This window comes from Balaenoptera acutorostrata, chromosome 19 (assembly GCF_949987535.1).
Source record: "Balaenoptera acutorostrata chromosome 19, mBalAcu1.1, whole genome shotgun sequence".
In the NCBI taxonomy this organism is placed as follows: Eukaryota; Metazoa; Chordata; class Mammalia; order Artiodactyla; family Balaenopteridae; genus Balaenoptera; species Balaenoptera acutorostrata.
In genome coordinates this window covers 18453425-18566028 of record NC_080082.1, presented here as the reverse complement: position 1 = coordinate 18566028, position 112604 = coordinate 18453425, and the positions used below count along the sequence as shown (strand labels likewise).

Sequence of the window (112604 nt, the reverse complement as noted above, 5' to 3'; positions counted from 1 at the left end):
TTGTCTCACGTGAATGTGAATTTAATTTTTTAATTAAAAAGGATCTACTATAAATCACTTCTGTTTCTTCCTGTGGTAGCCAGTAAGAAACTCCTGGTATTCATATCTTTGAGCAGTCCCCTCTTGCATTGCATAGAGGTGACCCTACTCAACAAATAGGATATTGCAAGGATAACAGTGTGCAAATTCCAAGGCTAGGGGATGAAAGACATCACAGTATCCTCTTTCTGTCTCATTGATCACCCACTCTAGGGGAAGCCAGCTACCATGCTGTGAGGACACTCAAGCAGCCCTATGGAGTGGTCTAAGAGGAGCTGAGGCCTCCTGCCAACAGTTATTACTAACTTACCAGCCATGTACGTGAGCCATTTTGAATGATTCTCCCGCCCCAGTCAAACCTTCAGACGACTGCAGCCCCAGCAACATCTTAACTGCAACCTCATGAGAGATCCCAAGCCAGAGCCAGTTAGTCAAGCCATTCCCAAGTTCCTGACCCACAGGAGCCTTGTGAGATAATAATGTTTATCTAACTTTCATGTGTCACAACATACTCTTTTTTCCCCCACCATTTAAAAATGTAAAAATTCTCAGCTTGAGCCGAGCTGTACAAAAACAGGTGATGTGTCACATTTGGCTCACAGGCCTTTGTTGACTCACAGTCTGCTTCGCTGTTTTGAATTGTTGCATAATTGTTCCATAATGTGCCGTCACCATATTTTGCATATTTACTCCCAGTGAGGGGCATTCAGTTTATCTCCTACTCCCAGCTACCACAGACAACAGCTGCCGTGAACATCCTCGGCCTTGTGGGAAGGGCCCTGGGATATTTGTCCAGGAGTGGAATTGCTGGGTTTCAGGGTCTTACTTAGTCTACACTCAGCAGTGCCACATGAGAGTCCCATTTCCCCACACCCTACCAACACTTGATGTTATCCAACTTCCTAATGTTTACTAGTCCGTGACTTGGTTTCTCCTCTTTGTTTGGCTTGCATTTCCCTGATAACTAATGAGTTTGAACATCTCTTTGCTTAGTAGCACACCTTAAGGTTTCCTCTCTAAGTTGCCTATTCATGTTTTCACCCATTTTTCTATTAGATGTTTCTGACTTTTTCTTATTGGGAAGACTTCCCCTTCCTGGGCCTCAGTTTCCCCATGTGCACCACAGTTACCTACAGGGCTTTCCTGAAGTGCCATCCTTGTTTCTGAAATCCCTACAGCCTATTTCAAATAATGAGAATGTGGCGTGGGGTTGAATTTTTACATATATTATCTCATTTAAGAAACCAAGGGTTTATTTGGGAATTATAACTGAGACTTCTGGGTTCAGAGAGGTTGATGACCAGTCCAGGCCCACCCAGAGGAGTCATGGGGTTGAGCAGATGCCTAAACTGAGTTCCATTAGGAAGAGTTGGGACTGCAAATCAAAATATGGCAGCAAACAACACTTCTCTTGGGTCAAGTTGGAAATGATGTTTCTAAATGATAAGAGGAAACAAGGCATTGGAGAGCATGGGGCCTTCTTTTCCAAGCTGGTGAAAGTGAAACTATTCATAACTTTTCTTAGGGGCAGTTTGATGATTATGTGCCAAAAGCCTGAAATGCCTGCACATCCTTTGACTCAACGAATTCCCTAGGAATTTGTCCTGAAGCAGTAATTGGTCAAAGATGAGGAACGTGTTTGGTGGTGGGGAAACAAAAATCACACCTAAGTATCCCACTTCAGGAGATGGAATACTACATATGCATATGCTATCTTAAGAAAGATGCTCTAGGGAATTCCCTGGCAGTCCAGTCTTTAGGCCTCTGTGCTTTCTCTGCCTAGGGCCTGGGTTTGATCCCTGGTGGGGAAACTAAGATCCCACAAGCCATGCACAGCGAGGCCAAAAAAAAAAAAAAAGATGTTCTATAGAAGGATTTCTAATGCTAGGGAAAGATATTAATAATTCAGTTAAGGTGAGGGGAGGGGAGGAATCCATTATAAAATGATGGATACGGAATGATCTCATTTTTCTAGGGAAAAAATATATATGAAGGAAATCACTGGGAAAATACAATGATGTATTGAGTGCTTGCTATGGGCCATACACTGTTTTTAGTGCTTTTTATAGCCTCGTTTAATTGTCACACAACTCTGAGTAGGTGCTGTTATTATTCCCATATTACAGGTGAAGAAACTGAGGTCAGAGAGGTGAAATGAGCTGCCAGAGGTCACGCAGATGGTGAGTGATGAAGCCAGGATTTGAAGCCAGGTGCTGGCTCCAGAGTCACCCAAAATAGTCCCCATGGTCACCTCCATGTTTACATCTGAGGAGTGAGACCAAGATGATCCTTATTCCCTTTATCTGTATTTCCTGATTTTTCTACAATTAATATTTTAATATTTTTAAAAGCCCTCTTGTAGTGGTTGGTGCCTTTGAAACTATGAAAGAGGAGAGAGTTTTGGGGCGGAGGTGTTGTGTAGAGAAAAATCAGGAACGGGATGGGGCTTGGCTCACCTCAAACCCTACCCAAGCCCCAAACCCTCTCTCTTTTCATTCTCAAAAATATCAAGGAAGTCAAAGGTCTGATATCTGCTGTGTGACCTTGGACTGGTTCCTCACCCTTTTGGAGCCCTTTTCCAAATACGTCACATGGATTGAATTTCTGGAGAAGCCTCCCTGTCCTCCTCCCCACCCCCAGCCCTCCCAGCACCCTGAGTGAGATGTAAGGAGGAACAGCCTTGCCCAGTGGTTCTGAGAAGGAAAGGAGAGAAAGGGACAGGGAAGAGCACGGGGCCGGGGGCGGGGGTCAGGTAGGGGGGGTGCAGAGAGGAGGAAGCTGATGCCAGAGGTGCAGCAGGGAGGGACAGGTCTAGGGAGGGGTCCCCTCCTGTCATCTCCTCTCCTCTCCCCTGGGGCTTTGAGGAGTGACTTACCCAGTCTCTGAATGTAACTCTGGGAAAGTCTGTGCTGCAGTGAGCACTGGACAGGGAGTCCAAAGACCTGGGTTCTGCTCACACCTCCCCACTGGTTACCTGTGTCCTAGTCAGTCCCATTTCTGAGCCTTGGCTTTCTCAGCCATTGAAGAGGCAAATGCCTGGCTGGTTGTGACAGCATGAGGAAAGGTGCTTTGTGAGAGGCTAAGCAACTGTGTGCTATGTCAGGGGTCAACAAACTACGGCATTACTTCTGTGGTTCCTTTTTAACAGCTTTATTGAGATATAATTCAAATACCACACAGTTCACGCATTGAAAATGTACACTTCAGCAGATTTTAGTATATTCACAGAGTTGTGCAAGCATCACCATGATCGATTTTTCGTCATGCCCCAAAGAACCCTTTAGTTATCACCCTCCCCCGCCCCAGTCCCCTCAGCCTCAGGCAACAACTGCTCTGCTTTCTGTTTCCAGAGACATTTCATATCCATGAAATCATACATATGCCATCTTTGTCTGGCTTCCTTCACTTAGCATGTTTTCAAGGCTCATCCGTATTGTAGCATATATCAAACTATTCCTTTTTATGGCTGATCAATATTTCATTGTATGGTTATACCACATTTTGTTTATCCATTCATCAGTTGATGGACATTTGTGTATTTCTTCTACTTTTTGGCTGTTATGAATAGCTATAAACTTTGATGTACACATGTTCTGTGGATTTATGTTTTCATTTATTTTGGGTATATACTTAGCAGAATTGCTAACTTAAATAGTAATTATGTTTAACATTTTGAGGCAACACCTGTTTTTTTTTTCGTTTTTTTATTTATTTATTTTTGGTTGCGTTCAGTCTTTGTTGCTGAACACGGGCTTTCTCTAGTTGCGTCGAGCAGGGGCTACTCTTCGTTGCGGTGCTCGGGCTTCTCATTGTGGTGGCTTCTCTTGTTGCGGAGCATGGGCTCTAGGCACGTGGGCTTTAGTAGTTGTGGCGCACGGGCTCAGTAGTTGTGGCTCGCGGACTCTAGAGCGCAGGCTCAGTAGTTGTAGCTCGCGGGCTTAGTTGCTCCGCGGCATGTGGGATTTTCCCACACCAGGGCTTGAATCTGTGTCCCCTACATTGGCAAGTGGATTCTTAACCACTGCGCCACCAGGTAAGTCCCAACACCTGTTTTTATATAGTCCAGGAGTTAAGAATGGTTTTTATGTTCTTAAATGGTAGGGAAAAAATCAAAAGAAGAATAATAGTTTATAACGTGAAAATTATACAGAAGTCAAATTTCAGTGTCCACAAAGAAAGTTTCACTGGACAGCTGCTTTCATTCATTTATGTATTGTCTATGGTGCTTTTGCATTACAGTGGCAGAGATGAGGAGGCCCATTTGGCCTTCAAGCCTAAAGTATTTACTGTCTGGTCTTTTATAGAAAATGTTTGTCGACCCCTGAACTGTGTGTTGGTATTATTAATTATTGTTTGGTGGAGGCAGCTTGGGTATGCTGCCTTGATTGGAACAGGACTCAGGTTGCCAGGTCCTGGCCTATGAGCATAAAGGGATGAGAGCTCCTATCTAGCCCCATTTTCTGGATTGAGAAACTGAGTCCTGCAGGAGGGCTCAGGCTCATGCAAGCTGAGGGGGAAGTGAGGGCCTAGCTTTCTTTTACTCCTTGGCAGCCTCTTCACCTTCAGCTAAGAACACCCAGTTGTGAATAATTCATGGCTAATGTTTGCAGATCACTCCATCTTGTCAGAGCACTTTGATCATCATTAATTAGTCAGAATCTGGCTCTGGTTGTTGCCTAATAAAACAAAAACATAAGTGGCTTTGATGTCTCCATTCCTAAAACCGAAGGTTCCATCTCCATAGCCAGGCTTTGTACCCGCAGATTCTTTCTCTCTGCCCATCACCTCATCACCTCTCAAAGACCTACTGTTTTGGCCCGAAAGTCAGGTTTCCTGAAGGAAGGAGGGCAGTTCCAGGGTTGGAGCCCAGTCCTCAGAGCAGAGAAGTCACGTCCCCTCTCTGCCCCTCAGTGTCTTTGTCGGGAAGATACGAGTAATGATGCCTATCTCTGGGGTTGTTTGTATTCATAAAAGTGTTCTGAAAGGAACCCTCATACACTGCTGGTGGGAAGGTAAAATGGCACAGCCATTGAGGGACCCTCCCAGTTCCTCAAATGACTAAATGTAGAGTTACCATATGGCCCAGCAATACCATTGCTATGTATATACCCCAGAGAAATGAAAACGAGTCCACGCAAAATCTTGTACACAAATGTTCATAGCAACATTATTCAAAATAGCCAAAGAGCAGAAACAACCCAAATGTCCATCAGCTGATGGATGGACAAATAAAATGTGGTACATCTTTACAATGGAATACTATTTGGCCATAAAAAGTAAAGAAGTATTGATACACGCTGCAACATGGATGAAAACATTACACTAAGTGAGAGAAACCAGACACAAAAGGCCACATATTGTATGATTGCATTTATGCAAAATGTCCGGAATAGGCAAATCCATAGTCAGAAAGAGATGAGTGGTTGCCAGGGGCTGTGAAGGATATGGAGAGTGACTGTAAATGGACACAAGGTTTCTTTGTAGGGTGATGGAAATGTCCTAAAGTTGAACATGGTGATGGTTACACAACTCTGTGAATATATTAAAAAACATTGAATTGCAGACTTAAAATGGATGAATTTTATGGTACGTAAATTATACCCCAATAACACTGTTTTTTAAAAGTGCTCTGAAAACTGTAAAGTGATGAGTATGGTGTTACTCTCATGCATAACAGATGACCTGTCATAATGGATGGAGCTGAGTATTCTGACCTGTCAGTTTAGGGTAGTTCCTAAGAGTTTTGAAATTGGAGACACCTGGATATCTTCCTGTACATTATCTCAGGCAAGTCATTTAACTCTGAGGCCATCTGTAGAATTGGGACAGTAATCTCTGTCTCTTAGGATTGTTGTGACAATTAAGTGAATACTGTAGGAACATGCTGAGCTTGGTACTTGACACCTAGTAGATGCCTAGTGAATGAGGATGACTATTTCCACATTGAGTTACCTGACTCCTCCCAGCCATCCCAGGGAGTGAGTCCGTGCTCTTCCACTTTCCTCAGAATCTACTGTTTCCAAATCTTGCCTGATCATAAGAATTACCAGGAGCATCTATTAAAAATACAGATTCCAAGGCCCCACTTCAGAGCCATTGATAAGAATCTGTATTTTTAAAAACTCTCCAGATGAGTCCTATAATCAGGCAAATTTGGGAATAAGGCTGGTCCAACCTGGAAACATTTTGCTTCTTATTTATACCCTTCCACAAACCCTTATTTTCCGTCGTTTGCTGTTTCACCCTGACTCGCTTTTCTTTGCCAAAGATCCCTCTATTTAAGAGCTCATGCTCTTGACTTCAATAATAACGCCAGCCTTAGAGTTTATAATTTCCTCATACTTTAATTCAGGGCAAAGATTGATAACATTAACAATAACAGCAATAGTGAACCTACATGTGTTTGGCGCTCTGCAGGGGTTTCCCAGGCACCTTTGTGTCCTCACAGCAGCCTCGTGAGTGGATTTAAAGAAGTTAAATAACTTCTCTCTTTTAGGAGAGAAAGTGGCAGAGTCAAAATTGAATATATTTATATAAAGCACAAAATTAGGCAAAACTAATCTCTGTTTTAAAAGTCAAGATAATGATTACCCTTGGGTGGGGGGTTAGGGACTGATGGAGGTCAAAAAGATTCTTCGGGGGCAGGTCATGTTTTGTCCCTTATTCTGGGTGTTGGTAGCACGTGTGTTCATTGTCACTTAGGATCTGCTCACTTTTCTGTATTTGTGTTATACTTCAATGAAAAGTTTAAAAACATAGCAGTACTATATGATCCTAACTTTAAAAATATGTATGTATACATTTGCACAGAAAAAAGAATAGAAGGAAACTAAATCGAGGGACATTTTATAAAATAATTGGCCTAGATCATAAAAAATGTCAAGGTCAAGAAAGACAAAGAAAAAGCAAAAGGATATATACTGTGTAGCACAGGGAATTAAACCCATTATCTTGAAATAACCTATAATGGAGTGTAATCTGCAAAAATATTGAATCACTGTGTTGTACACCTGAAACTAACACAATATTATAAATCAAATACACTTCATTTAAAAAAAGAAAGAACGACAAAGACTGAGACACTATTCCAGTTTAAAGGAGGCTAAAGTGATAGGACAGCTACATGCAGTGCAGGATCCTGGTTTAGATCCTGGACTGGGAAAAAAATTACACACACACACACACACACACACACACACACACACACACACGGCTGATTGATAAATTTAAATATGGACCACAGATAATAGTATTGTTACAATGTTAAATATCCTGAGTTTGCTCTTTGTACTGTGGTTATGGATGGGCATGCCTTTGTTTTTAGGAAATACACACTGAAGCATTTAGGGGTTAAAGACCATAATGTCTCCAATTTAATGTCAGATTGTTCAGAAAAATGCATACACACATATAAATAATTATATGAAGAGAGAAAATGAGAAAGCAAATGGTAAACAACTGGTTGATATAGGTAAGGAGTTTCTGAGAGCGTCTTGTGCTAGTCTTTCAACCCTTGTATAAGTTTGAAGTTACACTTGTCCCTTGGTATCCACAATGGATTGGTTCCAGTACCCCCCGCAGATACCAAAATCCACAGATGCTCCAGTCCCTCGTATAAGATGGCTCACTATTTGCATATAATGTACTCACATCCTCCTATATACTTTAAATCATTTCTAGATTACTTATAATGCCTAATACAATGTAAATGCCATGTAAGTAGTTGCTGGGCACGTAGCAAATTCAAGTTTTGCTTTTGGAACTTTCTGGACTTTTTTTTCAAATATTCTCAATCCGTGGTTGGTTGAATCCTTGGATGGGGAACCCATGGATATGGAGGGCTGACTATATATCAAAATTACAAATTACAAAAAAAGATGGGAAGGGGAAGACAGCCACATAAACTTTCACTCTTCTGGGATTAGTACTAAAAATAAAATAGTACTAATTTTTCAAATAGCCTTTAAAAAAGTAATAAAATAGTGGTACAGTTTCCAGGAAGTGAGAGAAAATGGAAGGAAATACACCAAGTGTCAGCTGTGCCCAGGTGGTGCTGTGCCCTGCTGGTGACATGCAAGACTTAAGGCACTAGGTAGCTTGGATTTGAATCCAGACTCTGCTGTTTACCAGATGTGAAAGCCTGGGTGATTTACTTAAATTCTCTGTGCTCCTGTTTCCACCCCTCCCCTATGCAGCGGGGCTAGCAGTTCCTGCTCATGGGGTTATCACATGAGTCATGGGAGTATGAAGCATTTGTGAGAGTGTGGGCACACACTGAGGCTCATGTAAATATCAGCTATAATATCTGGTTGGTGGGATTATAAGTAGAAAAGTCTATGTATTTTCCTTTGGTTTTGTTTTGTTTTTATTGACATTAACATTATATTACTTTCAGGTATACAACATAATGATTTGTTATTTGTATATATTGTTAAATGGTCACCACAATAAGTGTAGTTCATATTCATCACCACACATAGTTACACATTTTTTTCCTGTGATGAGAAGTTTTAAGATCTACTCTTAGCAATGTTCAAATATGCAGTACAGGATTATTAACTATAGTCATCATGCTGTATATTACATCCCATGACTTATTTATCTTATCACTGGAAGTTTGTTCCTTTTGACCCCCTTCGCCCATTTCACCCACCCCCACCTCTGGCAATCATCAGTCTGTTCTCTGTATCTATGAGTTTGGGTTTTTTGTTTTGTTTTGTTTTTAGATTTCACATATAAGTGAGAACACATATTATTTGTCTTTCTATGTCTGACTTATTTCACGTAGCATAATGCCCTCAATCTGTGTATTTTTTAAACTGTGTCAACACACAGTAATTTTGTAATCAGAGCAACAACAAAACATCAATCTGATGGCTCAGCTTTTCCCTCTTGGACCTCTCTCTATCTCTCCTCTCCCCCGACATCCTCCCCCTCAGCCCCCTCCCCTCTGCCCACCAGATTGCATTCCTCACTTCTTTTCCCAAAGAACTATAATTAAGGTTTTACTCTGTAATTGCCATTTCATGGTTCCCAATCTGAAATCATGCTCCCGCTTGGCCTGGTTTCCATCTCCTTCTCAGCCTTGGGAAGCAGAGGCAGGATTCAGCAGAGCCCAGGATGTGCCTTGTGCTCTAAGAATGACTGAGCTCTAGTTGTTGAATTCACTCTATGAGTGAATATTCAACAACTGCGTGTGCTCAGCCCCTTCCCTACATTACCTTGTTCGATCTTCCCAACAACCCTATGAGGAAACTGAAGCTTGGGGAGGTGGAATAAATCATCCAAAGGCCTCACAGATAGTTGGTGGAGCTGGCATTTGAATCCACTTTGACCTGGCCTCAAAACTGGCAGATGATACTCCTACTTCCTCAACTGACAAGTATATTCTGAACTCTCCACACCAGGCATCAATGCTCTAGTGGTAGTTTTATATCAGAACTGGCCATGCTCATCCCTCCCTCTATCCTTACCCTTTGTAATGTGACTTTGCAGCTCCTCCATCTAAAAGGTGGAGTCTGGGACTTCCCTGGTGGCACAGTGGTTAAGAATCCACCTGCCAGTGCGGGGGACACGGGTTCGAGCCCTGGTCAGGGAAGATCCCACGTGTTGTGGAGCGACTAAGCCCGTGCACCACAACTACTGACCCTGTGCTCTAGAGTCTGCGAGCCACAACTACTGAGCCCACGTGCCACAACTACTGAAGCCCGCGCGCCTAGAGCCCGTGCTCCACAACAAGAGAAGCCACCGCAATGCAAAGCCCGCGCACCACAATGAAGAGTAGCCCCTGCTTGCTGCAACTAGAGAAAGCCCGCAACTAGAGAAAGCCCGCACACAGCAATGAAGACCCAACGCAGCCCCAAAAAATAAATAAAATAAATTCAAAACAATAAAAAAAAATAAAACGTGGAGTCTATTTCCCCAGGCCTTGAATCTGGACCAGCCTTGCTTTGGCCAGTAGAATGCAGCAGAAGTGATGATGGACCACACCTAGGCCCCGAGAAGCCTTGTATGCTTCTGTTCTTTCTCTTGGCACACTGCCTCGTTCATGAAAACAAGCCCAGGCTAGATTGCTGGAACATCATGGCCCAGTCACGCCTGCTGCCCAGCCAAAAGCCAGCCAACTGCCAGACGTGAATTGAGACCATCCTAGACCTGCCAGCCACCCGCTGACCTGCTTGCTAACTGACTATAGATACATCAATGAGCCCAGGTGAGATTAGCCAAGCCTGCTCACAGCAGCAGAACCACCCAGCTGGCCCACAGACTCATGAGCAATTGTTTCAAGCCACTGAGTTTCAGGATGGTTTATTACACAGTAATAGCTAACTAATACAGCCCTTTAAAGAGGAGACAAAGTGGGAGGCTGTTGAGATGACTCCAGTGTTCTAGAGGAAAGAATTCTTACTTAGCAAACATCTATGTAATGTTTACTGTGTGCTAAGTATTTTAATTTAACCCACACAACAACTTTATCTCCTACAGATGAGGAGACTGAAGCAGAGTGGTAAATAATTTGCTCAGAATCTCATAAATAGTAAGTGGCAGGCATTCCACCAATTGGCAGGCATTCCACCAATTAGCAGGTCAAGATGTGGGAAGCAGGAAGTGGAGTCCAGAAAGCTACCTTGTGAGCCCTCTGGGGGCAGAAGATGGGCATTCAGAAACCTGATGATGGAGGTACTTCCCCACTGAGCTCAGTCAGAGAGTGGTACTCTGGGGAAATGGGTTGCTTAAAGAGAATAATAATAATAATTCAATTTATAAATATTGGTTCTTTTCTTAAACCTTATTTATATTTATTAAGTAAATAAGAATCAGGAGCAAACCAAAAGGTACAGAGTTAGATGCTGTGTTAGTTAGCATTCTCCAGAGAAACAGAACCAATAGGATGTGAATATATAGAGAAAGAGATTCATCTGAAGGAATTGGCTCACTCAATTGCAGAGGATTGGTGAATCCAAAAATCTGATGGGGGAGACCAGTTAGGTGAGGACTCAGGAAAGAGTTGTAGTTCGAATCCAAAGGCAGCCTGCTGACAAACCAGCAAGAACCAGTGTTGCAGATGAAGTCCAAAGGCAGTCTGCTGGCAGAATTCCCTCCTGCTCAGGGGAGGTCAACCATTTGTTCTCTTCAGGCCTTCAACTGATTGGATGAGGCCCACCCTCATTATGGAGGACAATCTGCTTTACGCAAAGTCCACCAATTTAAATGTAAATCTCATCCAAAAACACCGTCACAGAAACATCAAGAACAATGTTTGGCCAGATGCCTAGGCACTGTGGCCCAGCCAAGATGACACATAGCATTAACCATCACAAACGCCAAGAGAGGTGGTTAATGCCACTGAAGAGCAGAGTCAGAGCTGGCAGAGAATTGACCTCTGGACTAGCCACATGGAGGTTGTTGGTGACCAGAGTGGATTCACTGTAGTGGATAAGTCAAGATTAGCTGGTGGGGGTTGAAGAAAGAAGGAGAGAGGAGGGACAGAAGTGTGGGCAGAAGCTCTCTTGTGGAGGGAAAGCATGGCATGAGGCAGTAGCTTGAGGAAAAAGTGAGGGTTGTAGGTGGGCTGCCTAGTTTGCTTTTTCTAATGGAGATGCTAGAGCAGTGTATTTTTCAGATTGTAGGTTTTGATCCTTCACTGGGTCAATTCAGTGAGTGATAACCAGCACTTAAAAAAAAAAAAAAAGAAGAACAGAAAAGAAGCAATAGAACCCATCATACGTAATAAGAGTAAGCATTTTTTCATGAAACTTTTGTGTCCTGACTTCTAACACCATAGATTAGTTTTGTCTGTACTCAACTATATGTGACTGGAATCACAATGCTATGTACTCTTCTGTGTCTGGATTCTTTCACTCAACATTATGTCCATGAGATTCATCCATGTTGTTCCTTGTCGTTGCAGCCCATTCATTCCCATTACTGTGCAGTGTTCGGGGTGAATGTATCAATTGATTTATCTATTCTGCTGTTGATGCCCTTGAAGAGTTTGCAGTCTTGGCAATGGTGCAATAAACAAAAGCAATAATGGACAGCAGGTGCTTTTTCAGTGTTGTTATCTGAGTCACCAGGCCCTACCCACCTGGGGGTAAAGAGTCGCCATGATACGTGCAGGACACAGAATAGGGATGATTTGGATGAGAGGAGTTGAGGACATGACCAGAAAGGTAGATGCTTTCCCAAGTTCTCATAGCTCCTTGGGATTACCTTTATCCTACCGTTACCGTGCATTACAGAAAATATCTGTTCATTGTCTGCCTCCCCACTAGGTGGTGGAGGAGACTAAGTCTTAGTCACGGCCAAATCCCCATCCCTGTGCCAAGCCTGAGACTGGCACACAGTGGGCACTGGGGAAATGCTTGTTGAACAGGACTAGGTTTGGGTCAGTCCCAAACCGTCATTGCTAGGCTAAAGAGTTTGGACTCAGTACTCAAAGGCAGTGGGACCCATTGAAGGTTTTTGAGCATGAGGAAGTTATAATCTATAGAGTGTTTTAGAAAAATTAATCTGAGCAGCAGCAGCGGGGAGGAGGGTGTTTTGGAGAGAGGGAAACTTCAGGTGGGGCAGGGGAGGGGGGCTGGTTATAGAAAGGACAGTTAAGAAGCTCTTGCAGAAATGAATAATGACCTGAATTAGGGTCATGGAGGAGGGAACAGAAAAGAACAACTTGGGCCACATTTCTCTTTTCAAAATATGGAATATGATCTCATTTTTATAAAACCATACATTATTTGTATGTCTTATAATATATGCAAAGAATATTATAAATCACTAGGCTTGACACTAGTCAGCCAAAGAGGCTTCTAGGGAAGTGGTGTTGTGTGTGTGTGTGTGTGTGTGTGTGTGTGTGTGTCTGTGTGTGTTTTAATAAAACCATGAATTATTTTCCATCCTTACTAAAAACCCTGTGAAGTAGGATGTTGTTAGCTCCACTTTATAGATGGAGAAACTGAAGGTCAGAGTTTGAATCACTTGCTCAAGGTCACACAACCAGTATTCTTCCCACTCCAGCAGGCCTTCCCCAGAGACACTCTGAAGGAATAATTAAGGCGCCTTCATGATTAATTGGATGGGGGAGGGGACGAGGGTACAAAGAGAAGAAGGGATTAAAAATGCCTAGGACACTTTGAGCCTGACCAAGTGAAAAATAATCAGCAAGTCAGGAGGGAGTGCCAGGTTACTGTGGGAAGGTTTAAGCCAAAGGAATGAATACATAATGATGGAATTTGGTGCATCAGATCAGGGCTTAGAGGAAAGTCCATAAGTGCACTCCTTGTTAGCTGGCCTTGCCACTGAGCACCTGAAGCCCCGTAGCAAGTGGACATTTTAAAGAGAAAAAAATTTCAACCTCACACTTCTAGGCAAATGGTGTAGTCCTCTGAGTGCTTGGGTCCTTCTGCATCAGCAGCTTGTACTTTCTGTGGCTCTATGTGGCCCGACTGATTGACCAGGCTTAAAAGGCCTGCTGATGAATTTGAAATCTCAGACTTCCAGCCTCTATAGGTCATCAGCAAAGACCAAAAGGCCTGGCATGAACGTGAGGTTATTATTCACCTAAGAAGTCGTTATAAACCACAAGAATGCAAGTCCAGCAGGAGGGAATGGCTGCCCAGCTCCCTAGGCACACCGTGTCCTCATGCATCCATCCAGCATGATTCATAGTTAAATCTGCAGCAGGCAGGAGGCAAAATAGAATTTCATGTAAACCTGTGTGGGAGAAGCACTTTGAATACAATTTAATTTTAAAGTTCTAGAGCTCCAGAACTTGAAATGCTTGTGACATTTCAAGTTGAGGTTGTTTCTCCCTACCCTTCACTGGGACCATCTCCAGGGAGGGAGATGACACAAAGGGAAAAAAGTTGTTGGGTCACTAAGTGTATTAGTCAGGGTTCTCTAGAGAAACAGAACCAATAGGATAGGTATAGGTGTATAGAATGAGACTTACAATGAGAGATTGGCTCACATGATTATGGAGGCCAAGAAGTCCCACGATCTGCTGTCTGCAAGCTGGAGGCTCAGGAAAGCCAGAGATGTAGTTCCAGTCCAAACCCAAAGGCCTGAGAAGGGGAGGAGTGGGGAGGGGCAATGGTATAATTCTTAGTCCAAGTCCAAAGGCCAAGAACCAGGAATTCAGGTATTCAGGGGCAGCAGAAGATGGATGTCCCAGCTCAAGCAGAAAGCAAATTCACTCTTTCTCTGCTTTTTTGTTCTATTTAGGCCCTCAATGGATTTGATAATATCCACCAGCATTGGTGAAGGCAATCTTTTTTACTCAGTCTACTGATTCAAATGCTAATCTCTTTCAGAAACACCTAGAAGTAATGTTTTACCAGCTATCTGGGCATCCCTTAGCCCAGTCATGTTGACGCAAAATTAACCATCACACTAGGTAAGGTGTAGTTTTGGAAAACTGGCACTGAAGATGCCGTATGTTCAGGTCCCATGTATGTTTCCAGTTAAATATATCATGAAAAAAAAAAAAGCCAGCATATGGGCAAAGGATCTAAAGAATTCACAGAAGGAAATTCAAATTGTATGTAACTATATTACAGGTTCACCATGTTGCACAACTGCAGGGGGCAGCACTCCCACTGAATTCTATTCACAGAGATGCACGTTGTAATGGTCTGTAAGAGAGGATGCTCATCAGCCTCTCCAAAAATAAGAGAAATGCTAATTAAAACGATAAGGTAATGTTTTTCATTTATTGAATTGGCATAGCTCAAAGAGTTGCTAAGATCCTATGTTGGTGGGAGTGTAATTTGGTACCACCTCTATGGAGGGTGTAGTGAATACTATGGATTGGCTCTCTCAACCTGGGTCATTTCACCCTCTTCTAGTTGGTGATGTAGGAAAGCTGACTCCTACAGTTCCCAGACTCCCCTGCCCTTAGGGTTCCATCTGCCATGAATGAGAATTCCTGTTGCTCCACATCCTGTCAGCATTTGGTGTTATCAGCATTCTGGATTTTGGCCATTCTAATAGGTGTGTAGTGGTATTTCATTGTTGTTTTAACTTGCATTTCCCTCATGACGTGATGTGGAGCATCTTTTCATATGCTTATTTTCTGTCTGTATATCTTCTCACATCTTTTGCACATTTCTTAATTGGGTTATTTGTTCTCTTGTTGTTGAATTTTAAGAGTTCTTTGTATATTTTGGATAACAGTCCTTTGTCAGATAAGTCTTTTGCAATACAGTCTGTGACTTGTCTTTTCATTTTCTTGAAGGCGTCTTTCACAGAGCAGAAGTTTTTAATTTTAATGAAGTCCAGCTAATCAGTTCTTTCTTTCATGGATCATGCTTTTGGTATTGTATCTAAAAAGTCATTGCCAAAACCAGGGTCATCTAGATTTTCTCATATGTTATCTTCTACTAGTTTATAGTTTTGCATTTTACCTTAAGGTCTGTGATCCATTTTGAGTTACATTTTGTGCAGAGTGTAAGGTCTGTGTCTATATTCTTTTTTTTTTTTTTTATGTGGATGTTCAGTTGTTCTAGCATCATTTGTTGAAAAGACTGTTGCTTTCTCCATTGTATTGCTTTTGCTTTTTTGTCAAAGGTTGGTTGACTATATTTATGTGGGTGTATTTCTGGGCTGTCTATTCTATTCTGTTGATCTATTTGTCTATGCTTTTGCTAATACCACACTGTCTTGATTACTGTAGGTTAATGTTAAGTCTTCAAGCTGGGTAGTGTCAGTCCTCCAACTTTGTTCTTCTCCTTCAATATGGTGTTGGCCATTCTGGGTCTTTCGCGTCTACATATAAACTTTAGAGTCAGTTTATTAGTATTCACAAAATAACTTGCTGGGACTTTGATTAGGGTTGCATTGAATCTATAGATCAAGTTGGGAAGAACTGACACCTTGACAATATTGAGTCTTCCTATCCATGAACATGGAATTTCTCTCCATTTATTTACTTCTTTGATTTCTTTCATCAGAATTTTGTAGCTTTCCTCTTTTAGACCTTGTACGTATTTTGTTAGATTCATACCTAAGTATTTCACTTTGGAGGGTGCTAATGTAAATGGTATTGTGTTTTTAATTTCAAATTCCACTTGTTCATTGCTGATATATAGGAAAGTGATTGACTTAAAAAAAAATAATAACCTTGTACCCTGCAACCTTGCTATAATCACGTATTATTTCCAGAATTTTTTTTCCTTGATTCTGTCTGATTTTCTACATAGATGATAATGTCAGCTGTAAACAAAGACAGTTTTATTTCTTCCTTCCCAATCTGTATCCTTTTTATTTCCTTTTTTTGGTCTTATTGCATTATTTAGGACTTCCAGTATGATGTTGAAAAGCAGTGGTAAGAGGGGACATTTACCTTGTTCCTGATCTTAGTGGGAAAACCTCAAGTTTCTTACCGTGAAGCATGATGTTAACTTCAGATGATTTGTAGATATTACTTATTCAGTTTAAAAAGTTCCTCACTATTCCTAGTTTACAGAGAATTTTTCTCATGAATGGGTGTTGAATTTTGTCAAATGCTTTTTCTGCATCTATTGATATTATCATATGATTTTTCTTCTTTAACCTGTTGATGTGATAGATTACATTAATTACTTTTCGAATGTTGAACCAGCCTTGTATACCTGGGATAAATCCCAATTGGTCATGATGTATAATTTTTATACATTATTGGATTCAATCTGCTAATGTTTTGTTGAGGATTTTTGCGTCTGTGTTCATAAGAGATGTTGTTCTGTACTTTTCTTGTAATGTCTTTGGTTTTGGTATTAGATTAACGCTGGTCTCATAGAATGAGTTAGGAAGTAGTCTCTCTGCTTCTATCTTCTGAAAGAGATTATAGTGAATTGGTATTTTTTCCTTAAATGTCTGATAGAATTCACTGGTGAATACATCTGGGTCTGATGCTTTCTGTTTTGAAAGGTTATTAATCATTTACTCAATTTCTTTAATTGATATGGTCCTATTCAGATTGCTCACTTCTTCTTGTGTGAGTTTTGACAGATTGTATCTTTCAGGGAATTGTTCCATTTCATCTAGGTTATCATATTTGTGGGCACAGAGTTGGTTCATAGTATTCCTTGATTATTTTTAATGTCCCAGGGATCTGTAGTGATGTCCCCTCTTTCATTTCTAATATTAGAAATTTGTATCCTCTCTTTTTTTTCTTAGTCTAGCTAAAAGTTTATTGATTTTACTGATCTTTTCAAAGAACCAACTTTTAGTTTTGTTGACTTTCTTTATTGATTTCCAGTTTTCAATTTCATTGATTTCTGCCCTAATTTTTATTATTTCTTTTCCTCTGCTGATTTTGGATTTAACTTTCTCTTAGGGACTTCCCTGGTGGTCCAGTGGTTAAGACCCTGCGCTTCCACTGCAGGGGGCACGGGTTCGATCCCTGGTCGGGGAACTAAGAGCTCGCATGCCGTGTGGCACAGCAAAAAAAAACCAAAACAGTAATTTTCTCTTATTTTTCTGGTTTCCTATGGTAAAAGCTTAGATGATTGAATTTAAATCTTTTTTTCTAACATATGATTCAGTGCTATAAGTTTCCCTTTAAGCCGAATTTTGCTGCATCCCACAAATTTTGATGAGTTGTGTTTTCATTTTCATTTAGTTCAAAATGTTTTAAAATTTATCTTGAATTTTGACCTGTGTGTTATTGAGAAGTGTGTTGTTTTATCTCCAAGTACTTGGGGATTTTCCAGCTGTCTCTCTATTATTGATTTCTTGTTAAATTCCATGGAGTCTGAAAGCAGACATTGTGTGATTTCTATCCTTTTAATTTTAGTAAGATGTGTTTTATGGCCCAGAATGTGGTTTGTCTTGGTGAATGTTTCATATGAGCTTGAGAAGAATATATATTCTGCTGTTGTTGGATGAAGTAGTCTATAGATATATATCATATTGATGGTGATTGTTGGTGTTGCTGAGTTTAACTATGTCCTTACTGATTTTCTGCCTGCTGGACCTACTTCTGATAGAGGAATGTTGAAGTCTCCAGCTATAATAGTAGATTCATCTATTTCTCTTTACATTTCTATCAGTTTTTGCCTCACATATTTTGATGCTCTGTTGTTAGGATCTATATGGTAAGGATTGTTATATCTTCTTGGAGAATTGATCCCTTTATCATTATGCAATGCCCCTCTTTATCTCTGATAACTTTCCTTGCTCTGAAGTCCAAAATCAGTATAGCTACCCCTGCTTTCTTTTGATTAGTGTTAGTATGGTATATCTTTCTCCATCCATTTACTTTTTTTTAAATTAATTAATTTTTATTTTTGGCTGCGTTGTGTCTTCGTTGCTGCGCACAGGCTTTCTCTAGTTGCAGCGAGCTGGGGCTACTCTTCATTGCGGTGCTCGGGCTTCTCATTGCGGTGGCTTCTTGTTGCAGAGCACGGGCTCTAGGTGCGCAGGCTTCAGTAGTTGTGGCATGCGGGCTCAGTAGTTGTGGCTCGTGAGCTCTAGAGCGCAGGCTCAGTAGTTGTGGCGCACGGGCTTAGTTGCCCCACGGCATGTGGGATCTTCCCAGACCAGGGATCGAAACCGTGTCCCCTGCATTGGCAGACGGATTCCTAACCACTGTGCCACCAGGGAAGTCCCTCAAACTATGTTTTTGCCTTTTAGTTTGAGACTTTATATATATATGGACATGATGTATTGGGTAGAAGGAACTCCTGTAAATAGGCTATGAGGTGGTAGGGTGTGGGGTTTGGAGAAGCATTCTGTCCCTAGTCCCATGATTAGGTCTTAGTCTTTTCATGAGCCAGTACATCTGGACTGTGAACTTCAAGTGCTTCTCAGTTGTTCCCCCCTTAGTTGGGGACATGACGGCTGGGGTGGACTGGAGTTGGGCATTTCCCTTCTCCCACGTGGAAAGCTGGAACTGGCTGGAGTTGTATATTTATTTTTTAATCATAATACTTTCTAAAAATAAAATAACCCTCAACACCCCTCCCCCCCACCCCAAATTTGGAGAGTCCTTTCCTCTTTTCTTATTTTCCTCTCTCTCTCACTGTCTCCTCCATGAGAATCAGCTCAGGGGCTTTGGCAGGATTGTGGTTGGACTGACCTCAATTTCTCTCTCCAGAAGTTTCTGTGAAATGAGAGGAAAAGGCCTCAGCAAATCCCCCAGCACTGGTTTGTGAGAGGAGAGCGTATTAGTCAGGCTTTCTCAGGCATCAAGGCAGAATCCTGCATGCCCAGATGACTGTGTGGGAGCAGTGAGGGTTTATTGCCGGGATGGATGGGGAGGTGTGGAAGAGCCAGAAACTGCTCCCCAGGCCAGGGTATCCCGCAGGCAGTGTGGAGCACTGAGCTCCACCGCGGCATCACCGGGGACATCTGGGCGCAGCTGCCCTGCCTTCTTCTCTGGTGTCTGTGCTTCCTCAGGGAGCAGTGAGGCTGCTCCTCTTCTCCTCAGTCACATCAGTTCTGAGAGGATCTCAACCCACTGCCTGAGCTGCCGTGTTGTCTCATGACCCCACCATGACCACTCAGGCCATGACTGACTGAACCGGGAATGGACAGCAGATCCAGGGGGACACCAGCTGGGTCAAGCCAATCACATTCCCTGTCCTGGGAATTTAGGACCTGGAGATAAAGTCATTTAGATCACAACGTAACATGCATGAGAGGAAAGGCTGTGGAGTGTCGGAGCTTCGGAGGCCATGGCGGGTGAGGTGAGGGAGAGGGAAGGGGTGGCCAGAGGAGAGGCAGACATGAGAGAGCCTGGTAGCCCTGGGGGCACAACTTTGGTTCTTGACCTTCTGGTTCTGGTTCCTTATAGCCAGCCTTGTCATCTTCTCTCATTGGACTCCCTGGAGTAAACCTCTCTTTATTTGAGCTGACTTTGACTCTGATTTCATCAGACTGTACCATCCTCTTCCCCTCCTTATGGCAGACATCTACAGACACTGGGTCACTCCTCTTTCCGTGAAGGTTTTTAACTTCTGGATCACTGTCCTTCTGTCCAACACCAAGAATAATAATTTTTTAATCATTCCAGTATTAACAATGAAGATGACCCTTGAAAACATCATGCTAAGTGAAAAAAGCCAGTCACAGAGGACCGCATATTATAAAATTCCAGTGATATAAAATGTCCAGAGACAAATCCATAGATACTGTAAGTAGAGTAGTGGCTGCCTAGGGCTGGGGAATGTGGGAAGATAGGAATTGATGGTAAAGTGGTATGGGTTTCTTTGGGGAGTAGTAAAAATGTTTGAAAATTGATTTAGTGATGGATTGGCCCAACTCTGTAAATATGCTAAAAACCATTGAATTGTACACTTTCAATGGATGAATTATATGATATGTGAAGTATATCTCAGTAAAGCTGTTTTTAAAAACTGCTCAGTTCCCTGATCTTTTTTCCCCCAATAAACTTTTCCTCTACCTCACCTCAGCCACTCACTCCCATGGCCATAGCCTTGACCTTATCATTCCAATAGTTTCAGCCCCTCCATAGTCTCAATTTCAAGCATCCTGCTTACTAATTGCCACCTCCAACTCCAGCCCGCTCTTCTACTATTTCAACTCCAGCAATTCTTTGACCCTTTTGGAACCTGCCATCCATTTATCCCACCACCTTTCCATTGTCTCTTACCCTTATCATTTCTCACTTCCCTCTTTGTGTGGCTTAAATTCCATGGTCCAGCATTACTGTCATTCTTTTATGTACATCCTCAACTTCTTTGCCCCTCTGCTGTATTCACTTGGAAAAAAAAATTGTTAAATCCAACTCTTCGACCCTGCACCTGCACCCACGCAGCTGAATAGGGCTGAGGAAAACTCAAAAACTTCTTATTTCAAATGCCTGACCATTAACTTCAGATGGACCCCCCCCGGGTTTGCTTGGCAATCTTCCTGTATTTCTTAGGCCATTCACCGTCCCACTCTCCTAGAAGGTTATTTCACACCTTTTTCCTCTCTCGTCTTCTTTTTTTTTTAATATAAATTTATTTATTTTATTTGTTTTGGCTGCATTGGGTCTTTGTTGCTACATGCGGGCTTTCTCTAGTTGCGGCGAGCGGGGGCTACTCTTCGTTGCGGTGTGCGGGCTTCTCGTTGCGGTGGCTTCTCATTGCGGAGCACGGGCTCTATGCGCATGGGCTTCAGTAGTTGTGGCACGCGGGCTCAGTAGTTGTGGCTCGTGGGCTCTAGAGCGCAGGCTCAGCAGTTGTGGCGCGTGGGCTTAGTTGCTCCGTGACATGTGGGATCTTACCAGACCAGGGCTCGAACCCGTGTCTCCTGCATTGGCAGGCGGATTCTTAACCACTGTGCCACCAGGGAAGCCCCTTTCCTTTCTCTTCTAATTTACAACACTTCCTCTGCCCCCTGTGTTCACTTTCAGCTGATGATTTCATTAGAAGAGAACTTCCACAAGCTCCCACACCCTCACGCACCTACTTTCCAGCATCTATTGCCCCTGTGCCCTGCCTTCATTCCTGTAACAATGACTGTTCTGTCTGTGCTCCTTTTTGAAGGCCAACCCCTTACTTAACGCTAGATCCCAGACCTTCTTTCCCTCTCAGGCCGTTGTGTTCATAATCCTTCCCCTAACTTGCTCCTGCATCATCAGTCTGCTCCACCCACTGAATTTTCCCAGAAACCTTCAGTCTTGCTGTAATGTGTCAGTGTTAAAAAAAATTAAAACCTATCTTGGGGGTGGATAGATAGATAGATGGACATATATGTGATAAAGCAAGTATAGGAAAATGTTAGCAGAAGAATCCAGGTGGTGGGTCTATGTGTTCAATGTATAAAATTCTTTCAACTTTTTGGTGTGTTTGAAATTTTTCATTAATAAAATGTTGGGAAAAAATTCCTATCTTGACCCTACATCTCCCTCTTGCTTTTATCTCATTTCTCTGCTCCCTTCCCCAGCAGAACTCCTGAAAAGCTTGTCTGAACATGTGTCCCATCTTTTCTTTTACGAACTGCAATCAAGCTTTTGCCCCAGCAGTTCACCAGAATGTCTCTTATAAAGCTCACCAGTGATTTCCACTGTAGGAAATGGAGTGGTCGTTTATCAGTCCTAATCTTGCTCAGTCTATCAGCTGCAGAATTTGACTCCATTAAGTTACTCCTTGCTCCTTACAAAACTTTCTTTCCTTAATTCCAGAATGCCACTCTCTCCTCCATTTTCTCTTATCTCCTTAGTTGACTTTGTTGGTCTCTCATCTGTCCAGCCTCTTAAGGTTGAAATGCATCAGGACTTAGTTCTTAAAACATTTTCTCTATCTACAATCCCTCTCTTGTTTATCTCCTGCAGTTTCATGGATCCAATTACTATAGGATTATTCCCAAATTTATACTATCCCTAGACTGAACCCATCTCCTCTATTCCAGACTCATTTATCCAACTGCCTACTCGACATCTCCACCCAGATGTCTAAGAGGTATCTCAGACTTAATGTGCCCACAAACTAATTCCTCATTGTAGTAGTTGTTATAATAATAGTCCCAGTGAATCACACCTCCCTTGTGTCCGTGCCTGTTTGCAGTGTGAGCATTAATTTCTTCACACACACTCCCCACCCCTGAACCTGGGCTGGCCTTGTATCTTGGCTTTGATCAGTAGAAAGTGATGGAGTATGAATTCCAGAACCTAAGCCATAAGGGGCTCTGCAGCTTTTACTCTCCCATTCTGGAACACTGAGGCCACCATGGCAAAGACGTCCAGGCTAGCCTCACTAAAAATGAGAGCCCCTGTGGAGAGCCGAGTGAGGCACCCCGGCCAGCAGCTGGTCCTGGCTTCAGCCATGTAGAGGAGGCCGCCTTGGACCTTCCAGCCCCAAACGGGCTATCAGATAACTCAACCACTTGACTGATCCCAGGCAAGATCACCAGTAGAACTGCCAGATTGCCAACCCATGTAGTCAAGAGAAATCATAAATTGTTGTTAAACTACTAAGTTTGCGCTTTTTTTTTTTCTGCAATAGATAACTGAAACACCGCTCTTGCCACTATACCTTCTCCTTCACAGCCTTCATCTCTGTAAATGTCACCTCCATTCTTCCAATTGCTCACACCAGAAAACTTGGAGTTCCTTGATTCCTCCCTTTTTCTCATCTAATCCTTCAGCAAATTATATATCATTACCTTCAAAATGTATCCAGACGCCTATACTTCCCACCTCCATGGCTACCACACTGCGGCAAACTGCATCATCTCTTGCCTGGATTACTGCAGGGGCCTCCACCTTGGTCTCTCTGCTTCCATCCTGGCTCCCCTCCACTGTGTTCTCCAGCCAGCAGTGAGCGATCCTTTTAGAGTTTAAGTCAAATCCCATCACTCCTTTGCTCAAAGGACTCCAGGGACTTCACATTTCACTCAGAGTAAAAGTTAAAATCTTTACTGTGGCCTCAAGACCCCACATGATTTGGCCCTCTTCTCTCTCCCCCTTGTTCACCCTGTTTCAGCCACCGTAGCCTCTTTTCTGTCCCTTAAATAAACTAATTGGCTTCCTATCTCAAGCCCTTTGCACTTACTCTCCCTTCTGTGTAAATGGTCTTCCCCAGAGACTCACATAACTCACTTCACGTGTCTGCTCAGATGTCACTTTATTGAAGAAGCCTTCCCTGGTCATATAGAGCCCACTACTCCATCCCCACCCAAACCCCAAGCTCCATCAATTTCTAGCTCTCTTACCCTGTTTTGGACTCCTCCACAGCAGTCAACACCACCTGACATATTACATTTTTCTTTGTTTGTTTTTTATCTGTTTTCCCCCATTAGAATATAAACTCCATGGGGACAGGGACTTCATCTGGTTATTCACTCCAGGATCTCCGGTGCCTATTACCTATCAAAAAGAACGTATTTGATATAGTTTTGCTGAATGAATGAAAGCAGAAGTGTATTGTATTAGTTTTCTATTGCTGCTGTAACAAACTACTACAAACTTGGTGACTTAGAACAAATTTATTATCTTATAGTTCAGGAGATCAGAAGTCCAAAAAAAACATGTCTCGCCTGGCTAAAATCAAGGTGTTGGCAGGACTGCATTCTTGCCAACGAAGCTGTCAGGGAGAACTCGTCTCCTTACTTTGTCCAGCTTCTAGAGGCTGCCCACATTCTTTGCATGATGACTCCCTTCCATCCTCAAAGCCAGCAATGATTGATTGAGTCTTCCTCACAGGGCATCATTCTGATGGCTTCCATCATCACATCTCCTTCTCCATCTCGGGCCCTCCCTCTTTCATGAATAAAGACCGTTGTGATTACATTGGGCTGACCCAGATAATCTAGGATAATCTTACCTTCTTAATATCCTTAATTTAATCACATCTGCAAAGTCCCTTTTGCCTTGAAAAGTAACATAGTGACAGGTTCCAGGGATTAGGATGTAAACATCTTTGGAGGGGTGATTATCTTGCCTACCACAGGTATTTACCAAGAAACTAATGAAGCTTCAATTCAAGCCCACTAACACAAGCCCCTCCTAAGACCCAGGAAAGGGCCCTAGTGATCTGTTCACATGGTCATATGTTTTTTTGAAAATTTACAAAAGTAAGATATTTTAACTGTAATTGGTTAAGTTTTCTGTTTCTTTCCACTCTGACTTCCCTTCTGTTGTACTGTTGCTCCTGTTGGGTGGCATTGGCATAGACCTGGGCATCTGGGGGATATAGTCACTAAGAGGAAGTTGAGTTGGGTTTAGTGAGATATGTTTATGTGGTTTGTAGTAACTTCCATGTATAGTTAAGTTAGTGTTAGCCTTCCTGGTACAGTAGTGGTTTCCAGAAATACTACAGCTGCCCAATGTTGTAATGTAAGGTTGCAAGGCCAGAGGTCCTATTGCGATATGAGCAGATCCTATGGCATCTGGAAGTATGTGGTGGTAGAGAAAACAAGATTTCAAATGTGGAGAAGCAGAAGCTAGTCTGTGGGAAATTCTTCCATTCATCAGACGTATAAAATGGTAAGCAGACAATTTTAGTTCTCATCATTGTGTAGCCAAAGCAGAAGTGCTTTCCTGTCAAGAATATACTGAGTAACGCAATATGTAGTAGATCATTTGGAAAGATGTTCACAGTCATTCTTCCCGTCACTGCACAAATGCCTTTTGCAGTGTGACATTGTTGCTCTTTCCCTCAAGATGTGGAGTCTGTCCCTGTCTCTTGGCTGGGGCTGGCCTTGTGACTTGCTCTGACTAATAGAATGTGGCAGAAATGATGTGGGAGTTTCAAGCCTAGACCTCAAGAGGCCTTGCAGCTTCTGCTGTCAGCCTTTACTGTATAAAGAAGCTCTCCCATTGCTGTATAAAGAAGCCCAAACCAGCTTTCCTGAGGATAAGAGGCCTCATGGAGAGAAGAACCCAACCAAGAGCCAACACCAACCACCAGACATATGAGTGAGGCCATCTCAGTCCATCCAGCCTCAGTCCAGCCACAAGATGACTATGGCTGCATGACTGATCCCTAGCAGAAGAACCATCCACCTGATCCTGGTCTATATTGCTGACCCACAGAAACATAAGTGAATAATAAAATACTTGTTGTTTTAAGAACTGGATTTTGGGGCAGTTTGTTACACAATAATAATTAACTGATGCACAGCATATACATACAAATACACCATACATTTCTCTTTTTTATGAGGATCTGGTGAAATAAAATTTATCAGAGTTTCTGTGTTTAAATCTCTTGCTGTTTGACATACTAGACAGACATTGATGAAAATAACCTAAAACTTATAACATGCATATGAGGACATCAGTGTTCAACTGGTTAATGAGTATCATCAATTCAAAGATTAGTCACTAAGCGTGGGCTGCAGCAGGTCAGTGGCCAGGGCAGCCTCCATGGCTATCTACAGATTTTCTTCAGGACAAATGATGTGAGGGTTGGTACGTTAGTGGGGGAAGACAGAAATGGAAATAAATACTATGAAGACAGCAAGAAGTGTTTTGGCTGTCACCAGTGGGTTATATATGCTACTGAAATGAATGGCAAAAACACATTCTGGGATGTGGATGGAAGCATGGTGCCCCCTGAATGGTATCGTTGACTTCACTGTATGAGTGATGATCCTCCAACAACAAAACCACCTATTGCTTGTACATTCATTTGGACAAACCATAAATTCAACATGAGTGGCACTCCACAACAATACATACCGTATTCCACCGCTAGAAAGAAGATTCAGGAGTGGGTCCCACTTTCAATACCTTACAAGTAAAGACAATGAAAAACAATTTAAACATGTAAAATATGGGGCTTTTTGTGTAATTGCACCGTTACTGCTTTCTGTTAACTTGATTAAAATTGTTTGATTGAAAAAAAAAAAAAAAGATTAGTCACTGCACAAGAAAATGCAAAGTGCCCTGAAATTATTCAGCTTACATATGAAAGAAATCTGATAGGCATTTTCCCAAATTTGACAATCTAAAATTTTACTCATTTAAAAAAATTAATTAATTAATTAATTAATTTTTGGCTGTGTTGGGTCTTCGTTGCTGTGCGTGGGTCTTCTCTAGTTGCGGTGAGCAGGGGCTACTCTTTCATTGCGGTGTGCAGGCGTCTCATTGCGGTGGCTTGTCTTGTTGCGGAGCACAGGCTCTAGGCGCGTGGGCTTCAGTAGTTGTGGCACGCGAGCTCAGTAGTTGTGGCTCGCGGGCTCTAGAGCACAGGCTCAGTAGCTGTGGCGCATGGGCTTAGTTGCTCCACAGCATGTGGGATCTTCCCGGACCAGGGCTTGAACCCCTGTCCCCTGCATTGGCAGGCGGATTCTTAACCACTGCGCCACCAGGGAAGCTCTAAAATTTTACTCATTTTTTAATTATAAAAATACATTAAAATTTTTTAATATATGTAAAAGAATAAAACTTCACTCATCAAAAATGAGAAAGAAACTCAACAGGGAGTATTATAAAATCATTGTCATATGAAGAGATGACTGAAGAGTTTGCAGCCAAAAAATGCATGAAAAAAGGTATCAGAGAAAGGTGTCGACACCATCAATTAATAAAAATAATATTTTCTGAATGTTTGTGATGTTTGTGGTATTTACCACTTTTTTAAAATTTGTGGTTTGTAGTGATTTATTTTCTTATTCTAAATAAATACTAATTTAGGTATCTAATTTTTTTACTTGAAGTTTTGTGAGGTTTTTTTTTCCCTTAAGGGGACCTCCCCAGTTGTACCTTGTTCAGCTCCCTGAAACGTGGATCTGCCTGTGAATGAATGAATGAGCCCAAGTTCTAGTCCACAGAAATTTATGCAGAAAGAACCCCAGGGCCTCTTCCTCAGAAGGAGGCTCTGGATGTGATAGTCTTAGTCACTCTTGTGTACCTGGCATGTCCACAGGAGAGGCAGATGATAAACACAAATGTGAGGCTTTTCGAATGTCAATGTTAACCCAAAGTGCAGCTTGAAAGGACCTTTCGGACACTACCTCCATGTAAGAGATTAGTTGGCCTGAGATTTTGGGGCAGGGAGCAAAGAACCAGAGTGTCCCCAAGACCTATTTGCATCAGGAGAGAGAAACAGAGGAAAGGGAGCAACTTGGGATGGGCTGAGCCAACCATGCAGCTTGGTTAAATATCTGTTGAGCATCTGCTACATGCCAGGCACTGTTCCATACTCTGGAACAAAACACTCAAAAACACTCCTTGTGCTGACATGGCGGGTGTGGGGACGGCAGTGTAGGAGGAAGGAAGAACAATAAACACTTTAAAAAATGTGTATAGGGGACATCCCTGATGGCGTAGTGGTTAAGACCCCATGCTCCCAATGCAGGGGGCCCAGGTTTGATCCCTGGCCAGGGAACTAGATCCCGCATGCTGCAACTAAGAGTTCGCATGCCACAACTAAGGAACCTATGTGCCGCAACTAAGGAGCCCGCCTGCCACAACTAAGACACAGTGCAATGAAATAAATTTTAAAAATAAAAATAAATAAAAAGGTATATATATTACGTTAGAAAGTGGGAAGTGCAAAGGTAAAAAATAAAGCAGGGTGAGGGAGTCGGAAAGTAGTGTGTGATGGGGGTGCAGCTTTCAATAGGGAATTAGGGAAGGCCTCAGTGGAAGTTGAGCTAAGATTTGAAGGACATGAGGGAGGGAGCCCTGTGGCTATCTGAGAGAGAAATGTGATCTGTGACAGGCAGAGGGAGCAACGTGGCCAAAGGTCCTGTGGCAGGAGTATACTTGACAAGCTTGAGGAACAGTTTCAAGGCCTGGCTGCTAAAAGGAATGAATGAGGTGGAAGTAGGAGAAGAAATCTGAGAGGTAATGGGGGTCAGAGCTCATGGAGCCTTGTAATCATTTGCAGGGACTGAGGAGGATGGACACCATAAGAGGGTTTTGAGCAGAGGAGCAGTGATGTCATCTGGCTGCCGTGGAGAGAACAGACTGGGGACAAAGGCAGAAGCAGGGAGCCAGTGGAGACCATTGCCATAATCCAGGGTGAAAAGGGGTCAGATTCTAGATATATTTTGAAGGTAGAACCAACAGGATTTGCTGGATTGATATGTGAGAGAAAGAAAAGAGGGGAGAAGGACCACCTCAAAGTTTATGGCCTGAGCACCTGCACCGAATTGCCGTTACTGAGATGGGGAGGATTGCAGCAGGAGCAGAACGAAGCCTAACTCTGGAATCGCTAGGATGAGCTACAAGGGCCAGAGGGGGTTCTACCTCAAAGGTAACTGGGCCTCTGGTGTGCCAGGGTCTGACTTAATCCACGGTGCAGTTAACAGCCCCAGAACGCAGAACAGGTGGTCCCTGCTTGGGAAACCATTTCCACCTCTTTCACATACTTGTAGTTGGTAAGTGAACCCACTGCCAGCACATTTTTCAGCTGTTCATTAAAATGGGTTGTTCTTGAACATTTTCAGTTGTAAAAGGTTGAATTGGACATGGACAAAGATTGCCTTAAAATAAGTAATGCCACATAAAAACTGAAGCATGAGAATTGAAAACATATGTCCACCTAAAAACGTCTCTCTATATATCCATAGCAGTATTAGTCACAATAGCCAGAAAGTATCCATCAACTGATGAATGGATAAACAAAATGGGATGTATCCATACAATGGAGTATTACTTGAAAATAAAAAGAAATGAAGTACTGGCATATGCTATAACATGGATATACCTTGAAAACATTATTCAAAGTGAAAGAAACCAGTTACTAAAGACCACATATTATATAATTCCATTTATATGAAATATCCAGGATAGGCACAACTGTAGAGACAGAGGCAGATTGGTGGTTGCCTGGTAGTGGGGAGTTTGGGAGAAAATGAGGAATAACTACTGATGTGTTCAGAGCTTCTTTTTGGGGGTGATGAAAATGTTCTAAAATTGATTATGGTGATTATTCAAGTCTGAGACTATACAAAAAATATTGAATTGTGCACTTCATTAATTTATTTTTAAACCTTTTATTTTATTTTATTGGCTGTGCCTCATGGCTTGCGGGATCCTAGTTCCTGGACCAGGGATCGAACCCAGGCCCTGGCAGTGAAAGTGCAGAGTCCCAACCACTGGACCACCAGGGAATTTCCTGAGTTGTGCACTTAAAATTGGGGAATTGTATGGTAGATGAATTACATCTCAAAGCTGTTATTTTTTAAAAGCTTTTTTGAAAATGCCCACGCTAATTTCCCTAAGGGAGCTGTTACTGCAGAACACCTCATGTGAGCAAGTGTCACGGCCTGACATTGAGACCAATCAGACCACAAATGACTCCAGCCAATCACACTTGGCAATGCTCAGTCACGCGCTGGTCACAGGGAACTGTCGGTACTTAATACTGATCATGGGAGTTTGGGCTGACAAAGCTAATTAATTACCCATAGCATGTACAGCGGTGGTTAAGGGCACAGGCTCTGCAATGGGACAAACTGATTTTGAACCTCCGCTCTGTCTTATGACCATTGGCAAGTTAGCCTCTCTCAGCCTCAGTGTCCTCATCTGTAAATAAGAGATGATAATATCTACCCCATAGGGAGGTTAAGGGGATTAAATGCAATACTTTTGTAGAACAATTAGTACGGTGCCTAGAACTAAGTAAAGGATCAGTAAATGGTAGCTGGAATTATTGTTAATAATGTGTAAAGAGCACTGAGCACAGGGCCTGGCATATAAAAAGCGCTCAAAACACAGAATGGTTTTTTTTTTAATTACCTTTTTTATTTTATTTATTTATTTTGGCTGTGTTGGGTCTTTGTTGCTGTGCGCGGGCTTTCTTTAGTTGTGGCGAGCGGGGGCTACTCTTCGTTGTGGTTCATGGGCTTCTCAGTGCGGTGGCTTCTCTTGTTGTGGAGCATGGGCTCTAGGCGTGCGGGCTTCAGTAGTTGCAGCACGCGGGCTCAGTAGTTGCAACATGTGGGCCCTAGGGTGCACGGGCTTCAGTAGTTGTGGCGCACAGGCTCAGTAGTTGTGGTGCACGGGCTTAGTTGCTCCGTGGCATGTGGGATCTTCCCGGGCCAGGGCTCAAACCCATGTCCCCTGCATTGGCAGGTGGGTTCTTAACCACTGCGCCACCAGGGAAGTCCCAGAATGATTAAAGTCATACTTTTCACAGGAAAAAATGTTTATGAGACAGAATAAACTTTACAGATAAGGACAGAAAATTTGAATTCTGTTGCTTAAGCACAAGAGTAGGTGACTTTGGGAGACTGCTACTTGCCCTGACCTGGCTCCTCTGTAGCAAATACTCACACAGCCTAAAGCACTGACTTTGCCCTTGAGCCTCTTTGCCAGCCCCCCCCGCCCCCCCCCCCGAGTCACTAATGAGAAAATCCAAGCTTCCGGAAGCTCCTAGGAGAACATTCAGCTAAGAAACTGGAGTTTTTGTTGAGGACCCCAGACAGGAAATGCCATTGCCCCTCCAAAGCATATTCTAAGACAGGGAACTAGAAAAGGAACTCAAAGCAGAAAATAACTGCAGTTGATTATCCCAGGAATGCAGGGGGCATTTCAACAGCAAAAAATCTATTTATGTAATATACCACACTGTGTGGTTAAAGGAGAAAAATGTGATCATCTCAATACCAGCATGAAAAAATAGGTGATAAAACTCATACTTATTTATGATTAAACATTAGTAAACCAGAACTAAAGGGTAATTCCTGTTCTTGATATATCTCCCCATATGAAACAAAACTTTTTTTAAAAATTTATTTATTTATTTTTGGCTGTGTTGGGTCTTTGTTGCTGCGCACGGGCTTTCTTTAGTTGCGGCGAGTGGGGGCCACTCTTCCTTGCGGTGCGCAGGCTTCTCATTGTCGTGGCTTCTCTTATTGCAGAGCATGGGCTCTAGGTGAGCAGGCTCAGTAGTTGTGGCACACGGGCTTAGTTGCTCCGCAGCATGTGGGATCTTCCTGGACCAGGGCTCAAACCCAAGTCCCCTACATTGGCAGGCGGATTCCAAACCACTACACCACCAGGAAAGCCCCCAAAATGGCTAATTTTTTTAAAATGGAAAATAACAAGTGTTGGCAAAGATATGGAGAAATTGGAAATTTCATTCATTGCTGGCAGAAATGTAAAATAGTCCAGCCATTGTGGAAAACATTTTGGCAGTTCATCAAAAAATTAAACATAGAATTACCATATGACCCAGCAGTTCCATTCTGAGGTATATATCTAAGAGAACTGAAAATGTGTTTGTACAAAAACTTGTGCATGAATGTTCATAGCAGCATTATTCATAGTAGCCCAAAAGCAGAAACACAGATGTCCATCGACTGATGAATGGCTAAACAAAACGGTATATTATTCAGCCAAAAAAAGGAATGATGTCCTGATACATGCTACAATGTGAATGATCTTTGAAAACATTATGCTAAGTTTAAGAAGCCAGACACTACTACTGAAGCCCGCACACCTAGAGCCCGTGCTCCACAACAAGGGAAGCCACCGCAATGAGAAGCCCATCCACTGCAACGAAGAGTAGCCCCCGCTCACCGCAACTAGAGAAAGCCTGCACACAGCAACAAAGACCCAACTCAGCCAAAAATATAAATAAATAAATTTTTTTTAAATGGTGAATTTTATGGTATGTGAATTATATATCAACTTAAAAAACTCTGCGAGTAGTTAAAAAACTGAAATTGAAAACTCCAGTTCCAGCAATTCCACTTCTTGGTACACAGCCTAGAGACACACACACTCCCTATGCACCAGGAATGCATATAAGCACGGTTACTTCAGTGATGAAAAATGGCCACAAATTCTCTTCAGTCCCTCCTTGAAAAATGTGGGGTCTCTTTTCCCACCCTTTGAATTTAAACTGGTCTCTTGACTCACTTTAACCAATAGAATGCAACACAAGTGACTATTGCCAAGTTTTGAGCGAGGCCTCAGGAGACCTTCTGCACTTATTTTCTTGGAACATTTCCACCATCATAGGACAAAGTCCAGCTGGAAAAAGAGGGCCAGACATCACAACTGAGGTTCCAGACATGTGAGTGAGGCCGTAGTGGGCCATCCCGCCAAGCTGCCAGCTGACTACAGCCACTAAGTGAGTCCAGGTAAGATCAGAAGAACCATCTTGTCAACCCATGGAATCATGAGAAATAACAAACTGTTATTGCTTTAAGCCACAACGTTTTAGGAATGCTTGGCTACCCAGTAATGGCTAACTGATACAATACTGAGGCCTTGTTTGCACGATCAAAAAACTAGGAAGCAACCCAAGTGCAGGCTGGATGGTGTAGTGGGTAAGAGCCTGAAGTTTGGCCTCTGACTTGGGCCCCAAATCCCACCCTGCCACTTACCAGCTGTGTGATGATAAATTTATTTGATTTACCCCTATGTCCTCCTAGGTCCTTGTAAGAATTCAAGGGGTTAATACACCTATAGGACTTGGAATAGTTTCTGGTAGAGAGGAATACTATTAAGTGTTGACTGTTGGTATTGGCTATTGATATGGTCACCAACAAAGTGTGGTTTATGTATGTGTTGGAGGGACTTCCCTGGTGGTGCAGAGGTTAAGAATCCGCCTGCCAATGCAGGGAGCACAGGTTCGAGCCCTGGTCCGGGAATATCCCACATGCCGTGGAGCAACTAAGCCTGTGCACCACAACTACTGAGCCTGTGCTCTAGAGCCCGCTCGCCTAGAGCCCGTGCTCTGCAACAAGAGAAGCCACCGCAATGAGAAGCCCAGGCGCAGCAACGAAGAGTAGCCCCAGCTCGCCGCAACTAAAGAAAGCCCACATGCAGCCAAATTAATTTAAAAAATATATATATATATGTGGTAGGCGATAAAGGAGTAAATTTCTTGTATACCAACTTGGACAATTCTCAAAAATATATGATTGTATTGGAAAAAGCAAGTCATAGGACTATAACATTTACGTAAAGGTATTTTTAAAATACAGGGAGGAGGACATAAATACACCTCAGAGCATTTGCCTCTTTGAAGGCAAAGATAGGAATGGCTATCTAAGTAGAAATCAAGAAGGAGTTTTGCTTTTTTTAATTTATTTATTTATTTATTTTTGGCTGCGTTGGGTCTTCATTGCTGTGCGTGCAGGCTTTCTGCAGTTGCGGCGAGCGGGGGCTGCTCTTCGTTGCGGTGTGCGGGCTTCTCATTGCAGTGGCTTCTCTTGTTGCGGAGCACGGGCTCTAGGCACGCGGGCTTCAGTAGTTGTGGCACGTGGGCTCAGTAGTTGTGGCTTGCGGGCTCTAGAGCGCAGCCTCAGTAGTTGTGGTGCACAGGTTTAGTTGCTCCGTGGCATGTGGGATCTTCCTGGTCCAGGGCTTGAACCCGTGTCCCCTGCATTGGCAGGTGGATTCTTAACCGCTGTGCCACCAGGGAAGTCCAGGAAGGATTTTTGCTTTAATCACAATGTTCTTTTTTCTTATTATACAAAAAGACACTAGTTGTATAAGTTTTTAAAAGTTATGCATAGGAAAAAGACTAGAAGCAAAGAAGTTAAAATGCCAACATTGGTTAATTTAGTTTGGTGAGAATATGAGTGTTTTTTTCTTCCTTATTCTTTACTGCCTCCCCAGCCCCTACCCGAATTCCTGTATTAATTACAATAGTTCCGAATCCTTCCTTTTCTGCAGCATCCGCTTGGGGACCTAATCTTCCCGGGCCAGTCCTGACATCTGCCTTGTCACAGGCAGGCTCAGCCCAGTGTGCATAGCACCTGGCGCTGCTATCCAAGGCCTCCCTGCTCGGGCCCACCCAGGCCCACAGGTGGCTCTATTCTTGCCAAGGCTTCAGATCTCAGGCTTTGATTCTTAACGTGCTCGAAGAACAGCTCCTTAGTTTCGCTCATCGGAATTTAAGGGGTTCCCCTTCCTCCAGCTCCCCCAGCAAGGGGCCCTAGCACCCTCCTGCAAGCAGCTGAGGGGAAACCATGGGGAGGGGTGTTTGTACAGGAGGTGTCTGGGAAAGGGGGGAGCACAACAGAGGCACACGCCAGAGGCGATTTCCTTCATGGCAGATGCCGAATGGAGGACTTTATCGGGCTCTTTAAATTTTTAAAGACTTGTTGGTGATGTTTTGTCTTGCTGTCACTATGTTATTGAGGAGGGCAGACAAATCGGCTTTGGTGTTCTCAACTATTGTGTATAAGGGTGTGAAAGTAAAGGCTGTTGCAGGGCCTACAGAATACAGGTTAGTGGGGTCCAGGTGGAAATTGGGAATCAAGAGAATTGTTTGCCTCTCTAACAGAATGGTTCCTGGATTCTTCTGTTTGGACACTTTTGTCTTCTCAGGCCTGGGTTTTATATCCAAAGGGAGATCCTGAAGTTGTTCTTTCTGGTTTTGATTGATAGGTTCTGGATTAGGCACTCTGGAAAATAGTAAGTTCAGATAAGACTGTTTTTTTCCCTTTTTAAATAGATCTTTATTGGAGTATAATTGCTTCACAATACCGTGTTAGTTTCTGTTGCACAACAAAGCAAATCAGCCATATGCATACATATGTCCCCATATCCCCTCCCTCTTGAGCCTCCCCCCCATCCTCCCTATCCCACCCTTCTAGGTCATCGCAAAGCACTGAGCCAACCTCCCTGTGCTATGCTGCTGCTTCCCACCAGCCAACTATTTTACATTTGGTAGTGTATATACGTCGATGCTACTCTTACTTCGCCCCAGCTTCGTCCTTCCATCCCATGTCATCAAGTCCATTCTCTGTGTCTACCTCTTTATTCCTGTCCTGCACCCTGCAACTAGGTTCATCAGTACCATTTTCTTTTTTTTTTAGATTCCATATGTATGCGTTAACATATGGTATTTGTTTTTCTCGTTTTGACTTACTTCACTCTGTATGACAGACTCTAGGTCCATCCACCTCACTACAAATAACTCGATTTCGTTTCTTTCTATGGCTGAGTAATATTCCAGTGTGTGTGTGTATGTATGTATATATATATATATATATATATATATATATATATATATATATACCACATCTTCTTTATCTGTTCATCTGTCAGTGGACATTTAGGTTGGTTCCATGTCCTGGCTATTGTAAATAGAGCTGCAATGAACATTGTGGTGCATGTCTCTTTTTGAATTATGGTTTTCTCAGGGTATATGCCCAGTAGTGGGATTGCTGGGTCATATGGTAGTTCAATTTTTACTTTTTTAAGGAACCTCCATACTGTTTTCCATAGTGGTTGTATCAATTTATACTCCCACCAACAGTGTAGGAGGGTTCCCTTTTCACCACACCCCTCCCAGCATTATTGTTTCTAGCTTTTTTGATAATGGCCATTCTGACCAGCGTGAAGTGATACCTCATTGTAGTTTTGATTTGCATTTCTCTAATAATTAGTGATGTTGAGCATCTTTTCATGTGTCTCTTGGCCATCTGTATGTCCTCCTTGGTGAAATCTCTATTTAGGTCTTCTGCCCATTTTTTAACTGGATTGTTTGTTTTTTGGATATTGAGCTCCATGAGCTGTTTGTATATTTTGGCAATTAATCCTTTGTCTGTTGTTTCATTTGCAAATATTTTCTCCCATTCTGAGGGTTGTCTTTTTGTCTTGTTTATGGTTTTCTTTGCTGTGCAAAAGCTTTTAAGTTTAATTAAGTCCCATTTGTTTATTTTTGTTTTTATTTCTGTTACTCTAGGAGGTGGGTCAAAAAAGATCTTGCTGTGACTTATGTCAAAGAGTGTTTTTCCTATGTTTTCCTCTGAAAGTTTTATAGTGTCTGGTCTTACATTTAGGTCTTTAATCCATTTGGAGTTTATTTTTGTGTATGGTGTTAGGGAGTGTTCTAATTTCATTCTTTTACGTGTAGCTCTCCAGTTTTCCCAGCACCACTTATTGAAGAGGCTGTCTTTTCTCCATTGTATGTTCTTACCTCCTTTGTCATAAATTAGGTGCCCATATGTGCATGGCTTTATCTCTGGGCTTTCTATCCTGTACCATTGATCTATAATTTTGTTTTTGTGCCAGTACCATACTGTCTTGATTACTGTAGCTTTGTAGTATAGTTTGAAGTCAGGGAACCTGATTCCTCCAACTCCGTTTTTCTTTCTCAAGATTGCTTTTTCTATTTGGGGTCTTTTGTGTTTCCATACGAATTGTAAGATTTTTTGTTCTAATTCTGTGAAGAATGCCATTGCTAGTTTGATAGGGTTTGCATTGAATCTGTAGATTGCTTTGGGTAGTATAGTCATTTTCACAATATTGATTCTTCCAATCCAAGAACATAGTGTATTTCTCCATCTGTTTATGTCATCTTTGATTTCTTTCATCAGTGTTTTATAGTTTTCAGAGTACAAGTCTTTAGCCTCCTTAGGCAGGTTTATTCCTAGATATTTTATTCTTTTTGTCGCAGTGGTAAATGGGAGTGTTTCCTTAATTTCTCTTTCTGATTTTTCGTTGTTGGTGTATAGGAATGCCAGAGATTTCTATGCATTAATTTTGTATCCTGCAACCTTACCAAATTCATTGATTAGTTCTAGTAGTTTTCTGGTGGCATCTTTAGGATTTTCTATGTATAGTATCATGTCATCTGCAAATAGTGACAGTTTTACTTCTACTTTTCCAATTTGTATTCCTTTTATTTTTCTTCCCTGATTGCTGTGGCTAGGACTTCCAAAACTATGTTGAATAAGAGTGGTGAGAGGGGACATCCTTGTCTTGTTCCTGATCCTAGTGGAAATGCTTTCAGTTTTTCACCATTGAGTATGATGCTTGCTATGGGTTTGTCATATATGGCCTTTATTATGTTGAGGTAGGTTCCCTCTATGCCCATTTTCTGCAGAGTTTTTATCATAAATGGGTGTTGAATTTTGTCAAAAGCTTTTTCTGCGTCTATTGAGATGATCATATGGTTTTTATTACTTAATTTGTTAATGTGGTGTATCACATTGATTGATTTGCATATATTGAAGAATCCTTGCATCCGTGGGATAAATCTCACTTGATCATGGTGTATGATCCTTTTAATGTGCTGTTGGATTCTGTTTGCTTGTATTTTGTTCAGGATTTTTGCACGTATGTTCATCAGTGATATTGGTCTATAATTTTCTTTTTTTGTGATATCTTTTTCTGGTTTGGGTATCAGGGTGATGGTGGCTTTGTAGAATGAATTTGGGAGTGTTTCTCCCTCTGCAATTTTTTGGAAGAGTTTGAGAAGGATGGGTGTTAGCTCTTCTCTAAATGTTTGGTAGAATTCGCCTGTGAAGCCATCTGGTCCTGTACTTTTGTTTGTTGGAAGATTTTTAATTACGGTTTCAATTTCATTACTTGTGATAGGTCTGTTTATATTTTCTAATTCTTCCTGGTTCAGTCTTGGAAAATTGTACCTTTCCAAGAACTTGTCCATTTCTTGATGGTTGTCCATTTTATTGGCATATAGTTGTTTGTAGTAGTCTCTTATAATCCTTTGTATTTCTGCAGTGTCAGTTGTGATTTCTCCTTTTTCATTTCTAATTTTATTGATTTGTGTCCTCTCCCTTTTTTTCTTGATGAGTCTGGCTAAGGGTTTATCAATTTTGTTTATCTTCTCAGAGAACCAGCTTTTAGTTTTATTGATCTTTGCTATTGTTTTCTTCATTTCTATTTCATTTATTTCTGCTCTGATCTTTATGATCTCTTTCCTTTTACTGACTTTGGGTTTTCTTTGTTCTTCTTTCTCTAGTTGTTTTAAGTGTAGGGTTAGATTGTTTATTTGAGATTTTTCTTGTTTCCTTTTATTTTTCTAACTTATTTTATTATTTTTTTGGCTGTGTTGGGTCTTCATTGCTGAGTGCGGGTTTTCTCTAGTTGCAGCAAGCAGGGGCTACTCTTCGTTGCAATGTGCTGTCTTCTCATTGTGGTGGCTTCTCTTGTTGTGGAGCATGGGCTCTAGGTGCATGGACTTCAGTAGTAGTGGCTCACGGGCTCTAGAGTGCAGGTTCAGTAGTTGTGGCACATGGGCTTAGTGGCTCCATGGCATGTGGGTTCTTCCCGGACCAGGGATCGTACCTGTGTCCCCTGCATTGGCAGGAGGATTCTTAACCACTGCACCACCAGGGAAGGCCCTTTCTTGTTTCTTGAGGTGAGACTGAATTGCTATAAACTTCCCTCTTAGAACTGCTTTTGCCGCATCCCATAGGTTTTGGGTCGTCATGTTTTCATTGTCATTTGTTTCTATGTATTTTTAAAATTTCTTCTTTGACTTCTTCAGTGATCTCTTGGTTATTTAGTAGTGCACTATTTAGCCTCCATGTATTTGTGTTTTTTACAGTTTTTTTCCTGTAATTGATTTCCAGTCTCATAGTGTTGTGGTCAGAAAAGATGCTTGATACAATTTCAATTTTCTTAAATTTTCCGAGGCTTGATTTGTGACCCAAAATGTGATATATCCTGGAGAATGTTCCATGTGCACTTGAGAAGAAAGTGTATTCTGCCACTTTTGGGTGGAATGTTCTATAAATATCAATTAGATGTATCTGGTCTATTGTGTCATTTAAAGCTTGTGTTTCCTTATTTATTTTCTATTTGGATGATCTGTCCATTGGTGTAAATGGGGTGTTAAAGTCCGTTACTATTATTGTGTTACTGTCGATTTCTCCTTTCATGGCTGTTAGCATTTGCCTTATGTATTGAGGTGCTCCTATGTTGGGTGCATAAACATTTATAATTGTTACATCTTCTTCTTGGATTGATCCTTTGATCATTATGTAGTGTCCCTCCTTATCTCTTGTAACAGTCTTTATTTTAAAATCTATTTTATCTGATACGAGTATTGCTACTCCAGCTTTCTTTTGATTTCCATTTGCATGGAATATCTTTTTCCATCCCTTCACTTTCAGTCTGTATGTGTCCCTAGGTCTGAAGTGGGTCTCTTGGAGACAGCATATATATGGGTCTTGTTTTTGTATCCATTCAGCCAGTCTGTATCTTTTGGTTGGGACATTTCATCCATTTACATTCAAGGTTATTATTGATATGTATGTTTGTATTACCATTTTCTTAATTGTTTTGGGTTTGTTTATGTGGGTCTTTTTCTTCTCTTGTGTTTCCCACTTAGAGAAGTTTCTTTAGTGTTGTAAAGCTAGTTTGGTGGTGCTGAATTCTCTTAGCTTTTGTTTGTCTGAAAAGCTTTTGGCTTCTCCATCGAATTTGAGTGAGATCCTTGCTGGATAGAGTAATCTTGGTTGTAGGTTTTTCTCTTTCATCACTTTAAGTATATCCTGCCACTCCCTTCTGGCCTGCAGAGTTTCCACTGAAAAATCAGCTGATAACCTTATGGGGATTCCTTTGTATGTGATTTTTTGTTTTTCCCTTGCTGCTTTTAATATTTTTTCTTTGCATTTAATTTTTGTTAGTTTGATTAATATGTGTCTTAGTGTGTTTTTCCTAGGGTTTATCCTGTATGGGACTCTCTGTGCTTCCTGGACTTGGGTGACCATTTCCTTTTCCATGTTTGGGAAGTTTTCATCTATAATTTCTTCAAATATTTTCTCAGACCCTTTCTTTTTCTCTTCTTCTTCTGGAACCCCTATAATTCGAATGTTGGTGCATTTAGTGTTGTCCCAGAGGTCTCTGAGATTGTCTTCAATTCTTTTCATTCTTTTTTCTTTATTCTGCTCCTTGGCAGTTATTTTCACCATTTTGTCTTCCAGCTCACTTATCTGTTCTTCTGCCTCTGTTATTCATTCCTTCTAGTGTATTTTTCATTTCAGTTATTGTGTTGTTCATCTCTGTTTGTTCTTTAGTTCTTCTAGATCTTTGTTAAATATTTCTTGTATTTTCTCAATCTGTGCTTCCATTCTATTTAAATGGAATAAATCCAATCTATTTCCGAGATTCTGAATCATCTTTACTATTGTTACTCTGAATTCTTTATCAGGTAGATTGCCTATTTCCTCTTCATTTATTTGGTCTTGTAGATTTTTACCTTGCTCCTTCATCTGTGACATATTTTTTTGCTGTCTCTTTTTTTTTTTTTAATGAGTGGGATTGTGTTCCTGTTCTACTGGTTGTTTAGCCTGAGGCTTCCAACACTGGAGTTTGTAGGCTATTGGGTAGAACTGGGTCTTGGTGCTGAGATGAGGAACTCTGTGAGACCTCACACCGATGAATATTCCCTGGGGTCTGAGGTTCTCTGTTAGTCCAGTGGTTCAGACTTGGAGCTCCCACTGCAGGAGCTTCCACCCGACCCCATGCTGGCAAATCAAGATCCTGCAAGCCACGTGGGGTGGCAAAAAAAAAAAAAAAGAACAATAACAAAGTAAAAAATAAAATTAGACTAGGAAACTAACAGATATGTTAGAAAGAATGTAAAGAACTACAGGACTCACAGGGCTGGAAAACCTCAGGGGCTGTGGGGGGGTGGGGCTTAGGCTCAAGGGACAGAAGGAGCCCAGGCGTGCCCCCCACCCCTGATCTCAGCACACGGGGGACCTCACCTGGGAGCCCAGCAGGCTCCCCGTGTCCGAGTGGGCAGGGCAGTCGCCCTCCACTCCTCTCCCCCCTGCCTCTCCTGATCTCCCCTGCCTCAGGGGCACCAGTGTTGTCTGGCCTCAACTTCTCCCTCCCGCTTGCTCCCCCTACGTCCTACCGGTTCACTGTGGGGTTCCTCCCGTCTCCTTGGGGGTTAGAGTTCCCCGCCAGCAGCTGGCAGGCACCCTACTTGTGGGGAGATGCTAACTCCACGTCTTCCCACACAGCCATCTTGACTCCTCCCCCTCAAGACTGGTTTTTAACTCACAAATAAGGCACACTCTTTATAGAAAACTAATAGAAAAAATATATATAGATAAGCCAAAAAAAAAAAAAGAAAGAAAGAGACCACCTACCATGTCCTACCACCATACTAGGCATTTGGTATATGTATCAGGAGGAGCTAACTATAAATTCCATGAGAACACAGCCTTTATCTGTTACGTTTAAAGCCTGGCACTGGCCTTGCTGGAAAATTCTATATCTTGAGCTGGGTGATGATTACACTGGTATATACATATGTAAAAATTCATCAAGATCTACATTTAAGATTTGTGCACTCAACTAAGTGCAAGTTATATCTTAATTAAAAAAAAAAAAAAGAAATGTTCTAAGACATGTTCCCCAGAGTTTATGTCTGGTAGTAGGTGTTTTGTTTTGTTTTTTTAAGTTTTTCTGTTGTTTTTTTTAATTAATTTATTTATTTTTGGCTGTGTTGGGTCTTCATTTCTGTGCAAGGGCTTTCTCTAGGTGCGGCAAGCGGGGGCCACTCTTCATCGCGGTGCACGGGCCTCTCACTATTGCGGCCTCTCTTGTTGCGGAGTACAGGCTCCAGACGCGCAGGCTCAGTAGTTGTGGCTCACGGGCCTAGTTGCTCCATGGCATGTGGGATCTTCCCAGACCAGGGCTCGAACCCGTGTCCCCTGCATTGGCAGGCAGATTCTCAACCACTGCGCCAGCAGGGAAGCCCTAGGTGTTTTTAAATCACATAGAGAAACAATTATTTTCCTTTTAGTTCTCTTTTAGTCCTTTGAGGAGAAAGCCTCCCTTTGATGTTGCTATGTCTTTGATATCTAACACTTCATGATTTCCCTTTTTAAACAGAGCTGGTCCCAGGCTCAGCCCCCAGCAGGCAGTAATAACCAGCTAGAATTTAATGATGTTGTATCTTATTTTCATTGTACTGATTTTTAAATCAGTTACCTTCTAGTCATGGCAAGTGGTATTGGTTTCCCATTTGATGTACTGTAGTAATATTGCTTTTTAAAGTAAGTGTTTAAAGTAAATTTGTTTAAATTAAAAGTGAGTTGATTTTATGAAAAATTTTAAGTATAGAATACCCATGGTATAAGGACTGGGCAAAAACAAAGATGATTCTTCAGTGACTGAAGTTTGGAGAAAATGGCTCTAGTAAATTCCATTTGCTATATATATATATACATATACATACTACACATATGTAACAGCACAAATATGCTCTATTATAAATACATATTTTATGTATAAAAGAGCATAAGTTATATTGAGTATGTGTTTTATATGATATATATTACTTCAATAAATGTATATTAAAATTAAAAAATAAATAAGTAAAAACAAACAACCACCCTCACCTGACTCCACACACACCTTCAGCTACACCCCATTTCCTTATTCCTGTTGAAAGAAAACCTGAAAAGAATTGTCAATACTATACACGCTTCCTCACCTCTTACTCTTCTGTCTAATCCAGTCTGCTTTCTGGGTTGATTCTCCAGTGAAACTGTTCTCCCAGTGACCTCAAACAGCCAAATTCAATGGACATATCTCTGACCACATCCTTCATGGCCTGCCAGCAGCATTTGATCCAGCCGACCACTTCTTTTCTGAAACCCTTTCTTCTGTTGATTTCAATCTTCTGGTTTTCCTTTGACAGGTCTTAGTCCCTCCTGCTCCACCCAGACTTCAAATGTCAGAGTGCCTCAGGGCTAATCCAGTACCTTTAAGGATCATGTTTGGAGATACCCACATTAGTATCTCCAACCCAGCCTAACCTCTTAGCACCAGATACAAATAGCCCATGGCCAACTCGACATCTGCACCCAGCAAGCTCACAGCTCCTGCAGCTTCACAGTCCAGGTGGAACTCTTGATTCCTCCTGCACCTGATTCTACCTCCCTAAATGGCACCACTGTCTATCCAAGCCCCAAACCTAAGAGAAGGCCTTGACTCCTCCTTTCTTCAATCTCAAAATCAGTCTCTCAGCAAGTCTTGTCAATTTTACCCCAAACCTCTATCGAGAATCTGACCACTTTTCTCTGTCTCCTCTGCAGTAGTCCTAGCCAGGTCCATTGTGTCTCATCTGGACATAGCACCAGCCTCCTCTCTTTTCCCTTACTTTCATTCCTCCTGCCCCCAATTCATTTTCATACAGCAGCCAGAAGGAATGTTATAAAATATAAATCAGGCCATATTCCTCCTCTGATTAAAATTCTTCAATAGCTTCCTTTTTATCCTGGAATAAAAGACCATTTTCTGTGGTTATAGAATCCTATATGATACGTATCTCTCACCTGTTTCTTTACTCTGACCTCATCTCCCTTTCCCTGAAGACTCCCTCTGCTTCAGCCACACTGACTTCTCCTCTGTCCCTGGTTTCTAGAAGTTGCCTACCTCAGGACCTTTGCACATGCTGTTGCCTCTGCCTGGAACACTTTCTCCTAGCTTTTCCATGACTGGCTCCTTCTCAACCTTGGTCTTAGCTTCACTGTTGCCTCCTCAGAGCATCTGCCCTAACCAGTCTATCAAAAATGGGCTTCCGGGGCTTCCCTGATGGCGCAGTGGTTAAGAATCTGCCTGCCAGTTTTCACAGAACTAGAACAAAAAATTTCACAATTTGTATGGAAACACAGAAGACCCCGAATAGCAAAAGCAATCTTGAGAAAGAAAAACAGAGCTGGAGGAATCAGGCTCCCGGACTTCAGACTGTACTACAAAGCTACAATAATCAAGACAGTATGGTACTGGCACAAAAACAGAAATATAGATGAATGGAACAGGATAGAATGCCCAGAGATAAACCCACGCACATATGGTCACTTTATCTTTGATAAAGGAGGCAAGAATATACAATGGAGAAAAGACAGCCTCTTCAATAAGTGGTGCTGGGAAAACTGGACAGCTACATGTAAAAGAATGAAATTAGAACACTCCCTAACACCATACACAAAAATAAACTCAGAATGGATTAAAGACCTAAATGTAAGGCCAGACACTATAAAACTCTTAGAGGAAAACATAGGCAGAACACTCTATGACATACATCACAGCAAGATCCTTTTTGACCCACCTCCTAGAGAAATAGAAATAAAAACAAAAATAAACAAATGGGACCTAATGAAACTTCAAAGCTTTTGCACAGCAAAGGAAACCATAAACAAGACGAAAAGACAACCCTCAGAATAGGAGAAAATATTTGCAAATGAAGGAACTGACAAAGGATTAACCTCCAAAATTTACAAGCAGCTCATGCAACTCAATATCAAAAAAACAAACAACCCAATCCAAAAATGGGCAGAAGACCTAAATAGACATTTCTCCAAAGAAGATATACAGATTGCCACCAAACACATGAAAGAATGCTCAACATCACTAATCATTAGAGAAATGCAAATCAAAACTACAATGAGAGGGCTTCCCTGGTGGCGCAGTGTTTGAGAATCTGCCTGCTAATGCAGGGGACACGGGTTCGAGCCCTGGTCTGGGAGGATCCCACATGCCGCGGAGCAACTGGGCCCATGAGCCACAACTACTGAGCCTGCGTGTCTGGAGCCTGTGCTCCGCAACAAGCGAGGCCGCGATAGTGAGGGGCCCGCGCACCGCGATGAAGAGTGGTCCCCGCTTGCCACAACTAGAGGAAGCCCTCGCACAGAAACGAAGACCCAACACAGCCAAAATAAATAAATAAAATAATAATTAAAAAAAAAAAAACTACAATGAGGTATCACCTCACACCAGTCAGAATGGCCATCATCAAAAAATCTACAAACAATAAATGCTGGAGAGGGTGTGGAGAAAAGGGAACCCTCTTGCACTGTTGGTGGGAATGTAAATTGATACAGCTACTATCATGAACAGTATGGAGGTTCCTTAAAAAACGAAAAATAGAACTACCACACGACCCAGCAGTCCCACTACTAGGCATATACCCTGAGAAAACCATAATTCAAAAAGAGTCATGTACCAAAATGTTCATTGCACCTCTATTTACAATAACCTGGCCATGGAAGCCACCTAAGTGTCCATCAACAGATGAATGGATAAAGAAGATGTGGCACATATATACAATGGAATATTACTCAGCCATAAAAAGAAACGAAATTGAGTTATTTGTAGTGAGGTGGATGGACCTAGAGTCTGTCCTACAGAGTGAAGTAAGTCAGAAAGAGAAAAACAAATACCGTATGCTAACACATATATATGGAATCTTAAAAAAAAAAAAAAAGGTTCTGAAGAACCTAGGGGCAGGACAGGAATAAAGACACAGACATAGAGAATGGACTTGACGACACGGGGAGGAGGAAGGGTAATCTGGGATGAAGTGAGAGACTGGCATGGACTTATATATGCTACCAAATGTAAAATAGATAGCTAGTGGGAAGCAGCCGCATAGCACAGGGAGATCAGCTCGGTGCTTTGTGACCACCTAGAGGGATGGGATAGGGAGGGTGGGAGGGAGACGCAAGAGGGAGGAGATATGGGGATATATGTATATGTATAGCTGATTCACTTTGTTATAAGGCAGAAACTAACCATTGTAAAGCAGTTATACTCCAATAAAGATGTTAAAAAAAAAAAAAAAAGAATCCGCCTGCCAATGCAGGGAACACGGGTTTGAGCCCTTGTCCGGGAAGATCCCACATGCTGTGGAGCAACTAAGCCCGTGCGCCACAACTATGGAGCCTGCACTCTAGAGCCCACATGCCACAACTACTGAGCCCGCGTGCCACAACTACTGAAGCCCGCGCACCTAGAGCCCGTGCTCCGCAACAAGAGAAGCCACCGCCATGAGAAGCCCGCGCACCGCAACGAAGAGTAGCCCCCACTCACTGCAACTAGAGAAAGCCCGCGCGCAACAAAGAAGACCCAACACAGCCAAAAATAAATTAATTACTTTTTTTAAAAAATGGGCTTCCCCGGTAACTATCTTATTGCTTTATTTTTTTTCTTTCTTAGCACTTTCAGTAGTCTGTAATTATCTTGTTTACTTCTCTACGTTTTTATTACAAAGTCCATGATATTAAGGATCTTGTCTATTTGATTCACCATTGCATCCTCAGTGCTCAGAATAGCATCTGACACATAGTAGGCCCTCAATAAATAGTTCTTGAATGTAATGAACAAAGAGGTAGGTGGGGCCTAGACCAAGCAGGACCTTGAGAGAGCAGCGTGGGGAGGCATTTAGGGATTTTAATCAGAGATCCAAAGTGATCAGACTTGGCAGTTGTAAATGATCAGTCTGACAGAAGTGGGGAAAACAGATTGGAGGGTGACGAAGGAAAGCTACTGCAGTAGTTCAGGAGAGAGATGATAGGGTTAAATGGAATAAGATGTACAAAGCACTTAGCATTTAACCATAAGGGATGAGAGGGGGATTACTATTACCAATATAGCAGGCAAGCAAGGATTGCTTGAATTTAATGACAGTAAAGTTACGAGTCCAGAGATAGAGGGACTTGTGTATCCCCTGGAATCTTTGAATCTCTAATCTCCTCATCCAGTGATAAATGCTAGAATTTCTTATCCTTATCGAGTTAATTTGACCTCTATTTTGGTAATTTATTTTGCATTCATATTTGCATTCTTCCACCTGTGTTCCTTCTTACCACCATCATCTGGGAGGGAAGAATTTCACGGAGAGAGCTTCTGACACTTCTCATTAGCTGTGTGACCTGGTAAGTCACCTAATCTCTCTGAACTCAGTTTCATTTTCTGTAACATGAGGACTCTGATATCTATTCTGTCCATCGTGAGGATCAGTGAATAACTGTACAGAAAATATTTTCACAATGCAAGAATAATTATTTGTTATTTCACTCAGTAAATATTTATTAAGCACCTACTGTGTACCAGGCACTGTTTGTTGGTGCTGGGAATACAGCAGTGGCGTGGGGGGGAAAGGCAACAACAGAAGTCCATTCAGATTCTGAACATTTTGGATTTTGATTGTATTTTCCAAATTGGCAGATCACCTTGGGCCCCTGTTGAAAAATATAGATTGTTGGCCTGACCACAGTCTTGGTCAGAATGGGGAAGGTAGAATGAGGGGAGGGTTAACTATCTCTCCAAAGTTATTCAGAAAGGAGTGAAAATAAGAGATTAGGTGGATTAAACTGCCTCCCTTTTCCTTTTCCCAAATACTGATCACCACTCAGCAATTCTGCATACACATCTGTGGTTTTTTGTTTTTTTTTTAATTAATTAATTTATTATTTATTTTTGGCTGCATTGGGTCTTTGTTGCTGCGCGCAGCTTTCTCTAGTTGCAGTGAGCGGGGGCTACTCTTCGTTGCGGTGCACGGGCTTCTTATTGTGGTGGCTTCTCTTGTTGTGGAGCACGGGCTCTAGGCGCACGAGCTTCAGTAGTTGTGGCACACGGCCTCAGTAGTTGTGGCTCGCGGGCTCTAGAGCGCAGGCTCAGTAGTTGTGGCGCAAGGGCTTAGTTGTTCCGCAGCATGTGGGATCTTCCCGGACCAGGGCTTGAACCTGTGTCCCCTGCACTGGAAAGCGAATTCTTAACCAGTGCACCACTAGGGAAGCCCCCTGTGGGTTTTTTTGTTTGTTTTGTTTTATAATTTATGTTAACCCTCTTATTTATTTATTTATTTTTGGCTGCGTTGGGTCTTCGTTGCTGCACGCAGGCTTTCTCTGGTTGCAGCGAGCGGGGGCTACTCTTCGTTGGGTGCACAGGTTTCTCATTGCAGTGGCTTCTCTTGTTGTGGAGCACGGACTCTAGGTGCGTGGGCTTCAGGAGTTGTGGTACACGGGCTTAGTAGTTGTGGCTTGCGGGCTCTAGAGTGCAGGCTCAGTAGTTGTGGCACACGGGCTTAGTAGCTCCGTGGCATGTGGGATCTTCCTGGACCAGGGCTCGAACCCGTGTCCCCTGAATTGGCAGGTGGATTTTTAACCACTGAGCCACCAGGGAAGCCCTACACATCTGTTTATATACTGAATTTTCCAAAACATTTCTAATAAGAAGTACCTTCAGATGGCTCCTGGGGAGGGCAAGTCCAAACATCAGAACCAGCCATGTGACCTTGAAGGAAAAGGCAGTGGAAGTAGCAGAAAGCACTGTCCTTGGCGGTGTTTTTGTCTGCCACAGAGCTTGCTGTACAACTGATCTGGATCTTACTGTCCTCATCGCCAAAATGAGGTCAGGGTTTCCTGACTACCAGTTCATGGAGGGGTGCTGGGTTAGTTGAATCAGAATCACCTAGGGAGCTTATTAAATCTCCAGATTCCTGGGCCTCATGGACTGGTGAGTCCGACTCAGTAGGGCCAGGATGGCGTCCATCACCTCCTCTATCTTTAATTAGCTTCCTGGGCAGTTAATTTTTGATACGTATCCAGATTTGGTATCTCACTAGGGTAGATCAGACTCTCTGTGCTTCAGTTTTCTCATCTGTAAAATATAATCATTCCTCAGATGGTAGAATTAAATAAGTTAATTTACATAATGTGCTTAGAACAGTGTCTGTCCCATAGTAAGTACTGGGTAAGTTTTAACTGTTCTGTCAGTCGAGGTCCAATCAGGAAGACAAACCACTGGGAGTATTTAAAGCAGAGGGAACTTAATGCAGAGGTGATGGAGAGGCTAAGAAGCCAAACAGGGGACAGTGATACAACCTAGAGATTAGGCAGCAAGAAGTCATCCACCCCTTAGCAGGAGAAAGAGAGGAAAATGGTGGTGTTTCCAGAGCCCAGAGTCTGGCAGAACCTGGACCGACAGCGCGAGCTGTAGCTATAGATTAAACACAGCCATTATCAAAACAGCTGAAGGAGGAGGCATACCCTGGCTTTTCCCTTTGTCCCACCCTCCAGTCTCCCACTAGTGCCTCCCATTGGCTGAACCCAGCAGGAAGTCATCTCTCAAGTGAGCCTGGGAAACCTCATCTGCAGAGATCACCCCTGCCTTTCAGGGGAAGGATGAAGAATGTCTCTGAGGACAGGTTATTAATATTTTGTTGTTATTGTTATTTTCTTTAAGGTCTTTTTGAGCCCTACAGCTCTCAAAGTCTCTAGACCTTAGCCAACCACAGGGATTCAGGGCTTTGTGAGTGCTTATTGATTAATCAATTCTGTGCCTTCAGTGTATACACATACATAAATGCTTAGCCTCTTATCTCTGGAAACTGACAGCTCAGGCCTTGGCAAAAATTCACTGGTGCAGCGGAGCCCTGCCCAAGGTTCAAGGAAAGGGAAGGTATGTGGATCAGGTTTCTTTTTGGGGATCAACTGCCTCGGCACCTTTAAGGATTCAGAAGTGATAGATGGGAAAGCTGGCCAGAGACATTACTGGGCAGAAAGGAGCGTCCCAGAAAGCTCGGGAACAGACATAAAGAAGTAAGACTGTGGAAGCATTTGTAAGGGCACTGGGCAGAGGAGGGGAGGAGCAGGAAATAGGGCCGCACCCAGTTTTAAGGATACTTCCTAGAAAAGATTGGAAAATACCCGCTTGTCTTTGGGACATAACCCTGTAAGTGTGCTATGTGGGAGTGGAGCTCTGGGAATTTTGCTACCAAAAATGGGCAGAAAAGCTCTTTCTAAATATTTCTTGGAGGACCCAGAATTTAACCTTGGACCAGAGGCAAACATGTTTATTTTAAGAGTTTCTTAAGAGAAGGGATCGGATATTGTGGAATTCTTCCTAATATACCAAAGACCTGCTCCCCAAATTCATTCTTCCAGCAAACATTGATGAATAGTAGGTTGGAAACTGATTCAGGCAATGAGTTTCGGAGTGAGACAGAACTGGGTTGCACTGTGTCTTTGCCTCTGTCCTAGCAGTGTGGCCTTGGGCAAGGGATTTAACCTGTTTCCTCGTCTGTGAAAAGGGAACTAGCGTGTAGAGTTGAGAGGATGAGAGTGAGATCATGCATGAAAATACTTAGAGTCTGAATCCAGAGTGTGCTAGTAGTTCATTTTATTATGACTTGTATTATTTGTATGACACTTGGCAAAACACTTTCCTGCCTATTAGCTCATTGGATTTCACATCAGCTCTGTGAGGTGGGTCAGGGAACCCACATTGATTTTGTGTCTACTCTGCTTCTAGCACCCTGCCAGATGCTTAACAGTTATTATCTTCTTGATTTCACTCAGTCAATACATATTTCAGTATCTATTTTATGCCAGGCTGTTCTGTGTACTGGGGATACAGCAATGAACAAAGCAGACAAAAATCCCTGCCTCTCAGGGAGGATACACTCAATGAGGGGAGAGGGACAATAAATACAGTTTAATGAATACTTAGGTTTACTATGTTCCAAAGTGCTTTACAAATATTAACTCATAACCTATGAGGAAGGTATTGTTATGCTTATCCCATTTTACAGATGAGGATACTGAGGCACAAGGGAGTTGAAAGTCACTTGGCCAAGGTCTCACAGCTTGGAAGAGCTGCATTAATGATTCAAAGCCAGACAGTGTGACTCGAGAGTCCTTGCCCTTAATCATTACTATATGTTGCCTCCAAAAAAAAAAAAAAAAATATATATATATATATATATATATATGTACTAATAGATTAGTGCTATTAAGTGCTATGAGTGCTATGAAAAAAAATAAAGCAGGGGAAAGAGGGTGATGAGAGAGGGCTCTCTATGTAGGGAGGTCAGGGAAGGCCTCTCAGAGGGGCCACATTTGAGCAGAGACCTGAAGGATTGAGGGAGAAAGGCGGGTGGACATCTGGGCAAAGGCGATCCAGGCAGAGGGAAGCACTGTGCAAAGGCCCACACTTGGTGTGTTCAGAGAACCACAGGGAGGCCAACGCTGAAGAAGCAGAGTGAGCAAGTGGTAGCAGATGAGTCAGAGAGTGAAAGACGGCGCAGGCTGAGCCGCTGGAAGGATGCAATTGCCTTAGGCTGAGATGGAGAGATTGTGGGAGGAGCAGATTTGCAGAGGAAGGTCAGTTCAGTTTGGGGTAATTCTCACCATCACTCACCAGATAGGAATTAACTCATTCCATAGGACTTTGAGAGATTAAATAGCTCACCCCAGATCACCCAGGCAGTCGTTTTCAGAGGCAAGATTCAGACGTAGGTCTGCCAACCCTAACTTAAATGCCACAGGCCTTTGGCTGGTAGGGTGCTGTGGGGAAATCTGCAGAGGTGATATTCTGCTCAGCCTGATCCCTGACCCGAGGAGCTTTCAAGGAGGGGGGGAAGGGGTACTGGAGAGTGAGGCAGAAGGACACTCAGGTGAAAGTAACAATGCCAGAGATCCCACAAGGCAGTAAGTAGCACGTGTTTAAATGTGAAATGCAGACAAGAAGCACAGGGAAGGTGCACTTCTTTTTTTTTTTTTTTTTTTGGTGCACTTCTTTTTGAAAGAGCAAAATGAGTGAAAGAGTCCCAGCCCTGTCTGGGTGGAAGGCATCAGGGACGGGATGAACATCTGTGTTGAAAAAGGCCATGCTCTGGCGGAGATGGGAAGGCCCCCAGAGGCTCAGGGTTCTCCCTGGGCAAGTCTTTCTCCACAAATAGATGCTTTTCCATTGTGACAAAGGTATATCCCAGGCAGGATGCCTCCCCTGGACCCGTGTCTCCAACCACAGCCTCCTCAACATGCCACTACTGGGCATCTCTGAACATGCCCCACCTTGAAGTCCTGATATTCCCCTAATCCCAAGCTTGCTCTACCTGCAATGAGATTCCAAGAAGCTAACCCTGAGACAAGGATTCATGTACCTGAGTGACTTATTAAATTTGGAAGGGCTCCTAGGAGGAACTGGTGAGGGAGTGGAGAAGCAAGATAAAGAGGGCAAGAAGCCAAGCAAAGGTGTGATTTCAGACCAAGTCCCTGGAGGGTAGCTTCAGCCTGATCCAGCAGGGGATGCTGGATGTAAGTTACCCCTGGGAGTTTGGGGGGAGGCGGGCCGGTGCTCAGCTTCCACATTCCAGCACCACTTGGTCATTGGCTAAGGGCTGGGAAAGTGAACTCCTGGGCACTTCCTTGCAAGGGCAAAGGGACCCCAGTAGCTGAAGGGCAAGCCTCTGGCCCTTCACATGTACAGGCTGCTGGGAGAATCAGCACACAGAAGCCAAACATGGGGAGTTCAGAAACCAACAAAGGGATCCCAGGGGACCTGAGCAGTGCCCTGACAGTGTCCACTACATGTGCCTTACCCATCTCAGGAAATGGTATTGCCATCCTGCTGGTTGCTCCGGCCCCAAACCCTGGAGTCATCCTTGACCTGCTCTGTCTCACACCCCCATCCAATCCTTTAGCCAATCTCGTTGGCAATACCTTCAAAATATACCCAGAGTCTGATCACTTTTTTAAAGTAACTTTTAAAAGTTTTGGTAAAGTACACATAACATACAGTTCAGTGGCATAAAGTACATTCACATTTTTGTACAACCATCACCATCATCCATCCACAGAACTCTTTCCATCTTGCAAAACTGAAACTCTGTACCTATTAAGCATTTTGTTTATCCATTCATTTGTCAATGGACACTTGGGTTGCTTCCACCTCTTTAGAAATATTTATTTATTTATTTATTTATTTACTTTATTATTTTTTTTAAATTTATTTTTGGCTGTATTGGGTTTTCGTTTTTGTGCGCGGGCTTTCTCTAGTTGCGGCAAGCGGGGGCTACTCTTCATCGCGGTGCGTGGGCTTCTCATTGTCGTGGCTTCTCTTGTTGCGGAGCACAGGCTCTAGACGCGCAGGCTCAGTAGTTGTGCCTCACGGGCCCAGTTGCTCCACGGCATGTGGGATCTTCCCAGACCAGGGCTCGAGCCCGTGCCCCCTGCATTGGCAGGCAGATTCCTAACCACTGCACCACCAGGGAAGCCCTGCTTCCACCTCTTGACTGTTGTGAATAATGCTGCTATGAACATAGATGTATTGTACAAATATCTGTTAGAGTCCGTACACTCAATTCTTTTGGGTATATACCTAGAAGTGGAATTGCTGGGTCATATGGCAATTCTATTTTTAATTTTTTTTAGTAGCTGTTTTACTGTTTTCCATAGTGGCTGCAGCAGTTGACATTCCCACCGACAGTGCACAAGTGTTTCAATGTCTGCACATCCTCACCAACACTTTTTATTTTGTTTGTTTTAATCTGATCATTTCTTACCCCTTCCACAATGACCACCCTGAACCAAGCCATTTCAGTTTTTGCCTGGCTTATTGCAGTGGAATCCCAACTGACCTCACTGTTTCTGCCCGCATCTCCTGTAGTCTTCTCAACACCACTCCTCCACTCACAGCCTCCAGTGCCTTCCTCCCCTCCTGCTCAGAGTAAAAGGCAAAGTTTTTACAATAGCCTATGAGGCTCTACAAGATTTGTTCCTCACCCTCCCAAATCTGACTCATTTCCTACTTGCTTACTCCACTCCAGCCACACTGCCTTTTTTTTTTTTTTTTTCCCTGTCCCAAGTAATCTACTGTCTCAGGGCCTTTGCCTATTTTCTCTGCTTGGAATACTCTTTTCTTCAGATATGCTTAATGTAATTTTCTCCCTCACTTCCTTCAGGTTTTATTCATTTCTCAAGGAGGCCTCTGGGCTTTCCCCATTGCTCATCAGCCCTTCCTCCATTTTCTGCCTTTCTCCTCTCTGCCCTGTGCCTGGGAGGATGACCCCTACAGACACCACCACCTGGGCTTTCTTGCCCTCAGGCTTCTGGGTGGGTTTGGTCCATGGCAGGCAATGCCAGAAGATGAAGGGTGAAAGGAGAGAGATGTTGAGTTATTTTCCCCCCCACATGCTCCCTGCTGTGCTCTGGGCAGTGGCCTGTCCCTCCTTGACCACAGCTGCATTTGGGAGGGGTGGTCCTCCGCTTCAGCTCTCCAGCTCCCCCCTCCCCTCCAACCCCCCACTCCCAGTGATACCATTTCCTCCCTTTGCCCCCCAGTCCTCCAAGTTGTAACTGCTTTTCTGCTTGCTGCTGATCTCTGGACCTTCTACACCCTTGTTGGTCCCTGAACCCTGCCTGTTCCTCTGGTCCCTTCACTAAGACTTGAACCATCCAAGCTGGATTCTGTCTCCCACTAGACCCTGACCTAAACACCTTCTAGATTATGTTATTTACAATTTCCAGCCCTACCTTCTGTTCCGTGAATTGGCACTTCCCATTCTGTTCTTCTGCATAGTACATATTATCTAACATGCTATATAGTTACTTATTTAGTTTCCTTGAACCCTCACACTCTGTGATGGAAGGTCCAAGGATGCAGGGATGTTTGCTTCCTTCACTGTTGTATCTCCAGTGCTTGGCACACAACAGGCTATCAGCAAATATCTCTTAAATGAATGAATGAACCGCCGACCGACTAAGGGAGCTGCAGAGAAGACAGCAGTGTGGTCCAAGGTGCAGGCAGAAGAGCTGACTCTCAATTTCTCCTCTCCCCTCCCCGGCCCCGCCCGGAATGCTGAGTGCCCTGGAAGGAGGCGGAAATGAGCGTGCTCAACTGCCCTCCAGCCAGGTGTTTACTTAATTAGGACCTGTATCCCGACGCACGTTGGTGTGTGACTGTCCGCCTAATGGCTGCATCTGGTTCCCGGCGGGCGCAAAGGAACCTGCGAGGCGAGGACAGGCGGGGCCACCAGATACTGTCCGGGGCCTGCGCAGCCTCGAAAAGCCTCTGCGCGGGTATCTAACCTCCCCTCGGGCACGGAAAGCGCCCCCTGCGGGAGAGCGAGGCGAAGGGGGTTGGAGCTCAGCAAGCAGCCTCGGGCTTCTCCGGCGCGTCGTGCATCCGCAGACCCCAGCTGCCGGGACCACAGGCGGGATAACGGAGCGCTCCCCTGATACCAGATGCCAATTGCTCGCTTTACCATCAGCCGTGAAATTGAAGGATTACAGCGTTTCTCATTCTCTTAGTTTGGGGAACGTGAGGGTGCTATAGAGGAAAGAAACGGTTCGTGAGGCGGAGGACAAATGAGCTGGATCCTAAAGCAATAGTACCAGGCAACATTTGGGCACTTGCTCTGTGCTAAGTGCTGAGTTTAGCGTTTTAAACGTGCTAATTTAATCCTCTTCTATATGTATTAATTCATTCAATCCTAGTACTTTATAGAGGGCAGATATCATAATAGCCCCACTAGACGCATGCGGAACTGAGGCTCACAGGGGTTATTTCGCTAGCCTGAGGTCACAGCGCTAATAAGTGATGGAATCCGGGTTTGAACGCAAGCGGTGCGGCCCCAGAGCCCATGCTCGGCTAGAGAGAGGACTCCCACGGTCGCAACGCAAACTGTCCTCCTCCTAGCCGCAGGCCTGGTGGTGGGAAGGACAGGCAGGCTTCCAGGCTAGCCCTTGAGAGCCAAAAAATCTATAATTAGAGACTCCAGTATCCTCCTCAAACCCCTAAATCTGAGATGGGTAGGAGGAAGGAAAGTGTTGAGGAGTCAGCCTGAGATTCTCACGACAGCTAGGGGAGGTGGGGAGGCCTCAGGGAACAGGAGGTTGTGACTGGCTGGGAAAACTCAGCTCGGTGGGGAGAGGGCGTGCAGTGTGGAGCGACTGAGTTTCAGGACCGTTTCAGGGCCCGGGGCTCACTTGTGTGCCGCCACGGGTAAAGCGCTTCGGGTCTGAAGTAGAGGAACGAATCCCAGCTCCGTCGCATGTCCCCCAGTAACGATACAGAAGAGCTGCTTCGTAGGGAGACTCACTGGAAGGTTGCTTCTCTCGCAGCCAGCAGTTTTTACTTAGATTATAGTAGCTATTTTAGACCAATAAAAACAGTCGCGATTTTTAAAATGCCTTTATTTTCATTTTACAAAAGTTGAGAAATTGTTAATTATTTATATCCTACGTGGGGGATGGGAAGCTTGCTGGAGGTGATGGGGCTAATAACCACCCCTCTACCTCGCACCTTTTGGCGTCACCACGGCTTCGAACTCTGGGATCTTCTCTCCCAGCCTCCTTTTGTTCGGCTGTGCCAGGGAAGTAATGAGTTTTCCGCAAGTTGTAGCAGATTCTGTAACACGGTCCCTCGGGACCTCACCGCCAGTTTTAAACACTCGGAGTCCTGGGGGCAGGCTGATGTGGGAGGTGGGGAAAGAGGCAGTAGGTACCCGCCCGCCCCCCGCTGTAGCCGGGTGTGGGGCGGACACACCCGGCCTCCATCAAAGCTTTGGATAACAGAGAGCCTCGGGGGAGCATGAATGGGGCCCCTGTTTTCAGTCGGGTTCAGATGCATCTCCACTTTCTTTTCCACAAGGCACAGAAACAATTTTCTTCCTTTGCGGCGGAGAGTGGGTTGCCTTTTTTTTTTTCACCTCGAACCCAGAATCTGCGAGACAGGGCCTAGGTCTCTGCCGGGAGCAACTCCAGAAAACCCGAGAGAACGCAGGAGGGGCGCGGGAGAGGACAGTGGGGGGGGGGCGGGCTTCGGGGTGCCTCCAGAGCGCCAGCCCCGGCCCCACCTGCGAGGAGGCGGGACCTTGCGGCGCTGGACCAATCAGCACCTACCTGCGCTCACCTGGCCCCCCCCCCCTCCCGCTGGCTCCCGCGAGCCGCGGTTCTCAAAGGGACGCGCTGAGCTTAGCGGAGCACTAGCCCGACGTCGCGGCAGCTTTTCACCCTTCTCTCTCCAGCCATGGGGCTCCCTAGTGGGCCTCTCGCGTCCCTCCTCCTCCGCTTCTTCCTCCTACTCCAGGTACTCCATTGCCTTGCCCTGACCGCTGCCGGGACGTTCCTCAGAGGGCGGGCGGGGTCCGCACGCGGCGGTGGCGTCGGGGAGAGAGCCGGACTGGGCTGCCTGGAGCCAAGGTTGTCCGGGAAAGCCTGAGAGGACTCCCCGGGATGGGTTTGCAGGGCCGGGCACGCCTGTGACCCAGCCTCCCTCTTTACCCCTCTTCCCTTAGGCGCAGGTTTACTGGCTGCCGCGCGCGGCCTCCGAGCCGTGCCGGGCAGGCTTCGGGGAGGCTGAAGTGACCTTGGAGGCGCGAGGCGCGGAGCTGGAGCCGGGCCGGGCGCGGGGGAATGGTAAGACTCCCTCCACGGGGGCCCGCCGGGCGGAACTTCGAGGCGGGGTCTGCGCTGGGGGTGTCCGGGCTGCGGCGGGGGGACTCCTGGCGCCTCCTCAGGTGTGGGGGACGCGCAGAAAGCATCCCCGGGGCTGGAATGGGGGTGGGCGTATGGAGAGAAAGGCCGGAGAGCCTAGCGCCCTCTGACGTCCAGCCCCTCCTTGCCCCTCTGCGGCGGCTGACCTGGACCCCCTCCTTCGGGGTGCGGGGCGGCTGAGCCGCTCACCCAGCCCGGACGTGGGAAGCTCTCCCCTGGGGCCCCAGCGGAGGAATGCGCCTTCCACATTCCTCCCCCAACCCCCGCACAGGTGTGGGGATGAGCCGTGCCCCGGGCAGCCCCCTTCGCCCCTCTCGGGCCCCCTTTGTGTACCGTGCTTTGTGTCTCCGACTGACAGACCAGGTCTGTTTCTCTTCTTCGCGCTCCCTTCCCCCGCCCCCCTTCTTGCCCGGCAGCTGGAATGCACTCTTAACCCTGCCCTTCCCGGAGGGCCCGCGCCCCTGCAGCTTGCCTGAAAACTGGGCCTGGCACACCTGGACTGGGGCCATCACGCACTGGGGACACCCCCCGACCCCCAGTGTACTGGGACTGAAATGTTAGGGCCCTTGAGGGAGTGGGCGTCCAGGAGCCAGAAGGTCTTGAGCTGTAGGGGCTGTGGGTGGGGGATCAAAGCACATTTTTGATCTCACAGTTTCTTCTACGGTTTAAAAACTTGAGGGGGTGGGGTTTACTTTGGTGCTCAGAACCAGTGTGTTATGAGATCCAGGCAGCTGACGGCTGATGGGGGCTCTTTCCCTTCATCCAGGACAGGGCGGGTTCCTCCACCGGATCAAACCCAAGTTCTTAAACAGAGGTGTATCCCAGGATCCTTGGGTGGGCTTCCAGAGGGTCCTTAACCTGTGAAATTGTTTAAGAACTTGTATGCATTTTTCTGGGTAGGGGATCTAAAGTTTAAAAATTTCAAAGCAATTTAAAAACCTATGCCACCTAGCATTTTTCTGATGCCCCCATCAGCATACCCCTCACCCCAGGTACAAATTCCCACAGCTTGAATGTGCGGGTGAGCTGCCTAGGGGACAGAATGGCTCTCCTTTGTTTCTCCAAAAGAGGAGAGGGGGCCTTGAGTTCTGTAGAAGCCTTTATTTCTTCTTTTCCCCCCAAATAACTCTGCATATTGACAAAACAATTAACACCCAGGCTAGGCCAAGCTCCTTAAACTCTTGGCTGTAGGGAGCTGAGGAGAGGCATTAAGAGGCCATGCCTCATAAACTTTAAATTCTTGCACTTGGGTTTATTACTGACTGGCTAACAAACTGCAACTCAGCCAACCTGTAAAAATGTTAACTTGGGCAGGGCCCCAAATCCAATTCCGGCTCCCTGAGGAAGCTTTATTGCTAACCAGACTTCTGCCAAATCTGTACACCCTCCCCCTCATTGTCAAGTTTTCCGACTACAGTCTGGGAGAGCAGGCTATGGCTCTGAGTGTTGTCTGTGCCTTATCTTTCTTACTGAAGCAAGAAATATCAGATTAACTGTCACTTCACTAAGCTTGAGGTTCTTGGGGGGAAGCAGTGATCAGGTTTTCGATTTCACAGTCCGGTTGGCAAGTGCTTCTCGGTGACGTCAGGCATTTTAAACCTTTTGAGAAAATTCTGCTTTCTCGGATGTCTGGTTTATGGTTGTGAAAATGGTGGGTTCATGCCAGGAGCGCACCTAGGTTATAAAACAAAAGGTGGGTTAATGTGCTTGGCTAACCTTGAGTGCAGCTCCTTGCAACGTGCCGAGTTCTTAGAGCAGTCTTCCTGTGAAATGGGATGCTGCCTTCTTTTTAAATAAAAGCAAGTTTCTGAGCCCAATTTGTCCCAATAAATTGGGACTCCCCGGCAAAAAATAGTGGTATTTCTCCCCTTAGTCCTCAGCAGCTGACCTCTTTTCTACCTCCACCCCAGCTCCCTATCCTCCATACACAGGAGCCCCAGCCTGGATCCAGCCATGTTGAAAGGGTTGTCCTGAGGGTACATACAAACTCTCAAGTTTGGCCAAGCAGACAACAGTTTCCCTATAGCTAAGGAACAGTTGCCCTTGTTGTTCGCCCCTGGGTTATGAATTTCACAGGTGTCTATGAAGTTGAGCTCAAAGAAATTATCTGATATAATTAACACCTTGTTTGTATGTGCACTTTCCTCTTCAAAGCATTTGCACAACTCTGAGCTTGCTTTATCCTCCTGCCATTCTCTTGAAGCTGGTGCTGTACATTTAAACAACTTGAGCTCTTAATCCCAGAGTTGGGACTTCAGAAACCCTGTAGCCCAGCCCTGCTGGAGGTTTTAGAGGTGGAGAAACACAGGAACAGCTTAATGGATTCAATTCCCTAGGCTAAACTCGTGAGCTCCCTTGAGGGTCACAGATATGACTTTTACCTCTAGGTTTATGCCCAGGACCTGGTGCTTAATAGGTCCCAGTAGGTACTTGTGTGAACTATGACAATCTTGTGAAGTTCTGCCCATTTTACAGATGAAACCTCAGTGGTTGTGGCTTCCCCAAAGTCATCTCTGCAGTGACCAGATGGGACTTGAATGGAAGTTTCTGACTCCCAAGTTCCCTGACATTTTTTTTACCACCAGAAAGTAGGAGGTGGATGAAATGAAGAAGTGGAATGTTGGAGCACCAAATCCCACCAGTAGCAACCCCCTACCCCAAGAGCGCTTAGTCATTTATTCCTTTTCATCCTAGGGTTTTCCAGAAACATTCCTGCAGAGGAAACCAGCTTGAATACAGTCTCTTTAAGTGTCCTAGTGATGGGGGCTTGGGTCAGGTGAAGCCAGGCTTGCCTAGACCAAGAGTGAGAGGTTAATCTGGAAGGAGTAGAGCAGGAATGTTCCCCCACCCCAACCCCACAGTCTGGGGTCTGCCTTCAAGTGTGGTCTAGGAGCAAAGACAAAGGAGAGATGGGAGGAAGGAGCTTTCGTGGTATTAGTGCAGTGATTAAAGTGAGTGACCTAAAGTGTTTTATACATCCTTCATGGAGAACAGTTGAGAGAAGCAGCTTAATTACAGCAAAAGAAATCCAGTACTTCATTATGGCCCCCTCTGCAGGTTCAACTCACCCTTAGTCAGCGTTTGGGTAAGATTAAAGCTAACCCTCATTAGCTTTGTTAGAAAACTTCAAAGTTCAGTAATAAATCTGACTGAGCAGGAGTTAACTTCAAGATGGTTTTGCTTATTTCAACTCATGTAAAAATTGCCTTTTGTTTTGGAGCTCCCATTCCGGGCTATGCCCTCTATTTACATTTTATTTTTTCAGTAAACATATATTTAGCATCTGCATGTATCAGGCATTATTCTAGAATGGCGGCTAAAACAATGAACAAAACTAAGACCCTGCCCTGGTGGAGCTGACTGTCTAATATTAGTTACTTTTTATGCTTATGAGAGCCTTGCCGCGCAGGTGGTGATAACTCCCCCTCAGCTGTAAAATGAGGGTAAGAAACTTGGTGTGAGGTCACTGGGGCAGTCAGCAGTAAGGCCAGGGGGAGTCCATGGTGCACAATAAATCTGCCTCTGTGGAATGAATATTTGGAAACTGGGGCTTCCAGCCCACCCAGCTGCCTTCCTGGCTCAGCAGCCGAGTAGGGTTGGTTGCCAAAGCCCGACGTACATCACTGTTAGCTGGTGTCTGGGGAGCAGGTCTCAAACCTCTAGTCTCTCTTCTCATCTCCTCACATGGCACTCCGTTCCTAGGTTACCCATGCAGGGTGCCCTCACCTCCCTGCTGTGTGAGGAAAGCATGGCTTACCATGAGCAATGAGTCTCTAGGAAACGATAGCTCTGCAAAGCATTTGGAGGATGATGGAGGAGGAGGAGGGACAGAAGGGCCTGTCTCCCCAAATCAATGGAGGCTTCGGTCCTGAGGCTGAATGATCTCCATGCAAAGAACCACTGTTATTGAAGAATAGCATATGTGGAAGAAAGTGTCCAGATGATAAGTGTACATACACCTCGATGAACATCACACACTTAAAACACCCATGTACCTAGCACACATATGAAGAAACAGCATTATCAGCACCTCAAATGCCACTTCCTTCCCCATCTTTACCCTCCCCCAAGAAAACCACTATCTGGACTTCATGGATTGATTTGCCTATATTTGAACTTTATGTAAAAGAATCATACAGAATATCCTCTTGGATCTGGCTTCTTTCACTGCACATTGTGAGATTCTTGCACAGTTCTGGATGTAGTTGTGGTTGATTGTCATTCTGTAGTTTCCATCATGTGACCATCCACACTTCGGCTGTTGATGGGCGTTTGAGGAGTTTCCATTTTTTTGGCTATTACAGCTAGTGCTGCCGTGAGCACCATTGTGCAAGGGAAACTGCATAGGCAGATCAGTTAGGTACATCCCTGGGAGCGTAATTGCTGGGTTAACTGAGGATTACCTGGGGATCTCAGTACTGTGGCCGAGTACTGAGAAGTCAGCTTTTCTGTGTCTTGAAGCAGCTGAGTCTCTTCTGGACTCTCACATCCCCCTCTCCCAACAGTCTCCTTACCAGACCCGTCCCTTCTGGCTTCTTGCTTCCCACCTGGCCCTGTGCTAAGAGACAGCAATTTTTTATTAGGTACTTGGTCACGTCCTTTGTTTGGGGGGAGAAGTCCTTCCCTTTATTTGTCCTTAAGCTAATGCTTGTTACTTTCCCCAAAGTAGAAAGGGAATCTGGAAAGGGCCCTGAATTTCTACGGTGAGAACTTCTTCATGGGTGGAGATTTTTTATCCTGGCCGGTGTGTGGGTGGGCGGCAGCAGCCTCATATGGCCAAGGTGGTCGAATGCAGCTCCTCCCTCATTATAGAGGTAGTGAGGTGTCTGAGACTCAAGGCCAAGCTGACTGGTCATTCAGCCAACAAACATCTGAGTACCTACTGGGAGCTTGAAGTTGAGAAGCAAGCAAGGCCCACAGCTCCTTAACCTCAGTGAGCTCCCTGACCACAGGAGGAAGCAAATCAGTCACCAAGCAATTTTACTAGTGAATCCTTCATTCAGCAAATATCTATTGAGCACCCCCCAAGTGTCAGATACTGTTCTAGGTGCCAGGGACACATTAGTGAGCAAAACATGCACAAAACCCAGGCTTTGTGGGCCATTCACCTGCTAGTGGAGGGAGATGGACAAAATAAGTAATATATGCATGTAATCAAGTGGGAGGAAAAATATAGAGTCACACAGGAAGGGCTGCTGACATGTTCTGAGAGGTGGGGGGCACCTGGCGGAAGTGATGTCCAAGCCAGAGGCCGGGGAAGGGGTTGGGACATGAGAGGTGGCAGGGAGTGTTCCTGCCAAGGGAACAGCATATGGGGTCCAGGAACTTAAGTATGTTTAGTTTGGCTGGACCATGGAGTGTGAGGTGGGGAGCAACAGAAGGGAAGTAGGCAGGGTCCAGTCCAGCGCGGAACTTCCCTCACTCCAGAACAGAGGCAGCGTGGTGTTTGGGAAAGGCAGGAGATGTGGCTGACGTTCCAGTTGTGCCCTCATGCAGGCCGCTGTCTCTGAAGTCTCCTCTGGATCCAGGACCCTGGGCCCACATCCACCATCCCTTCTCGACTCCCAACTTTTCCCAGACCCAAGGATGACGTGGTCAGCCGCAGTTGAATATTCCCCCTGGTTTCATTTAACCTGGCATTACCAGGCAGCAGGGGCAGCAAGGAAGGGCTTTCAAACAAAATGAAACAAACACATTTAATAATACCATTTACTGGAGAGCTTACTGAGTTCCAGAAACTACACTATGTACTTTATGTAATAAGCCCCTTTAATCCTCCTAAAAGCCCCATGAGGGGAGTGGAATTGGCCCCATTTCACTGGATAGGAAACCTAGGCTTGTAACTTTGTAACTTATCCAAGTTCGCCCAGGTAGTAAATTGTGGAGTTAGGGCTTGAACCAGGTTGGACTCCTACTTGCGAGGTACTAACCATTTGGGAGTCAGAGTTGTGAGTCCTCTGGCCTCAGCCAAGCTGAGGAAGATTGGAAATAGTTAACATCTGACCCAAGACTTTTGAATTGCTGTTCCCTCCACTGGCCTCTGTTAATCACCAAGATCTGGAGTGATGGGGGAGGGGAGGAGGAGGGGACACGTCTTTCCAGGACCCCAGCCTCCCTTTTAGGATGTAGGGGAACAGGGAGGGTTCAGATACCAGGCCCAATAGCTGACAGTGCTCTCACTGTCAGTTCTCAGCAGAGAATCTGCTTCTGGCTGTTCATCTTCTTCCTCTCCTCACCCCACCCCCTCCTCCCAGCATTGAGGACCTCCCCCAGCCCTGCTCTGAGTGGAGGAGCTTGATACGCTCTGCCCCCTCCTCCTCACCCAGCCAAATCTGGGCACCCATGTGGTTGTGGCTTACCTAGAGCATCAGTAGCCTGCAAATTCCTCAAGGTGACAAAATCCCCTCCAGGCTGCAGCTGCCACAGTCCCGATGGACTTCGGGGTACGGGGGTCCTGCTGCTTCCTCAGCGAACCAAAATGCCTTATCCTGGGAAGGAAAGCCGAATGAACACTTTCCTTCCTACCTTTACCCCACCTTTGAGCTCGTAGCTCTGGCTCTGTCGCTGACATCTGAGGAGAGGGCTCGGAGCCAGGGCCACACCACCAGGAGGTGGGAGGGCTGGTGCCTGCTTCCCCCTCATGAGAGCCTCTCTGAGCTACACAGAACCCAAGAAGGAGGAGAGAGCTGTTCTCGCTCAGGACTCTGAGGTATCTCAGGGGCAAGATGGGGCTGGGGAGGCACGACCCCAGGCTTTCTTCTTCCTCCTCAATCTCAGTTACCCCACTTTTGCTTGTTCAAGAGCACATAAGATTAGTTCGAAATTACATCTCTCTTACCAAGCCTCAGACCTGTGTTGGAGACTAATAGTAGGTTGATCTTGCCCAGGGGGTCCGACTTCAGGGCCTCACATTAACTTTAAGAAGTCTTTGCTCCCTGGGAATTAATTGTGTGTATGTGTGCTTTTCTAAGAAGATTCCTCCCCCTACATTGGCAACCCCACTCTCTCCCACCCTCAAGTCCAGGTTCACTGGGAAGTTCTTCAGATTCTTGTCAAAGCCAGCAGTGAGGACAGGCCTGATGGTGTACATCTGGGCACAGGCAAGGGAAAACGGGGTTGTAGGCCTGAGGCAAGTTACTCTGGTCCCAGCTCCTCGGCCTTGATGCTCTAACTCCGCTGTGTGGGAAGTGCCTCCGTGACCCTGGACGTGAGGAGGTGGACTGCTGGTTGGTCAGACAGAGAGCAGGGCTGGCGGGCTCAGCTACTAACCTGGGTGTCTTGCTTAAGGCTGCCTGCCTTCTCACGAGCCCCATCTTGTAGCTTCAGGCAGAGAGAAAAGACAGGTACTTGTGGGCTCCCCACACACAAGCCAGAACAAGATGCCAGGCCCACACCCTTCCCTCTCCTTGTGGAGTCAGCTTCAGCCAGGGCTTCCCACCAGGGCTTCAAGACCTGCCATTTTCTTGTCTTTTATGGTCTTTTACTGCTTCCAGAATTCTCCTGTGTTCCCCAACTGGAACGCAGCCACACTCCAACTGGTTTACCCCTGCCTTTGAGTCAGTAGTTTGCAAGCTTGGCTGACTATCAGGATTGCCTAGGGAGCTTTTTATTTCTATCACACCCTCTTTCATATATACTATTTTATATAGTTTGTGTAGAGTTGGGCTCGTTGGTTGGGATTTCACATTAAAACGTGAATATCTAGTCACTGTAAAAACAATGTTTTTCAATAAAATAATAGCATGTACTATGTGACAGGTACAGCTCTTAGCATTTTACGTGTATTACCTTGTTTAATCACCATAACATCCCTTGAAGTAGGTACTATTACTATCCCCATTTTATGGATGAGGAATCTGAGGCCAGAGAGGTTAAGTAACTTGCCCAAGATCATGCAAATAATAAATAGCAGAGCTTGGATTCAAATCTAAGCTGCCTGAGCTTTAACCATTGAACTCCATTGCGTCTCAACAGAAGCAAATCAGAAATAAACACGTGAAAGTTCTCTCTTCCTCAGTTCTGCTCCGGTAGGGTAAGCACAGTTAATAGTTTAATGTGAATTCTTGTAGACCTTTTTCTTTTTTTTTTAATTTTTGAATTTAATGTTATTTATTTTTTTATACAGCAGGTTCTTATTAGTTATCCATTTTATACACATCAGTGTATACATGTCAATCCCAATCTCCCAATTCATCCCACCACCACCACCACCCCACCACCACTTTCCCCACTTGGTGTCCATACGTGTGTTCTCTACATCTGTTGTAGACCTTTTTCTTGACAAAGAACTTATGTATGCACACAGGAATTATTAAAACAAGGATTGGACTATGTCATACTTAACAAACGTTATCGTACAACTTACTTTTTTTAACTTACTGAATCACAGGCATCTTTCCAGACTGGTAAGTACACATCTATCTTGCTTTTAACAGCTCCATAGTCTTCTACATGGTAGATATACCATGATTTATTAGCTAACCCCCTATTTTTATCTTTTACAGATGTGGAAGTGGGGAGGAGTTAACGTAAAAATTGTGAAGTGTTTGAATTTTTAGAAATCTGTTAGGAATCACCTTATTAGGAAAGACTGCTGTAGAAAGATGATTGAATGAATTGTTCCTCTTAACCCCATTCAGTTAAATTAAATTTTTATGTTTGAACAATACCTTCAAGACAGGCTTTGAGGTAAGCTTAATAAGGTTACTGTACCATTTAAAAATCATTAGTTTTCACACTAACCATTGTTTTAAGGTTTAGTTATCTGAATGTTTCAAAAGTATTTGAAATCAAAAATTTTTTTAATTTCAATTGCATAACTCAGAAGTGCACTATCAAATGTATTAGCACTTGCATTATTTTCCTTGGGTGTTGAAAGCTTGAGAGTGTGCCATTCAGTCAAAGCGAAAGTGCATTTTTTCTCAAGTTTCTCTTTAGTTTTCAAAATCTAGTTAGCAAGCATTTTGATGACTAAAAGTTGATTTCCATTCTTAAAGAGAATACTCATTTCTGATCTTAGTTTCCAAGAGGGGCTTATGGGTTTTTTCTTAAACCCAAATATTGCTGCAATAAACAGTCTTGCACAGGGTGGTTGCATCGATGTAAAAGATTTATCCTTGAAAACCTCAAATAATTCATAACTCCTATGATTCAAGACTTATGTCCTCTTATGAACATATGTGAAGTGTATGTGTGTGGAATAAGGGAATTGGATGCTTACAACTCACTGGTCTCCCTTGTATTTTTTTAAAGATTTTTTAAATATCTTTTTTGTTTATTATTATTTATTTTTGGCTGTGTTGGGTCTTTGTTGCTGCACGCAGGCTATCTCTAGTTGTGGCGAGCGGGGGCTACTCTTCGTTGCGGTGTGTGGGCCTCTCATTGCCATGGCTTCTCGTTGTGAAGCACGGGCTCTAGGTACTTGGGCTTCAGTAGTTGTGGCTGACAGGCTTAGGTGCTCCGTGGCATGTAGGATCTTCCTGGACCAGGACTCGAAGCCGTGTCCTCTGCATTGGCAGGTGGATTCTTAACCACTGCACCACCAGGGAAGCCCTAGTCTCTCTCGTATTGAAATAATGTGACTTTTTACACTTTTTCTTAATTTGGGAGATTTGCATTTCTTCAAACTCCATACAAAGTGAGACTTTAATATTTACAGCACCATTTCAAATTTTGACAATTGAAGTTTGCATAAAATATAACTGTATTATAATGTATAGAGTGTCTGAGCTGGAGTTCCAGAGCCACTGTGCCTGGGTTAAATCTGTTTGTCTACTTACTAGCTGTAAGGGTTGGGTAAATTTGCTTAACCTCTATGCTTCAGTTTCCTCATCTGTAAAATAGGGGTCGTAATGGGGATCTCATAGGCTGTAGTGAGGATTAAATGAGTTAGGGTATGAAAAAGCATGTAGTAAATAAATAAATGTCAGGTGTTAGTGGTAGTGATAATAGCAGTGGTGTTACAGCTAGACTAGTTTGTATACTTACATCTTTAGACTGCATTCCTAGAAGAAAAATTGCTGGGTCAAAGGACTTTCATAGTTCATTCAACAATTATTGAATGCCTACTTTGTATCAGGCACCGTGCTAGGTGTTGGGATATAGTGATAAGCGATTCTAACACAGTCTCTGCCTTTGGGCATTATAGAGACTAGTAAGGGAGATAGGCAATTAGAATTGGGATGGGAATGTAGGGAGACACTGTTCTAGGCAGAAGAAGCAGCGTGTGCAAAGGCCCTGTGGTAAGGGGTTATGATGCACTTAAGAAGAGGACCATTGTGGCTAGACAATGGAGATAAGGATTGGGCACATTATAGATTTTGGGTTTTATCCTGAGAACAATGGCACATCATTGATGAGTTTCAAACAAGGAAGTGATCTTATTTTCTCAAATGTATCATCTGTTGCGTTTTTAAAAGATCCTTTTTTTAAAATGGAGAATTTTGTACTCATTTAGGCTAAAAATGATGTGGTAAGTACTAAGGTTGGGGAGGTAGAGATGGAGAGGCATGAGTCTTGGTGATTGACTGTGAAGGGGAGTCTGAGGGAGAAATGGTCAAGGAATAGGATGCTAGATAACAGTACACTAGGCACTGTGCTAAATATTAACTCATTTAACTGAGGTAGGTATTACTAGCATCATTCCCATCTTCTAGGTATGGAAACATACTTGCCCAAAGTCTGTCACTGGAACCAAAATTTGAGTCCGGGTACTCTAGACACAGCCTCTGGGCTGCTTCTGAGGCCCAGGTTTTGGATTTGTGTAGCTGAGTGCATTGATGTACTATTCCCTGGGAGATACACTGGAAAAGGACCATATTTAGGGCGAGAGTAAAGAAGATCATGAATTTGCTTTTGACATGATTTTAAGATTATGGATTATGCCTTTAAAGCATCCAGGGGGAGATATTGAAAAGACAAATATATATGGTGGTCAGAGGAAGAATCTGGACATTTGAAATTTTAATACATATTCTGAAATGCCCTCAAAAATCCATACCAGTTTACCTGCTTACAAGAAATAAAGGTGAGAACCAGGAACTTTAAAAAAACCAATAAACTGGGCTTCCCTGGTGGCGCAGTGGTTAAGAATCCGCCTGCCAATGCAGGGGACACAGGCTCGAGCCCTGGTCCGGGAAGATCCCACATGCCGTGGAGCAACTAAGCCCATGCGCCACAACTACTGAGCCTGTGCTCTAGAGCCCGTGAGCCACAACTACTGAAGCCCACGCGCCTAGAGCCCCTGCTCTGCAGCAAGAGAAGCCACAACAATGAGAAGTCCGCACACTGCAACGAAGAGTAGCCCCCGCTCGCCGCAACTAGAGAAAACCCGCGCACAGCAATGAAGACCCAACGCAGCCAAAAAACAAATAAATAAATACATTTATTAAAAAACAAACAAACAAACAAACGATAAACTGTCTTCCCTAAATCCACCTCCAGAAACTGACTCAGTAGAAGTGATGGGTGGGCTGGAAGCAGGGAATCTGGGTTTTTTTTAAAGTTCTCCAGGTGATTTTATCAGTTGTATTTGGGAACTGTTGCTCTGTGATATCATGAAGGTCACTGTGAAGAGGTGAATATATCTCTTTTAGAGAGGATCTGAAAGAAGGAACAAACTAGTGAAATGTGAATGAAAGCATGGCATTCCACCCCCCCTTTGGCCCCACAGGTTGCAGGGATCTTAGTTCCCTGACCAGGGATTGAACCTGGGCCTTGGCAGTGAAAGTGCCAAGTCCTAACCACTGGACTGCCAGGGAATTCCTGAAAGCATGGCATTTTGAATTTAACTTCCAATGCTTGTCTCAATGGAAGTTGATCCTTTTTTTTTTTTTTCCTTAATTTTCTGCTTACCTCAGGATTCTGAATGACGTTTACCTTCTTGTTCTTTTGTTTTGCTTTTTAAATTACCATCCCTGGTTTTGAATATTTAATTGTGCTTTAAAAAGCGCAATACATCTTATTTGGCCCTAACAAGAGCCTGGGTGGGTGTGTGGGTGTGTGGGTGTGTGTGTGTGTGTGTGTGTGTGTGTGTGTGGGTGTGTTCCCATTTTAGATACTGGAAATTACCAAGGGCTTATATTTGTTGAGTGCTTACTGTTAACAGCTTAAATATGAAGTGACTTGCCCAAAGCTGCAGAGCCAATGTGCAGCAGTTTAACCCACCAGACCCTTAATTGGTATCCCAGAGGTCCCAGGTTGATCGCTGGGATCTATGCTCTCATTCTTGAGGGTGGGAATCATTGACAGCACCTAACACTGAGCTTTGAGTCAGCCATGTTTGGAACTCCCAGAGTGCTGTCAAGTATAGCTCAGCTTGGGTTTCTCTCTGGGGATTATAAGGGAGGACCCAGCTCCCAAGCGTGAGGAAGAACCTGAGTAATGTAGATCTTTCTAAAGAGCTTTCTGCAGAGAGGCAAAACTCCCCTAGAAAGACTTGCTTTCTCCTTAACAACATGGGGTTGCCATATACTAGTCAGAGGGGGGAAAAATCACAACGTCTCATTCTGATTGCAAATCAAATACATGTTTACTACGGAAAAACTGGAAGATAAGCAGAATGGAGGTCCACCACCCATAAAGGACCTTCGTCATTTCAAATGAACATTTTAAATAGATCTTCCAGGTCCATTTCCGTAATCAAGTCTTCCTTGAAGATATCTGAAGGAGAGGGCCCGGGTCCCATTGCTTCATTGCCCCACAGCTCGCCCTCCTGCCTGGCATTCCTGACAATCCAGCTTCATATTCTACTTCAGTGGATCAGAGAAGGGCTGAGGGCCTCAAATGCCCCATCGGCGCCATCTGCAGGAAGATCCAGGTCCAGGGTGAATGGTGTATAGATGGAGGCGTCTGCCAGGCGTAGCCACACTCCCCCAGGGTCATGCTCTTGTCCAGGAGCTGTCATCTGTGTAAAGCTGCTCCTTGCGCCGCCGGTGGCCACTTAAGAATGCCTTTCACCAAGCGCTTCAGCTCCAGCACTGTGCTTGACTTTTTAGCATCCTCCAAGGTGGTGATCTTGTGGTGACGGATCATCACGAACACCCAGGGAGGCAGGTCCACTTGCACTGCTCTCTGCTTTAGGGAATCAGTCTGGCTCCTCTGAGGGCGACAAACGTCTGTGGCAGGACACGTGGGGTGCTTTATCTCCTGGCATGTTATTTATTTATTTATTTTTGGCTGTGTTGGGTCTTCGTTGCTGCGCGCAGGCTTTCCCTAGTTGCAGCAAGTGGGGGCTACTCTTCGTTGTGGTGCGCAGGCTTCTCATTGCGGTGCTTCTCTTGTTGCAGAGCACGGGCTCTAGGCGTGCGGGCTTCAGTAGTTGTGGCTCATGGGCTCAGTAGTTGTGGCTCACGGGCTCTAGAGCACAGGCTCAGTAGTTGTGGCGCACGGGCTTAGTTGCTCTGTGGCACATGGGATCTTCCCAGACCAGGGATCGAACCTACGTCCCCTGCACTGGCAGGCGGATTCTTAACCACTGCGCCACCAGGGAAGTCCCTCTTGGGCTTCTTTGGCCTGGAAAGTCATTGGTTCTGGGGAGAGCTAGTCTGCCTTCCTGGTGCCAAGGCTCCACCACCCCCCCTTCTTCTAACGAGTATAAAGATATTAATATTTTATGATTGTCAGGCTCAGGCTATAAACTATAAGTGGCTATTTTATAAATATTGTATATTAACGCATATATGTGGAATCTAGAAAAATGGTACAGATGAACCTATTTGTAGGGCAGGACTAGAGACATAGACGTAGAGAATGGACATGTGGACACAGGGAGGGAAGGGGAGGGTGGGACGAAGTGGGAGATTACGTTTGACATAAATAGACTACCATGTGTAAAATAGATAGCTAGTGGGAACCTGCTGTATAGCACAGGGAGATCAGCTCGGTGTTCTGTGATGACCTAGATGGGGGGAAAGGGTGGGGAGGGAGGTCCAAGAGGGAGGGGATATAGGTATACATATAGCCGATTCACTTCATTGTACAGCAGAAACTAACACAACATTGTAAAGCAATTTTACTCCAATATAAATAAATAAATAAATAAATGGCTGTTTTGTGACTTTTTCCCCCTGAGCAGAGCACTGTTTTTCCTTGATACTTTTTTTACAGTATTTAAGGCTGTAGGTGAGACATTTGAGTGACTGTAGCACACGTAATTAAGTATTCTGTTGAAAGTTAAGTTGTTGAGACTTTTTTTAAACACTAAGCAACAGTCATGAACATCCGTGCAGGTATGGTTTTGTCACATCTTGGATGACTTCCTGGCACAATTCTTGGGTCGAAGGACTTGTTTAAGCCTTAATTGCCCAAAAGTTTGTGTCGATCTACGTTTCCCCCACCCCCTTACAATATATTAGCAGCATCCATTCCCTAAGTATTTCACAACACTTGTCCTTTTAATTTGTATTTCTTAGTAAGTGAACTTTTTTCTACGGGTAGTTTTACTCAGGAAAATGCCAGAATCTTCTTTCAAGGCAATGCCACATACTTTCCCCTTGCACCTTCTTATCCCACTCCCTTAACAGAAAGTAGTGATAGCTACAAGGACAGGTTTGTTTACTTTATAAGCTAGGTGTGTCTCTAGACCTAGCTAGAATGGAAACACCTTTGACAGTGTCTCCCTCATTCCCCAACAAGATGCCTTTTGGCCACAACACTTTCAAACTGATATTACTCTTCCCTTCTCATTAAAATGCCCAAAGATCAATAGGAAAACTGTCAAGTGATCAAGTGATCAAGTGTTGATCACTTGAAGGACATTTACCCCTGAGAGATGGTGGTTTTATTTTGCCAGAACATCCAGTAAGGTTGGACATTGGGACTACATAGCACCTCTGTGTCATGGCTGAGAAGACAAGCTTCTGACCTTCATGGGTGTTTCCTTGAGAGTTGGAAGTGTCTAGGCAATTCCAACCTAAAAGCAGGCCTGGGATGAGTTCCCAGCCTAATATCCATTAATTCTTAAAAGTCTATTTAAAAAGCTTTCTTCTTTCAACAGCTCTAGTACTCCAGGGACTCAACCCTTCTTGCCCAAGTTTTATAGTGGCGCCAGCTCAGGATCTGAGGCCAGGCTTGGCAGGATGGTCTTTAGAGAGGAGCTCTGAGCACAGGCCAGGGACTCCTGGTTCCATTGGATGTTTCTATCTAGTGCAGATACACAGAGCTCTGATATATAAAAAAAAAAAAATCTCTAGAAGCTGTCTCAGGTTACTAACTCCCTTCCCCAACAGTATTGTAGGAATTGTATGTTCAGACTCAGTGCTGAAACCTATCAGTTTATATTGGTACAAATACCTACATCTTCATCAGGTTCATCGACTTTATGGTTCAGAACCTCTGTGGAAGAAACTGAGTTTAAAGCTGTCAAATGACTTGAAGGTCTTAGGTGGGTGTGGAAGTAAGAGCTATGTTTACGTCTCTGGTTTTCAGCCTTAAGATCTGAACTATTGCCCCATGTGCTCATCAGTGCTCACCAACTTGTCCCAGAAAGAGTTTGACACGAGCCCATTCATGCCTCCATGACTTGGCCAAGATTTGTGGCCTTGTGGAGCTAGGCTGCAGTCAGGAACGGGAATCAGCTTCCTTCACTAGCTGTGAGAAGGTACGGTAGAAGGGGGGTGAGTAATGATGAGACCTGGTTTCGGATCAACTTCATTTTGAAACCAGTGATACAAGCCAGTAGAGCCAAGAAGCATCTGGGAGGAAGTTGTAATGATCTGCCCCAGGGCTTACCGTTTACCAGCCTCTGTGTGACTCATGGCTTACAAAGAAAACTGCTCATGTTTCTACAGGTGCCTCAGCGAGTTTCCCTGGGCAGGTCAGATTGGCTGTGAGATCTCCATCCTCTGCCTCTCCCAGTAAACCATGGAGCACCCCCTACGAAACAGTCCTCTCCAGATGCAGACTGAGCCAGCTCCCCGTTATGTTCTTTGGTGCTGTGTATCCCCTTTTCCCTTCCGTGCATCAGCCCTTAGGTAAAGCACATGGCTGTAACTCACCCCATGCCCACTCTGAGAGATGGTTTCTCTATGGTGTAGAGAGAGGCATGGACTTGGAGTCAGAAGCCCTGGTTAATTGTGAGTAGGCTAAAAGTCGCTTGTATTGAGGGCTTACTCTGGGCCAGACACAGTGCTCAGTGCTGTGTGAACATTATCCCACTTATTCCTCCCGATAATCTTATGAGGTAGGTATTATTCCCATTTTCCAGATGAGAAAACAGCTTCTGTATGTATGTTCACATGACATGGATGTGAACCCAAGTCTTTTGGACTCCAAATCCCATATTCTTCATCACTCATCTTCCTCTGCCTTTAGGATTTGAAATCTGGTCCTGCTGCTTCCGAGTTGTGGGGCTTCGTATATTTTGCTCTCCTCTCTGAAGCTGCTTCCTGAGGCACTTCAACCCCAGGGCAGTCTCTTGTTTCCTGAGTTGTCAGAATAGGGGAGTAGTATCTACCTGGTGGGTTATTTTTTGAGGACGTGGATAAGAAAACACTTAGCTGGGTGTCTCGGGCAGAGTGGGTCTTTGAAGCTTGTTCCTGCCTGCCTGACTCATGCCCCTTGGTTGTATTCTGCATCCAGCTGAACGTGGCTGAGGGCTGATGGGGCAGCTGGAATGTGCAGCCTGCGTGGGAGGCACGTACAATTGAAGTACCTGACTACTGACTTCTCCTTGATTGTTGGCACTGTCCCCTCTAAGAATAGATGGACAGCCCAGATACTGTGCTACAAATGTTTGGACCCATAAAAGAATGGAAATGTGCCAGCAAACAGGGTAGTGAAGTGTACCGTACATTCCCGGTGGGCAGATTTTGTGGACAGCAGGAAGACGGTTTCTGGGTTTCTGGCAGCTTTTAGAGTTTGGGGGATTAAGGCATTAGCCCCCTGCTGGGTAACTTGGTGGGAGAGGATTGGAGAGTTCATTGAGAGGCACTCATTAAGTGAAAAACCTGACAGGCTTACCTGGCCAGCCCCTCTGCTAGCTGAAGACCTTCCCTTAGGAAGAGGGCTGTTTTAAGAATGGGAAAAGTGACAGTTAATTTTTATTTTTTATCAGTGTTTGAATAGCTAATGCATTCACGTGGGTCAAAATTCAGAAGGGTACACAGTAAAAAGTATCTTTCCTGTTCCTTAGCTACTAGCTTCTCCACCCATAAGCCCAGTTTTTTGGGTCACCTTCCAGAAGTATTTATTTTAAAATACAAATGTTATCATAGACTACATTGCTCCATATCTTTTTTAAAAATTAATTAATTAATTAATTAATTTAGCTGCACCGGGTCTTTAGTTGCAGCACATGGGATATTTGTTGCCGCGTTGGAGATCTTCGTTGCGGCATGTGGGATCTAGTTCCTTGACCAGGGATCAAACCCAGGCGCCCTGCATTGGGAGCACAGAGCCTTAACTGCTGGACCACCAGGGAAGTCCCCATATCTTTTTTTTTTTTTAATTAACAATATGTTTTAGAGATCTTTCCATGTCAATACATAGGGGCTTCCTTATCTTTTACAGCTTTTTATGGCTGCGTAGTGTTCTCGTATAGATGTTATCATTACACAAAGTTAATCTGTCATTGATGGACATTTAGGTTGTCTGGACTTTTGCTATTACAATCAATGCATTACTGATTAGTTTGGTAGATAGCTGTGGAAAGGTGATTTTGGACAGGAGGCAGTATCCTATAAGAACTTAAAGGTACTTGAAGATACACATTTTTTTCCCTGATGCATCCCTAGTATTTAGAAGAATGTTGGGCACTTAGGAAACACTCTACTAGTTCTTTTTTTTTTTTTTTTTTTTTAATTTTATTTACTTGTTTTTGGCTGTGTTGGGTCTTCGTTTCTGTGCGAGGGCTTTCTCTAGTTGTGGCAAGCGGGGGCCACTCTTCATCGAGGTGCGCGGGCCTCTCACTATCGCGGCCTCTCTTTTTGCGGAGCACAGGCTCCAGACGCGCAGGCTCAGTAATTGTGGCTCACGGGCCTAGTTGCTCCGTGGCATGTGGGATCTTCCCAGACCAGGGCTCGGACCCGTGTCCCCTGCATTAGCAGGCAGATTCTCAACCACTGCGCCACCAGGGAAGCCCCTCTACTAGTTCTTGATGGATGCTGCGTTGAAGAACCTGACTTTAGAATATGACCACCCCGAGTTCTAATTCTAATTCCACTCACTAGGTGTATGATGTTCGGCAAGCCATGTCACCTCTGAACCCCCATTTCCTCATGTGGTATGAGTCCGTATAAAGTTCTGGGGTTTACAAATTTGTGGTTTTGTGGTTTTATCTTATTTGATATTCAAGATGACTCTGTGAAGTCTAATTTTCATCTTCCAAATGAGAAAACCTAAATTCCTAATAAGTTAATTCAAGTTCTGCATCAACATGCTGATGGTTCCAACTAACAGAGTTTTGAGGGACCTTTGCATGTGTCCTTAACACAGCTTTAAGCAATGCTGAATCACCTAGTGAGTTTAGGTATTCCCTTTTAAGCTTTTCGTCTTCTTTTTACATCAAGGAGAAAGTGGTTTTGGTCCCATTATTTTTTTTTTTAACTAATTAATTTATTTATTTTTGGCTGCGTTGGGTCTTGGTTGCTGGGTGCAGGCTTTCTTTAGTTGTGGCAAGCAGGGGCTACTCTTCGTTGCGTTGTGTGGGCTTCTCATTGCTGTGGCTTCTCTTGTTGCGGAGCGTGGGCTCTAGGTGCACAGGCTTCAGTAGCTGTGGCACGTGGGCTTCAGTAGTTGTGGCTCGTGGGCTCTAGAGCGCAGACTGAGTGGTTGTGACACACGGGCTTAGTTGCTCCGTGGCGTGTGGGATCTTCCTGGACCAGGGCTCGAACCTGTATCCCCTGCATTGGCAGGCGGATTCTCAACCACTGCGCCACCTTGGAAGCCCCTACTATTCTTGAATACATCTTTTAATAACATGCTTCTCTCCCTTCAAACCAAGGGAAGACAGGCCTTAGGCTCAAAGCTTCAGCAAACATGGGAATTCCCTGGAGGTCCAGTGGTTAGGACTCCGCACTTTCACTACCAAGGGCGCAGGTTCGATCCCTGGTCGGGGAACTAAGATCCCGCAAACCATGCGGCATGGCCAAAAAACAAAACAAAACAAAACAAAAACTTCAGCAAACAGTTGATTCTGGGGCCCACAGAATTCAAGTGCCTTTCCCAGGATCACCCATCAAGTTAAGGTCAGTATCTGCACAGGAATGGGGTCTCCCTCGCTATTAATAGTATTAACAGCAGACCTGGCCATAATGCATCCTATTTGTCAGTTCTTTACATTTATTCTCATTTAATCCTCACAACTACCTGTAAGAGAGTTACTGTTATTATCCCCAAGTCTAGTACTTTTCTCCAAATATCACACTGCCTCACTGAGCATCTAAAAATCAATCTTTGCTATTTCAATAGATGGAGAAGGACCACAGGTAGTGGGGGTTAGGGAGGAGATAAGCAAACAAACTCTCAGGTGTGTCAGAAAGATAATATAACCATATTATATAAACGACTCAATCTAGACAGGTCTAGGTACCACTTCTGGCCCTTCCATTTCCTAGCTATGTAACTTCAGTGAATTCATTTAACCTCTCATTTTCCCAATTTAGAAAATGGGCGTTAAAATCTACTTTATTGGGTGCTTGGTGAAGATTAAATGAGAAAGTATACAAATGTTAGGGCTTCCCTGGTGGCGCAGTGGTTAAGAATCCGCCTGCCAAGGCAGGGGACATGGGTTCGAGCCCTGGTCCGGGAAGATCCCACATGCTGTGGAGCAACTAAGCCCGTGCACCACAACTGCTGAGCCTGTGCTCTAGAGCCCGCGAGCCACAACTACTGAGCCTGCGTGCCACAACTACTGAAGCCCGCGCGCCTAGAGTCCATGCTCCACAGCAAGAGAAGCCACCGCAATGAGAAGCCCGCGCACCGCAACGAAGAGTAGTCCCCGCTCGCCGCAACTAGAGAAAATCCGCACACAGCAACGAAGACCCAATACAGCCATAAATAAATAAATTTATTTTTAAAATTCATACAGATTAAAAAAAACAAACAAATGTTAGCTGTTAATAATAGTAATTCATGATGGAAAGGACTCTCGACTCTTGAGATTGGTGCTTGCTGTATTCGTTTGCTAGGGCTGCTGAAACAAAGGAACACAGACTGGGGACTTAAACACAGAAATTTATTTTCTCACAACTCAGGAGGCTAGAAGTCCAAGATCAAGGTGTCAGCAGGGCTGGTTTCTGTTGAGGCCTCTCTCCTTAGCTTGTAGATGGCTGTCTTCTCCATGTGTCTGTACATAGTCTTCTCTCTGTAATTGTCTGTGTCCAAATTTCCTCCTCCTCTTATAAGGACACTCGTCATACTGGATTAGGGCCCACCCTAATAACCTCATTTTAATTTAATCACCTCTTTATTTATTTATTTTATTTATGGCTGTGTTGGGTCCCCGTTTCTGTGCGAGGACTTTCTCCAGTTGTGGCAAGTGGGGGCCACCCTTCATCGCGGTGCGCGGGCCTCTCACTATCGCGGCCTCTCTTGTTGCGGAGCACAGGCTCCAGACGCGCAGGCTCAGTAATTGTGGCTCACGGGCCCAGTTGCTCCGCGGCACGTGGGATCTTCCCAGACCAGGACTCGAACCCGTGTGCCCTGCATTGACAGGCAGATTCTCAACCACTGCGCCACCAGGGAAGCCCTAATCACCTCTTTAAAGGCCCTTTTTCCAAATATAATCACATTCTGAGGTATTAGGACTTCAACACATGAATTTGAGGGCGGAACACAATTCATGTTAAAAGAAAACTTGGACCTACAGAAAAATAAAGATAATAAGTAGCTGGTAACCCCAGTCACAGGGAAGCTTCATTTCCTTCCAGTCTTTTTTAAATTTTTTCCTGTGCATAGTTACATATACTATATATGCAGTTCTACATTCTGCTTACATTTTGCATAGCTGGATAAAAAATCCATGGAGTGAATGCCCCATAGATTATTTAACTTTTGCCCTATATTAAGATGATTTAAACTCTGCCGCATATCATTCCTGGTCTTTTTTAGCCCAAAGGCAAAGCAAGATTCCTCAGAAGATGAGAGTACAAAGCTGTGTGCTGGAGGTAAAGGGCAGGGTCACCCTGGGAATCTCCCTGCCCCGGGACCCTTTGGAACTGACTCAGGCCGAGATCCCTCTTTCCCCTCCTCCCACCGGCCGAGCATGTTGTCACAGCCCATGACTCCTCAGTGGGGATGTCGTCAAGGAGGCAGGGCTGGTATCTAAGCAATCTTCTCTTTCTCAGGGGCACACGCCAGCCTTCCCACGAAGGAACCTGCCTCTGTGTGTGAGCTCTGGGGCTCTGGGGAGCTGAAGGCAGCTCTGTATGCTTTTAAGCCCTCCATCTTCCTCCCCTCCATGCACTAACCCTCTCCCCAAAAGATGGCCAGTGTCTTAAGTTCTTTCACCCAAGTTAGTTTTACCTGCTTTTGAACTTCATGTTAATGGAATCATACACGTGTCCTCTCATATCTGGCTTCTGTCACTCAACCGTGTTTGTAAGATTCATTCATGTTGTTGTATGTCCTTGTGGTTGACTCATTTCATTATATGAATATTCTACCATATTTCTATTCATTCTACCTTGATGGACATTTGGGCTATTTCCAGTCTTTAGCTATTATAGACAGTGCTGCTGTGAATATTATAATACTTGTCTTTTAGTGGATGTATCTTTGTTGGGTCTATACCACAAGGTAAAATTGCTGGGTCTTGGGGAACGTGTATATTTAACTTCAGCAAATACTGCCCAACAGTTTTCCAAAATGACTATCCCATTTAACACTCCCACATCAGACTTCTACTTTTTTTTTATTGAGGTAAAATATGCATAACATAAAATTTGACCATTTTAACCATTTTAAACAATTCGGTGACGTTAAGTACGTTCAAATTGTTGTGCAAACCATCACCATAGTCCGTCTCCAGAACTTTTTCATCATCCCAAACAGAAACTCTGTACCCATTAAACAATAACTACCCATTCCCCTCTCTCTCCAGCCCCTGGTAACTTCTATTCTACTTTCTATGTCTATTAATTTGAGTATTCTAGGTACCTCATATAAGTGGACTCATGCAGTATTTGCCCTTTTGTGACTAGCTTATTTTACTTAACATAATGTTTTCAAGATTCTTCCATGTTGCAGCATGTGTCAGAACTTTATTCCTTTTAAAGACTGAATAATATTCCATTGTATGTATAGAACACATTGTGTTTATCTATTCATCTCTTGATGGACGCTTGTGTTGTTTCCGTCTTTCGGCGATTGTGAATAGTGATACTATGAAAATATGTGTACGAGTATCTGTTTGAGATCCTACTTCAGTTCTTTTGGGTATACGCCTAAAAGTAGAATTGCTGGATCATGTGGTAATTTTGTGTTTACCTTCTGAGGAGCCACCAAACTGTTTTTCACAGTGGCTGCACCATTTCACATTCCCAGTGCAGGAGGGTTCCTATGTCTTTACTTCTTGCCAACACTCGTTATTTACTTTTTTTTTTTTTTTGCCACCCTAGTAGGTATGAAGTGGTATCTCATTGTGATTTTGATTTGTATTTCCCTAGTGACTAATGATACTGAGCATTTTTTCATATGCTTATTGGCCATTTGTATACCTTATTTGAAGAAATGTCTTTTCAACTCCTTTGCCTTTTTATTTATTTTTTTTAAATTGGGTTGTTTGTTTTTTGTTGTTCTGGAGTTTTAGGAGTTCATTGTATAGTCTGGATATTATTTGGAATTCTACTTTTTAATGTTATACTCTTATATACTGTTTGAATACTTCATCATGTTCATACTACTTTTTGTTGTTGTTGTTTATCTTCTCAGAGAACCAGCTTTTAGTTTTATTGATCTTTGCTATTGTTTTCTTTGTTTCTATTTCATTTATTTCTGCTCTGATCTTTATGATTTCTTTCCTTCTGCTAACTTTGGGTTTTGTTTGTTCTTCTTTCTCTAGTTCCTTTAGGTGTAAGGTTAGATCGTTTATTTGAGATTTTTCTTGTTTCTTGAGGTAGGCTTGTATAGCTATAAACTCCCTCTTAGAACTGCTTTTGCTGCCTCCCATAGATTTTGGATCATCGTGTTTTCATTGTCATTTGTTTCTAGGTATTTTTTGATTTCCTCTTTGATTTCTTCAGTGATCTCTTGGTTATTTAGTAACGTATTGTTTAGCCTCCATGTGTTTGTGTTTTTTACGTTTTTTCCCTGTAATTCATTTCTAATCTCATAGCGCTGTGGTCAGAAAAGATGCTTGATATGATTTCAGTTTTCTTAAATTTACTGAGGATTTGTGACCCAAGATGTGATCTATCCTGGAGAATGTTCTGTGCGCACTTGAGAAGAAAGTGTAATCTGCTGTTTTTGGATGGAATGTCCTATAAATATCAATTAAATCTATCTGGTCTATTGTGTCATTTAAAGCTTCTGTTTCCTTATTTATTTTCATTTTGGATGATCTGTCCATTGGTGTAAGTGAGGTGTTAAAGTCCCCCACTATTATTGTGTTACTGTCAATTTCCTATTTTATAGCTGTTAGCAGTTGCCTTATGTATTGAGGTGCTCCTATGTTGGGTGCATATATATTTATAATTGTTATATCTTCTTCTTGGATTGATCCCTTGATCATTATGTAGTGTCCTTCCTTGTCTCCTGTAACATTCTTTATTTTAAAGTCTATTTTATCTGATATGAGTATAGCTACTCCAGCTTTCTTTTGATTTCCATTTGCATGGAATATCTTTTTCCATTCCTTCACTTTCAGTCTGTATGTGTCCCTAGGTCTGAAGTCGGTCTCTTGTAGACAGCATATATATGGGTCTTGTTTTTGTATCCATTCAGCAAGCCTGTGTCTTTTGGTTGGAGCATTTAATCCATTCACGTTTAAGGTAATTATCGATATGTATGTTCCTATGACCATTTTCTTAATTGTTTTGGGTTTGTTTTTGTAGGTCCTTTTCTTCTCTTGTGTTTCCCACTTAGAGAAGTTCCTTTAGCATTTGTTGTAGAGCTGGTTTGGTGGTGCTGAATTCTCTTAGATTTTACTTGTCTGTGAAGCTTTTGATTTCTCCATCGAATCTGAATGAGATGCTTGCCGGGTAGAGTAATCTTGGTTGTAGGTTCTTCCCTTTCATCACTTTAAGTATATCATGCCACTCCCTTCTGGCTTGTAGAGTTTCTGCTGAGAAATCAGCTGTTAACCTTATGGGAGTTCCCTTGTATGTTATTTGTCGTTTTTCCCTTGCTGCTTTCAATAATTTTTCTTTGTCTTTAATTTTTGCCAATTTGATTGCTATGTGTCTTGGCGTGTTTCTCCTTGGGTTTATCCTGTATGGGACTCGCTGCACTTCCTGGACTTGGGTGGCTATTTCCTTTCCCATATTAAGGAAGTTTTCGACTATAATCTCTTCAAATATTTTCTCTGGTCCTTTCTCTCTCTCTTCTCCTTCTGGGACCCCTATAATGCGAATGTTGTTGTGTTTAATGTTGTCCCAGAGGTCTCTTAGGCTGTCTTCAATTCTTTTCATTCTTTTTTCTTTAGTCTGTTCCACAGCAGTGAATTCCACCATTCTGTCTTCCAGGTCACTTATCCGTTCTTCTGCCTCAGTTATTCTGCTATTGATTCCTTCTAGTGTAGTTTTCATTTCAGTTATTGTATTGTTCATCTCTGTTTGTTCTTGAATTCTTCTAGGTCTTTGTTAAACATTTCTTGCATCTTCTCGATCTTTGCCTCCATTCTTTTTCCAAGGTCCTGGATCATCTTCACTATCATTATTCTGAGTTCTTTTTCTGGAAGGTTGCCTATCTCCACTTCATTTGGTTGTTTTTCTGGGGTTTTATCTTGTTCCTTCCTCTGGTACATAGCCCTCTGCCTTTTCATCTTGTCTATCTTTCTGTGAATGTGGTTTTTGTTCCACAGGCTGCAGGACTGTAGTTCTTCTTGCTTCTGTCACATTACTTTTGTAGTTTAAAAACCCTCATCTGTTATCCTTTCTTATTTTAGGGAAGGATGATTTAAAACAATTGTCATCATCATCTGAAACTAAGGGGCAATTTTTCAACAAAGGACAGTTGGGGGAGCTCACCCTGACCTTTCCATGGCACAGCACTGTCCCTCTGGTCCTTGTTGTGCTGCAGTCTAGTAAACTGATGAGTGCTGGTGTCTGGGCCAGCGCTAAGGGAACCCCTGGGACAGGGCGTGTTGCCGATGGGCCCAGTTGTAGCCCCTGGCAGGTTTCCTGACTCCATGCTTTGGCCACAAGGAAGGGTGGGTAAGAACATTGGTTGTGAATACTCTCTAGCATATGCCTTGGAGTCAGGCTGACCTGGCTTCTGAACCTCAGTTTTCTCATCTTTGTAAAGGAGCTAATGCCTACCTTGGCAGCATAGTTGTAAAGATGAAATGGGCCCAGCCTCTGGATTAGCAAATGGTAGTTATTAACTCAGAGTGCTTGTTTAAAGGGTGGCCAAGCAGGGAGGATTCAGAAGGAGCATGACAGACTGAAACAACCCGAGGTTATCCAGAATGATCTGTGTGGGTGACGGTGTAGCAGGATGCATACAGCGCATATGTAGACTCATAGCCTTCGGAAATGCTTAAAATCTTCTGCCTCCAGCTACGACCTTGGGTCAACTCTGTGTCTCGTGAGACTCCATGGGGCTAATGTCGCTGAATATCTATGACTTTGGTTCTTCGGCCCACAGACCACAAAGTGATCCGCCCTCTTGAGACCAAAGTCAGAAGCCCATCTGAAACTCATATTTGATCACATTGCTGGTCAGAGGAAGTAAGCCAAGTCTTCTTCTGCAGTGGCTTGGAATAGTCCTTGATCCAGTCAGGGGGCTGTTGTCAGGTCTTCGCTCCCATGGGGTATCTTCCAGAAGCCCCTCCTTCCTAATACTCTTTTCCTCCCTCCCCCACAGTAGTTTTCATGGAGTGCCCTGGGCAAGAGTCGGCCCTGCTGACTGATGATGACTTCACTGTTCTGAACAACAAAACAGTCCAGGTAAAACACCATGTCTACCTTCAGGAGAGAGGAAAGACATTCTCTGTGCATGCCCAGCTTGCTGCTGGCCAGGAGGCCGAGGTTGCCGTGGCTGTTGTGAGCCATGTTACCCCTGCAGAGGACACAGGGTTAGACCTCAGTTGCCCATAGCTGTGCGCGTGGGTACCGATCTAAGCAGGGTAGTGCTTGCAGCTGCCCAGTAGGGGCCGCCAGAGTCAGGCCAGGAGGGCCCAGAGCTGCTTTGTGAGTAATGGCCCAGTGCCCTTCCTCCCTTGAATTCCCTGTCCCACCTCCCTTTCCTTCTTTCCCATATCATGCCGGTAAACCTCAAGTGAAGGCGATCCCAACACAGGACTGCCAATCTCATGAACCTTTGGGAAGATGGACCTGAGGCTCTTGGCCACATTTCTTTGTTTTGTTTAATTTAATTTTTTGCACAGCTAATATATCCACATGGTTCAAAATTTTAAATATTAAAAAGTTATAGAATAACTTCCCTTTTTTCTCCCCATCTGTCTAATGCCCTCTCTGCCCCTCCAAGAGAAGACACAGGTAACCCTGTTACCAGTTTCTTTCCTTCTAATTTATGTATTTGTTCTATATATTAAATATATTTATATACATTATATATAAGTATAAAATAAACTTTTCCGTCCTCTGTTATGCAAAACTAACATACTATTCACATGTCTGCACCTTCTTTTTGCACTGAAAAATACATCAGTACACTGCCTATCCCCTTCTCACAGATAACCACCATTATAAGCTTCTAGTATCCCCCAGACTTTGTCTGTAAGCAGATGTGAATATATGCCTTATTTTCCCACCCTTTTACACAAAAGGTGGAACAGTGCCTGGCACATATTAAGCCCTATGTGTTTGTTAGATAAAATACTAAACTACATTAAGCTGTTCCATACCTTGTTCTTTTTCACTTAAGTATGGATATATATCAAAGATCTTTCCATGTCAGCACAGAGAGACATTCCTCATTTTTCAAGCTGTATACAATTTCCACTAGATGGATGTATTATAGTGTATTTAATTGGGCCTTCTCTATAAGTGAACACTTAGATTATTTCCAAATTTTCTTTTACAATAAACCCATCTGGGCCTCTATCCTTGCCCTGAGCCCCTGTAGGTGAGAGGATGTTGGGTATGTTCCAGTTGTTTGCACACCTGGGTTAAGGGGTCTTCTCTCCTTGCAGGAAAGGAAAGCACTGAAGATCTCCCCATCCAAACGTATCTTGCGAAGACGCAAGAGAGATTGGGTGGTCCCGCCAATATCTGTCCCTGAGAATGGCAAGGGTCCCTTCCCCCAGAAGCTGCATCAGGTATGACTGTGCCTTCTCCCTGGAAGTCATTGGTGTCTTCAGGGACTCTCATTCGAAGGCCTGAATATGAGGTTTCTTGCTGCTGAGCCCTGGGGCCCGCAGAGGGAAACTCTCTGATGGGAGCAGTTTCTAATCAGGCAGTGCCTCTCCACCCCTCCCCACAGAGGGTTCTTTGCTACAATAATGAGATATTTGTCACTTTGTCAGCTACCATTTCTTTTGCTTCCAGCTCAAATCTAATAAAGACAGAGGCACCAAGATTTTCTACAGCATCACGGGGCCTGGGGCAGACAGCCCTCCTGAGGGTGTCTTCACCATAGAGAAGGAAACGGGCTGGCTGCTGTTGAATAAACCACTGGACCGGGAGAAAATTGCCGAGTATGAGGCAAGTAGCCTTTAGCATCCAACGAGAAGCAGGGCCCCAGGGAGGGTAGTGCCAGGCTGACCCCAGGCCTGTGTACCTACAGCTCTTTGGCCACGCTGTGTCGGAGAACGGTGCCTCCGTGGAAGAGCCCATGAACATCTCCATCATTGTAACAGACCAGAATGACCACAAGCCCAAGTTCACCCAGGATGTCTTCAGAGGGAGCGTCTTGGAAGGGGTACTACCCGGTAAGAGGACTGGGGAGGGCACAGCTATAGAGGTCTGCTGGGCCCAGACCTGGCCTTGGGTCCACGTCTGGAATCAGCCCAGACTCTTAAAGGCTGGAAGAACCCTTCATACCTGATTTCCTGGGCTGTGCCTCAGATCACCTGGGATCTTCTTAAAAGTCCAGATTCCCCTACTCCATCCCAAGATCCCTGAATAAGAATGATCCTGGAGTAGAGCCCCAGAATCTGTGTATTTGAAAATTTCCCAGAAGCTTCAGATGATCAGCCAGCTGCAGCTTTGGAGCTGCAGAGACCTATATTTGAATCTGGATTTTGTCTCTTTATCTGCTGTAACCCTGGGCAAGGTCTTGACCTCTGAGCCTCAATCTTCACACCTGAAAATGGGGATAATATCAACCGTAAAGAACTGTGAAGATTAGAAATAACACATGCCTACTGCTGTGTGATATGAAGCACCTGAAATGAGGTTCTTTGGGGAAATGGCAGCTGCAAGGAGGGTGGCAAAGGCTGAGAGGTGTTAGAATGTGGTTTACAGAGAGCAGAAAATGAATTGTCAGGCTGGGGAAGAGGGTGAGAGGGGCTGGCAAAAGACTAGAGAAATAGGTGACATTAATGACCTCAAAGACAGGTGCTGGTGAGGAGGGCTCTTCTCCCTTTGTCTCTGAGTTGTGGAGAATTACAGAGAAATGTGAGTTGGTTAGGCTGCCAATAACAGACATTTCCAGAAGAAAAACAGTACCTTCAACAATATGGAACCTTTTCCCCCTTTGTATTCAGGAAGCCTAGAGGTGGTCAAGCCAGGCTGGAATGGTGCTTTAACGTGTAGGGGAACTAGGCTCCTTCCATCTCGTTGCTCTGCTGTTTTGGCTTTATTCCCAAGATTACCTCATGGTTGCTGCTGGAGCTCTGGCCATTACATCCGGAAGGAGGGACGGGGTGGGAAGAATAAGCCCCTTAATTCAGAAAAACGCTTCCCCCAAAGCTGTATATCCCATTCGTCAGATTTCAGTCTCATGGCCACAGCTAGCTGCAAGAAGCGAAATAGTCTTGGTTCCCGGTGGGCTTGTGCTCAGCCTAGAATGATTATGAGGATTATGTTTCTAAGAAGGAAGGGGAGAATGGGAAATGGGCACCAATTAGCAATCTCTGCCACGAGTGGAACGTGGGGCCAAGCCAGCGAGCAGGGTGGAGCCTCTCGGAGTTCCAGAAGTGGGCAAGGCTGGAATCGGAGCCGGAAGGGAAGGTTGCTCACTCATCAGCCCTTCTCCCCTCCAGGCACTTCTGTGATGCAGGTGACAGCCACGGATGAGGACGATGCCATCAACACCTACAACGGGGTGGTTGCTTATTCCATCCATAGTCAAGAGCCACAGGACCTCATGTTCACGGTCCACCGGAGCACAGGCACCATCAGCGTCGTCTCCAGTGGCCTGGACCGGGAGGTAAGGGTGCTGCCTGCCCAGGCTAGCCCAGGCTGGGGTCTGACGCTCAGAGTGGAAGCCTCTGCCCCCAAAGCCCAGGGCAGAGCAGTGGGGACCCAAGTCAGCTGGGAATGGCTGCTGCTATGTCCCACGTTGATGTCCTGCAGCTCCCTCGGGCCAGTGGCACGTTGCCAAACCATCTCGTTAAGGCTGAGGAGGCAGCTGTAAAATGCAGACGTTTAATACTTTCTGCAGGTTTTCTCATTTCCTCTCGGAATGGCTCACTTAGCACGCACATTGCCCAGATGTGTCCCGTGTGTGCCACAAAGCAGAATTAGCTCCATGGATATTGGAGTTGCCTCCTGTTCCCTAATTAATACCTTTGCCCAAATCCACACTCAAAGCTCCCATTCTGCATCCGCCCAGGGTCAGGAAGCAATGCCCAGGCTTCATCCCACGACAGGCCCAGGAGAACCGTTTGGATCCATGGTTCCCCTCCCCCTCCACCCTTTGCTTCTGGTCTTTCCTGCAGTGGGTGAGCAGTGGGTCAGGAATCAAGAGAACACTGAGAGGGAGGAACATTCCCCTTCCCTCCACGTACACCCAAGGCTGTGCCCAACGCGCAGTGGCCTTCCACTTCCACTCTCCTTTTCTCCCCAGAGAGTCCCTGAGTACACACTGACCATCCAGGCTACAGACATGAACGGGGACGGCTCCAGCACCACGGCTATGGCCGTAGTGGAAATCCTCGATGCCAATGACAACGCTCCTGTGTTTGCACCCCAGAAGGTAATGCCCCTTCCTTCCTTCTTCCCTCGTCAGATGATGAAGGACTAAGTTTCTCCTTTCTGATGAAACTCCGGAACCAGCCTACATTGCTTCAAGTCCCAGTCCCAGCACTTGTGAGCTGTGTGACCTGAGGTGAACTACCTAACCTCTCTGTGCCCTGTTTCCTAATCTGTGAAATGGAGATGATGCTCCATTGTCTCCTGCTGCATTTTTCTGAGTTTTAAATGAAATAATCTATGTACAGTTCTTAACACAATCCCAGGTACACAAGTGCTCAATATGAAAATCTTGGTTGATATGGAAAGTCCTAATTTACCTCACACCTATACCTTCCCACATTCCCCCAGTGAATGCTTGTACACCTCAAGTGACAGAGGACTCAGTGCCAGTCAAGGTGACACCCACCCCCTTCCATCTGTAGGTAACTCTGACTGCTAAGCATTGTTTAGGCCTGATTAAAAATTTGTTCTCAACAGCTGATTTCCCCATCTTTGCCACCTGTTCCAGAATTTCCATAAAAGTTCCTGGTCAGTGCCCCAGAGCAATCAGACACCTAGCCCTTCTTGCCACCTTCGTTATGCCTTTCTGATCTCAGCTAGATATAGGTGACTACTCAATGGCGAGGCCTTGGGCACCCAGATCAGTGAGATTCCTGGAGCGTCAGGCCCCTGGGGGTGTAGGGAAAGCAGGCCCAAGATTGCTGTGGTCTGTCCCAGCAGCTGTGAGACTGACTCTTGGGATGTTCTGCATCCATGCGTGCCCTGAAACCCCAATAAGTGGGTTGGGCGGTCCCAGAAAGGGCGAGCGGCATGGGGCGCCCCTGGAGTTGGATGGAGGATTCACAGCTGGTGAAGAGTGGAACAGCCTCTCAAGGTGGTCTGTCTCTCCGCTCTGACTGTGCTGTGCTTTCCACGCTGACAGTACGAGGCCCGTGTGCCTGAGAACGCAGTGGGCCACGAGCTGCAGAGGCTGACTGTGACCGATCTGGATGCCCCCAACTCACTGGCATGGCAGGCTACCTACCGCATCGTGGAAGGTGACAACGGGGACCATTTTACCGTCACCACCCACCCTGAGAGCAACCAGGGTATCCTGACAACCAAGAAGGTGAGTTGGTTTGGGCTTTGTACAAGGGCCACACCTGGGACAGTCAGGTCTGCGGCCTCCAGGACTAGGGGGTACCACCTGCCTTGGGAGACGTACCTTGGACCACTCACCAGGGAGTGTACCAGGCCAGTGGCTTGCAACACTCTCCCATTCCTCTTGGGTTGAGGAATTCCTTTGTTCAAACTAAACCTTACCCAGGGACCCAATTCATAAAACAGATTCATAAAACAAAGTTGCTGATCTAACTGAGGCAGATCAGTGGGGCCCCTCCTCCCAGATCCCAGTGTCCAGTGGCTGCTTCCAATCAGTCTTACACAGAGGGTCTCTGTTTTATTGGAATTCTTGCTAATTTTGCATTCAATCCATAATTCACATCTAGGTGTTTGGATAGTAAAATGTTTTAAATTACTTAGTAGTTAGGCATACCCTTGCCTCTCAAAAAGTCTTTTAATAAAATTGATGCTTCAAGAAGATGGGTCCAATCTTTCTTTGATTTCTTTTACCTCCTGGTTTATTATGAAGAATGGCCCAGTTTGAGAAGCAGGGCTTTATATAATACTTTAAAGGCTGTCCCCTCCTGGCAACCAAAACTTTGTAACAACCCTTTCACACTGTGAAATGAATTTCATTTATAATATAACTTCTCTAACTTATGTAATTTCTAGAAAAATGGAACGCCCTAACTGTAAAATAAAGGAGAATTTTAGAGGAAAAGTTACTGATTATAAAATATTTCCATATGTAAACCTTTGGGCACAAGTACACTAGAAAACATAATGAACATATAACATAGTGGTCAGTTTCTTGCGCATCGTTCAGATGTAGTAGATACTATATGTCCCTCTAGTGACTCATATCACGAGTAGTATTGATGTTTTTCCAGAACAACAAATAAACAACTTTGGGAAATGCCTGAACAAATCAAATTACGAGCTCCCCTCAGAAGTTGCATTCCTGGAAAATTCAGTATAAATTAAAACCACACCAAAAAACTCGGTTTGTATGTAAAACACATTCTAGACTATAAATATAAACAGAACATCACACCCATAAATACATGAATGTCCAAGGGGATATACTGGCAAGTCACATGGGATATGGGACAGTTCTTTGTGTCCCTGCCCCAGCCTGTAAATGCCAGTGGCATCCCCAGTCATTAGGACACTTAAAAATGCCTCCTCCAAGTTTCTACAACACCCCCTAGGGGGTGTCATCACCCCATAGGGAACCAGTTCTAGGCTTAGGGCTTACTAGTCTAGTTGCCTTTGGGGTGGTGGTCTGAGAGGCCCTGCTGGATGTCCACTCAGGAAATGCAGGAGGCTCTGTGGGGTAGGGAAGGGGCAGTATTGTTGCTGGTGGGAGCCTCCAGCCCCTCGTTGTGGGCCCTTTCCTTCTGGCGTGACAGCACTGCATGGGGCCTCCTCACAAACTCACGGCTCAGGTCCTCCTTCCTGTTCTGTCCCAGGGCTTGGATTTCGAGGCCAAAACCCAGCACACCCTGTACGTTGAAGTGATCAACGAGGCTCCCTTTGTGGTGAAGCTCCCAACCTCCACGGCCACCATAGTGGTCCACGTGGAGGATGTGAATGAGCCGCCCGTGTTCGTCCCACCCTCCAAAGTCATCGAGGTCCAGGAGGGCATCCCCGTCGGCGAGCCTGTCTGCACCTACACCGCGCAGGACCCGGACAAGGGGAGTCAGAAGATCAGGTACATAGGAGCTGGGCTTAAATTCAGCTAAATGCATGGGTACTGTTGGATGGGTTGTTTATTATGGCCAGAATGTGTTCTAATTGCCATAAAGACTATTAAATATTTTGAACGTCACCCCTGTACAGGGCCTTCCCTTCCTACCCTCCACATGGCTGAAGTCCAGGGGACAGGTGTTCCTGCTCCCTCTCATGTGTCCCTGCTGGGCCCCCCACCTTCTGCTCAGGCTCCCATTTGGGGGTGAGATGCATTTTCCACGTAATCCTGCTTAGGAGCCCTGAGTCCTATGAAACCCTCTGCCAGTTGGCATGAGGAAGCTTTGAATGATGACTCCAGAACTCTAAGTATTCTGAGTGTGATTCTTCTCAACTTTTCTGCTCCAGCTACCACATCCTGAGAGACCCGGCAGGGTGGCTAGCAATGGACCCAGCCAGTGGGCAGGTCACTGCTGCAGGGGTCTTGGACCGTGAGGATGAGCAGTTTGTGAGGACCAACATCTACGAAGTCATGGTCTTGGCCACGGACGATGGTGAGAGCTTCCTCCCAGCCCCTCCACATGAGCACCTTTGGAGCCAAGGACACACATGTCCCCTCCACAGAGTGTGGTGCGGGGAAGCGGTGTCAGCAATCCTAGCTGGGAGGTCAAAGGGGTCTAGCAGAGGGGTCTTTTAAAGGGTGGTCCTAGTGTTGACTGGTTTCAACTTCCCTAAGACCCAGGAGTTAGGAGGTATCCTGAAGACTCCTTTCAGCCTAAGTTTGTGTTTCACTGAGCCCTGAATTGGCCTGTTGGTTTCCCCTTGTGAATGATTGAAAGGGGCTGCCTGGAAAGTGTCATGATTGATTAGTGATGTCACACCATGACAGGATTGGGGGTGATGATGTAATTACCATCTCTTTTTTTTTTTTTTTAAGATTAAGGGGTTTTTTTTTTGTTTTTTGTTTTAAATTTTATTTATTTATTTATTTATGGCTGGTTTGGGTCTTTGTTTCTGTGCGAGGGCTTTCTCTAGTTGCGGCAAGTGGGGGCCACTCTTCATCGCGGTGCGCGGGCCTCTCACTATCGCGGCCTCTCTTGTTGCGGAGCACAGGCTCCAGACGCGCAGGCTCAGTAATTGTGGCTCACGGGCCTAGTCGCTCCGCGGCATGTGGGATCTTCCCAGACCAGGGCTTGAACCCGTGTCCCCTGCATTGGCAGGCAGATTCTCAACCACTGCGCCACCAGGGAAGCCCTACCATCTCTATTTGACACATACTGAACCAAGGCCTGGAGGCAGGCGAGAGGTTACTGCAAGGCTGGGAAGCAAAACTTCCCTGAAGCTGATCAGCAAACACTGCATCAGCCCTGAGGTGGCCAATAGGTTTCTCTTTGTAATAGATTGGTAGTGGCTGTTTGGATGAAGTGGCTGCAACTGCGCTGTGATCAGTTAGTAATGTCTGCTATGGACACAAAATGAGAATGATGGTATGTATGCCATGCATTTGCCATCACTGGTTTGATCTATAATGAAGCTAGTGTACAGAGGCTCTTGAAAGGTTACAGTTAGACAGTAAATAGGACCCTCCTGAGGCTGATTGGGTAGGTCCTGGGGGAGCTTAACACTGATTCATCAACCCAACCAAGGGCAGATGCTGAAAAGAGATCGTGTGTGTGATTATGAACAGGGAGCCCTCCCACCACTGGCACGGGGACCCTCCTGCTAACACTGATGGATGTCAACGACCATGGCCCGGTCCCTGAGCCCCGTCAGATCACCATCTGCAACCAAAGCCCTTTGCCTCAGGTGCTGAACATCACAGACAAGGACTTGTCCCCCCACACCTCCCCTTTCCGGGCCTGGCTCACACACGACTCGGACATCTACTGGACGGCAGAGGTTAATGAGAAAGGTAACTCAGTGGTGGTGGCAGATGGGTGTCTGCCCCCTACTAAGACCCAGCACACCTTCCTGCCCCAGTGTCTTGTGGGTCACCGAATTACCAGTCTCCTCAAGAATGTCAGTTAAATGCTGCTTATTAACTTAGTGTAAGCCTTTGGAATTCCCCAGGAACCCTTAAAGACCATTCTAGCTCAACCACCTGCCTATACAATTGGAAAAACAGGCCCAGAGAGATGGGATGTGCCTTTCTCCCTCTCACATAATGAGGGAGTCAGAACTCCAGCACGGTGATAACAGCTAACATGCCTGAGCATGCTTGCTGTGTGCTATGTGCGCTTCAGACGCTTTACATAGATTCGGCTACTTAATCCTCACAACAACCCTGTAAAGAAGGTACTGTTATCTCACACATACATGCATGTGCACCCATTTTACAGATGGGGAAACCAAGGCTTACAGAAGCTTAAATATCTTGCCAAGGGCATTATGGTTAGAAACTGACGGCCCCAGGATTGGAATGCAGGCAGTCTGCCATACCAGGATGCTTTGCAGCTTACCATTTATCAAACCCTGGCGATATGCAAGATGCTTTTTTGTACTTTTCCATATTTAATATTTCTACCATCCTCTGTGGTCAGTATTTTTATCCCCATTTACAGATGAGAATGAGGCTCAGAGAGGTTAAATAGTGTGCCCAAGGGCACAGTGTGGATAAGCAGTGGAGCAGAAATTGAAGCTGGGGTCCCTCACCCCCACATCCTGCTCCCAGCCACCTCCCTGTCCTTCCTCTTTCCCATCCCCCTGGGGCTCCTCAGCCTTCAGTGGTTTTTCAGTTGTCACAGGACTGGAGAGGGGACTTGCTGGCATCAAGTGGGCAAGGACCCAGGTGTGTGAGAAAAATGCATCCAGGCCCAAGTGCCAATAAGGCCCCTGGAGAAACCCTGCTCACTCTGGGTGAGTGAGCATCTTCCTCTTCCTCTTGGGGCTAGAGTCCCGCAGGAGGGGAATGGGGAGCCAGAACATTCAGGTTCTGCCCCGAAGTAATGAAATGCCTGGTACCTATTAACTGCTGCTGAGCCCCGCCCAGAAAGGACTGGGAAGACCTGCTTCAGACACACATATTGTCTCATTTTTATGATTCCTGTGATTTGGGGATGTATATCCAGCACCTTTCCTTGAGGGAACCCAAGTTGGTCTCCTGTCACCCCCTTGTGGCCTAGAAGCCAGCTTTTCCCCTCCCTGACTGTATCGTTTACAAAGCGTAGACTCTGGAGCCAGAATGCCTTGGTTCAAGATCCAACCCTTCCATTTACCAGGTTTGTGACTGTGGGCAAGTTACTGAACCTCACTGTTCTGCAGTTTCCCTACTTGTAGAATGCTGCCATAATTGTACCTACCTCCATACAATCACTGTGAAGATTAAATGAGTGCCTGAAAGGCATCCTGTCTGGTATATCAGTGCTCGGTAGATGCCAGTGGCCATCTTCACCACCACTGTTTCTCAAACAATCACAGATCTGGCTCTGTCAAGTGTGAGCGTTATGCCCAAAGCTCAGTGGTACCAACACCTGATACTAGCATTGATACCTGGTTCTTGATTTTGACTTAGTTGTTCTATCTGACCGTGTTTTTTTGTCAGAGGAGTTAATCCAAACTCTACACCTGTGTGACCTTGGGCTGCTTACTTGACCTCCCTAAGCTTCAATGTCTGCATTTGTAAAATGAGGATAACAGAACCTGCCTCTTAAAGTTGGGGTGGAGGTCAGAGTTGGGCTTGGCACATAGTAAGTGTCAGTTTAGTCACTGACACCGCCACCAGCACCATCATTAGCTGAGAACTCAGCCCTCCAGTGTGGGAACAGGATAGCGGGAGGGATGTTTGGGTGAAAGACCCCATGTTGGCCTCTCCACTTGGTAGACCAAACATTCAGCCTACAGAATTCTCTCTGCCTGCCGCTGCTGAATGGCAACAGGGTGAATTCTCCCTTCTGGCCTTTTAACTAAGAGGGGCCCAGCGAATGTGCAGCACCTTTGAACTGAAAATGGCTTGAGGTCACTGCTGAAATAGGCCAGCAAGCCTGAGGGTGGGTGGGCTAGAAACGTGGGGTTGTTTTTGAATGTCCCAGTGATGGGGGGACACTACTGACATTTAGTGGTGAGGATTTGAATGCTTGGGAAGGTTCCTCATGATGAAGAATAGTTCCACCCAAGCTAATAGTGCCCTCTTTGAGAAACTTGGGTCTAAACTGAAGGCCTTTCTTCAGAGAGGCCTCTGACCCTATATTTCTCACCCACAAACACAGCCCCCCTCCCCACTCCAGGAGTGCTGCACACCCTCCCCAGAGTGGTACCCGTTGTGCAGGCCGCGCTGAGGCTTGGCTTCTGCTCTGTGGCTGCCTGCTGCCCGCCCCGGGCCTTTGAAGGCTGGTTAGCGCAGTGCCCATTGCAGCCTCACTGCCGGCATCTCTGAACCTGTGTGCAGTCACTCATGCTGGGATAACACAGGTTAGCACCCTCTCTGATCTGCTTAACAACATCAGTTACATCACCAAGTCATATGCATTTGGATTTATTAATAATGGATGCTCACTCAGAATATCCGTGTTTCAGATACTGAAATTCTATCATACAGTTGAGGTATAAACATTATATTTACTATGGCAAGAGCAAAATGCTGCAATAATAAATGGTAGTGAACTTTCAAATAGGAAAACAGGTGGCCAGTTAATGTAAATATTAAAAGATTGGGTTAGCTATCTTTTAGGAAGAACAATGTTTGTTTGTTTGTTTTGCGGCAAGGAGCAATCTAGCAGCTAATGGTACTGAGAAATTATTGGCTCTGCATGCCATGACTTTTTAAAAACATCGTATTTAAAAAATGCTGTGATTATTGATTTATTTTAAATAAAGTGATGAATTTATCCAAATAATCCTTTCCACAGTGGTAAATTTGGCTTTGGCCGAATATCAGTTTTTAACACTTGGTATAGTGTGCTTTGGGGATATTGCTTCCTGTTGCCCAGATGCAGAAGCTGCCTCCTCAAACCTCCGTCATGGTGTGCTCGGTTCCCACCATTTGCGGTCTCCTGAGATGAATAATTATCTGTCCACTCCAGGAGACACAGTGGCCTTGTCCCTGAAGAAGTTCCTGAAGCAAGACACATACGACGTGCACCTTTCTCTGTCCGACCACGGCAACAAGGAACAGCTGACGGTGATCAGGGCCACCGTGTGCGACTGCCACGGCCACGTGGAGACCTGCCCCGAACGCTGGAAGGGGAGTTTCCTCCTCCCCATCCTGGGTGCTGTCCTGGCTCTGCTGTGTGAGTGCCGGCACCCTTCCCCTTCTGAGGACAGGATAGTTAGAAGACCTGATTCTACCCTGAACTTCAAGGACTAAGGGGCCGCCAACATCGCGCATCTGTTCCTTATACTCTTAATTCCGGGAGTGTCATTCGATCCATAGATGTTTATGGAGGTTCTGGAAGGTGCCAGGCTTTGGGGATATATTGGGGAGGAGACTCGACCCTGCTGTCACATCGTCTAGTGGCTAGAGCGGTGGTTCTGAAGGCGTGGTCTCCAACCAACAGCTTTAGCATCACCAGGAATTTGTTAGAAAGGCTAATTCTCTGGCCCACTCCTGACCTACTGATTCAGAAGCTTAGGGGTAAGACCTGGTAATCTGTGTTTTAACAAGCCCTTCAGGGGATTCTGATGCATGTTAGAGCTTGAGAGCCATTGGTCTAGTGAGCAGAAATGTTTAGTTAAAAACTAATTTCTTTGCTCTAAAGGTAGAACCTATCACATTTGCTTTTTTCACTCTCTGAATTGTCCTTACACAGAAAACATGCATTCAATCACATATGAATACAAGAGTAAGCTTTAATTAGTCATCATACTGTGTAGCAAGCACTGTGTTAGGTGCTGAGGGTGCAACACTTAACAAAACAGACCAGTCCCTGCCTTCATGGAGCTTACTTCCCAGTGCAGAGAGCAGACAACAAATAATCTGGCAGAGAAATAGGTGTTGCTATGGATTAAAAGAAAGTGGGGGGAGGAGGTCTGCCATTTTAAGTAGGGTGGGCAAGAAGTATCCTTACAGAGAAGGGGATATTTGAGTAAAGACCTGAAAGAGGTGAGCAAGCAAATCATGCAGCTATCTAGGGAACATCAAGTGCAAAGGCGCTGAGGCAGCTCTGTGTTTTGTGTGTGGAAACAGCAATGACTGGGATGGAAAAAGCAAGAGGGAGACGAGTAAGAGATGAGATGAGATGAGGTCAGAGAAGTGATGGGTGTGGCGGAGCAGTGTGCTGGGCCTTGTAGGTTATTGTAAGCACTCTGGTTGAAATGGGAAGTCATCGGGTTTGGAGCAGAGGAGCAATGTGATTTGACTTGAATTTTATAGGATTCCTACTGAACAGAATGTAGAGGGCCCCAAGGGTGGGGGCAGATTGCCATATGGAGCTACTGCCATAATCTAGGGGTGAGATGGTAGTTGTGACTCAGACCCAGGGTGGCGGAGTGAGAGGTGGTCATGTTTCAAGGTAGAATCAATTCAGATTCATATGTGGTATGAGGAAAAGAGCCATCTATGATTCCAAGGCCTGAACAAGTAGAAACATGGAGCTTCCATTAACCAGTTTGGGAAGGACCGTGGGATGAATCCAAATGGAGGTATCAGTAGGCAGCTGGTTATGTAAGCTTTGGGTGCAGGTGAGAAATCCGAGCTGCCTCCTGCCTTTCCCCAGACCCAGAGCGGGAGGAAAAGGTGAGGGAGGGGTCACAGTCTAGCCCACAGAGGGTGTGCCTCCCGAGAACCCATGGCCTCCCAAAGAAGGCTAGGTCAGTTTTGTCTGGCCAGAGGGAGACAGTGGTTCCATCAGCAGGCAAAAAAAGGGATAAAGCTTAACAGCGGCTGTATCTTCTTACATTAAACAGCCACAGAGAGGGCCAGGGGGTACCCTCCTCATATGGGATTAACTGGGGGTAAGGCGAGCAACTAGGCACTAGCTGGCCAGTCCCCACTGTGTCCAAATAGACTGTCAGCCTTTCAAACCATATTACTAAAACCTAGTCCCTCTCTTAAAATTCCTAAATAGCATTTGCACCTAAGTTCACATTACTGCATTATATCAAAGTTGCACTGTCTTGCTTTTAACTTAAAGTCTATGGCTATTAGAGGACACCTAGTGACTGAAAAAGAGTCATGTTGAAAAGTAACATCTGCTGGGAGATTCCCATCCCCACAAAGGAGGATTTCCTTAAGGACCAGTACCACCAGTATGAGAAGACTGACAGTAAAATGATACAGAATTACAGGTGGGGGAATGAAGTCAGAATGCCAGTAGGAGGAGGTGATTTTAAGCTGAGAGCTCAAGGGTGAGAGCCACGCATATGCATAGAGAGTGTTCCAGGTGAGGCACGAGCCTGGTTGAAGGTTCTGAAGTGGGAGACTGCCGGGTATATCTGAGGAACCCCGAGGAGGCCAATGTGACTAGACTTGGGTGGCAGGGAGGGTTGGAGACAGGCAGAGGCCAGTCCTGTAGCCTTGATGAGGAGTCAGGGAATTTCCTAGGTGCAAGGGGGCCACTGAAGTGTGTTAAGCTCTGGCTGCTGAGTGGAGGGGTCTAGAATTAGATGGGGCTCTGGGGGTTTGCGGGTCCTGGCCAGCCGTGTGGTTGTTGGGGGGTGAATATTCACACTCCCCATCTCTTGCAGTCCTCCTGCTGGTGCTCCTGTTTTTGGTGAGAAAGAAACGGAAGATCAAGGAGCCACTTCTGCTCCCAGAAGACGACACCCGTGACAACGTCTTCTACTACGGCGAAGAGGGGGGTGGCGAGGAGGACCAGGTGGGGCACTGGGGGGTCTGGGGGTCGGGAGGTGGATGGCCCCCACAGCCACTGGCAGGGATGGTTGGGTCAACCAATTAACCACGTCAGCTGCGTCAAGCAGACCCCGGTCTGAAGCATCCGTCTTCTGAGAGGGTGTCTGGTCCATGGCTCTAGTCTCTTTGGCCCCAGCCGCCTCGACCTTGAACCTGTGCTTAACTGGGGAGGAGGGGGTTTGGAAACTAGGGCTTTCAGAGATCTCTGACATTATCTGTCTTCTAAGACCTACCCATGAACCAGAACGTCCAAATGGTACAGAACTAGGGTGAAATGTAAACGGGGGGAGTGGAAGGGTCCTTCTGCATCCCGTGACCTTCCCCTTTCATGAAGGACTATGACATCACCCAACTCCACCGGGGCCTGGAGGCCCGGCCTGAGCTGGTTCTCCGCAACGATGTGGCGCCAGCCTTCATCCCCACGCCCACATACCGTCCACGGCCGGCCAACCCGGATGAAATCGGCAACTTCATCATCGAGGTGAGGCATCGGGGGCCATCCTAGGGCAGCCCTTTATTCAAGCATCAGCAGCACGAGCACAGATGGGCTTGGAGTCTTGGCTCCGGGTTCAAATCCTAACTCTACCTCCAACCTGCTGTGTGACCTCTGGCATATCTGAGTAACTTCTGGGCTTCTGTTCCTCCTCCATAAAACCCTAAGTTTCAGAGCGGTTAAGAATAGGTTAGGAATTATTTCTTTATTCAACAAATATAGTGGTTGTCAGGAGAAAACTCTGGAACCAGACTCCCTGGATTTGAATTTGTAAAGATCTCAGGTGATTCCAATCTGGAGCAAAGTTGGTGTCCTCTGTCGTAGGGTGCTTTAGGGATTGGAGGCATAATCACTTGGAACAGTGCTAGCACAGGGAGTCTCCTAGGGAACATCAAAAACGGGTGCCTCTGACTCACCCCCCTGAGATTGTGATTTCATTGATCCGGATGTGGCTGGGGCTTCAGAATTCTTTTAAAGATTCCCAGATAATTTAAGTTTGGGAACCGCTGGCCTGGTACCTAACATATATTAGGTAATGATAGCTATTGTTGCTAATAGCTAAGTGTCTCTGATATTCTCAATTCTGGTCACATATTTGATTTATCTGAGGAATTTTGAAAAATATCAATGCCTGGGACCCAGACATTCATTTTTTTTTAGGCTCTGATATTTTTTTAGTTCCCCAAAGAAATCAGATACATAGCCAGGGTTGTGAGAACCACAACCTAGGTACATAGAAGATGAGTGATAGGAGCCTAGCACAGCCTGGTACCTTGATAGCAGTCAGTAAAAGGAGGTTTTTAATACAAGGGAGGGAAGGAGGAGGGAGAGATGGGAGGGGAGGGAGGAAAGAAGGAAGGAGGGGAGGATGGATGGATTTGGGGAGTTCAAGGAAGCAGCAGTGGGCACAGGGCTCAGTGGGTGGTCAGGATACCTCACTTTGGCTTGAACCCTTCTTACCTTTCTTGCTTTCTAGAAATAGCCTGGTGGTCAGACTCTGTTCTTTAGCCTGAGCATATTTGAGAATCCTGTGCAAAAACAAAAGCATCTGGGGAAAGTTGCTCAGGGCGACTTTGCCTTGGAACCAAATAACCAGATTTTCCCTCCAGTTAGATGAAGACAGTTTCCAGAATATCTGTGTTGGACAGTTTGCAGATACTGTCTCAATTAATGCCTGCCTGCATCAACTCTGCAGAGTAGGAATCCTGTTGTCTTCCTCATTTCACAAATGAGGAAATAGTCTTCCACTATATGCCGGGTACTATGCTAATAAGTGCTTTTATATATACGTATATTCATTTATTCCTCTAAAACTATAAGAAGCCTTCCCATTTTAGAGATGAGGCGGGAAAAAATGGCATGGAGAGGTTATGTTTACACATCGTGTGTGCAGTCTGATTTCAGAGTCCCCACCCTGAACCGCTGGCCTGTCACACTGAGCGCTCGCTCTAGGCTGGGCCCTGTGCTGAGGATTTATGCGCATTATTTCATTTTCAACCTTCAAAACCTTAAAGGAGGGGAGAGCTGGCTTCGCAGATGAAGAGATGCAGGCTCAGTTAACTTGCCGGGGCTCTCACAGCTGCCAGGTGTCTGATCCCGCAGCTCCTAACCCCTGCTCTCTGTCCCCCAGAACCTGAAGGCGGCCAACACGGACCCCACGGCCCCGCCCTATGACTCCCTGTTGGTGTTCGACTATGAGGGCAGCGGCTCCGATGCCGCCTCCCTGAGCTCGCTCACCTCCTCAGCTTCCGACCAGGACCAAGACTACGACTATCTGAACGAATGGGGCAGCCGCTTCAAGAAGCTGGCAGACATGTATGGCGGGGGCCAGGACGACTAGGCCTCCCTGCCTGCAGCGCCGGGGGCCTAAACACCAGGCCCGCAGCTGCATCTCCAAGGGGTCTCCGTCCCCACCTCGGCCAGGGACTTCGGAGCTTGTTGAGAAGTAACCTTAGCAACTTGGAGGGAAGAGGCGTGACATTAAAGGGGCAGGTTTCTAAGCCTTTCAGCATGGAGGGACCCGGGCAGTTTGATTTCAACAGTGAAAACCTCTTAGCCTCGGCCAGGGTTGCTGAATTTCCAGGAGTCTCTCCCCTGCCGTAAGATGCTCAGCCCTGTGTACCGGGCCTGGACCAAATCTGACTCCCGCATGTTGATGTTCTCTCTGGAATGGACCCTTCTCCTTAGAAAGAGGCCTCTTATTGCAATCTGGATTTTTTTTTTTTTTTTTAAATGCTATTTTCAAAAAAGTTAGAACGAGGTCCTCAGGCGCCCCTGGAGTCCTCCAGAGGCCCAGGCCAGAGCTGGCTGGCTCACGTGCCCTCACGCATTGCATTTCTCTCTGATCTCTGGGCCCCGAGGCCTCGTTTGAATGGATTACCGCGTTTTTATACCGAGCGTGTTTAGGTGGTCCTTTATTTTTTACTTTCCCTATCGATTGCTGTAGAGGAAGGGTGATGACAATGCTGTAAATGTACTAGAACTTTTTTATTAAAGGAACTTTTCCCAGAGGTGCCAGGGGAGTGGACTCTTTTTTTTTTTAATAGCAGTTTATTGACATATAATTCACACACCATATCATTTACCCATTAAAGTGTACAATTCAGTGGTTTCCTAGAACTTTCAGAGTTGTGCAAGGGGCAGAAAATGCTTTTAGCCCTGCAGGCTTCCCCCCAGCTTCCTCCTGATGGTAGAGGAAGCTCAGGATCTGTTTACGGGCCCAGGTAGGGGCAAACCTTCTGCGCGCCTCCCTACAGATTCAGAACTGCTATCTCTGTGTGAGAACCGTTAACTTGCTTACCCCTTTGCAGGCGATGTCTTTTCTGGACCAGTGGCCGCACACGTACGTGGTGCAGTACGTGAAGATTTCCTCTCCTGTGCTATGGGCTCTGTGTCGAAAGGCAGGGATTGGGGAGGATCCGGCTCCGCTCCTTCCCAACAAGTCCCTTAACCTCTACCTGCCTCAAGAATTTTCATGTATAAAATGGGGAGTTTTTATGGAGATTAAGTGAATTAATATCTGGCACATGGTAAGTGCTATTTGTGTTCATTGGTAACAGCTACCATTTATTCAGTACTTTTTAGACCCAAACAGCTCTTAACTTCAATTACTTCCTTTAAACAAATCCTCACAGTCACCCTCTGAGTCCCGGATCTTCCTCCTTTAAAGAATGGCCTCGTATTTTTTTTAAATGATGCCTGATGATCATCAAAATCAAGCCAGACAGAAAATTAGAGAACTCACCCAGGATGTCAAAGAAATTGGAACATTCCTGACAACACCAGGGCACAGATGCAGGAATAAGGATGAAGAGGCAGCAGGGATTCCATGTGTGTCTTTGTTAAAACGAAGTTTTAAATTTGTCTTTGCAATGAACCAGAAGAAAAGAATCCAAAGTGAAGCTGACAGTGTCGCTGAAGTTGAAATCAATGTGTCCTTCCTGCAGGAGGGACTGATTCTTTAAAGCAACGGTGCCCCAAGCGCGGTTCCTGGACCAGCAGCGTCAGCATCGCCTGCCGAATCAGGAACTCCGCAAGCAGGACCCTGCAATCTTGTCTAACAGGCCTTCCAGGTGATTCTGATGCACTTGTGAGTTTAAGACCAAGGCTCTGAAGCGTGAGGCCGTGGGTGTCCTGAAGCCTCAGACCCTGGATGGGGAAGTTTAAAGGGAACTGAGTCTGCTAAGAAAGCTCTTCACCTGGCCTTGGTCCGTAGCACCTGAGCCCACGGTCACAGCACCTCCCGCCTCTCCCTCAAGCTGCAGCCTCTGGCTCCCGCAGCCTCAGCTTCCCCTCTACCAGGGCCCTGCTGCTATTGCTGCTACTGCTGCTAAGGTTGTGCGGGGAGGATTAGGTGTCTCAACCAGCAAACACCTGCTGCCCCTTATCTTAAACGCCTCTCTCAGAAGCCTGAATAAAGCCTGAAACCCTATCTTCAGCTGAGACTAATAATAAAACCAAGGAGCCCCTGTCCAGGCTGGCCTTCCTCCCTTGAGATTTTTGGAGGGAGTGGAGGAGCAAAAGCAGCCTTTCCTAGCCAAGCCTCGTCTCTGCGGGTGGATCTGGATTCCCTTGGTGATGGAACCCGCCACCAGCCTCTGAGTGATTTGGAAGGAACGAGCCTGGGCTATGTGACGGGGATGGATGTTATGTCACTCTCTCACTCGGGACCTGCGTCTCATCTGCAAAATGGACTCTGGTCTTTAGGGCCTATAATAATAAGTCAAAACTATTTGCAGCTGGTAGGTCTCCAGTGCTAACCACTCAGAGGGAGCGCTAACTGTAAATACCCAGTGTGGCCCGCCATACCAATGGGGACCACCTGCATGTTTGCTTTGCCTACCCTGAATGTGAATCTTTAACATTTTGAGGTCTAACAGTTGAGCGTGCATCCCTCCAATCTTTCCCCGCCCCGTGCATTACATACACATTTTGCATTATATCTTTTCATAACAGGATGTAAAAGGATTGCCTTACTGTCTCCATCACATCTAGTTTGGATGTGCTGGCATGTATTTAATCTTACTACCATCCATGGACATTAGTGCTTCTAGTTTTTTGCCCTTAACAATGATAAAATAAATTCCCTGGAGCATCCATCTCTGCAGATGCTTCAAAGCCAGCCTTCTTGGACTTCCCTGGCGGTCCAGTGGTTAAGACTCCGCGCTTCCACTACAGGGGGTGCGGGTTCGCTCCCTGGTCGGGGAACTAAGATCCTGCGTGCCGCGCAGTGTAGCCGAAAAAGAAAAAAGCCAGCCCTCCAACAACTGGGGAGGGGTGAGGGGGCCTGTGGTCCTGGTTGTGATCGAGGCCGCCTAATTCTAAGTGGAGGGTTCAGACGGGTTGGTGCTGAAAGGACCCCTCAGGCTCATTCTATTAAATGATTTTCCCCCCAGACTTAAAGCCAAAGTTGCAGAACCCAAGTCCAACAAAGAAAATAACTGAAGTAAAGCTGTGGGAAGAAGGGGTCAGGGTGCCCAGAGACCTGCCTTTGGCCTCATCCTCCCAATGTTTCTCCTTAAGAACCCAAATGCAGAGCGTTTTGAAAATTGCCCCCAATCTACCCCTGTCATTTTTCAGATTGGAAAAGATAGAGGTTCCAAAAGCAGGGACTCCCCAAGATCTCTCCAGCGGGTCAGAGATGGGCAGAGCCCAGGCCTCACTTCTCACCATGCCTTTTCCCTGGTGGCTGACCTGACAATCTTTTTTTTTCCTCCCCAAAAGGCTGAAGATAGGAGCCATCTCACCAGGTGGGCTTTGCCAGTCCCTGAAGGGGCCTGAGGGGATGGCTTTCATCCCCGGAAGGTTGGCAAGTAGCCGAGGCCTCAAATTCCTGGCTTCCTATGCTAGACATGGACTTTCCTTAACCACAGGCCCACACAGGGATGCAGCAAGAAGACCCAGGTAGGGAGATGCTGAGGGATGGCCAGTAAGGGGGGGCCCTGAGGTCAGCCAGGCAACGGTCCTGCCATTGAAAGGGTGGGGGCAGTCACCCCGGGAAGCCCCTTGGGCAGCCCACACCCTTTGTGTCCAGTTCCAGACTCACTGGGGGCTCCACTCCTTCTGGCTAAAGGCAGAGCCTACCTCCCACCTCCCACGAAAATAATCCACCCAGGAGGCGTGGTTCCGGGCACAGGTTCAAATCCCAGCACCTCCAGGCACGATGCCTTAGGCTAATCACTTAACCTTTCTGTGCCTCACTTTCTTCACCTGGAAGGTGGAGGAGTAAACGAGTCAGTATCTGTGAAGTGCTTAGAAGGGTGCTTGGCACAGGAGCGCTGCATAAGTGCTGTTCTCATCACTGCTGTGGTGGTGGCGGACAGACTGACAGCGTCGGGTCCTGCTCCTTTATCTCCACACTCCCAGCTTGGGCAGAAACAGCCCTTCTTACCCTTAGCGTTCCGACTGCAGAAAGGGATGTCAGTGGTTAGGGTGGCTTCCCCGAAGGCCCTTCCCCTCTGCACCCAGCAGAGGGCACCATCCACTCAAACCACAGCACGGCCAGCACCTCCCAGCCTGACCGCTGCGGGCAAGGGAAGCTGAGGATGGAAGAGCCACACTGGCTGCCGTGTGGCAGGAGCTGCCTTGGACACCGTGATGGTGACGGTGATGGTGATAGTGGCGGCGGTCACTGTTTATCGGGTGGTGAGTGGCCGTGCCCTTCACACATGTGGCGTCAGTTACATCCATTCTCCCGCCAACAACCATTGCGGGGAGAGGTTTTACGGTTCTCTTTTTTAAAGGAAATTGAGGGTCAGAGGGATTAACGACCATGCACAGCCAGGAAGTGATGGAGACAGTTTTGGGGTCCAGGTCTCCTTAATTCCCTAGTATGGGCTCTTTTTACCAGTAGGAATAAAAAAACTCCAGCTACATTGGGAGCGTGGGGCAGGCAGGCAGTGGAGGAGGCTCTTCAGGTATGGCCTAACCCCCTCCACGGCAGAGCTGGCCCCACCCGACCCTGAGACTCTAAGGTCCTGACGCAGAAAAGCCACAGCATTTCCAACTGCATGTGGGGCATCACCCCAGGACTTCTTCATTCCTTAATTTAACAACTGTTTATTGAGTATGAGTTCTATGCCAGGCACCGTTCTAGGTTGCAGGGGACACAGAAATGCAGAAAACTTAAAAATCCCAGCCCTAATATATGGGGGGCTCCAGGAAAAAAAATGTGTGTAGGGCCCACCTTCCATGTGAGTCTAGGTCATAAACTGTTAAATAAAAGATATCCTATCTTCCTACATAGACCAGCATGTCTTCATGGCGATCTGGAAGGCCAGGTTTTAATCTGGATTCCCAGACACCTAGAGTACTAGGCAGAATGCGGCTGCGCGGGCAGAGTTAGCCCCCAGCCCAGGAGCGATGGTCAGCCTACTACTCTACCCACCCCGGGCTCCATCCTACACCATGAGGGTCCTTGTGCACATGTGTGTGTGTGTATGTACTCCCCAGCCCACCCGTCCAAGCTCTGTCCACCGATCTACACAAATAGCTTTCCACTGACCACCCCTTGGGCCTAGGAGTACACACCTGGGCTGTGCTGGCTGCCCTCAGGACAGACCTGGGGAGGGCCTGGCACAATTTATTGCAGGGAATGGTCTAGAGGGCAGGGTGGGGGGCACAGGTTCTAGCAGTCACAGCTCCTTAGCTCCACAGGAGGGGCAGGAGGGCCAGAGCAGAGCCTTTTAATGCACAGGGCGAAGGCCCTTCCTGCACAGTCTAAGGGCGATCCTGCTGACATTCAGTGGGAGACAGACAATAAACAACATGAATCAGTGAAATGGACGGTACAGTGAAAGGTGAGGCTATAGAGGAAGATAAAGCTGGGATGGGGCATAGGGGTGAAGGTTCAGTTCTAGAAGTCAGGAAAGGCCTTACTGATGTTGACTTTAAAAATATGCGCAACGTGAGAGTTGCGAGTTAAGTTTTTTTTTTTAATAAATTTATTTATTTATTATTTATTTATTTTTGGCTGCGTTGGGTCTTCCTTGCTGCGCGTGGGCTTTCTCTAGTTGTGGCGAGCGGGGGCTACTCTTCGTTGCGGTGCACGGGCTTCTCATTGCAGCGGCTTCTCTTGTGGAGCACGGGCTCTAGGCACGCGGGCTTCGGTAGTTGTGGCACGTGGGCTCAGTGGTTGTGGCACGCGAGCTCTAGAGTGCAGGCTCAGTAGTTGTGGCGCACGGGCTTAGTTGCTCCATGGCATGTGGGATCTTCCCGGACCAGGGCTCGAACCCGTGTCCGCTGCTCAAACCCGTGTCCACTGCATTGGCAGGCGGTTTCTTAACCACTGCGCCACCAGGGAAGCTCCCGCAAGTTAAGTTTTATTTGGGGCAAAATGAGGACTGCAGCCCGGGAGACAGCGTTTCAGATAGCTCTGAGAAACTGCTCGAGGAGGCGAGGGGAGGAGCCAGGATATTTAGGAGTTTTGCAACAAAGGGCAGGTAGTGGGGAGCATCAAAAGATTATAGTTAATTAAAGAAAACCAGATATCTCAAGTTAAGGAATTTAGCGCTTCCCTATGTATGGGAAGATGCAAGAGTCTGGGCTCACTGAAATCATTCCTTTGATATGCACCTCAACCATCTGGGGCCAGTATCCTGTGTTTTCACTTCCTGAGTTTCCTCAGGGCTCACCGCTCAAGTTGGAGGGCTGCAATCATTGATGACTGTGACATCCTTTGTTTATTGATATGGCAGGAACTATTCCATTTCTCACTGAGAAGGGAGCATTTGAGCATAGACTGGAGGGTACTGGGGAGCAAGTATGCGGGTATGTCTAGTAAAAGTTACAAGTGCAAAGGCCCTGAGGCCGGAGTGTGCTGCAGGGATTTCAGCTGAGTTCAGCAGGGAGGCTGCTGGAGCAGAGGGAGCGAGCAAGAGTGCAGTGGGAGACGAGGTCGGACAGGTACGGGGTGAGGCCCAGGTGCCCAGTCCTGGGCTGCCGCCTCCACAGCCGGCCTGGAGGCTGAGTTCACGACAAGGCCTGGTTCCAGAAGCCCTGGGAAAAGGCCTGATTCAGCAATCTCGCCTCCATCCAGAAGCTCGAGAAACCTGATTCCTCCTCTGCTCCATTCTCAGCCACTGAGGGGACGGCCTGGACCTGTCCGGGCCTGTGGGCAGTTGCAGAGCTGGCAGGCAGGAGTTGCAAGATTCTTCTCTCTCGGGGGTCCCCGGACTGAGCGGGGAGCCTGTCAGAAAGGAGCCCCAAGTCTGCGGGCACAGAGCCCTGGTGAAGAGTGCAGCCCCTAGAGGCCCCTAGAGGGGTGGGTGTGACCCACAGCCTCCCTTCCCTCAACACCACACCTCTCTCAAAGGGGTGAAAAGAGGCCACTGGGAGGTGACATGTGAAAAGTACTCAGTGCTTTGCCTGACTGGCAGTTAGGGTTTAATAAGTGGTAGCTGCCATCAGTACTGTTGTTGTTGCTTGTTAGGCCTTCTCCAAGTTAGGGGTGGAGCCCAGCCCTCAGCTGCCTCAGCATTCCTGTGCCCACTGCCCAGCAAGCGGCAGGGGTGTGACAGGGATTGGAGAGCAATCTGAGAGGGGATGGGTGGGTCAGGAATGCTTGGGCTGGGTTCCATCCATTCCTGTTCCCACTGCCTTCCAGTGAACCAGGGCCAGCCAATAGGGCAGGGAAGGGCAGGTCTCTTGTCACCCTGGAACCTGACAACCGAGGCCTTCTGGGGAGACAGTGCTAAGTAAGTATGGGAATTACTACCTTTAGAGCTTCTGTGAATTATGCACTTACCATGTGTAAGACAATACGCTAAAGTTTCACTCCAAATCAAAACCAAAGTTTTAAAATGTCCCACAGGGCTCTGCAGGATCTGACCCCGTTGCCCCTGGGACCTCGCCTCCTACTGCTCTTACCTCAGTCCCACCGTGGTTCTGGCTACGTCAGCCTCCTGCTCTTCTGGGAGTCGTGCAGGCTGCTTCCCACCTCGAGGCCTTTGCATTCGCTGTGCCCTCTGGCTGGCATGCTGTTCCCCCGGATATCTCATGGCTCCACACCTCCTTCAGGCATCACCCAAATGTCCACTTGTCAGAGATTCTGTCCCACTTCAGAACTGCAACCCTGCCCCCACCCACCATGCCTTATTTTTCCATAGCATTTATTACTTCTCACCATACTATACTATATATTTTATCTATTTGTCCCCTGCCCCCCATTTAAATATAAGCTCCACGAGGGCAGGGATTTTTGTTTCTTTCCTTCACTGCTACATCCCTAACCCATGAAATAGTGCCTGGAACATAGTAGGCATTCAATAAATGTTTGTTTAATAAACATGCTTTACGACCCTCAAGGCAGGTTTTATAAATTCCCTCTTTTTTTGGGGGGGGGAGGGGCTGTGCCATGTGGCCTGCGGGATCTGAGCTCCCCGACCAGGGATCGAATCTGTGCCCCCTACAGTGGAAACGTGGAGTCTTAACCACTGGACCACCAGGGAATTCCCCTATAATTTACCTTTTGGAAATGAGGAAACTCAGGCCCAGGGAGGCAGGGTTAGTCACCCATGGTCATGCCCAGATGGTTACCAGCAGAGCTGAGAGAATCCAGGAACGCCACTTGTGACATCTCATTTAACCCTGCATCAGTCCTGGAGTGGTTATGCTCATTCCATCTTACAGAGGAGCAAACTGAGGCTAGAGAGGGGCAGAGATGGGAGATGAAGCTGGTTCCGTCTGTTCTGATCAAGTCATTGCTTCCTAGAGTGTGGGCTTCGGGCCTATGGTGGGATGTGGAATGGTGTGAGGTGATGTGTGAGCAAGGTATTAAAGTCTTACGTGATCCTGAATCACACAAAGTTGTTCCATTTTCAGTTTTCTTTCAATCCTTCTGCTTGCGTCAAGGGAAGAGTCCCCCTTTTATTGTGCTTAGCAGGTCTTTAATGACTTTAACCCTTACGGTTCTCTCTCTTAACCAGAGAAGGAGGGCCTAGAAATTAATGACACTGTTATGTCATCATTGTATTTACTTTTACTTTAGTTACGGCAAGTGATACTGGTTTTTCATTTACAATACTGTTAGTTTTTCACTTAAAATAAATTTATGTTTTAAATAGTGAGTCCATTTAAAGAAACAATATTAAGTAAAGGTTAGTGAAGGTGGAACTCAGGTATGCCAATAACAATGAAGGTGGTACTTCAAAGACTGAAGCTCGAAAATTGAAATCCGTGCTCTACTTTTTATCTTATATCTTCTTTCAAAGAGTATCACTTTCTTTGGTGGGGAGGGGGTGGGGGACAATTTACAATCCAGAAAATAAAAGAAGAATTAAGTGCTAATCTGAGTCTTAAAAGTTGCCTTCAGGGAAGAGTGGGAGGGAATTTTAGGGGCTGGAGAAATCTGGGAAGACTTCCTGAAGGAGGAAGCCCTTTAAGTTGTCCTTAAAAGATGTATGGGAGTTGGATAAGGGGCTAAAAGAAAGGAGAGTACCATGCTTTCCCTTGCCATTGACCTGTTGTACAGACGAGAAAACTGAGACCCAGAAGGTAGCTATAGCAAGTGGATACAAGAGCCCAGTCTGGCTCCAGTCTCAGGATCTTGTTCCAGGGGGAATCCAATGAAGTAGTAAATAAACTAAGTCAAGCTGGGAGGGATGGGACCCAGGGTGGCAGGGTGGGGGGATGGGGATGACAAGAGAAGAAGCTCTGGGCTTGAGTCAGTGAGGAGCCACAGTGAGCTTTGGAAAAGGGAGAAGCTGCCAAGAATAGTCGATAGCTCAGCAGAGTGCATAAGAGTGTGGGCTCTGAAGCCCCACTGCCTGGGTTCAAGTCATTCTCTGCCATTTGTGACACAAGCTCTCAGTTCCTCTACCCATAAGATGGGCATAACGGGAGTACATGCCTCACAGAGTTGCTGCAACAATCAAATAAGTTGATGCATGTAACACACTTAGAGCAGCACTTAACACATAGAAATACTCAATAAGTATTAACCTTACAGGTAATATTACTACTATTATTATTGTTGTTATTAACTATAAGGTGGGCTACAAAAAGGAGAGGTTGGAGTCAGGGGGGCTGATCCAAAGGCTGCCACCTCTGTGCCTCAGTTTCCGCATCTGAATCAGCTGCTTGCTGGGGGTTCTCCTCACCAGCTCCTTGGTTTGGGGGCCCATGAAGTGCTGGAAAGAACCACTGCTGGAACTTGGTGCCCACTCATCATTCAGCAAATATTTATTGAGCCCCTACTGAGTGCCAGGCCCTGGGGATACATGGAAAAACAAGACAGCCCCACCCCGTGCCTCCCTTATAAAGCTCCAGACTGAGGGAGGAGACCAGGAAGAACCAGGCAATTACAGGGCAGGTGATTACTAGTCTGACCTGATGTGGAGTCGGGGAGGGCCTCCCAGAAGAGGTGACATCCAAGCTGAGACCTGAGGGCTGCGTAGGAGTTTGCCGTGGGCTGGAGAAGGAGATCAGGAGGAGCAGTGTGTGCTCAGCAGAGGAGAGGCATGACCAAATCAGTGCTCTAGAATGATAATTCATGGGTGTGTTCTTTATAGACACTTGCATACATGCAAAATTCCAGATGGACAAGGCCATTCACCGTTGTTGCATTGACTGTAAGAGCAAAAGGTTGGTAACAACTCTTAGTCCATCAGTGGGTGGCTGCTTAAATAAACTCTGCCACAGTCACAGCATGGAATATTCCACAACTGAAAACAAACAAGAAAGCTCTTTATGCACAGATGTGGAAAGATCCTTAAGGTATCTTGTCAAGTGAAAAAACAAGTTGGAGAACAATGCAGAACATGTGCTACTTTTTGTGTAAAAGAAGAGGAGGAAAATGAGACTATATGAATTTTTTTACTTAAATATGTGGAGAGAAACTCTGGGACAGCCTTGTCCAATAGAATTTTCTCTGATGGTGGAAATGTTCTGTATTTCTGCTGACCAACATGGTAGCCACTAGCCACACATGGCACTTGAAATATGGCTGGAGTGACCAAGGAACAGAATTTTTAATTTAACTTAATGATTAGATTTAAATCTAATAGCCACATGTGGCTTGTAGCCACCGTATTGGACAGCATAGCTCTAGAAGAATACAAAAGAAACTCCTAACAGTAGTTAGTTAACCGCAGGGAGGGAATTAATTAGGCGGATGGCTAACAGGAATGAGAGGGGCACTTGTGCTTTATACCTTTTCTGTGTCCTGTAATTTTTGAACTAGGTGAATGCCTTACCCATCTCAAAAGTTAGACTTGAAAAATGAAAAGAAGGAATGAGGGAGGGAGGCAGAGCCCTCGGGCTGCTGTGTGGAGAACGGATTAGAGAGGGAGAAGGAGTAAAAGGGGAGACCAGATGTATCAGCCAGGATGCTGGCGAGAAACAGAGGCAAACTCAAAAGATTAACTGAGCAGAGTTAATGGAGGTACTGTTTACAGAGTGGTGGGCAGGACTGCAAGGTGTCTTCGTCTAAGCACTAGATTAGGTTGATAATGGGTTGACTGGATTGATAATGGTCCCATTTTCTGAAATGAAGACAGGAAGAGGAGCAGGTTGGAGAAGGGCAATGATGCATTTGGTTCTGAACTTGCCTGTATTTTTGAGCACTTTGAGGTGCCTATTGGACATGTAAGTGGAGATGTTCGGGTGTAGTAGGGTTCTACCGGTGTGGGGTTCTGGAGAGGGCACACAGGCCAGGTGACCCTGGAAGGGAGGGGCATTGGTGCCAGCTTCACAGCGTCTGTTCTCCTTCCTACTAGAGATGGGAGAGGGAAGTTGCCATCAGCTAGAGAGGAAGGAAGAGGAGGAGTGAAGGAGAAGTGGTGGCACCATATCACGAAGGGAACCCACGTCCTTTACTTCACGTTCCTCATTTCCTCCCTTGGGGTGGTTTACTGGATAGAAGTAAACGCTGAGGGGCGAGGCCTGAGCACAGGGCATGAAGGAGAGAGCTGCAGGAGCCCTGCATGTGTCATTTCATGAGCTGCCAGGCAGTTGTGGGCGGCGGGGAGTAAGAGGAACGAGTCACGGCATCTACCCCTGGAAGGTCCAGCAGCGAGAAGGCTGGGGATGGAGGAAGTGGGGTGCCACTGGACCAGCCAGTCCTGAAGCTCTGAGAGCACCCCATCCTGGACGACCCCATGAGAGAGGTTTTAAACAAGAGCAGCCTAACTGCTGTGAATAACATGGGGCCAATGAAAACTCCAAAAGGAAATGATAGTAAGTAAGTAAAGCTATCATCATCATCAGCCCCTCACCTTAAGAACTTTCTTGGGAATTCCCTGGCAGTCCAGTGGTTAGGACTCCACGCTTTCACTGCCGTGGGCCCAGGTTCAATCCCTGGTGGGGGAACTAAGATCCAGCAAGCCATGCAGTGCAGCAAAAACAACAACAACACAAAAAAACAAAACACACAAAAAAAACTTTCTTAAGAAAACTCTTAAAAGCCAGGTAGTCTGCAGAGCACTTTCTTTTATCCCACTCCAGTCGGGTGGCCAGGGCAATGGAATCCTTTTAATATACAGATCCAATAACATTCATTGTGCCAAATGACAAGGACGTTATGACCCCCATTTGGCAAGTAAGGAAATCAGGGCTAAGAAAGGTGGGAAACTTGGCTGGGCCTCCGATTCCGAGGTTCATGCACACTCCACCTCCAGGCCCAGCGCATTAGCCTCCCTGCTGTGCCATCTTCCTCCTCCCTCCGCCCCTG

The 112604-nt window shown here is 45.4% G+C and overlaps 1 protein-coding gene, 1 non-coding gene and 1 pseudogene across 4 annotated transcripts; 2 read left to right on the top strand and 1 right to left on the bottom strand.

Moving 5' to 3' along the window:
- The first annotated feature begins 303 nt into the window (after window positions 1-303).
- Window positions 304-100947, top strand: CDH3 (cadherin 3). Of its 3 annotated transcripts, XM_057534001.1 has the most exons (17): window positions 304-356; window positions 2166-2219; window positions 56970-57090; window positions 83131-83213; window positions 84422-84547; window positions 84777-84932; window positions 85015-85159; window positions 86435-86601; window positions 87241-87369; window positions 88291-88476; window positions 89942-90183; window positions 90567-90712; window positions 91846-92070; window positions 95177-95383; window positions 97779-97909; window positions 98279-98425; window positions 100068-100947. In XM_057534001.1, exons 2-17 carry the CDS (start codon window positions 2217-2219, stop codon window positions 100275-100277), a joined length of 2424 nt encoding a protein of 807 aa, XP_057389984.1. In that variant the 5' UTR covers window positions 304-356; window positions 2166-2216; the 3' UTR covers window positions 100278-100947. The 3 variants fall into 3 exon arrangements, with proteins under 3 accessions (XP_057389984.1, XP_007198240.2, XP_007198241.2); XM_007198178.3 differs by lacking the exons at window positions 304-356; window positions 2166-2219 and adding an exon at window positions 56647-56761; XM_007198179.2 differs by lacking the exons at window positions 304-356; window positions 2166-2219; window positions 91846-92070 and adding an exon at window positions 56647-56761.
- On the top strand, window positions 19698-26214 carry LOC103018399 (NADH dehydrogenase [ubiquinone] 1 alpha subcomplex subunit 12-like; annotated as a pseudogene).
- Window positions 68856-68927, bottom strand: TRNAE-UUC (transfer RNA glutamic acid (anticodon UUC)). The gene has a single exon. It is a non-coding gene; the product is annotated as a tRNA-Glu (tRNA).
- Window positions 100948-112604: the final 11657 nt, after the last annotated feature.

Bases quoted from the DNA above. Each gene is read 5' to 3' on its own strand.
- CDH3 (XM_007198178.3), top strand. From the start codon at position 56,702: ATGGGGCTCCCTAGTGGGCCTCTCGCGTCCCTCCTCCTCCGCTTCTTC. The intron at 83,214-84,421 runs GTAAAACACCAT...CTCTCCTTGCAG, and splicing joins TGAACAACAAAACAGTCCAG to GAAAGGAAAGCACTGAAGAT. The intron at 86,602-87,240 runs GTAAGGGTGCTG...TTTTCTCCCCAG, and splicing joins CCAGTGGCCTGGACCGGGAG to AGAGTCCCTGAGTACACACT.